Raw genomic sequence first — 144,179 nt, 5'->3', positions numbered from 1 at the left:
AGTTTAAAGGGAGAAAGACCACAAACGAAAAACTACAGTAAGATTATTTCAGATAGCAATAAATGAAAGGAAGATGGTGGTAGCCAGAAAATGATATCATTGTTTAAAGAAAAAGGAATAGTTAACAACTTTTCTTCTTGGTGTAAAGTAATAATGTATGATGTATGACTTAAGAACACAATGATTGAAATGATTGCATTCAAATCTACAATTGAGATCTTATTAAATACATTAAAGCAACAGCTTCCTCCCTTCAGCTACCTGGATGTTATGGAAAATTCATTATAGTAATATAAGGGACTTTTATTTCCATATGAGTTTACTTACCTAAATATTTGTTAAATGTTATTTCAAAATGTTAACTAAATTTCTAATTAGTTTTCTTATGACTACCTGATCTATATTTCAGAATAGTCCAAAATCATACATATTCCAAAAACTCATTATCTTAGCAATGACATTAGTAACTAATGATATATCTCCTTAAATTTGCTTTGTAATTTATCATAGAAACCATCCGATTTTTTTTTTTTTTTTTTGAGGGAAGATTAGCCCTGAGCTCACATCCACTGCCATTTCTCCTCTTTTTACTGTGGAAGATTGGCCCTAAGCTAACATCTGTCCCCATCTTCCTCTACTTTTATGTGGGCCACCTGCCACAGCATGGCTTGATAAGTGGTGCATAGGTCCATGCCTGGGATCTGAACTAGTGAACCCTGGGTCACCGAAGTAGAGTGTGCGAACTTAACTGTCACGCCACTGGACTGGCCCTTGATAGTTTTTAATACAGTGGTTTTCTTCATCCGTGAAAACTTTTGATCAAATGAAACTTTACCTGCATGCCCAATATATGAAACAGAGTGAACTGGAGCTGGTTTGTGAAGAATCCATTCTGCTTGCCTTCTCTTTTCCTGGTCCACTCAGCAATGACTCACGTATTCTTTAATTTTTGGCTTTTGCAATTCTCCCCCTCCCTACTTTATTAATAGAATATCTTTTGTTTTACACAGCGCATAGCTAAAAAATACTTCATTCATCCAATGAGCTATCTTTTAGATTGAAGATGCCTTGGTTAGCTCTATTTTCACAGACATTATAAAAGTCTTATGAAAAAGCATTGAACTATTCAGATAGTTTGTGAGTAGAGAGGAAAATAGTAATATTTTTGAAATGAATTTTTTAGAAAATGATTTAGCTCCATTTGCTCCTTAGAAGTTACTCATACCACCAGTGTTTGAGCAATACCAATGTCTTACTTGCTCCAGGAAGTTCAGTTCATGCTTTTTCTCAGAATAGACTTCCCCAGTTATTGGCTTTGGGCCTGGTTACCCTGAACTGGAGAGTCCATAAATTCCTTTTACATTGTACTATAATCCATCATTTTCCTCTCTTACAGAAAAGGGAAGCTTAATATTATCATTTTTATTATTATGTTTATGTTTCATAACTGAGGTAATATTGTATACAATATTAATGAAATTATATGAAATATTCCTGAATTGCTAATTTAAATGAAGCATGGTGCTATTGCTAAAATACAATTTAAACTCACATTTTACTCATGATTGTATTTTGAAACATAATATCTACAGATTAAAGTAACACTACTTTGTCATAGATGGATGGAAAGTTATATTTTTATTATCATTTTGTGAAGAATGATATAGCTCTGTTGTGTCTTGTGCATTTGTTTAAAAAAATCATTTTCAAAGCTTCTTGTGAGTACCTGGAAACCTCTGTTTATGGAAGCAATGATTGTTTTGAAATTGTTCCAGCTTTAGAGTAAACTGTGTATCCTACTAAGCATCTTTAAAAGTGGGGCATTTTTTCTAGACATGATGCATTGCCTTCTCGTGCATCTTTTCTAGTCACTTCAATGTTAATTGCTTCCTAGAGTTAGCATTAGCCTCAGGAAGGAGTTACCGCTAAGCAACATATGTGGAATAAGTATCCTCAACCAGCTCCACATGCTTCTGTGGTTCGTTGGTCTTTATCTATCTTATATTTCTATTGATCCTGATATTTAGATTGCATTAGTTCTATTAATAAATTATAGCATCATATATATGCTTCTTTAACCATTACTTTGAAAAAGCATGACCGGAGATTCCATGGCTATTTTTAAAATTGCGGTAAGTGAAAATTTTCCTGTAAATACTTTATTTATTTATTTATTTACTTACTTTTTATTGAAGTATGGTTGACATACAATATTGTATTAGTAGTGATTTGACATTTATTTACATTAAAAAATGATCACCCTGATAAGACTAGTTGTCCTGTGTCATCATACAAAGTTATTACAATAGGGAATATAGTCAACAATATTGTCCTGTGAGTACTATTTGGCATCTATAACCAAGAGATGCATGAGAGAAAAATATTTTTTTAAAAAACGAGGCTTTGTCTTAGGAAAATTACCAACGAGTCTTAGTGCTGGGACAGAAGGTAGATTCAGTGCACTGCCTTATTTGGTAAGTGTCAAGAGCAAAACACATTTCTCAGTCTTTATATTTTCTATTGTCATAAAATATAAGATTGTATGCTTCTTTTCATTGTTTTGTTTAAATAAACTCAAAACTTTAAAAATTGTTCTCAGATAGCTGGATTAAAACTGTAGTTCATTAAAGTATGCCTCACATAATAAAACTGCAATGATATTAATGGTTTTTCACAAACATGTGAACTCAGGCTCATGTCTCAGCTTGCCAAGGAGATACAGCAACCGTCAAGCAATCCTCAATGAACTTTCCAGGTCAAAGAATTCCTTTTGTCCTGGCTTCTTCTCACAACATGTTAGAAGTTCTACAAACATTTTGTTGCCCTAAGTAAAAACAAATGTCTCAGCTCCACATTCACATTTGTGGCACTCTTTTGAGCCTTAGAAATTCCTATAGCTCTTAAGTCCTAGCATTTAGAAAAGGATCTGCCATAAGGAATGAGCCTAGTAATATATGAATCCGTCCATTGCAGGTATTGCCAGCACCTACAGATCTCATTCTATTTGTGCTAAATATTTGTCTAATATCTAAATAAAGCAGAGCATTTATTAGAAAATGCTGGAATCAACATCTCAGGACTTATCTATAATCAATTTCAGGAAACAGGATGCTCTTTTGAATTGTCAGATATTTTAAACATGATAATGGTTTTATTTTGCTTATTTTTTGTATATGAATATTTTTTAGAAATATATATCATATTTCTTTTAATTTTATAATGTATATATAGTGTATCAAAAATTCTCTTCTGAAACAGAAGATTAATGTATAAATTTTAATCATTACCAATATACAAATGAATTCTGTATCTTTAGAGTTAAGAAGATATTTTGTGCGTTCTTTCCTTGATGAACCAGAAGCACAATCACTAGAGTGTGAGAATGTAACCTGGACATTCTGATGATCTGTTACTTTTGAAGGTGCTTTCTTTAAGGCAGCTGAGGACTGGAAATAATGTTGGGGGGAATAAAGAACGAATACCACAACAAATGCCCCTGTCTAAAATTATAACTCTTTTCTTGTAAAAATGATCATAACTTTTGATTAACTATAAATATTAAAATTTTAGGAAAAAACTGACTTTTTCCAAAAGTTCAAATAATTTATGTATTTCCAATTAAATTCACTACGTTTTAGATCATTCCTGGTTTCTTTTTATGAGTTTTTTTAGTTCTTAAATTTAGATAAAATGGAATATTAAATTTCGTAGTTTGCCTCTAAAATAAAATAGTAACACTTTATATATAAAAAATAAAAGTAAAATAAACTACATGTATGTATGTTGCCTCTAATGTTTTACACATTCATGTGACAACTAACTGTGGACAGGCACTACAAAATATATACAACCTGCTTCTGATGATCAGGAATTCAAACAGTAGTTAAGAAGAGTTATTTGAAAATGGAGATTCAATCCTTGAGTTTATCTTTTCTCCCTTCTCCCTCCTTAGTGACAAGGCAATTGAAGAGAATAAAAGCAGATAAGAGATGTCACCAAAAGTTGAGATGATTAGGGGGTAAAAAATGGTTAGATAAATAGATTAGTAGATTGAGAAATATGGGGGGAAGGGCTTAGAAAATTATTTTTGGAAGTCAGTATCAGCAATAAGCCTATTTTGATATATTGATTTATTGTTATTTCTGGTTAGTATTCAGGAAGCAGAGAGATGGCAGGGTAAAAAAACGGAGAAACACAGGAGTTAATTCCTCCTGTGGACATTTATTTTCATTATCTAAGATATAAAACCCAACTCACGTTTTTATAAGTAGATTTTCTCTAGATTTATAAACTTTATGTGAAATTATGTTCAATATGTATACATAAGTTACAGATATCAGCCTTTTAATTTTACTAAATAAAGTGATTTTAACTCCTCTCTCTTACGATGTGAAATATTTTTAGTAGAGAGAGGGAAAAAACCAGGAGATAGGAAAGTCATGTCAAGGTAAACAGGGAGGAGCAGGAACAAAGTGAAGAAAAAAGAATCATGTAAATAAAAAATATATTTTATTTTTAAAAACTCTTTGAAAAGTATTTTGTAATATTTTAAAATGAAAGGCTTTATATATAGCTCCAAGGTGATGTTGCAAATCTGACCATAGGTTTAGAAACAAAATTGTTTTTGCTCTCATTATTTGGAAATTGAAAATGGTCTCTTCTCTGTAATTATATCTAATATATCTTTTAAATAACATGAGAAACAATTGGAGTGGTTGATAGCTACAAAGAGATAAATGTTTATTGTGATCCTGATTTGATGGATCCCAAAAAAACGTTTGGAGAACAGTCCGTAAATATCCAAATTTGTTAAAATTCTTTTCTATTTCCCCCCCAACTTGTTTGTACCATCTTGAGGGAAAATTAGGACACAACTCTTTACGTTAACTATCCGTGCATCCCATTTACACACTACACAGTATCCTGTTCTGTATCTAGGTTCAAGTATGGAGCGGCCACAACAGTCGATGTGGGGTGGGAGGGGGACGAGCAGTCTTTTGAAATGGGGAATATTTCTGCCGCAGGTAAGGCAATATTTGCCTTTATAAAATCTCAGTGAGTTGAATGGAAATTACGACCTTGTTTACGTAAGATGTATTACCAGAATCAGTAAAGTTAAAACCAGATCTTGAGTTTAGTCTAATTTTCTGACTAAGAAGCACAACAGGATGGTCCAGGCAGCAGTCTCTGTGAAGCATGGAGATTGCTAAAATGACTGATTCTATAACACAGTTTTCTGCATGCTCTACCACATACCAGCAATGCCCAAGATTTTCTTTTTTCTTTTTCAGTTTTAGCCATTACAACATTGCATTAAGTTTTAGGTACTAGCTTAACAAAAAGCATTTAATCTAAAATCTTGATGCAATGAGCTTTTTCTATTTCAGCTTAAAAAGTCTTTGTTTTATTCATTCTAAATAAAATTTGTCATGTATTTAAAATAATATATATGTATGTGTGTATATGTGTACATATATACATATGATATACATGTTCATGTCTATATACATATACGCCTATATATACATAGATAACTACATACCTATATATGTATATACGTATATACCTATATCTAGTTGTAAAGAGAGCAACTATAACACTTCAATATAAATGTTTAACACTCTATCACTTGAATTTATAAAAAATTTATTGATATGTCATTATTATGTACTTTTATTTTTGGATTTTTGCAAGTTCTGTAGAAAGGAAAGAAAAACATTTGTGTCTTGAACACAAAAACTCAAAGAAAATCCCTAAATATCCTGTCACATGTTCTAAAAGTAGCTTCCTTCCTCTTATAAGTTGATCGACACCCTGGCTTGAAACCTTGTATCAGCGCTAATTCCCAGTGACACACAGCCCTCATCTTTGCTGCCCTGGATGAAATCTTTCTTGCTGTTAGAAACATCCTCAGGCATATACTGGAAAATCTATTAAGAGGCATGATATTATCTGATTTAAGTTTCACTACATTCAAGAGAACAATTATTAATATATCTTGTCACTACTTTTTCCTTGTAATGGTGACACTCACAGTATTATGGGAAATACTTGTGGAAATATCTAATTTTTTCTGATATATATATATATATTTTAAAGGGCATACAAGTTTTATTCTTTCATAGAACAAAATCTCAACTAAATTGTTTGTATACTCTTATTTCATTGTCAGCAGCTTCACAAATAAAATATAATCAGGTTCCATGAAAAAAATTTGCTTTAATTTTTATCTTAGTGTATAACATATTTTTGAATAGTTAAAATCCAGCAGAATCACAGAAATTAATCAGAAAACTACAAGTTCATTCAGCCTTAACACGTTCTTTTTTCTTGCCTTTTCCCAGTACACTGTAACAGTCAGAGCAGCTATCAACTTCTGCAGTGTACTTTCCCTGTGGGATCAGATGTCTCAGCAAGTATGTCCAATCTGTCAGCAACTTGAACCTGTTGATATTAAAATCTATATTCCCCAGTCCATTGGTACTTCTTCAAGTGTCTTGTTACGTGTGACCTTGCCCTAACGTGTGTTGTGTCACAAATACTAGATTCTCCTGAAACAATCTTGAGCGAAAGGTACGTAAGTGTGGGAAAGTCTACGGAAAAAAGTCAAGATCATGGTTAACATTCTCTCTCCAATGCTACGCATTGTAGATTCTTTCTCCTTACACTATTTTCCTTTCTTTCAGAAAGCATCTCTGATTTCTGTCAGTATCTGTCATAAAATGTTTAGTACATTTCAAGTTTGTCATGTTCTTCAAAATAAAGGGAAGCAGAACTAAAAAGCTTACAACAGGATGCACCTGGTGTTCATTTTTTAGCTCCCTACAGGCTAACAAGACAGAGAAGACAGAGCAATAGCTTCGTGCTCATTTTGCATAGATCAAGTAACTCCCTGAAGTGCCACGCTATTCCTGAGAAGAAGCCTGAGCTAGCGTATGAAGATAGCACTTCAGAAAATAGCATTAAATAGATCACTTACATTAACCCTCAAATAGGTGTAAGTGAGAGAGCAAGAAAAATTGTGTTTGAAGCTATGTCTGATTGAATAATCGATAATGGAAAAATTTGAATATACGAAGAAATTATTTGGCCCTCTGTACCCAAGGAAGGCATACATATTGTGAGAAATTGCATGTGGAAGGTAGAAAATACCTTACTAACCAATCCTAGGAATTTTAAACGAAACTACTTATTACATGTTTCTTGATTTCCATCAGCAATACAGTAAACTTTTAGTTGAAAAATTCCAGGAAATACAGATCTATATCATAGGCACCTTAGTGTTGTATGTATATTTTACTTTTATAAATCCCCAAATAAGAACTGGCTAACCTTATGCTTTCAATTCATAATTTGAGAAAAGGAAGCATATTTTTCAACAAGACTATTTTTTTTCCAGAACATGAAAAGGGCTAAAATTTCAGATTGAAGGATTGAGAGTCTATTTCATGCATGTGTGCATGTGTGAGTGAATGTGTGTGTGTTTCATGGAGATGAAATTCACATAATACACAACTAACCATTGAAAAATATATAGTAAAGTGGCATTTTGTGCATTTATAGTGTTGTGCAACCACTATCTCTCACTAGTTTCAACACCTTTTCATCACTCCAGGAGAACACTCCATACTCTTTAAGTAATCACTCTCTGTTCCTTCATCCCCTGACACCCTGACAGCCAATACTCTGCTTTCTGACTCTATAGATTTGCCTATTCTTGATATTTTGTTTAAAAGGAATCATACAATATGTGACCTTTTGTGTCTGGCTTGTTTCACTTAGCATAATGTTTTCAAGTCCATTCAAGTGGTAACATTTATCAGTCCTTCACTCTGTGTTATGGTTGAATAATATTCCCTTGTATGTATATACCAAAATTTCTTTATCCCTCCACCCACTGATGGACATTTGGGTTGTTTCAACCTTTTGGCTGTTATGAATAGTGCTGCTATAAAAATTTGTGTACAAGTTTCTATGTGGACATATGTTTTCACGTCTCATGGGTACCTAGAGAGTACCCATGTCTACCTAGGAGTAGAATTGCAGATTATATGGCAAGTCTATTTTTAACTCCTTGAAGGACTGTCAAACTGTTTTCCACAGCGGCTATGTCATTTTTACATTCCCACTAGCAATGTGTAAGGGTTCTTATTTTTCCACATCCACACCAACACTTGTTATTTTCTGTCCTTTTCAGTATAACCATTCTAGTGGGTGTGAAATGGTATCTCACTGTGGTTTTGAAATACATTTCCTTAATTATCAATGATATTGAACATCTTTTGAAGTACTTTCTGGGTGTTTGTAAATCATCTTTGGAGAAATGTCTAACGTCAAGTCCCCCGCCCATTTTTAAATTAGGTTGCTTGTTTTTTTGTTGTTACATTTTAAGAGTTCTTTACACATTCTGGATATTAGCCCTTATTAGATATATAATTTGTACATACTTTTTCCCATTCTTTAGGTAGTCTTTTTACTTGTTTAATAATGTTGTTTGATGAACAGAAGAGCTTTTCTAAAATTTTTATAAAATCTAATTTATCTTTTTAAAAATTTTATTGTGGTAAGAACACCACATGAGATCCAATGTCTTTAAAATTTTTAAGTGAACAATACAGTATTGTTAAAGTTAAGGGCACAGTATAGTATATATTTTCCAGCAGATCTCTGGAACTTATCTATCTTGCATAACTGAATGTTATACTTGTTGAAAAACAACTCCCCATTTCCACCTTTCCCCAGCCCCCAGAAACCACCCACTCTACTTTCTGCCTCCATAAGCTTGACTATTCTAGATTCCTCATACAAATGGAATAGTGCAGCATCTGTCCTTCTGTAAGTGGCTCACTTCACTTAGCAAAATATCCCCCAGGTTCTTCCATATTGCTCTATATGGCAGGATCTCCCTCCTTTTTGAAGGCTTAATAACTTTCCACTGTATGTACATACCACATTGTCTCTATCTTTTCATCTGTGGATGGACATTTAGGCTGCCTCCATATCTTGGCTATTGTGAATGATGCGGCAATGAATATGGGAGTCCAGATATTTCCTCTCTTTTTCTTATGCTGCTCATGCTTTTGGTGTCAAATCTAATAATCTATCACCAAATCTGATGTCATGAAGATTTACTCTGATGTTTTCTTCTGTTTTATAATAAGAGCTCTTATATTTAGAGATTGATCCATTTTGAGTTAATTCTTGTATATGTAGTGAGTTAGAGGTCCAACTTCATACTTTTGTATGTGTATGGTGAAAGGCTTAATATTATGGTCTAATGATATGTGCTTACTTGAGACCTAATAAAATAGAGAGGGGCTCCAGGGGCCTAACTGCAAGTTCCACTCCCCACTCTGCCCAGGCAGATAAAGTCCCTATCCAGACAGCTGTCCTTATCAAATATACCAGATTTATTGCCATTTATCCCTGAGCAGCAGGTTTCAGTTCCCTGCAAGCCCACAGAATTATTCAATCAAACCACATGCTCTTGAAGGCACCAGGGCACCCCACCCTCTTGATACTACAAAGCCTGCCTTTACCTTGCTGATTACTCTGTTCCTAAGCGCAACTCCAGTGTGAACTTGCATGGTATGCAGTTTCCCCTTCCATGGATCAGCTCTAAGTGTATGTGACTAATTAACTGCTATCAATTTTATCTACCCAGTGTCAGTTGTGTTCACCCAAAATCCTAGAGTGAGAATCGCTCCCTTACAAATGAGGTAAATAGAAGGTGATTAATACAATGGTCTTAGACCACTGTTAAAATCAATTGGCCACAGATATATGGGGTTATTTCTGCATTCTCAATTTTAGGCCATTGGTCTATATGTCTATCTTCATGCAAGTACCAGGTTGTTTGGATTAATATAGCTTTGTATTAAGTTCTAAAATCAGGAGGTGTGAATCTTTCAATTTTGTTTTTCCTTTTCAATATTGTTTTGGCTGTGTGGGGCCATAAGTGACTCAATATGAATTTGAGGATCAACTTTCCCTTTGGCAGAAAAGGCCATTGGAATTTTAACAGTGATTACATTGAATCCGCAGATTGCTTTGGGGAGCATTTTCGTCTTAATGACATTGAGTCTTCCAATCCATTAACACGAGATATCTTTCCATTTAATTCTAGTCTTCTTTAATTTCTTTTAGTAATGTTTTGCATTTTTTAGTGAACACGTCTCATCTCCTTGGTTTAATTTATTCCTAGGTATTTTATTCTTTTGGATGACGTTTATTGCAAGCGGAATTATTTCTATCACCACCATCCATCTCTAGAACTCTTCCTCTTCTAAAATTGAACTTTATAAGCATTAAACAAAAACTCTCCCATTCTCCCCACCCCCCCCCATCAACCACCATTCTATTTTCTGTCTCTATGATTTTGATTACTCTAAGTACCTCATGTAAGTGGGATCATACAGCTTTTCTGTTTTTTGTGACTGGCTTATTTTACTTAGGATAAAACCTTCAAGGTTTATCCCTATTGTAGTATATGTCAGAATTTCCTTCCTTTTCAAAACTGAATAATATTCTATTGTATGTACCACATTTTGCTCATCCATTCATCCATCAATGGGCACTTTGCTTACTCCCACATTTTAGCTATTGTAAATAATGCTGCTACGAACCTGAGTATGGAAATATCTATTTGAGACTACGCTTTCACTTCAGTTGGATATACATCGAGAAGCGGAATTGCTAGATCATATGGCAATTCTATTTTTCATTTTTTGAGGAACTGCCATATTGTTTTCCAGAGTGCCTGTACCACTGTACATTCATACAAACAGATGCACAAGGAACCAAGTGTTCCAATATCTCCACATCCACACCAACATTTTTTATTTTATGTTTTTGTTTTTTAATAGTAGCCATCCTGATGTGTGTCAGGTGGTATCTCATTGTAGTCTTGACTTGCATTTCCCTAACAATTAGTGATGTTGAGTATTTTTTCATGTACTTATTATTAACCATTTGAATATCTTCTTTGGAGAAATGTTTATCCAAGTCTTTTGCTCATTTTTATTCAGGTTGATTATTTTTTTGTTGTTCAGATTTAAGAGTTCTCTATTTAATCTGGATATTAATCTCTTATGAGATATGATTTATAAACATTTTCTCCCATTCTGTGTGTTGCCTTTTTACTATGTTAATAATGTCTTTTGATGTACAAATTTTTAAAGTTTTCATGAAGTCCAATTTGTCTGTTTGGTTTTTGTTTGCCTGTGTCTTTTGTGTCATAATCAAGAAATTATTGCCAAATCTAAAATGTGGAGCTTTTGTTTCATGCTTTTACAAAGAGTTATAGTTTTAACTATTACTCATATAGGTATTTGATCCATTTTGATTTAATTTTGTATGGTTTTTGCTAAGGGTCCAACGTCATTCTTTTGCCTGTGGATGTCCAGTTTTCCCAGCACTATTTGTTGAAAAGACTGTACTTTCCTTACTGAATGGTCTTATCCCTCTTGTTGGAAACCATTTATCCTGATATTTACTTCTAGCCTCTCTATTCTATTGGTCTATATGTCTGTCTTTATGCCAGTCCACTCTATTTTGATAACTGTACCTTTGTAGTAAGTTTTGAAACTAGGAAGTGTGAGTCTTCCAGCTTTGTTCTTCTTTTGCAAGATTATTTTGATTATTCAGGTCCCTTGAGATTCCATATGAATAAGGATAGAGTTTTCTATTCCTGCAAAAATCATCATTGGGATTTTGATAGTGATTACATTGAAATCTGTAGGTTTCTTCAGGTCGTATTTAAACTTTAACAATATAATGTTTTCTAATGCATAAACATGGGATATGTTTCCATTTATTTATATCTTTAATTTCTCTCAGAAATTTCTTGTAGTTTTCACTGTACAGGTTGTTTTTTACCTTTGTGGTTAGGTTATTTTCTAAGTATTTTTTCTTTTTAATGCTATTGTAGATTGAATTGTTTTAATAATTTTCTATTTAGAGTGTTCATTTTTATTGTATAGAAATGCTACTAAATTTTGTACGTTGACTTTTTATCCTGCTGTTTTGCTAAATTCATTTATTGGTTCTAACAGTGCTTTTGTGCGTGTGGAAAAATTAGGATTTTCTATATAAAAGATCATATTATATGTAAACAGAGACAATTTTACTTCTTTCTTTCCACTTGGATGCCTTTTATTTCATTTCATTGCCTAATTTCTCTGACTAGAACTTCTAGTACTATGTTGAGTAGAAGTGGTCAAAGTGGACATCAATATCTTCCTCCTGCTATTAGAGGTAAAGCTGGCAATCCTTCACCATCAAGGGTAACGTTTGCCATGGGTTTTCACATATGGCTTTTATTATGTTGAGGTATTTTCCTTCTATACACTTTGTTGAGTGTTTTCATTATAAAAGTGTGTTGAATATAGTCAAATGCTTTTTCTGTATCAATTGAGATGATCACATGGTTTTTTTCCTTTGTTCTGTTAACATAGTGTATCATATTGATTAATATTCCTCCACTGAACCAACCTTGCATTCCAGGAATAAATCCCACTTGATTATGGTGTATAATCCTTTATGAAGTGGGGGAGTGTACATCAATCAGAGGGAGAGGGAATTACGACAATGATGAGAGGGGCAATAACAATGGCTGGCAATCTGTTTGCCCTTCTGAAGTAAGAATTAGCAATCAGCAATCAGAGCACAGACCTTTGATATTCGGGGATAGGATCTTTTTTACCCCCCACTGCTCCAACAAGCAGAATGAAAGCTGTTACACTGCCCTACCACTGCCTGCTGCTGAACATGAGGATGGGGCATGGTAGCTGCTATGCAAAACCCCAAAATTCACCAAAAAGTATCAGCCTCTTTCTTTATCAAGCACTCTCCCAGAAGCTGCAAGAGTTTGGCTAGTATCTAGATTTCAACAGAAGTAGATTTTGACAGTTCTTACCAGCTCAATAGATGTTTTAGTGGGAGAACTGATTCTTGGAGCTTCCTACTTCATCATCTTCCAACATCCACCTAATTCATGTTTTATGGGATTTTAAATATTGCCGTTGGGTGACAATTTAGAAATTATACAATCATGCTCTTGTGTGCTACGATGGGTAGATTGTATTTTAATACTTTGGAATAGAAATCCTATTAGGAACAAAAATTTTCATAAGAAATTTAATTGACAAGCTTTACACGTGGATGGCTAGGACCAAGACTGCATGGAATACAGGCATATCTCATTTTATTGCACTTTGCTTTATTGAACTTTGCAGATATTGCATTTTTTGCAAATGGAAGGTTTGTGGCAATCCAGTGTGGAGCGAGTCTATTAGCAGCATTTTTCCAGCAGCATTTGCTCACTTCATGTCTCTGTCTCACTCTTTGGTAATTTTTGCAATATTTCAAGCTTTTACATTGTTATTATATTTGTTATGGTGATCTGTGATCAGTGATCTTTGATGTTACTATTGTAATTGTTTAAGGGTGCCACAATCAGCACCCATAAGAGATGGTGAATTTAACCAATAAATGTTGTGTGTGTACTGACTGCTCTGCTGATCAGCCATTCCCCCATCTATCTTCTTCTCTTCAGGCCTCCCTAAATTCTGAGACACAATAATATTTAAATTAGGCCAACTAATAACCCTACAATGGCCTCTAAGCATTCAAGTGAGAGGAAGAGTCACATATGTCTCTTTAAATCAAAAACTAGAAATGATTAAGATTAGTGAGGAAGGCATGTTGAAAACTGAGAGAGGCTTAAAGCCAGGCCTCTTGTGCCAAACAGTTAGCCAAGGTGTGAATGAAAAGGAAAGGTTCTTGAAGGAAATTGAAAATGCTACTCCAGTGAACACGAGTGATAAGAAAGCAAAACAGCCCATTGCTGATATGGAGAAAGATTTAGTGGTGTGGATAGAAGATCAAACCAGCCACAACGTTTTCTAAATCCAAAGCCTAATCCAGAGCAAGGCCCTAACTCTCATCAATTCTATGAAAGCTGAGAGAGGTGAGGAAGCTCCAGAAGAAACGTTTGAAGCTAGCAGAGGTTGGTGCATGAGGTTTAAGGTTAAGAAGCCATCTCCATAATATGAAAGTACCAAGTGAAACAGCAAATTATTCAGAAGATCTAGCTAAGATAATTAATGAAGGTGGCGACTCTAAACAACAGATTGTGAATGCAGATGAAACAGCCTTCTATTGGAAGAAGATGCCATCCAGGACTTTCATAGCCAGAGAAGAGAAGTCAGTGCCTGGCTTCACATCTTCAAGGTACAGGCTAACTCTATTGTTATGGATTGATGCAGCTGGTGACTTTAAGTTGAAGCCAGTGCTAATTTACCATTCCAGAAATCCTAAGGCCCTTAAGAATAATGCAATCTACTCTGCCTGTGCTTGGTAAATGGAATAACAAAGCCTGGAGGACAGCACATCTGTTTACAACATGGTTCACTGACTATTTTAAGCCCTCTCTTGAGACTTATTGCTCAGAAAAAAAGATTCCTTTCAAAATATTAGTGCTGTTTGACAATGCACCTGGTCACCCAAGAGCTTTTATCTAAATGTACAGTGAGATTAATGTTTTCATTAATCTGCTTATGCAACATCCATTCTGCAGCCCATGAGTCAAAGAGTCATATTGACTTTCAAGTCTTACAATTTAAGACATACATTTCGTAAATCTATAGCTGCCGTAGATACTGTTTCTACTGATGGATCTGGGCAAAGTAAATTGATAAGCTTCTGAAAAGGAATCATCATTCTAGATGTCATTAAGAATATGTGCGATTCATGGGAATAAGTCAAAATATCAACATTAACAGGAGTTTGGAGCAAGTTGATTCCAACCCTCACGGGTGACTGGGAAGGGTTGAAGACTTCAGTGGAGTAAGTAACTGTAGATGTTGTTGAAGGGAAGCCTGAAGATATGACCAAATTGCTGAAATCTTATAATAAAACTTTAACAGATAATGAGTTGCTTCTTATGGATAAGCAAAGAAAACGGTTTCTTGCGATGGAATGTACTCCTGGTAAAGATGCTGTGAAACTGTTGAGATGACAACAGTGGATTTAGAATATTACATAAACTTAGTTGATAAAGCAGCAGGAGGTTTGGAGAAGATTGACTACAATTTTGAAAGAAGCTCTAGTGTGGGTAAAATGCTATCAAACAGCATCACGTGCTACAGAGAAATCGTCAGCGAAAGGAAGAGTCAATCTATGCAGCCCACTTCATTGTTGTCTTACTTTAAGAAATTGCTACAGCCAACCCAGCCTTCAGGAATTGCTGCTCTGATCAGCCAGCAGCCACCAACGTCAAGGCAAGACCCTCCACCAGCAAAAAGATTACAACTCACTGAAGGCTCAGAGGATGATTAAAATTTTTTAGCAATAAAGTATTGTTTGATTAAGATATATACGTTGTTTTTTTAGACATAATACTATTGCACATTTAATAGACTACAGTATAGTGAACACATAACATTTATAGGCACAGGGAAACCTAAAAATTTGTGTGACTCGCTTTATTGTGGTGGTCTAGAGCTGAACCTGCACTATCTCTGAGGTATGCCTGTACCAAAAAACTGATAACACTGGGAGGTAGAAAGAAATTTATAGAAATTTGGGGGTGTGGAAGAGATAAGAATGATAGGAGAGGCTAGCATGTTAAAAGGATCTAAAGCAATTCAAAAAAAGTCGTGTCTATCCTTTATTTTAAATATCTTGCTTTTGTGTCTATCTTTCATTTTAATTATCTTGCTTTCCAGCAAAGCAAATTCTTTTCCTCTCCCCAAAAGCATAAATTATATGTGAATGTATTTTCTAAATTGAGTATGTGAATGTGTGTGTGTGTGTGTGTGTCTGTGGAGGGATGTAATAATGAGGAAACTGAGGGATATCTTGCAAACTCAGGCCAGCAGAGTAATGAAAACAGACAGGATATAGAAGAAAGTGCAACGATTCAAAACTTATACTACCTCGGTTCAAGCTGGAAATTAAAGTAATAGGTGAGCATGAGATCCTATGGCTCTTGGGGATGTTCTGTAATCTTATATAAGGCACAAATCTTGATTTAGCCTGGCCTGGGATTTGGGACCAATTCTATGCAAATATTACTGAGGAGGAGGACCTAATTAACAGTATGGGCCAATTATGTTTTGTACAGAGAATCCCCAAACATGTCATTTAAACTCAGTTAAAAAAAACATATTGGCCTTTTCTGTGGCCAAAATTTTTCTCCTAATTTTCTTTTACATGAACCAAAATATGTTTTTTATTTAGCCTGAATGCTACTGTTGTAGTATTTTGATTTCTGTATGATTGTTCATTTTTCTTAAATTACAAATTACTCTTGTTTTTGGTCTTTAGACTTGGCTTACAGAATCCTTCAACAAACCACATTCAAAAGCTCTTAAGATACAATTAAGAGTATCTGCATTTTCTAGTTCCTGTGTTCTGCTTTATCCCAGGAACAGAAACTGCATTCTGTTCAGGGAGTCTGGGCCCTATTAAAGAGAAATATTGCAAAGATCTAAATTCCTGGCAGAGAGATACCCCTAGAAGTTTATGTCTTTCAATTCCCGTATGCAAAATCAAAATAAAACAAAACAAAACCAGCTGCTTTGTTCTAATAGTTGTTTTTGAGAGCCAAAGATTTTGGGTAAAACTAGTGAAAAAAGTGCTTTCCTAATATTGAGTTTCTCTGGATTGTTTTCTATCTTGTCTCTATTTTTATTAGCAGATCTTAGCTTTATTAAATATATCTTATTTGGTTTAATATCTTCATATCCTTAAAATAACCCAGACGAGAGATTAACAAATTAAAGAAAAAAAAATCAGAAAATGATTCTGACAATTATAATTGAAATGATATGTACTCACTGAGTGCAAAGTTGACCATATAAATCTGTGAACGCTTCATATTAGTACCAAGCCCTTATTGTAATCAGAAGATTACAAGAGTCAATTTAAAGCAAAACTGAAGAAACTTTGCATAGCAATAACTGTAATTCTGCGACCGTGAAACAACTCATTCTGACTCTAACATATTCTGTAGTTAGTTCCATATTTACAAAATTTAAAATATAAACCAATAACATCACAGCTAATTCTCAGCCACTATTGGAAAGAATATATCATCCTACTTCACCCCTCTCTCCTAAAAATTGATTGAAAAGCATAGGAGAAAGTATATCTAGGTAAATGTCATTATGCATTAGATGCAAAACATTGAAACTATTTCAGAGATAAATATCCCATGCATGTGTCTATTTTTCAGTATATGAAGTTTCACATCCCTGTCAAAGAAAATAACTAAAATTATATATATATTTATTATGGGTTGAACTGTGTCCCCCCAAAAAACGCTATGTTGGAGTCCTAAGGTCTAATATTTCAAAATGTGACCTTATTTCAAATAGAGTCTTAGCAGAGGCAATAAAATTAAAATGGGGTCATCAGAGTGGGATCTACTCCAATACTACCTGTGTCTTTATAAAAAAAAAAAGGGGGGAAATTTGGACACAAAAAGACACATATAGAGGGAAGTTGACATGAAGTGGTACAGCAAGAAAATGGCCATCTATAAAGCCGAGAAGATAGACCTGGAACATATCTTTCCTTTATAGTTCCTCAGAAAGAACTAATCCTGACAGCATCGTGATTTCAGAAGTTTATCCTTCAGAGCTGTAAGAGGATTAATGTCTGTTTTTCAAGCCACCAATTTGTGATACTTTGTTATGGCATCTCTAATAAACTAATGCAGTATTATAGAGAAGAATCTAGAATTTTCAAGTCTAACGATAACAGTTGAAGAGTAAAAGTTCTTATCATTCAAATTAAAATAAACAAGTAAATAATGCCATTATATTATTTAATAAAAACCAATTTATATTACTATTTGTTTTATAAAATTCCTCCACATCTGTGTTATTTTATGCGAAGAAAGCAATGTCCAAATGTTCCCATTCAAATAGAAAGAAAAAAATTAGCCTAGACAATCCATAGGTGTTGGTTATTTGATTTTTATTTGATAATTCATATTTCCCTAGGTTTTATCCATATCTTTATATATACGTAATATTTTAATGTTGAGTTGAAATGACATTCTACGTTAATTTTAATTATTTCTATATTGGTAGCTGTAACTTCTTTCTTGTTTCTAAGTTTATCTCCTCTGCTCTTTTGAACAACTTGCTGTGGAGAATGTGTGTGTGTGGGTGTGGGTGTGTGTGGGTGTAACTTTAAGATATGTCTCTAACATCTACACTCTACTGTTTCCTTGCTGTATGCCTCTGGCCAGATTATATAATCTCTCTCTGCCTCAGCTCCTTCATTTGTAAACAGGGTTATTGATAGTACCTACTTCATAGGGACATTGTGGTGATTAACTAATTTGACATATGAACAGAAACTAACAGCATCCAATAGCACATTTTATTATATAAGGTATTGTTGTTATAATCATCATTTACCTATCCATTCATTTGTTCATTCACTCAATCATAAATTCATTAAAGATTTATCCAGAATTTACAGTGCCAGACATACAAATAAATAACACAAACTCTAAACCTGTCTCCCTGACTATAAATACGTATACACATATATATGAATGATATAAATGATATAAAGTATGAGCTTCCCATGTGCCTTTTTATATTCTATTTATTTTTAAAACTTGTTCCTTTATATCTTTATGAGAGCCACTCTCCTTCCCCTTATGTTCATAGACAACCATTCTATTATGTTTAAAATCCATTTATCTCATTGTTCTTTAAAAATATTCATTTTTGCTAGTGTGCACATATATTTTTTAAATTATGCAATGATATTGCACCATATATCTAATTATGTTTCTTGTCACTCAGCATTTATGACTTTTGTGATCCATCCAGGTTACCATGTGTGTATCTTCCAGTTGCTTCCAGCTCCTCCATAGTGCTCCACGTAGTGCTGCCATCACATACCTCTCATCCACCCAAGGTGTGGACACCCAAATTGCCCTCAATGTCTTGCTACCACAAATTATGCTAAGGTGAGCATTGTTAAACATTATTTTTGTACCTGTGCGAGAATTTCTTTGATCCAGATGGACAAGCAGAATCGCTGAGGCTTAGGGAGTGTCTGCACTTCCTTTAACTCAATAGGGCCGGATTACTTTCCTGAATGCCTGTGGCAGTTTACACTCCCTCTAGCTACCCACCAAGGTTTTTATCTCCCCATAATCTTGGCAATTGAGCTTCTAAATTTTTGTCAATTTAATTGCTATAAAGTGCTATCTTATTCTTTCTTTCATTTGCCCTGATTACTGATGAATTTGAACACGTTTTCAAATATTTTTTGGCTTTTGGGATTTTTTATTGTAGTATTTCTATTCATGTCTTTTCTATTCTTTCTTATTAGGTAATTAGTTTGCTGGGGCTGCCATAACAAAGTACCACAGAACGAGTGGCTTAAACAGAAAATTTATTTTCCCATAGTTCTGGTGCCTTAAAGTCCTACATCAAGGTGTTGGCAGGGTTAGTTTCTTCCGACACTCTTTCCTTGGCTTGTAGATGGCCACTGTCTCCCAGTGTCTTCACGTGGTCTTCTTTCAGTATATGTCTGTGTCCTAATTTCTTCTTATAATGATACTCGTCACCTTGGATTATGGCTTAATTTTAACTTCATTGGCAGACTTAGATTAGTGAAAAATGTATATTGTAAATTCTGGGGCAACCTCTAAAAAATATTTAACTGAAAATATAAATTATACACTAAGAGGGGAGATAAAATGGAATCACATGAAGTGCTTAATTAAACCCAGAGAAAGCAGAAAGAGAGGGGGGGAAGAAGCAATAAGCAAATGCAAAGAAGGTAAAGGACGTACAAGGATGGTTGATATTAATCCAACTATATCAATAAACTCTTTAAATGTGAATCATTTAAATGTACCAATTTAAAGACAGAGACTGTCCACCTAAGAAGAAAAAAATTTAAAAAACCAACTATGTGTTGTTACAAGAAACCCACTTGAAATGTAAAGATTCAGATAGGTTAGCAATAAAGAGATCAAGATAGATATACCATTCCAACATTAATCAAAAGAAAGCTGGAGTAACTATATTAATTTGTGACAAAGCAGACTTCACAGTAAGGAAGATTATCAGTAGTAAAAAGAGGATTTACATAATGATGAATGGATCAGTTCTCCAAAAAGACATAGTAATCCTTAATGTGTATACAACTATTAATAGTGCATCAAAATGCATGAGGCAAAAATTGATAGAACTGAAAGAAGAAACAATCAAATCAATTATTATAGATAATATACTATATATCCACTATTATATATAGATCATTGGAGTCTTCAACACCCCCTAAATCAGTAATTGATAGATCAATCAGGAAGAAAATAAATAAAGATATAGATGATCTGAACAGCATTCTCAATCAAGTTGAACTTTTAGACGCTTAGAGAATGTGCCATCAAACAAAAGCAGAAAACGCAAACTTCACAAACTCACACGGGCCTTCACCTAGGTAGAACACATCTTGGGCTGTAAGAAACACCTTTACATATTTATTTATTACTTTTATTCATTTACTTGGCTCTCCACAGCTGGAATCAAGGACTGCATAGTGTTGAAATGAAGTGCTGGAGCCATCCATTGTGTGCTTGCAAGATGGCTCCTTGGCTATGAGAGCATAGTGATGCTACGAGGCTGATGGACTCAGTTCTCCTGACATAACATGGCTGGAGAAGCCCCAACTCTGGAATTTTATCATGTTCTTTCATGCTTGTGGTTCTGCCAGCATATGAGTAACTGAACTTGGGCTGGTTGACCTGGCAAGAAATCCAAACTGAAATAAGAATCAGCTCCTTTCCTCGCCTCCCCCCAGCTTTATTGAGATATAATTAACATGTAACATTGTGTTAGTCTAAGTTGTACAACAAAGAAAGTTAGTTGTACCTAAAGAAAGAGAAAACACAAGTTAACAACTTCAACAAGGAAGTAAAGGCCATCACTACTGATCCCAAGGATATTAAAAGAATAATAAAGGAACACAAGGAACAACTCTATGCCCATACATTGATAACTTAGTTAATATTATCAACTTCATAAAAGGAAAACTACCAAAATACCTCAAGGAGAAATACATGACCTAATAGTTCTATATATGTTAAAGGAAATTAATGAATAACTTAAAACTTTCTAAAAGAGAAAGCACTAGACTTCAATGATTTCACTGGTGAATTCTACCAAACTTTTAAGAAAAAAATTATGCTGGTTCTCTTCCCAATCTCTTCTAGCAAAAATAGAAGCTAAAAGAATACTTTTCAACTTATTTTATGAGGCCAAATTAAGACCAGATTTAGCAAAGTTAAAGATATCACAAGAAAACTACAGATCAATATTTTTCATTAACCTGGACACAAAAATCCTCAACAAAATACCAGCAAATTGAATTTAGAAATACATAGAAATGGTAATACATATAACCAAGAGGGCTTTACCCTAGGATAAACTAATTATGTAAATTCATAAATTAATCAATGTGATTCATGATATTGATGGACTAAGAAATAAATGAATAAACATAAATAATCAAATAAATAGATATAGTAAAACACTCTACAAAATTCAAACCCATTGATGATGAAAGCTCCCCAAATCTAGGAATAAAAGGGAAAACTCTCAACCCACTAAAGTGGCTATACTAAGATCCTGCAGCTGGTATCCTACTTGTTTGTGAGAGACTGAACCTTTCCCCTAAGATAGGAAAGCATGATGTCACCCATCACCAATGCTATTCAATACCCTACCGGAAGTCCTAGCTAGTGAAGTAAGTCAAGAACAATAAATAAAAGTATAAAGATTGGGAAAGGAAGAAATAAACCCTTTTATTAGCAAATGATATGATTATTGATTTAGAAAACCCTCAAAAATCTACGAGAATACTTTCTGTAATTAATGGACTCTAACACTATCAAATGACAAAAGGTTAATATGCAAATACAATATATAAAATAAAATATACAGAAAAAGCTCAACATCATTTTTACTCCAGCTGCTAAAATCCAAAAATTGACATTACTAATTTTTAGCAAGGAAATAGAGCAAAAGGAACTCTCATTCACTGTTGGTGGGGATGTCAAAGGGTCCTCAGTCACCAGGGAAGACAGTTTGGGGATTTCTTACCTACCTAAAGATAGTCTTACCATAAGATCCAGGAATTACGTTCCTAGGTTTTTACTCAACTAATTTGAAAATGTATGTCCACACAAGAGACCTATACATGAATAAGGGGTTTATTTATAATTACCCAGAATGGCAATGATGAGAATAACTATGTGAATGGATAAACAAAGCACAATGCATCCATACATTGGAGTACTATGCAGCGGTGAAAAGGAATGGACTATCAAGCCATGCAAGAACCAAGATGAATCGTATATGCATATTTTTAAGCGAAAGAAGCCAGTCCGAATGGCTGTAAGATTCCATTCTTATGACATTCTGGAAAAGGCAAAACTAGAGAGATGTTAAATAGATTAGTGGTTTCCACAAATTTAGGGAGGAAGAAGTTTTGAATGGGTGAAGACCACAGGACTTTTTAGGCCAGTGAAAGTATTCTGTATGATACTGTAATGGTAGATACATGACATCAATTTTTTTGAATCAATAGAATTTTAATGCATGCAAATTTTTTTAAAAATTAGTTGTCAGGGGATCCCAGGTGGAATTCAGACTGTGACAAAAGACATACCTGTATTACAAGCTTATGAAATTTTCTCATAGAAGGAGGTAGGGGGAAGATGCTGACTTATGTGACTTTGGAAATGAGTGGAGACTGTAAGACTAAAGGCAAAAGAAATTTTACATAAGCTAAAGGGTTTTCCCTACAGGATAGAAGTTAACAGTTCTGAAACCTTTAAACACGCATACTGGAATAGAATAATTGAGTAAATGGACGATGGATGGTGGATGGTGGGAGGCAGGTTACTCACTGTTGGAGTGGGAGGTTACAGACAACCAAAGGAGGCTGCTAGAATGATTTGTTGGTAAGGGGTTAGAGTTGGAGCCACAAATATGAACTCATATTTAGCTTAATATAGATACCAGTGGATACGCATAAATGTATTTACAGATATTTATAGATATTCATAGCTTAGTATACACACATGTATTTCTTTGTTTTTCCAGCTGAGAGAGCCTAGAAGCAATGACATATCAGTAGCAAGGAGCACATTCAGTGACCAATCTTTCTTCCAAACACCATTCTCCAACAAAAGGAACCAGAGCTCCTTAGAGAAATGACTGATACTACGTGTTGGACAGGGAATACGCAGAATCAGCCTGGAACATCTTAGCATCTCTTAGCACCAGGATTTAAAACGTATTAATAATAATAATACAAACCAAACAAAAAATTGAAGCTGTCGAGGTGCACAGGTGCCAGTTGAAAGAGCTGGTAATTGCTGAAACTGCAAAAGTTTGAGTAACAAAATAAATAATATACTGTTGGATTATAACCCAAAGTATAAAATAAATATCCATAAGTCCATTCATTCAGACATAAATGATTAAATATATAGATGAAGAAGACAATCCTGTCATAGAGAAGAATTCCAAATAGTTTATGCAGATGCTGCCCCCCCCAAGGAGGTGGAGAATAACTCTTCAGCCTTTGAATTTGAGCTAGGCAGTGAGTTCTTTCCAAATATTCCAAGGTGGGGTAGGGTGGGAAAATAACTTTACAGTGGGGAAGCCAGACAAACACCACCTAGCCAGGTGAGGCAGGTTAGCATCAATAGTGATAGCACGCTGATAGCGTGTACCCTTCATTTGATGTGATGAGAATGCTACTGTACCTCTGTTGCCTTTCTCCAAAAGACCATAACCCTTGTCTAATTCTGAGAAAAACAATGGACAAGCCAAAACTGAAGGACATTTTTAAAAATACCTGATCTGGGGCCAGCTCACTGGCATAATGGTTAAGTTCATGTGCTCCACTTCTGAGAGCTGGGAGTTCACTGGTTCGGATCCCAGGTGTGGAATGCACGCTGCTTATCAAGCCATGCCGTGGCAGGCATCCCCCATGTAAAGTAGAGGAAGATAGGCACAGATGTTAGCTCAGGGCCAAGCTTCCTCAGCAAAAAGAGGAGGATTGGCATCAGATGTCAGCTCAGGGCTAACCTTCCTCAAAAAAACAAATAAATAGGGGCCAGCCCTATGACTGACTGGTTAAGTTCACATTCTCTGCTTCGGTGGCCCAGGGTTCATAACCCTGGGGGCAGACATGGCACTGCTCTTCAAACCACGCTGAGGCGTCATCCTATACGCCACAACTAGAAGGACCCACCACTGAAATACACAACTATGTACCGGGGGGCTTTGGGAGAAAAAGGAAAAATAAAATCTTTAAAAAAAAATAAAATAAAAAAATAAAAATACCTGATAAGTACTTCTCAAAACTGTCAAAGCCATCCGAAGCAAATTCTGAGAAACTATCACAGTTTAGAAGAGGCTGAGGAGAAATGACAACCAAATGTAAGGCACCATACTGGATGGGATCCTGGAATGGAAAAATGAAATACAAATAACGAACAGACTTTAGTTAATCATGTATCAATATCACTTTATTAATTATGACAAATGTACCATACAAATGAAAGATGTTAATAGGGGAAACTGGGTGTGGGATACATGGCAACACTCTGTACCATTCTCAAAGTTTTTGTAAACATAAAAATATTCTAAAATTAAAATATTTTTTTAAAAAGCCAGACTGGGGCCAGTCGGGTTGAGCAGTGGTTAAGTTTGCATGTTCTGCTTTGACGACCTGGGGTTTGCCAGTTTAGATCCCAGGTGTGGACCCACACACTGCCTGGCACGCCATGCTGTGGCAGGCAGCCCACATATAAAGTAGAGGAAGATGGGCAAGGATGTTAGCTCAGGGCCAGTCTTCCTCAGCAAAAAGTGGAGGATTGGTAGTAGATGTTAGCCCAGGGCTAATCTTCCTAAAAAAAAAAAATCTGAAAAACAACAATAACAAAAAGCCAAATTATGTTCCCCTACCCTGAAACCATTTATACATATATATATATACACACACACGTACACACACATACACACACACACACCCCATGCTTTGGTAAGATATCTTAATCACTTAAAAGACACAGAAAGATAACGTATGTCAATACTATATTTTCTATTATATAATTAAATATAAGTCGAAACATGTAATATTAATATAATTCCAGAAAAATCAGCTACTGATATCTTGTTTTTGGATCCTTTGAACTATTTATTCACTGAAAGAAGCATAATCTTAAATATTGGGACTGATTTCAAGATAGTTTAGTCTTATATCTTCCATTTTTTTGTTTTTGAAATTCTTTAAAGAAAATTAACATTTCTAACCCTAAATTTTTGTCCCACGTGTCAAAATTGTTGGATATTTCTTTCAATTATTTTAGGCTTTACACCTCATTTGATTTTTTATGTTGCTGGTAGTGATGGTTACCTCTATGTGCCACTTGCATGGGCCACACGGTGCCCACATTCAACATTGTTTCGGGGTGAGTCTGTGAGGGGTGTTTCTGGATGAAATTAGCATTTGAATTGGTGGACTCAGCAAAGCAGATTGCCCTCCCCATGGGCCCTCTTCCATCTGCTCAGGGCCCCAAGACAATAAAAGGTAGAGGAAGGGGAAGTTTCCCCTTTTTCCTGCCTCATTGCTTGAACTGGGACAACTCATCTCATCTTCTCCTGCCCTTGGCCTAGGATTTACATCACTGGCTTTCCTGGGGCTCAGGCCTTTGGACTTAGAATTACACCAACTTTCCTGGGTTTCTAGTTGGCAGATCCTGGGATTTAACTTCCCCAATAGCCTGATCCAGTTCCGTGCATATTCTACTGGTTCTGTTCCTCTGGAGAACCCTAACTACAAATACACCAGTATTTTAAAATCGATTTTATTGTAATTTTAATGTCCATTCTTAAGATTGTTTAGTTTTATTATAAAAAAAGAAAGATTTGTCAAAAAATTTAACTGAATTTTATATCACATATATGTAGACATTTAATTTAAAGAACTCTAATAACTAGCTGCACATACACAAAAAGAAAGGAAATAAGAAAACCGGTAACAGGAATACATAAGAAAATTTAAAATTTAAATTGTCATTTTATATGTCCAATTTCTTATAATATCTAATATTAAACGATAGTATCAAGAAGGTAGAATTACATATGTTATGTTCCTGGAATGCGTTAATTACTTAAAAGCAAAATGGAAAATAATATAAATTAATTTAGCCAGATGACACTGCATTTCCATCATCATGTATCAATTGGGCCAAACACATGGAGCGATCTTAATTAGGTTACATAGATTTTACTGCCACCAGAGGAACTTTTATTCAGGCCGAGTTTGATTCACTACAGATTGGTTAGGCGACAACACTTTGAGTATACATTTCTAAGGAAAAAATGTAGATGCTTGTTAAATATGCTAGTTTTTCTGATTGTTTTTAAAGAATGGCCTCTGTAATAACTGAAAGTAAGATCAGAAGTGTAAAAAGGAGAAAGTACTAAGTGTAAACATGTTTTTGTTTACTTGTGTATAATATTAAAATTGTGATATTCTTTGCTTTGAAGAGAATTTTCATTTCCTTTTAAAAGTTTACACTCAGAATTATTATCACTATTATTACACTTATGTAATAATACAATTGGTATAGGAAACTGTTAATACTCACTCTTTCCTCACCATGCAATGACGAAAAAGATCTAGCAATATGTGTGTGGACAGGAGTCTGTAAATATCTGCATAAAATAAGAAGTAGGGCTTGCTCAAGGATACTGTCTTTTTGCTTAATATTATATCCTAGTTCATAGTGTTTTATTCTTGCACATTTTATAGACTATTTCATAATGCAGAGAGAATACGTGTGATATCAATTATTCTCTTTTATGGTTTCTTGTGCTTTTAAGACATATATACCATACAGTAGGTATATGTAAAAAATTATCACAGTTTCCTTGCATTGTGAATTGCAGTAACTATAGAATTAGATGGGTCTCTATTCAAATCCTGTGTCTGCATGTCTTTTGCATATTGTCTCATCTCCCTGAGCCTCAGTTTCCTCCTCTGTAATAAAAGAGAAACATTATTTCAAGAATTCCTGGGAAGATAAAGGAAATATATATTAAAGCACCAAGTACATTACGTATGTACTAACCTGCTATTTCACTAGTGTTCAATAAATAATAATAATTATATTATCATTAAAAATCTACATGACTTTCATCTCTTACACGACTGTAAGTTTTTGAAGAGCAGTGGTTGTGATAAATTTTAGAATCTGCCACAGAAGTGTCAGTGTAATTTGCTTTTATTTTAAATTGTATAATGTTATGGAATGAAAGTTATTTTATATTCTAGCAATTTGCTTTCACTAATTCAGTTCTGAGGACTATCGAATATCTATGAGTTTATTTAAATGAAAATCTACCTTCGTATGCATTGCTTCTCAAATTTTGAAGATTATACTTTTATGAATTCCTATGTATATTTTATTTATACTTTGAAATTGACATTTTGATAATTCATAAATAAAAGCAAACTTTGAAAACTATATTTATACGAAGCATTCCTTTGACAAGAAATAAATCTCTTTCTAATAATATAATGGTTAAACAAGAGAGGGATAATTGCATTATTAAAATTATATAAAATTTAAATATTGGAAATCTCTAGTGTGCCACAGTCAGAAGATTATTTAATTGAATAATTCTTTCTAAATCAGAAAAAGTCAACTTTCGCTATCAGGCTGATATTTCCTGCAATCATTTTACTAGATAATTTTTTGAAATGAGTAATTGTGTGTTTATGCCATTAACTGGAGAACGCTAAGATTTAAATTCCTGTTATTTTGTAATACAGGCACGTATCGCTAACGACAGGGATGTGTTTTCAGAAATGCATCATTAGGCGATTTTGTCATGGTGCGAACATCGTAGAGAGCACTCACACACACCTGAATGGTAGAGCCTACTACATACCTAGGCTATACGGTGTAGCCTATCGCTCGTAGGTTACAAACCTGTACAGCTTATTACTGTGCTGAACACTGCAGGCAATTGTGACACAATGGTAGGTATTCATATATCTTAACATCTCTAAACATAGGAAAGGTACAGTAAAAATATGGTAAAACATAAAAATGGTACACTATATAGTGCACTGACCATGAACGGAGCTTGTGGGACTGGAAGTTGCTCTGGGTTAGTGAGTGAGTGAGTGGTGAGTGAACCTGAAGGCCTAGGACATTACTGTACACTACTGTAGAATTTATAAACTCTGTACACTTAGGATATGCTAAATTTCTAAAAGAAAATTTTATTCAACAATAAATTAACTTTAGCTTACTGTAACTTTTTTACTTTATATACTTTTTAGTGTTTTTTTAACTTTTTGACTCATAATAACACAGCTTAAAACAAACACACTGTACAGCTGTACAAAAATATTTTCTTCTTTACATCTTTATTCTGTAAGCTTTCTTCTACTTTTAAAATTTATTTTTTCTTACTTTTTAACTTTTTTTGTTAAAAACCAATACACAAACACACACATCAGTCTAGACCTACACAGGGTCAGAATCGTCAGCATCACTGTCTTTCACCACATTTTGTCCTGCTGGAAGGTCTTCAGGGGCAACAACACACATGGAGCTGTGACGAGCATCATCACAAACACGAGTAATAAGTTACGCTAGCATGTTATGACGGCTAAAAGGAGGCATAGGAATTTTTTAGTTTCGTTATGATCTTATGGGACCACCATTGTACATATGGTCAGTCGTTGACAGAAATGTTGTTATGCGGTGCATGACTGTATAGTGTTTAGCATATAATTTCAAATAACACAGATTTCTTGGAAAAATTTTAGTTCATTTTATCTGTAATGTCTGACTCAGCATTTCATATGTTTAAAGACATTAATCAAGCAAAAGTGTAATTAAATATATTTCTCTGCCTTGCTATTTATTGATTATGGCCATTTTAGTTATTACTCTCTATTGTCTTTTCCCCATATAGCATTTGAAAAAGCTTCTGATAAATTCTGGTCATCAAATTATTCTTTTCATATTTTCCTTTTATTTTCCATTGTAATTTCAAATAGATTCTTCATTAAAAGAAAAATATATGAAAAGGATAAGAGTAAGCTTACTCTTGCATGGTACATGTAGTTATTCTGACACAAAAATTTCTGAATGATGCAACTGGTATTTCAAATGTCATAAAATAAAATGTATTCTAGGGTTTTAGTTTTGAGGACTCTACAAATGCTGTGTAATATTTAGCACAATGCTGTCTTACAATTCCCTGGGATTTGAAATCCCCATGCCAAATATGATATTCATTAGCCTCTATGTCATAAGGTTATAGGCTTCTCAGACAACTAGAATATTATCCAACTGGACTTCCGTAGAGTGTTTTTTTCTCCTCTTTTTTTTCTAATATTTACATCAACATATCCTGCCAGGAAAACTAGTTGAAAGATTAAAGATTCAAAAATTATTACCAATATTGCAACTGATTAACTTTTTCTTAGAGAGCAATGTGAATCAGCCACTTTATTATAATAATCTACACCTTATTAATGGCAGACATCAAACACATGCCTAGACTCAATTTAAAAAAAACATCCTGTGATGAAGGTGCTGTGCAAAATGGTATGAAGAAATCAGCTATTTGCTTCACCAGTCTATCTCCCAAATAAATAATAAGCATAGGGTTATAACTCAGGGCTATTTTTCTACAGCTTAAAATACTGAAGAATTCCTGTTTAATGCAGTACTGACATTCTCAGTTTGAAAGACCAACATAGTATTAAATAAAGACAATCCTCATCAGCCCCACACGTGGTTCACGGTTTTCTAGTTCTGAAAGACGCTTGATTTCACAAGACTTGGCTCCTAGTAGAGTTCAAACAGGTAACATTTTTCTACATTCTCTACACATGTAGCCGTATTCAAGATTTTCTCAGTGGTTTTATAGATTGTGTGGCTCTAAAAATCAGATTTCTATTTTCAATAAGGCTTCTGATTTCACTTAAAATTTACTTCTACTTAGAATTTCTCATCATGAAGAGTGCCAAGTTTAATCTATGGGTTTTTAATTTTCATTAAACTTTTCAAAACAGTCTTATATTTACTGTTTACTCTAACATTTATCACTCTCTAGCTTTTACATATCGCAAACAGATTAAAGAGATCTAATATAGATGTAAAATAGTAACACTTAAATAAAATATATTAAAATGACATTTGATTGGAAAGGACAGTATAATAATTAACCCCAGTCTCCACTTAGAGCCTGCGCCACCACCCACGTGACTCACATCACAGTCTTCTGAATTCTGCCATCTTCTGCCTCTAACCACCTGAGCCCATTTGGCACACGCCTGCTCTACACCATGTGACTGGCTGAAACCTAGAGTTAGAGTTTGCCAACAAATACAGATGTATGAATAAAAAAGTTCAATTATTCTTTTCTAGCAATGTACGGACTGAGAAATTTTAAAACATTTTTTTCAGTAAAAAACCTGAAATTCTGCATAAAAAGAGAGCACAAGATTATTTGCATAGCTGAGTGCCCAAGAAAGAAAGAAGATCCCAGATGCTCAACATAAAGATGAAATCGCAAAGAAGAAATCTCATAGGTGTAAAATCAGGAGTGGTTTCTGTCTACTAGGTGTGGGAGTGAGGTACGGTTTGGATAAGAGATGTAAGCTAGTGGCAAGAGCTTTATTACTTTCCACAGGCATAGGAGTTAAGGTCTTATAAAGTAGAGGACTGGGACTAACATTTCTGCAAAAAGTAGGAATTCTCAGGGTCATTGTGTTGTAGAATTTTAAAGACACTTAGCAGCAAAGGAAGATGATAGGAAAATGTGAATATGTATGAGCTCTGAAAGAAAGGAAAATATCTCCCCTCAGAATTTGAAGAGGTAGATTTAAGACTCATCCAAATTTGGGGTTCAGATTTATACTACTCAAATATTGAGGGAAAATCACAAGTTTTGAAATTGATTTAAAAATTAGTCCAAGGCCTAGACACCTTCCACGTGTCTAATAGAAACCAATGCAAAATTGATCCGGGAAGGCAGTTTCACAGCCAAATCTCAGGCTTTCTCACACAGAAATAAGCTATGCAGAATATAACACCATAATTAAAATAAAAATTACAATAAATGGCAGGAATGTATCAAAAAGGACTCGAGAATATAGAATGATAATGTAAAAAATATATAAATCTACTTAATCAGAAACTTAAGAAAAAATGAGTTCCCATAGAAAAAGAAGGGAAATGTTTTTAAAGAAGCAAGTAAAGCTCGTAAAAGTAAAAAATACCTTCACTGACGTTAGCTCAATTAACAGATAATATAGCAGGATAAAATAAAAAACAAAGTGCAGCCAAAATACTGAAATTAACTGAATTAACAGATAACATAGCAGGATAAAATAAAATAAGCACAACAAAGCCAAAACTCTGGTCATACAACAACATGCAATGAAGTAAAAAGTGACCCCATTTCAAGTGGCCTAATTTTCTTGTATTGTTTGGGAAGTTTGTGGAAGTGTTGATTCAGTTAAGACTTTGTTAGGACAAGTATACCTGTGAAAAATAGAAAAGTATTCACTAACAGAGTAGAGTATAATATAAACCTTCTAACTTGTTGAAGGATAAAAAAATAAAGAAAATTTGATCAAGATAATGAAAAGAGAAAATAAGCAAATTTTAAAAGCTTGGCAAATATAAGGATAGATCATTTTAATAAATAACATGTTATGGATGCTCACAGATAGGAAAACTATCAACCCTTTCATGGCAAATGCAATCATAATATTCAGGGTGGGGAATAATTTGGGAAGGCAGCAGAGAGGTTTAGTTGTAACCGTTAATTCTTTAACGAGAGACAAAGTGTAGCAGATAGGACAAAAGGCAGATATTTATTTAAATATGATAATAAGTATAGATGTATCTATTATAATATCTGTATTTTGTATATATAACCATTTTATAATTTAAATAAAATCTTGTCTATCCTAATTCCGAAATATGTTCATTACACTGATACCAAAGCCAGAAAAAGATACCACTAGGAAATTAAACTCCATACCAACATCCCTGAAGAATATAGGTGCAAAAACCCTTAACAATACACTAGCAAAGTGGAAACAAGCAAAATATATCAAAGATAATGTGTCATAACTGAGTGGGATTTATCTCAGGAATGTAAGGATGATTTAAAATATAAAATCAATAAATGCAATGCATCATATTACTAAAATAAAGGACATAAATCATTACCTCAATAGACACAGAAATAGACTTTGAAAAAATTCAATACGCTTTCCATGGCTAAAAAGAAAAAGAAAAACTATCAACAAAGAATGAAAAGAAACGTCCTCAATCTGATCAAAGGTGTCTACAAAAAACCCACAACTGATATCATACTAAATGGTAGAAGAGTTAACACTTTCCCCTTAAGTTCAGAAAGTAAATCCACTTTTGCCACTTCTTTTTTTTTAGCTCAGAATTGGCCCTGAGCTAACATCTGCTGCCAATCTTCCCTTTTTTTCTAAATTTCTCCCCAAAGCCCCCAAGTACATAGTTGTCTATCTTAGCTGTAGGTCCTTCTAGTTCTTCAATGTGGGACGCCATCTCAGCAGGGCTTGAGGAACAGTGCTAGGTCTGTGCCTAGGATCTGAACTGGTGAACCCTGGGCCACTGAAGGAGAGTATGCAAACTTAAACCATTTGGCCACATGGCTGGCCTCATTTTTGCCACTTTTATTCAACATGTTCTAGAGTTTCTGACTAGGGAAAATAAAAAAAATAAAAAAAAAGAAAGAAAGTGTCCAGATTAGAAAGAAAGAACTAAAGCTATATTTTCAGATGACATAATAACACAAATACATATGTAGTCATGAGTTCCTTAAGGACAGGGATACATTCTGAGAAATGCGTTGTTTGGCAATTTCATCATTGCTTGAAAATCACAGCATGTCCTTAGTCAAACCTAGATGGTATAGCCTACTACAAACCTATGCTATATGGTACTAACCTTATGGGACCACTGTTTTGTATGCGATCAATCATGTACTGAAATGTTTATATGGTTCATGACTGCATCTATTTCTAAGAAATAAAAAAATATAAAAAATAACAAATATGTTTGGCAGGATTGTGAAATACAAGGTCAATAATCAAAACTCAGCTGAAGACTTGAAGCAGACGACACGAGAAGCTCTGCACATCCTCTCCCAGGTGAAATTGGTGAAATTATAAAATAAAAATGAAAAAGAATTCAAATAATCTAGAATGGGCTGTAGGGTAATGTGGAAAATGAAGAAATATCTGTTCAAGAAAATCTACTAAAACTCAGGAAGAACTTTGAGAGTCTTCAGTATTTATTTTATGTTATTGAGGTCATATTGGTTTATAACATTGCATAACTTCAGGTGTCCATTATTATATATCAGTTTCTGCATCGACTGCATCTTGCTCACCACCAATAGTCTAGTTTTTATCTGTCACCATACATATGTGCCCCTTTACCCCTTTTGCCCATCCTCCCATCCCTTCTCCTCTGGAAATCACTAATCTGTTCTCTTTATCCATACGTCTGGTTATCTTCCACATAGGAGTGGAATCATATGGTGTTTGTCATTCTCTGTCTGGCTTAGTTAACATAGTGCTCTCAAGGTCCATCCATGTTGTTGCAAATGGGATAATTTTGTCTTTTTTAATGACTAAATAGTGTTCCGTTGTATATGTATATACCACATCTTCTTTATCCATTCATCCATTGATAGGCACTTCAGTTGCTTCCACATCTTTAATGCTGCAGTGAACATCGGTGTGCATAAATCTCTTTGTATTGTTGATTTGATGTTCCTTGGACAAATACTCAGTAACGGGATAGCTGGATGGTATGGTATTTCTAGTTTTAATTTTTTGAGAAATCTCCAAACTGTTTTCCATAGTGGCTGCACCAGTTTGCATTCCAACCAGAAGTGTATGAGGGTTCCCTTTTCTCCACATCCTTTCCAATATGTGTTATTTTTTGGCTTGTTAATTATAGACATTCTGACAGATGTAAGGTGATATCTCATTGTAGTTTTGATTTGCATTTCCCTAATAATTAGTGATATTGAACATCTTTTCATGTGCCTATTGGCCATCTGTATATCTTCTTTGGAAAAATATGTGTTCATATCTTCTGCCCATTTTTTGATCAGGTTGTCTGTTTTTTTGTTGCTTAGTATGAGTTCTTTATATATTTTGGAGATTAACCCCTTCTCAGATATATGATTTGCAAATATTTTCTCCCAGCTGGTGGGTTGTCTTTTTGTTTTGTTGGTTTCCCTTGCTGTGAAGCTTTCTAGTTTGATATAGTCCCATTTGTTTATTTTTTCTTTTGTTTCCCTTGGCTGAGTCGAGATAGTATTCGAAAAGATGCTGCTAAGACCCATGTCAAAGAGTGTACTGCCTATATTTTCTTCTAGAAGTTTTATGGTTTCGGGTCTTACATTTAAGTCTTTAATCCATTTGAGTTAATTTTTGTGTATGGTGGAAGATAATGGTCTACTTTCATTCTTTTGCATGTGGCTGTCCAGTATTCCCAACACCGTTTATTGAAGAAATTTTTCTTCCTCTATTGTGTGGTCTTGGCTTCTTTTTTAGGGATTAGTTGTCCATAGATGTGAGGTTTTATTTCTGAGTTCTTGATTCCATTCCACTGATCTGTATGTCTGTTTTTGTGCCAGAGCCATGCTGTTTTGATTACTATAGCTTTGTAGTGCACTTTGAAATCAGGGATTGTGATGCCTCCAGCTCTGTTCTTTTTTCTCAAGATAGCTTTGGCTATTAAGGGTCTTTTGTTGTTCCGTATAAATTTTAGGATTCTTTATTCTATTCTGTGAAGAATGTCATTGGGATTCTGATTGCTATTGTACTGAATCTATAGACTGCTTTAGGTAATATGAACATTTTAACTGTGTTTATTCTTCCAGTCCATGAGCATGAAATATCTTTCCATTTCTTTATATCTTCTTCGATTTCTTTCAATAAGGTCTTATAGTTTTCAGTGAACAGGTCTTTCAGCTCCCCGGTTAAGTTTATTTCTAGATATTTTATTCTTTTTGTTGTGAATGTAAATGGGATTGTATTCTTGACTTCTCTTTCTGCTAGTTCGTTATTATCTAGTGTATAGAAATAAACTGATTTTTGTAAGCTGATTTTGTACCCTGCAAATTTGCTGTAGCTGTTGATTATTTCTAAGAGTTTTGTGGTCATTTCTTTAGGGTTTCTATATATAGAATCATGTCATCCTCAAACAGCAAGTCCTCTCCAAGTTGGACACCTTTTATTTGTTTTTCTTGCCTAATTGCTCTGACCAAAACCTCCGGTACTATATTGAATAGGAGTGGTGAGAGTGGGCACCCTTGTCTTATTCTTGTTCTCAGAGGGATGGCTGTCAGTTTTTCCCCATTGAGTATGATGTTGGCATTGGGTTTGTCACATATGGCCTTTATTATATTCAGGTATTTACCTTTTATATCCATTTTATTGAAAGCTTTTATCATAAATGGATGTTGGATCTTGTCAAATTCTTTTTCTGCATCTATTGAGATAATCATGAGACTTTTATTCCTCATTTTGTTAATATGGTGTATAACATTGATTTATTTGAGAGTCTGCAGTATTTAAACCAAGACATATGCCCTCTCTCCTCCTTCCCACCTCAGTGAGGTGGAAGTTCCACTCAAGCCTGATATAGCCAAGAACACAAGGATTCCTCTCCACAAAGCTTTCAGTCAGAGGACTGGCTTCCTGGTAGGGTCAAACCATCAACTTTTCTTATTTTGCTCCTGCTATCTGTTAAGCCTAAATTCTGGTGACTGGCTAAAATCTGGGGTTCCCTTCTTCTACCCATGTCCCACACATGAAACAGAGGCTCTACTTGGGTACAACACCACAGAATTCTTGGGCTCCAATTGCCCTTGCTCCAGCTTGTGGGATGGGGGTTCTGCTCTAAGAGTGACAGGTAAAAGGACGTGGAGCTGTTACCCCTCAACCACCAAGCACTCAGCTCCTAAAATGGGGGTGTCACACAAACAGAAGTATGCCTTTGAACCATCCATGCAAAAGAGCCATGGCCCAGAGATTTTGCCTGAGATGGAAAAACAGATAGAAAAACAGAGAACTCTAAATCCTACCCAAAAGAACTTACTTCATTTGCAACAGAGTGTGGAAAAGGCCAAGTGTAAATAAGCTCAAAAAACAGTGGAAGTTGTGAAAGAAATTGGTCCTGTGGCCCAGTGGTTAAATTCAGCATGCTCCTCTTTAATGGCCTGTATTTGGTTCCTGGGCACAGACCTACACCACTCATCAGCAGCCATGTTTTGGTGGTGGCCCACATACAAAATAGAGGAAAATTGGCAACAGATGTTAGTTCAGGGATAATCTTCCTCAAGCAAAATGAGGAAGACTGGTGACAGACATTAGCTCAGGGAAAATCTTTCTCAGCAAAAAAAAAAGAGAGAAATTGGAAGAGATTGGTAGATTTGGTAGATTTCTTAGAGGTATAGGCTAAACTGTAAGCTATCTATTTTTCCCAGAGATAAATTGGGAAGGAGACAGGTAGGAAGAACATTCCTAGAGTCAGAAGAAATAATTTCAAACATTGACTTAGGAAATTATCCCTGAAGAAGTATGCAAATAGAATTCAAATAGTATATGAAGCAATTTGCACTCCATGGCATTGTTTAAAAAATAAAGAAAGAAATTATCTGGAAATTAATGGAGCTTAACACATTGGTAGAGAAAGAGATAGCCAGAGACCTGCCAAATCCACTGTTATACTAGGGTGACCTGGAGCATATACAAACCTGTATTTCCCTGAGGAAGAAGAGAAGCTTCAAACCACACTGGGTGGGAAGTAGACTTCACTGAAATAATCTAGTCAGTCACTAAACAATTAAACAAATAACAATAATTAACTCCAGAAGGGATGATTAGTACCCAGAGTTATAACAATCTATTATGTAAAATATCCAGTGTCCAACAGCAACACCAAAAATATGAAAATATTCGATGCACAGTAACAGGAAAGTATGACCCATATGCTGCCAAAAAGCAGGCAATAGAAATTGCCTGTGAGAGTGACCAGATGGTGGATTTAGCAAAGATTTTAACATAGCCATTATAAATACATTCACAGAACTAAAGGAAACCATGATTAAAGAAGTAGAAGTAGGAAAGATTACAATGTCACATTAAACAGAGAATATCAATAAAGATATGAAAATTATAAAACTGAATCTTCTGGAAGTTCTGGAGTTGAAAAGTATAATAAAGTGAAATAAAAAATTCATCAAAGAGGATCAACAGTAGATTTGAACTGGTAGAAAGAAGAATTAGCAAATTTGACGACAGATCTATAGGAATTATTCAATCCAAGTGCCAGAGAGAAAAAAGAGTGAAGAAAAATGAATGGAGTATTAGAGAAATGTGGGCCATCATTAAATAAACCAAATGTGAATAATAGGAGTGCCAGAAGGAAAGGAGAGAGTGAAAGAAACACAAAAAATATAGGAAGAAATAGTGGCTAAAAATATCATAAATTTATAGAAAAAAATTCATCTATCCATCCAGGAAGCTCAACATACTCCAAGTAAGATAAACTCAAAGAGATCCACAAACAGACACATAATAGTAAAAATGCTGAAAGCCAAGACAAGGAAAAAATCTTGAAAGCAGTAAGAAAAAAATGATTTATCATTTACAACAGAATCCCAACAAGAGTAGCAGCTGACTTCTTATCAGAAATAATGGAGGCCAGAAGATGGACTCAAATTACTAAAATCAGAATTGAAATAGAAGCTATTTCTACTAACCTATGAGAAATAAAAAAGAATATGAAAGAATACCATGAACAATTGTATGCCAAAAATTAGATAACTTATGTGAAACAAACCAATGCCTAGAAAGACACAAACTACCAAACTGACTCAAGAAGAAACAGAAAATCTGAACAGACCACTAACAAGTGAAGAGACTGAATTAGTAATTAAAAGCTCCCCACAAAGACATGCTCAGGTCCAGATAGCTATATTTACATACATTGGTGCTCTAGGGTTTGATAATCATAACAATTATCAAAATTCTTATAATAAGGGCCAGACCAGTGGCATAGTGGTTAAGTTCGTGTGCTCCATTTTGGGAGCCCAGGGTTGTGGGTTCAGATCCTGGACATGGACCTGCGTACTTCTCATCGAACCATGCTGTGGGAGTGTCCCACATGTGAGATAGAGGAAGATTGGCACAGATGTTGGCTGAGGGCCAGTCTTCCTCACCAAAATAAATAAACAAATAAGTATTTTTTAAAATGTATTTTAAATTATTATAATAAATTTAACAAAAAAATGTACAAAATGTATACCTTTAAAACTTCAAAATATTGTTGAAATAAATTAGAAAAGACCTAAATGAGAGGAAATCCTTCCCAAATTTACAGATCACAAGGCTTATTCTTAAAATGGCAACAATCCTCATATTGATCTTCAGATTCAATGCAATCCCTGGCAGAGTCATAATTGGTTTCTTATAGAGACTGACCAACTGACCCTAAAATTCATAGACACACTCAAGGGACTCAGAGTAGCCAAAAAATATTGAAAATATTGAAAGAGAAAAACAAAATTGGAGGACTTGTACTTTCCGATTTTGAAACTTTCTACAAAGTGACGTTAATAGTGCGGTACTGGCAAAAGGATATCCGGATCAATTAATGGTACGGAATTTGATAATCCAGACAAGCTCTCAGATTTACAGTCAATTGATTTTTGACAAGTGTGACAAAACAACTCAATGGAGTAAAATAGTCTTTTCAATAAATGGTATTGGGGCAATTGCATATCCAAATGCAAAATAATAAAGTTAAGCATCTACTCACACCAGATACAAGAATTAACATAAAATGGATCAAAGATCCAAATGTAAGAGACAAAACTATAAAACTCTTAGAAGAAAACAGAAGAAATGTTTTTGAAATTTGTTATACAATTGTTCCTTAGATATGACACTGAAAGCAGAAATGATAAAAGAAAATATAGATAAATTGGACTCACCAAAATTAAAAACCCTTGTGCAGTAAACAACAGCATCAAAGAAGTGAAAAGACAACCCACAGAAAGTGATAACATATTTGCAAATCACATATCTGATAACGGACTTGTATACTTAATACATAAAGAACTCTTACAACTCAATAATAAAAAGACAGCTAATCTGATTCAAAAATGAGCAAATAATCTGTACAGACTTTCCTCCAAAGAAGATATACAAATGGTCAATAAGCACGTGAAGACATGTTCAACATTAACAATCATTAGGAAAATCCATTTCCAAACCACAATCAGTTACTGCTTCTCACTCACTAGGATGCTACAATGAAAGAGTAAGACAATTAGGCACTGGCCCTGTGGCACAAAGGTTAAGTTTGCAAGCTCTGCTTTGGTTGGAGGCCCAGGGTTCGCCGGTTTGCACCCCAGGAGCAGATCTATGTGCTGCTTATCAAGCCATGCTGAGGCAGGCATCCCACATATAAAATAGAGGAAGATGGGCACGGATGTTAGCTCAGGGCCAAACTTCCTCAGGAAAAAAAAAAAAAAAGAGGAGGATTGGCAGTGGATGTTAGCTCAGAGCTAATATTCCTCAATTAAAAAAAAAAGGAAAAATAAAGCCAGACAATTAAAATGTCGGCAAGAATACGAAGAAATTGGAATCCTCATACATTATTGGTGCAAGTAAAAAATGGTTCAGCCACTTTGGGGAATAAACTGGCAGTTCCTCAAAATGTTAAACATAGAATTACCACACGACCAAATAATTTCACTCCTATGTATATTCTCGAGATGAATAAAAATATATGCCCACTCTAAAACTTGTTCATAGCAACATTATTCATAATAATCAGAAAATGGAAATAGCCTAAATGTTCATCTACTTTTAAGTGGATAAATACATATGTATATCTATACAACTGAATATTATTTGACAATAAAGACAATGAAGTATTAACATATGCTTGGTATGAATAAATCTTGAAAACATTATGCTAAGTGAAAGAAGCCAGTCACAAAAGATTATAGGTTGTAAGATTTCCTATATAGAAGTGTACAGAATGGCAAATCTATGCAGGCATGAAGTGTATTAGTGGTTACATAAGCCTGGCTGGCACGGAGGGGTGTGGCAACTTAGGGCTAATGGGCACAGGCTTTCTTTTGGGTGATGAAATCTAGATTTAGATTGTAGTGGTGGTTGCACAGCTCTGTGAGTATATTAAAAAACTATTGAATTAAACACATTAAATAGGTGAATTTTATGGTATATGCATCATATCTTAATAATGCTGTTTAAAAATAGGACATGGAATAAGGGGCCAATATGTAGAGTGGTAAAATATCATTGGCATGTTTCCATATTATGTGAATTTTTATTTCATCACCAATCTATAACATATGGATCTTGCTTAAAAGAAAAATAAGTGCTGAAGCCAATTGAATAGGAAAGGATTTTTGTAGAAACACTGAATATGTAGATACAGGGATATTTGAACCAATTACCAACCCATGTTACTTTAAAAATATCTTGTGTTTTTTTGTGTCTTTGTATATTTATATTCAGGAATCAGCACAAATTTATTTTACTAGTGGTTGTGTTTATTTATTGAGATGTTTATTTCCATGCAATTTTTTCTGTTAAAGAAAGTGATCATATGGAATAAATTGCTTTTGCCAAGTATTATTGATTGTCATTATATCTCATGCTGATTTGTCAACAAAAAATCTCAGCTGAATTAGGTTGTACTAACAATCAATACACTTTCTGGCTAATCCCACAATCAATTATACAAAGCATTAAATAGTGAAAGCATGATACCCAAAAGCCTTTTGTTGAAAGGAGGTATACACTTTACATAGAAATCTATCTTCGTAGTTCATTGATTCTATTCACTAGTAATAACTAAGATTTTATTAGAACAAGGCCCAAACTAAAACGATGTCTATAGCCTTGCTGTATTAGTTAGGCTCGTTTTCATCATCTTTGAGTTTCATAAAGATTGCAAATCCATTATTCAAAGTTAGGGTAATGAGAAACACTGGCTCCTTCACTCAAAATTTAAAAATTAGTAATTAAGTAGTAAGCTTAAAAAATCATAGGAGAGAGCAAAAATGTGTGTGTTTTTGTATGTATAAAAGTAAATGTATATATACCAGGACTGTAAAAACTACATGTTTACTTAAATTTAATTTATTGTATTAAGTAATATTAACTTTTTTAGCTGGCATAGCAAAGAAAAAATCACTGTAGTTTTCAACATATAAAACAAAATGCTATTTTTCCAGGATAGAACAAAAGAGAGGTGATGAGGATGCTATTGGCTTAAAGTCAGTGGGATCAATTGCACTTTTTACTCATGTGTTCTTTGATTTGTTCATTTATTCCATCGATCAGTCATTTCTCCCCACCTCTCTTCATATATGTAGTGTATAGTATGTGTATATGTATGTATGTATGGATGGATGGATGTGTCTAGTATGTTTTGAGCACCTAGAGGGCACTTGGATATTGATTTGCACAAGATGTTCAACAAATATTTGGAAGGCACAGTAATTTACTTTTAGCAGTAATAACAGATTATATGTGGCACATTTACTCTTTTCTTTGACCATATGATTTCTTCTGTGACTCTGACTTCTCAGAAGAATAGTAGCTTTCCTGCTGACTCAGGTACAACCTCACCATCATTTCCTTCTGGGAATGAGTTTTACAGAGGCATATATCTCTTCCATCATTTCCTCCTTTCCAGAAGACTGGGTGAACAATCCTGTATCACAAATTACCTCTAACCTTGCTGTATTTTACTTGGAGCTACCTTTACAGAGGGTAGACAACTATCAAGACTAACAATTACTAAATAGATGGTAACAGAGACCTTCAAAATAATTATAGCTATCACCAAAAATGTTAATATTTATTATACATATACTACATGCCAGTCACTATTTTAATTTTATATGGTTTGTCTTATTATTCAATTATTTCCATAATTTTATGAAATAAATAATACTATCCATAATAAATAAAAATCAATAATTTACAGGTGAAGAAGAATTTACCACTATTTTTTTGTAACTCTCACCCAGTGTTATGTTACATGCCAGATTTATGCCGAAATTTGATATTGTATGCTCTGTTTTCTGGTTACTGTCTTCTGTTTTTCCTCCTTTCTCACTTTCTTATTTTTCAAATATTAGAACCTTAAGAACCAGTTGGGGCAACCAGCTTCTTATTCGTCCTGCATCTCTATGCATCCAGGATTCCATCATGTAAACTTTTAGCTATTACTCTTAACACTCCTGCTTTTTTTTCCATTCCAAACAAGCTCTACTAAGCAATAACTGTAAATCAATTAAATCATTCAAACACAGGAAAATTTATTTAAAAAATTAACCTGAAGGATGATAGAGATAAAAACAAGAGCTAGATACCACCTAGCTAATACTGATCCATGGTCTTCAAAGAGGTAAATCTTCCTGTGACTTTTGTATACCCAGCAATCTTTCCAGAAGACTCTAGTCATGATCTTTCCCGTTTTCTCAGTAATTATCCTAAACTCTTATTACATTTATGATACGATATACTTTCAGCCACCATTTTTAGAACTTTGTGTCTTTCTTCACTGTGAAAATTAAGGCCACCTGATAAGATCCTCTTTTATTCAGTTCCACGTCTCCCGCCCATCACATCCACCTGAACACTCCTACATTCTTATTCAGGCTTATCTAGTGGAAATGTGGTTTACTTCCACTTTGGTTTTTTCTCTCTTTATTTCCTGGCCATCTCTCTCAAATTAAAAATAAATACAATAATTGAATAATATATCCCTCTACCTACTTACCATCTATTTCCACTCCAATTTCTAATTCCCACATGCAATTCACTTCTCAAGTAATTACATTCCAATGAATATCCTGAAATAATGCTTTCTAAAATCATCGATGACCCTCCTTCAGCCCAAGGAAACGGTGATTAACTGATAAACTTTCTACAGTATTAGACAGAACTGACCACTCTGTTTTCTTAAAAGTCTCACTTTGCTTTGTTAATATATTGTTTGGATTTTTCTTTTGTCTTTTTCACTATATTTTAAAGTCTTATTTATGTATGCATATTACTCTGATAATGCCTTAAATATCCTCAAGGGGTAATCCTTCAGCTGTTGTCTTTCGCGAGTTATATACTCTCTCAGAGCTCTCCTCTAAATTCATTATTCCTACTACCCCATAGACTGTAACATCCAAGGGGTTCACAGAATGATCTGATCTAATATAGATACTCTAGTTCTTAGTACACTAGATAGATTTCCAACAACTGCTTATTTTTTTAATGATTATATAACTTGTATACATGAGTCTAGAATTCTCATGAGCTCCAGATAATTATATCCAATTTTCCGTTGGATTTTTCTGCTTGGATATTTCATAGCTACCTCTAATTAATATATGTGAACTTCAGCTTTTCCTCAAATCTACCATCCCACACACAAACATGCATCTCCGTTCCTTTTCACTGGCACCACCATCTGCACAGACATTCTCACCATGTGGTTTGCTACCTCTGGACCTTGACACATGTGATTTTCTCCTCCCGATGTGTACACACTTCATCAGACTTCATTTGGTTAATTTCTAGTTATACTAAATAGTTTATCCCAAAGTCATCTCTCCTCAAAAGCCTTAACTGAACCCCTATATTACATTATTCTTCTCTATACTCTGCTACCGCTTACCACTTTATATTGTAAGAGCTCCCAAATGGTTTTCTTAACAATACCACTTTTGAGATGGACTTCAAAAAATGTTTGAGTCACCAAAGAACTGTCAGAATCACTGCTATGTCTTCTTTATGGATTTTGGGTTTTGTCTGTGAGAAAATTCTTGAACTCACTCAAAGTTTTTGCTTTACCCAAAATTAACTGTACAATTATTTTCCATGTACCATCTAACAATATCCGAATAGAACAAATTCTTAGAAGTACACGGTCAACTTTCACCATGCATTCGTGACACAAAATAATCAAGAAATTTGATAGAAATGGCTAGTTATTTAATGTTACAAATGTTAATAACGTGTTTCAAGATAATAATGTTCTCTTATTTAAAAAATGAATGCAAAGCATATCACATAATGCCTGACAAATGCATGTTTTATTTAAAAATTATCTAGTGTCTTTACCATTATGATAAAGAAACCAATTTTGTTCACCAATAATAGCCTGGTCTTTTCAGATCTGTATTGTCCTACTTTCCTATGTGCTATTTAAATGTGCTTTTATAATTTCATGAATTTTATTTTTATCAATTATATTTTTGTCATTTCAATTATTTTATCTATTTTTGTAAATGGGAATGATTGATAAAAAATATTTCTGTGAAACAAAACGTTTCCCAATGAAAATATGTTAAATATATAGTTATACGGGTTGGGTACATATAAAGGTTTTATTTCTCCAACACTAAAATGCTGAAATATTCTGGAACAATTGAGAATGTCCTTTAATAATTTTGATATAAATCTATGCTAATAAAACTTTCCAATTTTTTATAGGAATTAAAACAGCAAAAAAAATGTTACTCCACATCACAACTCAAATTTTTACCTTGCCCTCTTCAATGTGCTTCAAGCTTTACAGTTTCGGACACTCTCCTTACAACACCTATTATATCCAGGCAGTGAGCGCTTAATTGATAATGATGAAAATCATCTCTGTATCTGTGGCGTATGTTGAGCATCTGTTTCAGGCTATAATTTTAAATTTATGCCTTGTGTTTAAAACTGAAGTGTTGAGGAAATGAATTTTCATTTTTCAGGTTACTTTCTAAATTTTTGGCTGACCAACACAACTAAAACTACAATAGAGACTCTCATGTTGAAATTGTGTATCAGAGGAATCAGAAGCAGAACCCATTTAATTATAAAAATTGATCTATAAACCATTTCTGTTTCTCTAATTTGTATCTATAAATATTCATCTTTGCAATCACATGGGCATGCATATGTAATTTGCCAAGTTTCAGACATCTATCCAGAGTTCACTGTTAAGTAGAATATTAAACTGAGACCTATGTGCTAATCTTTGCCTTATAAGTATTGTGAAAAGGAAAAGAGTGCAGTTTGGAAAATTCCTGTTTACAAGCTGTTTTGCCTTGACCAAAATTAATGTACCTCACCTCTCTGAAACAGATAAGACTTACCCATATTGTGAACATTTTTTTCTTTCTTCTATACAGTATCTCTTTCCTCTTGTTTTAGTAAAATCACCCTGTATTTCCTAAAGAGAATTTTCATACTTTATTCTAGGTGGTTCTGGGGAAGATTCTGTTTCTAGCAACTTACTCCTCTCTTACTCTTACCTGCTATCAGTGGGGGACAGGTGATCCAATGAAGCCAGTCAGGCTTTAGCTCCTGGTAAACTAAATCCTGAGCTCAATGTCACCTTGAGATAAGGTGAAAGTCGTTGTCCCCAATATACAACCCATGGGCTCCTGATTGAAATTTCTAGAACTGTGAAAATTCCTGTCCTTCCTTAGAAATGGTTATTTAGCTTCTCCTTTTTCCTTTCCCTCTCTTTTTTTTCAAGTTATAGCTATTTCTTAAGCTAATTCCACTTTCAAAAATCAGATTAGGTAGCATGGATTTCTGTTCCTTGAGACAAAAGAATTCTAACCAATTCACTACCTCACAGAGATATTGTGAGAATTAAATTTTATTGATTGAAGTAAGTGAAATTGCCTATTTAACAGGATTTGCTTCTAATAGGACGGGCTGAGTAACTATTTTTTGCCATCTTTGCTACCTTGGCATCTTCCTCACTTCCTACCAAGTACTTTCACGATTGCTGTAAGCACTTCATGAGTTTTATTTTAGTATTTGGGAGTCATGGAATGTCAAATCTCAAACCTTGCCTAGTCTGAATTAGACAAATCTATCCAAAGCAGGATTCTCATTTGATAGAAATGAAATATCGATGTAGGATTTAAATACTTGTCTTTGTGTTTGAAAAAGTTAGCCATGCCCATGATTTCCGCATGTACCTTTTCACTTGAAAAGAAAAACATTTGATTAATCATTATACTCATGGATTGTACTAGAGATTTGTTTGTGCGTGTGACTGCAGCCTGCCATTCCTGGCACATTACTCTAGTATCTTAAATAACATACGTCACACAATGGGTATGAGGTAGAATTCTTCTGAGGGAACTATCATCTTCAAATGTTTGTTGCTATTTGTAATTTATTTCTTGGCTTTACAATGATCACAATCCTTTTGTTTCAAATGAACCACAGTTTTCATCTGTAATTACTTCACAAAAAAGTTACAAATATACTTAGCTTAGGAAAGACATGTATGAATTAAAAATGTGTAAATAAATACAGCTTAGGGATATATATATAGATATAGATATCTAATCCAGCAATGTGGCTCATTATGAAAGGTCTGTTTACCCTACCTCTGGAGATAAAGAAATTTGATATACTAATTTCCAGTTTTAAATGACATCTCAATGCAAAATTTAGACTACTTCCCCTGAAACATGTTATAATATTAAAATGAAATTATGCCATCAAATTGACTACTATAAAATTGTAAAATTTTTTTTTAATATCTACTGCATAACCAGAGTGGAGTAACAGGGTGCATGTAAACATTGCAGGATGTAAATGAGATCAAACATGTGCTATTGTCATCATGTATATTACCTATATGTAATATATCAAAGTATAAAAGTTGTTTGTTTAAAAATTAATAGTGAACCATAAAATAAACGAAACTACATCATATAAATTTGTGAATGTGCCGGTAAAATAGTCTTCTAAATAAACTGATGAATAAGGAAGAAAGAGGATAATTAACACTTAAAGTAGAAGCTGAATTTGTTATTTTTCCCTCCAAATGGAACACTCAGGTTTTTTTTTAATGATTACCTGCCTACAAATACAAGATAGAACTGCAAAACTGGTTACATCAGGGCCAGCCCCGGGGCTCCAGTTGTTAAGTTCCGTGCACTCTGCTTTGCTGACCCAGTTCGGGTCCTGGGTGTGGACCCACACCACTCTGTTAGTGGCCATGCTGTGCTGGTGGCCCACAAACTAAAAAATAGAGGAAGATTGGCACGGATATTAACTCAGGGCAATCTTCCTCAGAAGAAAAACCCAAAAAACAAAAAACTAATTACATCAAAGATAATGCCATTAAGAGTTTAGTTCCTTGAGACAAGCTGTTCCATGATGTTGCTGCCTCGGCATCCATTTTGTTTGGCCAAGTGGCCCGCAGGAACCTTAAACTGACACTAGCTCCTCACACAGCGCATGCCCTAGATAGCAGCCCCCACGGAGACACAAACAAATGTCAGTTCCTGATATGACTTCCCCGCCAGGCCTTGTGAACAGCAGTCTCCCCTGTCTCCCACAGGCTTCTCCTTGTGTGTACCTTAGAGAAGAGGCCTGTGGACCTTACTAAAACCCAGCTCCTTTGGTTTGAATTGCTTAATCTAGCCTTAGCTGAGGAACCCCACAGCTCTCCACTCATGGACCCTCATTAAGGCATATGACCCAGGTCTTATCTCTCTCTCTCCGCACTCTGACTTGAACTCCCTGTGTAAGGCATGCTCTATACCTCCTCCGGGACCTGTGAGTAGCAAACTTCTGCATTTCAATTTCTCCTGCGGTCTGTTGTTGAATGACAGTTCACCATCTAGCATCCTGTGCCCCACTTAACAAATGTTAACGTGACAAAGTCATAACAAATGTTAACGTGACAAAGTCATAACAAATGTAAAAGGACTAAGAAACGTAAGAAGATTGTTGGCACTGGAATAATAGTCTGTGGACATGTGGTCCGAATCACTGCAGATAAGGAGTCAAGGTGCAGAGTAGTCAATGAATTTGCTCAAAGTTATGTAGTTGGTTATTTGAAGACTTAGCCCTTCTGTCTCTCCTACCTAGGCTTTGCCTCTGTTTCTGGGCCTTTTCCCTTTGGTCCTCCCTTTCTTGAGCCCTTGATTCACAGATTAGCACATTCACATCTCAAGGTAAGTATCAAACCTTTAAAAGAAATCTTGGCCACTTAAAAATAACAGTGACCTCCTGTCACCTCTACTAATTGCATTTTTTTATTAACTTGTTATTTTGTTTGTTTATAGCACTTAATATCTAAAATTAATTGACATTTTCCTCTGGCCCTGGCTCTGGCTCTGTCTTTCAAGCTTCTTGGAGGCAGGGGCCTCACCTGCACTGTTTCAAGGCCATGTTTCTACAGCCTAGAACAGTGACACATGGGACGGATTTAATACTCCTGTAATGACTTGTTAAGGATTGCTCACATCTAAAACGTCACATTCTCAGAGGCTTTTCTCCCCATCTTGTCTTAAGTAGCAGCCCCCAGTCTGTCACCAAACCTTGCCAGATGCTACTGTAACTGAACAGCCTGTTAATAGAAAAATTACTAAAATACGTAGAACACTATATATTCACTATGTGCTGTGCATTGTTTGACAATTTTAATTTAATCAAATCAGTTCGGGCAAATTAATAACTTTTGCTAGTAATTAGATATATGTTTTCTCTCTATGGATCAAATCAGCTAAATAAATTCTGTGCTATGGAGAAATATTTCAAATAAATATTAAAAAATAGTTCACCAACCTACTGCTAATATTGAGACAGACTTTCTCTGCCTCAGTTCCCTCATTATTAAAATGGTGATAAGAACACCATTGTTATAAAGTCATAAACGTTGAATGAGTGGCTACAAATAAAGTATGTTAAAGTTCTTTGTAGAGTGGAGCATAATAAAAACTGAGTAAGCATTAGTAATTATTATTTGTTGAAATTTAATCTTTTATATTTCTAATGATATTTTAAAATACAGACGTTGATTATATTCAGGCGATAAACAATTTTACTTCTGTTTAATTCCAGTTGGCTCGTGAATATCCCTCACTAAACAACGAGGCCAATTTATTTTTTATCAACAATCAAGGATTTTACTTTCATAAAATTTGATACGTTAAATGTTTTTTTCCTATTATTCATTAGGATATATTTCAGTTTCATTATTCAACACTCAACTCCAGCAGGAAAGATAATAGAACTATGAATGAAAGCCACAATTGCTTTTATAAAACTCATTTGATGACTCCATTTTATCTCCACTATTGTTTTATTGGCTATATTCATTTCTTTGGTTGTGCTGTAGAGCAGGGGGCAGAAAAATGACTATGTGACAGAGCCTGTATGTGGCCTACAAATCCTAAAATATTTTTATTAGGCTATTTACAGAAAAAAGATTTGCCAGACTCTCCAGGGCCACATGTGATCACCTCCTTTTACACCCCCTCCCCCCCTTAGCCTCTACTTCTCACTCCTTTCGCTGCTTTTTATCCTTTTCCTGTGACTCCATACACATTTTTTTTAAATATCTCTTAAAAAGTGTAAACAACATTCCCAGCAACTAGGGCTGGGCCAGACTTGGCCCCCAGGCAATAGTTTGCTAACCTTTGGCTAGATTTTACTATAGCATGCTAAATTTGTCATAATCTACTTTTAAATAATAACATCCTACTTCTCCAAATAGTTTAGTAGTCTTACCATAGTACACTTCCATCCTCCTACATAGCTTAAACATTTAAGACTGCATTGTTGCATTGTTATTATTTTTGCTTGGAATAATTAAGTACTGTTTAAAGAGATTTAAAATAAGAAAAAATGTATTTTACATTTTTTCAGAATTTGTCATTTCTGGCCTTCTCCATTCTCTTCATCTAAAGCCACATTTCTATTTTTTTATGTTGCATTTTGCCTTAAGAATTTCCCTTCCTGTTTCCTACAGTTCTTCTGGCAGTGAATACTTTAGCTCTAGTTTGTCTGAAAAGTATTTATTTTGCCTGAAGTTTTGAAAAATATTACCTGGGGGCATAAAATTTCAGGTTGACTGCTTTTTGTTTATTCCCTTTTGGCACTTTAAAGATGCTATCCCATTGTCTCACAGATTGCAAGGTTTCATTGAGAATATTCTTATTTTGTATCTATCTATAGAATTTCATTTTTAATTGACTGCTTTTAATATTCTTTCTTTATTAATGGTGTTCAGTAAATTGATTATGGTATGCCTTGTAATTCCCTTTATGTTTATTCTTCTTGAGTTTAGTTGAGCTTATTGGATCTGAGGTTTATAGTTTTCTTAATACTTTGAAAAATCTGGGGAAATTATTTCATCAAAACCTTTTCTCTCTCGACTCCTTCTGGAACCCCAATCACTGATTTATTAGAAGTCTTGATATTTTCTCACAGTAATGCAATTGTTCCTCCTTTCTTGCTTCATTTTGAAAATAGTTTCTATTTCCATATCTTGCCATTTCCTGTTCTTTCTTTCCTAGTGTCCAGCTTGCTGTTAATTCCATCAATTGTATTTTTCATTTCAGATACTTTATTTTTCATCTCTAGATGATCCACTTAGAGCTTTTTAAATCTTCCATTTGTCTTTCCATTATGTTTTTCCTTTCCCTGTCATCTTTGAACATATTTGTAATAAACATAATAGCTGTATTAAAATGTTTCCTGCTAATCCATCATCTCTGGTTCTATTTCTATTGAATACGTTTTTCTTGGTGATGGATCATATTTTCCTGCTTTTTTGCATGCCACCTCATTTTTCACTGGATGTCTGAAATTGTGATTATCACACTGTGATTGCTGGAATTTGTCACATTTGGAAGAGTGCTGGGCTTTGTTTTGGCATGTGGTTATCTTACAGATCAGTTTGGTCCTCTACAATTTTATTTTTAAGCTTTGTTGGGACATGGAACAGGCTTTACTCTAGGGTTCCTCTATGAAGGCATGAATCTTCTGAGGATTCTACCTAATCCCCTTTTATTACGAGGACTCTCCACTCTGACTCTTGGGAACACGAGTGATTTTAGTTTTGTATGAGTTTAGGGAATTTTCAGCCTCCTGTTTTCCAGTGGGTCTTCCTTTGACTCAAGAAGTATCACCACATGCAAGAGCAGATCAATACACAGCCAAAGAAGCTAGGAGATCTCTCTTCAGATCTGCAAATTTTCCATCTGCAGGTGTCTATCATTGGTATTGTGCTGCACAAATTCTGACTGCTCTGGCCTCCCTCTGTCTGCCCAACTCAGTGAGTGGTGGGACCTGTTTGGTTTTCCTCTCTTCAGTGCAGCCTCGAAACTGCCTCCAGGCAGTACGCCAGGTAAAATTTATCGCTCACCTTATTGATTTCTCTTCCCTAGGAAATAAAGTCGTGTGCAGATTCTAGTTCATTGTCTGAAGACTGTTGTTTCCTATAGTTTTTCAGGTTTTCTAATTGATTATGAAAGTAGGACAATCTCCCAACAATGAGCCCTTTATAGATTGAAGCAGAAGTCTTGGTAAAATTTTTTATTTAGTATCTTGGCCTATAAGAGGGGCAATTTTAGAAGTTTATTCTTGGGTTTTCCCACTACAGTAGCTCTATTATCTGACAGACCAAGAAAACAATCAAATACTTTAGGCCAAGTACATTACCATTGGCTTGCTTTGCAGACCCAGTAGGTCCACTGTGACCTGGACAACGTCCAGGACTCAATTTATTACCTACCTCCATACCCTTCATTCTATCAAGAGACCATAGTGATGCCTTGGGTCCCCAGATGTTAAAGCTAAGTTAGACCCAGTATCCAATATTCCACAAAATATCACCTTTTTCTGGTCCCCATTATATTACTCTTGGTAATGGACATAATCCTCTCTGAGGAAGGATGTGGGAAAGACTTATAATACACATTTTCTATATGGTGCAGGGTCCTCCTTCCTAGGGACTCAGACTGTCCATCTGTTAATGGGTTCTGGAGCTGAAAATATATTCAGGACTATAAAGCAGGCAAGATATTGTGACTTTTTATTGTTGCCACTGTTCTTAGTCTCTTGGTTTATTTTATAAGTCAAGCCATCTTTGATTTATTTTGATTTGTAGGTTGAGAAATTCCTTTGTTGCCACCCGTCTGTCTTTTCTTAGGGGCACTATGTTCTAGTAGCCACCTTGATAGTTCTGTACAAGGCAAGGCCTCTGGTTGTCACTCTGTTATGGTCACTTATTAAAATAATTGTCTCCACCTTGTTTCTGACGGCTAAAGGCCATTATATGAATGTTATTATATTGGGATCCTATGTTCACCTTTGCTATTAGGGAATCCAGCTCTTAAACAACCTGTCCCAGCCTTGGCCAGCAAAAAGATGGTAACACAGGGCTTCTCAGAGGTACTAGTACCCCTCTCACAAGCACATTTCTTATCACTGTGGTAAACAGAGTGACTTCTGTGCCATTACACAGAACATCGTTGGCTTATATGTTTTCGGCCTTCTGAGATATCCTGCCCATTTTGCTGAGCTTTTTGTTGTAATTTTTCACTAGCTTTCATGGAACAGCTGGAATGTCTACTTCAGGGTGTGTAGGCCTTTACTATGTCCTAGCTTTCAAAAATCAGAACAGCTGTGTGTAAGCAGATCTCCCTCTTGGTTCTTGAGAAAGTTTTAAATCTGGTATCCAAGGACAGCGCTCCCATAACGATAATTAGTTCCCTGTCAAACTTTGTGTTACATCTCACTCTTGAGCCAGGAAACTTGTGTCCATTCGCATATATACTTGTCAGGCTCCTGCAGCTCCAGTGAGGATAATCCCTTTTATCTGTTAGGTAATAGTGTGAAATTGAACTATTGGCTTTGTGGCTAGAAAGAGAGATAGGGGCAGGTCCTGACTAGTGCCTATGGTGTTTGACAAGGCAGCGGTGTTTATGTTGCCTTCAGTAAGAGTTAGCTTTCAACTGAGAGGACTGGGCTAGTTTTACAGGCCCAGAATATGCATGAGGATCTGTGATTCAAGATTATCAGGTGCTTTAATTCAGGGAGCCCTATCCTGTATCACATGTTGACAGTTCTACCCAAGCAGTCCTCTGACATTGACATAGTAGACTTAACTTAATAAAATGTCAATCTGTTTTGGGAGATCTGCTTCTTTTCCAATTAAGTCTTGGGCTCAATTTACAGCTTTTAGTCTCCTATAGTTGAGATGAGAAAATTTTTATATGCTGCTAAACAGGCCCTCTGGCTGTTACACTTCACCTAAATGGTTGATTTACCACCCTCAGTTATTCATTGACTTTCTCTAGTGCATTTATTGTCCCTGACAACAATCATCCAGTGCCATCTACTACTTTTGCCATACCTCTCAAAGCCTGATGTGCTGCACCGTCAGTGAATGAACCTCCACTGTAACCCATTTTACTTTACCACTTTATCACTCAGGAAATTTAACGGCTTTGCTACAAGTGCCAGGAACTATCCATATTCATCAAAGCACCAGTGAGGTGGCCCTTGTTGCCAGCTGGTGCTGCGTGGTCCAACTGCACAATTACATATCAGCATTTGGTTTCTAGGACCCTGCAGAATGAAAAGCCTTAGGTCTGTGCTCTTAGAAAACAGACTGAGATTTGCATGCAGTAGGTTTTAGGGGAAAGGCTTTCAGGAATAAGACTTTTGAGAGAGAAATTGAAGCAGAATTGGTCAGAGAGAGATGTTGAACAGTGATGGATTTGCTATAGTGACCTCAATCAATGCCAGAGAAAGTGGTAAAGGTAGACTGGCCCCTTAGAAATGTCCTCCACAGAGGCAAGGGGAACAAGTTATATATTCCCCGATGAGAACTTCTGTGAGTCAGCCACCTTCAGTACAGGGATGCAAGCATAGGTCGTCAGTACTCAACATTCCTAGCAATTGGGGTATTAGGGGAGGATCAAGATGGTGCACCATGCCAGGCAGTATAGGGATACAAGTTATTTAAGGAATCAACTACAATAAATTGTCATAATGACCATAAATGAGAATCAGAATATGTTATAACTGCAGGTATTTGGTTCTTCAATCAAATCAAGGAGCCAGGGAATTCTTTCTAGAGAAAAATAGTTATGTTGAAGGCATATGACAAGTGTTTTCTAAGAAATGAGAGAGAGTCTATGTTATAGATTCAATGAAATGGCTTAAAACATTGATTAGATTAGATAATAGGCAAATAACTCAGTTCTGTCATAACTACTAATATAATAGTTAACTACACGAAAAACACGTGTATTTGGGTTTCCTAATAAATGTGAACAAACGTAGTACTATAATTTTAATAAACTTAATATATCCAAACTAGTGTTGCCTCAAGAACTAGTTAGTGCAGTTGGGTAGCTTTGTAAACACTGAATAAAGTTGGTATAGATTTTTAGAACTGTTTTGATATCGCCTTCTGAAATACAATCTCATTATTTCTAATAACACCAAAAATTTCATCAGAGACCATATCCCTTGATTGTTCGGTGAGACTCTGAATGGGTTTGATATATTTGTAATTATAAGTTACTATCAAAACAATGAAGACATTGGCCACTATTGAGGATAATCAAAAGAATGTAACACGGGATCTGAATGAAATTCATAAAATTGATTACATCTGTATAATAAAGGCACTGAATCCCGAAGTTAGTAGTCTGAGACTCCAGCACTGGACTGATATCTTTACTAACAACACAATATATCTCCTTGAAATAACAGCTTACTATACTATCTCTTTTCACATACTACCAAAAACTCCTCCGAATTCTTCTGTTAAAATTCTCTGGATTATATTCCTTATTTTTCATCACATTAATGAATACATGGCAGACTATTTTAAGAAGCAGTTCAGTGTTATAGCAGGTGTTGGAGCAGAAAAATGAAGCAACTTGTCTAGCTTTTATAGGAGAATATCTATATCTATATTTATACAAATAAGATACATTCTTAAATAAGTGAACACAAAATAAAGCAATTTGGCACGGGATATGTTAGGTTTTTCTTAAATTCTCCTTATATAGTCTTTAAACAATGAAAAATAAGCAAATAAGAGTAAGAAATCCAATCTTAGCATAATCAGATATCTTTACTGAATTTCCACATGCTGCCCTCTCCATCTCCACATTTTCTTCAAAAAATGAGTTTCAGCGGTCAAAAGGGTAGAGGAAGGGTAAGTGGAAAAAAGTATCTCAATGGGGAATGAGTGTAAATCCATCTCTAACACTGAATAACCCACCCAATGGATTAGCGGCATCATCTTTCCATATGTAGGACAACATAATTCACCTGACACCCTAGAACGGTCAGCAGGTTGTGCTGGCTAAGCTGCCCCCAATAAGTAAATTATGGGATCAAGCTGTTAGTAGTAGTTATCATCATTCACTTTCATATAACGTCCCATTTTTCATTATGCCTTAGGTACACTGCAGAGATGTATTTCAACTCTAACCTTCATGGCGCTGAGTAAAAATAAATGTGGATTTCGGTAAGAGAAGTGCAATATTTCATTGGCAAAAACAGCCTTTCAGTTTTAATGATGATAACTAAACTGCTTTGACTAAAAACTGACTTTTTCCCTCTACATTTGCAAATGTGAAAGTCTGTATTACTCTCTCAGTTATGGATACTGGCTTTTAAATCACTCCTTCAAAATATCACCAAACATACAGTACACACATGTGAATGTTACATTTTCTTGAATGCACAATAATTTGGAATACATAATTAATCACTTGCTTGTTTCCAATCCTATTATATACATGTCCTTAAAATGTAAACTGTGGACTCTAAGGAGCCCTTGAGGCCCTTTCAGAGATCTGCAAGACAAAATTATTTTCAAAATAATTATTTTATTGTTTGACTTTTTCACTTGTGGACATTTGAAACAGTGCAGAGCCAATGGTGCATAAATCTGCTGGCATTTTATCATGCGCCTAGGTAGTTACTTCAAACTGCTCCGATAGTCAGGGTACTTTTCACTGCCATGCATACAGTTACAACAAGAAAGCTAGCTCCGATTAAAAATAATCTTTTTTAAGCAGTAAATGTTAATTTTATTAAATTATGACATTTGATTATATATCTTTATATTCTGTGTGACAAAATACAAGTGCACTTGAAGCATATAAAATTACCCTGATTTTCTTGACATAGAATACTTGGGAAATTGAGTTGCAAGCTGAACTAGCCAGTTTTTTTCACTGAATACTGTATTTACTGAAAGTCACAATATGATTATTCCAACTTGGGTATTTGGCAGATATAATTGTTAAATATTTATAGGTCATTAACATTGAATATAATCTCATTGATCTGGTTGGATTTATTTCTCCCAGTTGAGAATTTGTTTTCTGTTTTTCCTCAACTTAATAACTAAATGCATTTTTGGTATTTCATTTCAGCTAACCTATTTGTAATTTAACTTATAACACTCTTTCTCTCTGTCTTGTCTCTGTCTTTGTTACTCTCTGACTCTATGTACACACACACACATAATATACACATACATATACATACACCTTATATACACACATATATATATACATGTATACGTACATACACATATATGTATATGGATTACAAGTTTTCTTTAACTTTTTATGTTTTACTCCTCCCTTATCCTTTGTGCTGTTATTGCCATATATCATATGTTCCCACAAGACAATATAACAGTTTTTCTTCAAAGAGTTGTGTATATTTTCAAGATTTTAAGGAGAAAAACATTCTCCTAAATTTATTCACATACTTACCTTTTTTGATGCTCGTTCCTTTTTCTAGATGATCTGGATTTCCATCCAGTATCATTTCCCTTCAGTCTGAACATCTTCCTTTCGTATTACTTATGGTGGAGCTTGGCTGGTTACAAATACTCTTGATTTTCTTTGACTTGAAAATGTACTTTGCCTTCATTCTTAAATGATAGTTTGACTTGGTATAGAATTCTGGGCTGACAGATTCAAAAAGAAATTTAAATTTGTTATTATTATTGTTATTTGTAGTTCTTTAAAGATCCCTTCTGCCCTCCATATTTTCTAGAGAGAATTCAGTTGTTATGCTTATCATCGTTAGTCTGTGTTGCTTATGTCATTTTCCTCTGGCTGCTTTGAAGACTTTGTCTTTACTTTTGATCTTTAACATTTCACCATGATGAACCTAGATGTGGCGCATAGTAGTCACACTGCTGTATTTGTCCTAAGGCGGATTATCTGGGATTCTGAATCTATAAACTTGTCTCTCAATTCATTTGGGAATGTTTTCTCTTTGCTTTTCTTCTTTAAATACTTTTTTGCTGCCTTTTTTCTCTATCCTCTCATTTAGTAGTTCCGATTACATGCATATAAGACCTTTTGACATATTCTAATGGGTTCCTTAGGCTCTGTTCATTTTGTTCCAGTTTTTTTTGTACTGTTCTTCAGATTGGTTAATTTCTTTCTCTATATTCAAGTTCACTGATTCTTTCCTCTGTTATTTACCTTCCACTGTTAAGTCCATGTTCCACTGGTAAGTCCATCCAGCAATTTTATTTCTTTTTAATTTCAGGTGTGGTATTTTTTATTTACTCCTTAAGTAATTACAAATTATTTGAATTATGACATTTGATTATGTATCTTAATATTCTGTGTGACAAAATGACAAGTGCACTTAAAGCTATAAAAATACCTACCTTTTTATAGTTTGTAGTTCTCTGCTGAGATTTCCTGCTTGTGCATTCACTACAAACATTATTTCCTTGGCCTGTGAGCATAGTTTCAATAGATTCTTTAAAATCTTTTTTCAGCTAGGACCAATGTCATATTATCTTGCTTTTTTTTTTCCTTTTCGCTATGGCTCACATTTACTTAATTTTTTATATGCCTAGTAATTTTAGGTTATACCTTTTACATTGTGGAAAATACGCTTTAGAGACTCTGAATTCTGTTAAATTTATTTGAAAGGTATTTTAAAATGTATTTTAACATACTATGGTGGGTGAACTAAAACTCTCAAATTGATTTTTTCTGCATTTATGTGACAAGAGAAATCTCTATTCAGTTGTTTCCCCTTTAGCTGGGCTGCTTGCACTCTCTCTTGCACATGTATAGTTTTGAAACCAGCCAGAGACTTAGGTTGAGTTTACACACAAAACATAAGCCCTGGATGGCATTTGCCATTCTAGAATTTCTCCTCTCACTATCCAGCTGACGTGGTTTCTCTGAGTTCTGTTTTACTTCTTCACTTCAGTAAGACTGTAGGTTTTCTATCAGGTAAAAATGCATACAATATAGGAAATATATGATAATAGGAAATAGGAAAATTACCTAATGCTATTCTGTTTTCCCACATGTAGACTACACTTCAGTTGCTGCCTGCTCTCGGTTATTCTCCATTGACTTCAGGTAGTTGGTTATTTATTCGTTTGATTATTTTTTCATTTATTTTCAGAACTTAGAACTGTTATATGCCTATGGTTGATGTGATAGGTGCCATTTGGAAATTACTGGAAGTACAGCCACATGAAGTTATTTTGTGATGCAATATTAGGTGAAGTCAGGCCTCATGATAATTTTGTTAAATTTAGGATATACGATTAAATATGTTAGAATCGTAGAGAAAGAAATGATCAGCTCTAACTGGAACACTGAGAAAATACCAAAGAAGACGTAGTATTTGACTTTGGGCTTTTTGTATGGATGGGAAAGTCACTTCACCTTGATGTAAATAGAATTGAAACTTATGCCTAGTTTTCGAAAAGGATATTCTCAGCTAATATACATCAGTGTTTTACACAGAGTAGGAATTGGTATATGCAGTTTTTGGAATAAACTGAATTGATTCATAAAATAAATTAGTGTTATCATTTTTTTGAGAATTTTGAATGTTGAGGGTGTTCTCTAAACGATCATTTAAAATTGTTATATAACCTGGGGCTGGCCCCGTGGCCGAGTGGTTAATTTCGCGCGCTCCGCTGCAGGCGGCCCAGTGTCTCGTTGGTTCGAATCCTGGGCGCGGACATGGCACTGCTCGTCAGACCACGCTGAGGCAGCGTCCCACATGCCACAACTAGAAGAACCCACAACGAAGAATACACAACTATGTACCGGGGGGCTTTGGGGAGAAAAAGGAAAAAGTAAAATCTTTAAAAAAAAAAATTGTTATATAACCTGAAAATAAGATATTATAAGATATTATAACCAAGAAACCTTTCTTAAATTAGTAACTAAAACTTACGCAGTTAGAATTGATTCACCAACTTTATGGAAGAGTTAATAAACAGCCAATTTGAATCAAACAAAAAAGGGAAAGAAATGGTTACATGCATAGAGGTGACTTGTAATTATGCAAACTTTGTGTCTCATCTTACTGATCTAGATATTATACTGGTTGTCTCCTCTACCTTCAGAAAGTCAGAAATCATTCATGTTTTCTCAGTACTAATGGCATATCTTTGGTAACATTAGTTAATTTTAAAGTTATCATTGCTAATCATTGAAGTTTGTGAAAGTAGGGTTCTAAAATGTGGAATGAGATAAGTGATAGAAGTATATGTAAGAAAAATAAGAGAGAGAAGTTTTCATTGAAAAATATGTCACCTAGCATGGCAGCAGTTTCTTTAGGGATAAACATCCTGTCTAAAGGCCTATTTAGGGATAAAGAGAGATAAGGAAGAAAATGTTTTAGACATCTATTATGTATGAAACTTCACATGTATCTTTTAATTTTTACAATAAATTAAGAGATATGTTTCATTATATGCATGTAGAAGAGCAAAAGAAAAGTTGTACCTAAATATTTCCCGTGGAAGTGAAGGTGCTGAAATTCAAACACACACCCTTCTGCCTCTTTACACATCAGTCTCCAAATATTTAATTCTAGGTCTACCCTAGACAAATGATTTAAACTATTGGGCTCATTAAATAGGCAATTAAAACTAATTACTTGCTAAACTGATTTTTCACCAAATCAATTGACTCTTTTGCAGAAAATCCTGCACTGACAATTATGTTTACTGTGATTTACATAATGTGTGCAGATTTCATGTGTTAAACTCTTGTTTACAAAATCCTGATTATAAATAACATATAATTAGGATATATTGTAATCATCTGAAGCAAAAGTTCTGAATAACAAATGATAATATGCATTTATGATTTTTGCAGAACAATAGAAATTGATAATGTAGCAGTAGAATTACACTGAACATGATCTCTCTCTTTGATTATGTCAAAAGCATTTCACGATATTGCAATGAGTCAAGTCTTCAGTGTGAATATCAATTATATGATGATGATAAAACGAGAAAATGATAACTAACAGACTCCTGTTAGTAAAATGAGAAACTAACAGAACTTTTTTCTTCTATATTCTCCAAAATAAGGTCTAGTTAGGCTCCAAGCTCTCCACAATATAGGCTCTTAAGCTATCTTTCTTTATTAGTGTGGCTTAGAATCATTAGCCTTGACCCTCTCTCTCTCTTCCAACTCCCTTTACAGGGTCAGATTCTTCTTATAAACAGAGGTAAGAGGAAAATTCTGATCATCTGGCATCCTGTGATTTCTACTCAAGACTTGCTCCTCAGCGGAGCTGCCCGTCTCCATGACTTCCAGCCATGCTAAAGAAGTGTTCTCTTTGTCCCACCTGGAACTCCTTCATGCTATGTGGTTTTTTCATGCATGTACCCGTAATGTGAAGGATATTCTGAACTTTAGGTCTCTATAATATCACTTTAGAAGACTGAATACTGTAAATAACTCCTTTTTAATTTGGAACTGTTGAAAATTAAATATAAGGGGAAATCACCAAAAAGAAAAAGCTTCCACATGGAGGCCTTTTGTGGAGATCCTTAGTTCCTGAGCTATCTCTAATGTCTTAAAATTGTGAGGCTATACTAAGCATATTTATGAGGATCTACAATAAGTTCCAAGAAAATCCTCACTGCCTTCATACTAGGAATATCTACCTTTTTTCCCTAAAATATATTTCTCTAAAATTATGTCTTCATTCAATCTGGAGGAATCTGCATAAATTTTTACCAGATTTATCAGAATTGGCCAAGGCCACCAACATCCTGAAGATCAGTTCCAGGGGCATTTAGGGCAGGTCACTTCTCCCAAATTTTCACTACTAAATGTTTCAAATGCAATTTACATAAATCTGCATCCTCTGAGGAAATATTTACAATCATAGGCACCAAGGGATTTGGTTACATATTTAGCAAATGGGTCTCAATTTCATCATTTTCTTTATGGGGAAATGGGAGGAGGTGGGTAGTATATTCTTTCCTATACACTTACAGAGTGAGGAATGCATTGTGGATTCAATTCTGTCAATCTGATGTTTTTCCAGTATTTCACCAAGTCCCTATATACAAATCGGTTTCCATTTTTTTTTTGTATAAATAAACCACTCTGCATGTTTTTGTGCATCCAAATGAAAGACTATCGTTGTTTGTAGACACTCTCCACATGATATAATTACAAAATGTTTCACCTGTTTATTTCTTCCTTTTTGCCTAGTTTATATTAAAATCTGTAGTAAGAGAATGTAGGATGTGATGCTTGTACACTCAAGAAAACTCACACAATGTCATTGATGACTTCAAAGTATAGAAATGATCATAGCAGTTGTCTAAAACTCTAAAATAATGTAGCAAAGCTAAACTGATTTACAGTGATAATATTTTCTACCTAGTTTACTCTGATATAAAATGTGTCATAGCATAACTTTATAAACATTGTGTTTCCAATTTTGAGTTCAAATAGGTTATGGAAACATTTAGAGTAATTTCAGTGGAAGCATCTGTTTAGAGATTCATTACACTGATATCAGCTATCCACATAGTGCAAAGAGTACAAATTAACAAACTGTCATAAATGTTTTATATTCAGTCTGTTGGAGAATGTAGGGGGAGATGTATGTGTTTGGCAAAAGTATTTTGTTTTTAAAACTGTTAGACAAAAGTGAGACAGGAAAACAAGTTTTTTTATTTATTATCTAGTAGTAAATTTCAGAGACAAAATAATCACAATATGTACGATACTAATAAATAAATTAATTCATCTCAATGAGCAATACAACTATAAATATCTAATAAATTTGGAAAGATGGAGAAGTAGTTATACACTCAAAATCAAAGGAGTCAGCAATGCATTTTTACTTTTTGACTTTTCCCTCCACATTTATATAGGAAAGGGTTCTGTCACACAATTTATCTTACCAATCAAATTTAATTTATTTTATATTGACAATATATGTGCTTGTCTCCCAGAAAATCCTAAGTTCCCTATGTTCATCTTATATATTTTCTGATCAATCCAGGCAGATATTTAGTTTAAAAAACGTTAAAACAAGTTCCCTGTGTTTACATCTTGTGATCCAATTTCTTTCAATGACTGTGTTGATTTTTGATCAATCGAAATGATATTTAGATTAGTAACTTTCTTTCCTTTTTTTTTCTTTAAAGATTGGCACCTGAGCTAACAACTGTTGCCAATCTTCTTCTTTTTTCTGCTTTTTCTCCCCAAATCCACCTAGTATCTAGTTGTGTATTTTAGTTGTGGGTCCTTCTAATTGTGGCATGTGGGATGCTGCCTCATCATGGCCTGACAAGTGACAAGTGGTGCCATGTCCGCACCCAGGATCTGAACCAGTGAAACCCTGGGCCTCTAAAGCGGAGCCTTCAAACTTAAACACTCAGCCACGGGGCTGGCCCCTGGATTAGTAATATGCCAGTTATTTGGAAAAAAATCCCTCCCTATATATCATTGCCAGGCATTTATATCTGTATAGAATTTTAAAAATCATTAGTTTATGTAATTACTGAGCTCTTTGCAATTACTTAGCATTTTATAAAAAATACGAACATACAAATTTGCATAGATGGTCTCACTTCTCAGTAGTATACATACATATGTATATATATTTTTTTGTTTTGTTTTGTTTTGGGTGAGGAAGATTGGCCCTGAGCTAACAGCTAACATCTGTTACCAATCTTCCTCTTTTTGCTTGGAGAAGAATGTCCCTGAGCCATCATCTATGTCAATCTCCCTCTATTTTGTATTTGGGATGCAGGCACAGCATGGTTTAACGAGTGGTGCATAGGTCTGCATGCAGGATCCAAACCTGCGACCCCAAGGTGGCCGAGGCAGAGTGTGTAAACTTAACCACTACACCACCAGGCCAGTCCCCTACCCGATAGTATTGATTCAGTTCAAAAATACTTTGACAGTTGACCTTCCTTAGTGCATTAAAAATTTTATTTTACCGACACACGTTTATTTTACTTGAATTTTTATAAGTGAGTCTGTGAATACAACATGATGCATTAATTTTTTATTTGTAAGACTGTCATTATTTTAATTTGTATTTTTATTTGATTTGATTTATCCAAACAATTTGACTTGCATCTTAGAAAACCAAGTACAAATGTTGCCACATCTGACCTCCTCATATCCTTCTCTTTTATATTTGTTACTCTTCTATAACTTCCAGCTTTCTACTTCTAACAGATATTTCTCATCATCTTTCAAAAATGGTCTAAAATATCCAATCTTAAAAGACACTTCCAAAATATGGCTCATATATTCTCTATACTTTCCATCACGATAGGCACTACCTTTGCTGAAGCCATCACTAACTCCCCCAAATTTAATTCGTCTTCTCAGTAATTTAAATTATTGTTTTTAGTCTTTCTACTACTCCTCTCCTTTATTTATTTCACACAGGAATAATAAGATCTTTAAAAAATTCAAAGTGGGACAACAGTCCAAGGCTTGAGCTTACTATTACTAATGCACATTCCTTTGGTCACTATCCCCCAGTATCCATCATCAAATGGTTGGACAATGAAGAAAACTCTCCAATTCCAAGGATGAATATATTGAAAAGAAAAAACATGTTAAATATGAAAAATGAAATAAGAAAAATGTTTTTAAATGTGAGAAACAAAAGGTATAATACCACAATTAAAATGCAGTATTCAATGTGAAATTTTTGATGAAGATAGTTTTTTGAAATAAGAAAATACAGATGGAAAAACTTGAAAGAATTATATAAAGTCTAAAGCCGTTGGCTTGCATATCTCTCATAGAAAAATAGTGTGGAACATAAAAGTTAAAAATAATTAGTGAGAAAATAAAAATACAGAAAATAGGAAAAAAAGATTCAATACATTAATAACCAGTGTCCTAAACAAGAGAAAACACAAATGGAAATCTTTTAAAAATGTAGTTTAATAAAACTACATTAATATTAAGAAGAACGCGAGTCTAGAGTTTGAAAGGAAAGAATTCATAAGAGAAAAAAACTGATGATGAGCCAATAATACTAACAGGAGCCAAAATAAGGCAGTTCAAAGGTCAATAATTAGACAGGTTTCTAGACCCTCTATCCAACCCTCTCCCTCCAAAAGGTTACCCATAAGGAGTAGAGTAATTGAATTGGTTTAAACCTTCTACAAAGCAACATTTAACATATGGGTATTTTGGAGTCTACAAACGTAGGGGAAAAACTGGGCTCCAAATGTAGTTAAAGCATCTAAACCATCATTCATGTATAAAAAGAGACACATATTTTCAAATGTGAAGAAAATCACAGAGAACATAGTTCCCACAGTCCTGACATTAAAAAAACAATAATAATATAGGATCAAGTTCACCAACCAAGAAGCGAAAGGAAAAAGCATGATTAAATGCTAGTTTTTTAATTCATTTAAATCTAGAACTAATGTTCCAACCCATAGATATTATAAACTTTCGTAACATAATAAATAGAAAATAAAAATATAATTAACAAGAAGAGGGAGGAGGAGATAGTAAAAGAGTGAGAAGGAAGCATTTAGATTACCTCACCTATCAAAGACGGAATAGACTGACACCATGCGAAAGTAATAAAGAAATTGTTAGATTACTAAAAGTGAGATAAACATTAGATATAGGAATAATAATATGAAAACCAAAATTCAAATTTACTTTTTAGAGGAAAGACTTAAAAGAGAATGAGTTCAAATTAAAAAGATTAAAATATTTTGGAGGGCCAGCCCCACTCTCCTAGTGGTTAATTCAGCACACTCCACTTTGGCAGCCCGGGTTCAGTTCCCAGGCACAGACCTACACCACTCATCTGTCAGAGGCCATGCTGTGGTGGCAGCTCACATACAAAACGAGGAAGATTGGCAGTGGATATTAGCTCAGGGCAAATCTTCCACAGCAAAACAAACAAACAAACAATATTTTGGAATGGAGAGTTTAATAGATGGCTATATAAAACTATCCCCACATCCCTGGTGAACTGAAAAGTTGTGTGCATGCATGGAGAAGACCTGAAGGGGCCTGGCATAGAGTAAAAGCTGTCTTGTGAAGTGCCTGAACGTTGAGTGTACTACAAAACCCACACTTTGGTTCTTCCAATGGCACGTTACAAAAAAGAAAAGTCAAGTTACAGACTAGAACAGCATATTTGCAAATCATATATCTGATAAAGTACATATATCCACCATATACAAAATCTCATCATAAAAACTCATAACTCAATCATAAGAGGAAAAAACAACTTAAATAAGCAATGGGCAAAATATTTGAATCGACATTTTTCTAGTGAAGATGGACAAATATGTACTAAGCACATGCAAAACGTTCTACATCTTTAGTTACTAGGGAAATGTAAATTAAACCACCCTGAAATACCACTGATATCCACTAGAATGGTAATAATCTAAAATGCTGACAATACCAAGTATTGTCAACAATTTAGAGAAACCAAACTTTCACACATTATTGTTGGGGATATAAAAATAGTAAAACCAATTTGGAAAAGAATTTCTTAAAAAGTTAAACATGTACTTACCATATGATCCAGTAATTCTCCCTTAGATTTAGCTATCTACCAAAGAGAAGTGAAAACCTGTGTCCACACAGGACTTGTAAGTGTAAGTTAATGTCAGCATTATTCATAATATCCAAAACTTGGAAACAATCCAAACTCCTCTTGACTCCCATTGATGCCAAACACAAAGTGGTAGATCCACATAATGGTATGCTACTCAGCAATAAAAAAGAAAAGTAAACCTACTAACAGTCTCCAAAATGGATAAATCTCAAAACCATTATCCTAGATAAAAGAAGCCAGATCCAAAAGACTACATATTTTTTGATTCCATATACAGGGGTTTCTAGAAAAAGCAAATCTATAGAGATTTGTAGTTGTCTAGGTCAAGGGATGGGAATGGAGATTGATGGCAAATGAGCACAAGAAACATTTTCAGGGATGACTTAAAAGTTCTAGAATTAGAATGTATCTATGGCTGCAAAATTACAAGTTTATTAAGAATTAGAGAACTGTACACTTACAATGAGTGATGTTTTATGTACAAATTAATTATACCTCAAAAAAGCTATTATAAATATAATTGGGGGTAGATCAAATTGTAGTTTAACTAGCTGTACCTTAAAAACACTCTGAAATGTAAAACCTATTTTACTATCAAATCATGACCTTCTCAAATATAGATGTTTTCTGCAATCCTTGTTATCCTGGAGCTCAGTTCAATAGCTGCTACACTGCAGACCATAATGAAAATGTATTTAAATTGTTGAAGGGAAATTAATCAGCTCATGAAGGGAAAGCATGTTTGGAGGTAACACTTGTCCTTTGTGTGTTTATAGAAAATAAATAATATAGGCAGGAACAATAACTTGAAATGTCAGGAAGAGTAGCATCCAGATAATGGAAGAGTAATATGTAAATTTGCTGATTAAAGATGTGTGCACTCTTTAGCATATGCTGTGACAGTTATCAATTAATATAATATTTTTTAAAGAAATTATAATTTTATAAAAGAAATGTAAAAATATTCCATACTCATGGATTGGAAGAATTAACACTGTTAAAATGGTCATACCTCCTAAAGCAATCTACAGATTTAATGCAATCTCTCTCAAAGTCCCAATGACATTTTTCGTGGAAGCAGAACATAGAATCCTAAAATTTATGGAACAATAAAAGACCCCAAATAGCCAAAGGAATCCTGAGAAAAAAGAATAAAGCTGCAGGTATCACACGCCCTGATTTCAAAATATACTACAAAGCTATAGTAATCAAAACAGCATGGTACTGGCACAAAAACAGGCACACAGGTCAATGGAACAGAATCAAGAGCCCAGAAATAAACCCACACATTTATGGACAGCTAATATTCGACAAGGGAGCCAAGAGCATACAATGGAGAAAGGAAGGTCTCTTCAATAAAATGTGTTGGGGAAACCAGACAGCCAGTTTGCATGAGAAAACAAGCAAAAGAATGAAAGTAGACAGTTATCTTACACAATACACAAAAATTAACTCAAAATGGATTAAAGACTTGAATGTAAGACCTGAAACCATAAAACTTCTAGAAGAAAACACAGACAGTACTCTCATTGACATCAGTCATAGCGGTATCTTCTTGAATATCATGTCTCCCAAAGCAAAGGAAACAAAAAAAATAAACCAATGGGACTACATCAAACTAAAAAGCTTCTGCACAGCAAAGGAAACCATCAACAAAATGAAAAGACAACCTAACAATTGGGAGAAAATATTTGCAAATCATATACCTGCTAAGGGGTTAATATACAAAATATACAAATAACTCATACAACTCAACAACAAAAAAACAAACAACTCAATTAAGAAATGAGCAAAGGATCAGAACACACATTTTTCCAAAGAAGACATACAGATGTCCAACAAGCACATAAAAAGATGTTCAGCATCACTAATTATTAGGGAAATGTAAATAAAAACTACAATGAAATATCACCTCACACCCATCAGAATAGATATTTTTTTGAGGAAGATTAGCCGTGAACTAACATCCACTGCCAATCCTCCTCATTTTTTCACTGAGGAAGATTGGCCCTGAGCTAACATCTGTGCCCATCTTCCTCTACTTTATGTGTGGGATACCTGTCACAGCATGTCTTTATAAGTGGTATGTATGTCTGCACCTGGGATCCAAACTGGCGAACCCTCGGCCACTGAAATGGAACAGGAACGTGCAAACTTAACTGCTGCGCCACCAGGCCAGCCCCTAGAACAGATGTTATTGAAAAGACAAGAAATAACAAGTGTTGGAGAGGATATGGAGAAAAGAGAAACTTCATACACTGCTGGTGGAAATTCAAACTGATATGGACACCATGGAGATTCCTCAAAAAATTAGGAATAGAACTACCATATGATCCAGCTATTCCACTTCTGAGTATTTACCCAACTAACTCAAAAGGATATTTGCACCCCTATGTTCATTGCAGCATCATTTACAGTAGCCAAGACTTGGAAACAACCTAAGTACCCATTGACGTATGACTATAAAGGAAATTCCACACAATGGAATACTGCTTGGCCATAAAAAAGGTGAAATCTTGCCATTTGTGACAATGTGGATGAACCTTGAGGGTATTATGATAAGCAAAGTAAGTCAGATACTGTATTAGTTCACTCATATATGGAAGATAAACGACAACAACAAACATATGCGCAGATATCGAGATTAGATTGGTGATTACCAGACCAGGAGCGAGGAGGAGGGTAGGCAAAGGAGTAAAAGGGCACTCGATTGTGGCAATGGATGGTAATTAGTCTTTGGCTGGTGAGCGTGATGTAGTCCACACCTAAATTGAAATATAATGACGCATACCTGAAATTTATATAATGTTATAAACCAACGTTACCTAAATAAAAATAAGTATATTTAGAAAAATTCCTGTAATTTTTCTGTGAAATATAGCACGTTGTATTTTAATGAATTTGGATAAATGATTCTAAGTAGCCAATAAGACATTCGTTTAAGTAAACTATGAATTGTTCATAAAAATAACGTAGCCATGCTCTTCATTCATGAATAGGTTAACTTGCTCCAGACATGTTCCAGCTTTTACATTTGGCCATAGACACAAACTGAGCCCACGCACATATATCTGTGAAGATTTTTCCTTCTGAAATTTATTAAAATATACTGAAAATGACATTTATAGTAAAAATATATATTTTACGTGTTACTTTATACATGTTATGTCAATTATATATTAGATTTAATTATATACTTATTTAACACATATATAAGATATTTAATATTATGTATTATAATATAAATATATTTTTAAAACTATTAAAGATATTTAATATTATGTATTATAATATAAATATATTTTTAAAACTATAATTTTAAAGCCAGAGTTGTCTCATAATGTAAAATATATTGTTATTAATGTTAATTAAAAAACATAAATAAAATTTAAATTTTTAACCAAATATGTTACTCAAAATGGTATTTAACTATTTTCCTTGCAATGCCAATGCACTTAATAGCCTTGAATGAAATATCAGTGAGATCAGAGATTATGTCCGTTTTATTTTAAATGGTGCCTGGCACCACATAAGCTCTTAATAAATATTTTTAAGTGAATGAATAAATAGTTTCATGTGCACTTTATAGAGTTAACCTATCTGCGTAATATAAGTGCTCAGCTTAAATGCTGCACACCTTTCTGATCAATCAATCTAGCAGCAAACGATTATTTGTGTGATGCCTACTGTATGTTTTGTAAATACTTACTGTTTATATGGAGGAGGGGGGAGGTTACCTCGCTACTCTATAAATTAGTGTAGTTAGCGTCTGTATCACATGATCTTGTGAATGTGTGTAATTCCATATAAGCATTACGAATGAGACACATTTGATAAAATGAAATAATGTATTGAAGTTGTATAGTTACAAGTCTGCAGTTTATTTTTATCTATTCTTCACTTAAAATGTTGGACTCAGTAATAGCTTTTTAAACTCAGCTACTTTCATCAAGCTTATGTTGTAACTTAGGTGTATCTGGTCTGTTCAGTAAATTCAACCTGCATTTTTATAGTCATGAAGGTCAATATTTATATGATTTACATTATTCAAAAATTCTTTCTTCTCTGTGTTACACAGAGTATGCTTTCTCACGTGGGAGCTGACTGTTTTGATATTTTACTTTATTAAATCCACTGTCAAAAATAGAAAAGAGGAGATTGTATTAAGGAATAAAATCAGAAAATCTTGTCACTTTTTCTCACAAGCAGTTTTCACTAGATATTCTTAGTGATACACTCTACGTTAGCTGACGGTTAGTAGTTCAAATCCCTGAGAACATCAATGATGATTTTCTTTCACTGAATTACTACTCGTGCAGGTGGTAGTGGAGGTAATTTTACAAAATCCTGCCACACATATAGAGAATTGTTACTGCTACTACCTTCTTTGCATATGCTTTGCATTTTTTTTTTTTACCATGTCAGAAAACTTTAAATACTAATATGTAATAAAAACCATAGAAATGGCCAACATTGTTACATATTTATATGTAAGAATAGTGAAGATATACTTTTTTAATAATTAAAATTAATGTCATAGAGAATTAGAAATCTTCTTGAGTAACATTTTGCATTCTATGCAATAAATGAGAAAATGCTAATCATGAGACACATATCTGTTGTCTAATATAAATATTAAAACTGTCTATAAATACACTGCTTTATTTTATTAATATTATACCTTGTTTTTTGTTTTGGCACAATAATTTTATTATACATTGAATTATGTATTGTTCCTTTCATTAACACTTGTAAAATTCCTCAAAATATTATATTCCCAAATTAGGCATTTATTAATAATCCTTAACAATGATCAATAAATATTAAATTATGCTCATAGAAAGTAGTTCAAGATAGTAGGGATCTAGCCTAGTTCATTTGAAATCAAAGGACATATATTATCAATATCACTTACATGTCATCAACAAACCAAATATTTTGAGAAATTTCTGTAGGATAAAATGATAACTCCCGGGCTGGCCAGGTGGCATAGTGATTAAGTCCTCATGCTCCACTTTGGTGACCCTGGGTTTGTGGGTTCAGACCCCGGGCCGGACCTACACACCACTCATCAAGCCATGCTGTGGCAGCATCCTACATAGAAACTAGAGGAAGATTGGAACAGATGTTAGCTCAGGGCCAATCTTCCTCACCAAAAAAAAAAAAAAAAAAGAGCTCTATTTGATTGATGAATAAAACAGTAGCGGATAGTGGAGAAAACTATTCCCTAAGTGGTATAAAATTTTATCTGATGATAGATTTAATCTGCAATGTTCATAGATCAGATTATAGATTCAAGTTTTGTTAGGTGCCACTGGTAAGATCTGGGCCCTTTGAAAAAATCCTACGCTGTAACCTAAAGTGCTCCTGACAGCAGGCAGAAATGGTGATTTATCACTGCTGGACTAAGGCAGTATGTGTGGGTTTTATGGCCAAAAAATTAGTGTAGGGCAGGTAATAAATTGCAACTTTCAGAAGTGTAGTTGTTCCAAAATCCCACAACAAGATACTGAATCATAATAGCTAACCCAACAGCATATTCAAAACTTTTGGCTAGATCACCAAATGTCTGAGAATTCTGCTACTGAAGGTCAGTGCAAAACCAAGAATCAACAATGTTCCAAGACAGGTAAGAAATACCACAAACAGGGGAACTTATAGTTTCACTGATATAGTTAATAGGCCAATTTTAAAAGGCCATTAAATATGTCTGCTCTGTTTAGTGCAATAGTATTTGGAATTGTAACAAGAAGAGAAAATACATCAAGGTCAGGTCCTAAGTTGCAGAAGAGCAAACCGAAACTCTTACCCAAGAAATTCTTCCAAAATATTCCAAAAGAGTATAAAGACACAACAAGCATAAAATAAAATGTAAAGACATAAAATATAGAGCTAAATGTCTCAATATCTAATTGTAGTACTAGGGGAGAAAACAGACAAACAGATGAGAGAAATACCTGAAGAAATAATGTCAGAAATAAAGTCCTCAAAGCTTAAGAATACACTGAGAATTAAGAGGATTAATTACAACAAAAATTAAACAAACTGAAAACGAAATTAAAAAAAGAAGGGAAAAACAAGAAAGGCAATATTACGGTGAAATCTCTGCACACACAGTTTGATGAAAACATTCCAAAGGAACCACAGATAAAATAATAGTCTATAAAGGAGTAAAAACCAGACTGACAGTATATTTCTCATTAGCTACTTTGATATCAGGAAGAGAATAGCTCAACATCTCCAGTTACTGAGACGAAATAAATTCAAAATAAAATACAATGTCAAAATAATAAATAGCATTTATGAAGACATTTATGAGCTTCTGTGGAAAAGTAGAGCATACTCAGTTACTTTTTGAAAGCACAACTAAAGAATACATTTTAATTAAAATGAAAAATTAATTTAGAAAGTCATGTCTGTTTATAGACAAAATAGAGTAAGAGGTCCTGGATTTATCCTTCTACCTGGAAGAACAACGACAAGCCCCAAATGTGACCCAGCAAATTTAGAGACACCTCACATTGGCCACAAAGGATGATAATCATTGTAAGACGGGAAAACAACTGAAGGAGCCCTGTACTTTCACCAGCTCCTTGTCTCGAGGCAGGAGGTTCCAGCCCATGTTGCAGGTAGGGGAGGACCATAGTAGAGAAAGCATCTTTGATGATGACATGGAGCTGAGTGTTTGTGAGTACCCCAGGCATCGAGAGTTCACAGGACGAAATAACAGACAGGAGAGCATCACAGTGTCTTCTTCCTGTGTGTAAAATGTTAAGTAGAGACTTGGAATACATAAACAAACAAACAAAAAAGACACGAAAGCAAACTTGTAGAAGTGAGGACTACAAATTCAGAGATGAAAAAAATACACTGTATGATATTAATGGCAGATAAGATATTGCAGAATAAAGAATGTTTTCTTGAAGATAAAGGAATAGAAAATACTCAAATGAAATACAGAGGAAAAATAATAATAACGTAAGAAATAAAAGTGTATCAGTGAGTCGTGTGAAGATTTTAAATGATCTAATATATACACATAATTACTCTTCAAAGGAGAGGAGAGAGAAGAAGAGAAAAAAATATTAAAGAAATAATGGTCAAAAAGTTTCCAACTTTGAAAAATATAAATTCATAGTTCCACATCATGTGTTATCAGGGAAATGAAGTTAAAACAACAAGGAGATATTACTATATACCTATTAGAATGGCTCAAATCTGGAACACTTACAACAGCAAGTGCTGGTGAGGACGTGGAGCAACAGGAACGCTCATTCACTGCTGAGAGGAATGTAAAATGGTACAGGCACTTTGGAAGACAGTTTGGTAGTGTCTTACAAAGTTAAACATACTATTACGTGTGATCCAGCAATTGTGCTCCTTGGTATTTACCCAAAGAAGTTGAAAATTTGAGTCCACATAAAAACCTGCACATGTATGTTGTACAGCAGCTTTATTCATAATTGCTAAAACCTGGAAGCAACCAAGATGTCATTCAGTAGATGAATGGATAAATAATCTGTTACATCCAGACAATGGAATATTATTCAGTGCTAAAAAGAAATGAGATATGTAGCAAGTTATGAAAAGACCTGGAGGAATCTTACATGCATATTACTAAGTGTAAATATCCAATCCGAAAAGGCTACATACTGTATAATTCAGCTATATGACATTCTGGAAAAGGCAAAACTATGGAAACAGTAAAAATGTAGTGGCTTCCAGGGGTTAGTAGTGAGGAAGGGATGAATAAATGGAGAACGGAAGATTCTTAGTGCAGTCAAACTACTTTCTTACATACTATAATGTACCATACTATAATGATGGATAAATGTCATTATACATGTGACAAACTCGTAGAATGTACAACACCAAGAGTGAACCCTAACATAAACCACGGACTCTGCATAATAATATGTCAATATAGGTTCACCAATTGTGACAAACGTACCTCCATAGTGGGGGATGCTGATAATGGGGGAGGTTATGCATATGTGGAGTCAGAGGACATGTGGAAAATCCCTGAACATTCTGCTCATTTTTTGTGAACCTAAAACTGCTGTAAAAATGAAGCCTATTAAAAACAAAAACAAAGACAAAATCTTCCATTGACATCATATTTAGTGGTGAAAACATGAATTCTCTCATAAAACAAGAAACAAGACAAGAACATCTGCTCTCACTACTTTTATTCAACATTGTCTTGGAATTCTAACTAATATAATAACGGGGAAAAAAGCCATTAAAAATGGTCTTTATTCATAGATAACAGGTTCTTTTATGTAGAAAATCTAATGGAATCTACCAAAAAGGTACTAGAACTAATAAATAGTTTTAGCAGGGTTTCACAATAGAAAATCAATATACGGAAATGTACTGTATTTCAATATATTAAAAACCAATAATTGGAAAGTGAAATGTTTAAAAATACCATCAATATCATCATTTACAATAGCACCAAAAATTAGCTACTGAGCAATAAATCTGATAAATAATGTGAAGGACTTCTGTCCTGAAAACTACAAAACATTGCTGGGAGGAGTTAAATAATACCTAAATAAATGGGTAGTTTTTCTCTTCCTGGTTTGGAAAACTAAAAACTGTTCTGATGTCAACTCTTCCCAAATTGACTTTTAAATTCAACATCTTCCAATCAGATTTTTTTCTAGAAACTGAAAAACTAATTTTAAAATTCATATGGAAATTCAAAGAACCTAGACTAGCCAAAACAATATTCAAAAAGATGAACAAATTTAGAGGACTTGTATATCCTCCCTTCAAGATTAAGTATAAAGCTACTGCAATCAAAATAATCTGAGTCAAACTAGGTAAATATGTCAATTGAACAGAAGAGAATCCAGAAAGAGAAGACATACATAGTCAATTGTTTTTCAACAAAGGTGTAAGGTCAATTCAGCGGAGAAAATATACTCTTTTCAATACAGTCATGCACTGCATAACCACGTTTCGGTCAAGACTGCCTGCACTCACGCTGGTAGTCGCATAAGATTAGTACCATATGGTTTAGGTATGTAGTAAGCTATACCATCTAGTTTTGTGTAGGTATACTCTACAACATTTGCATAACAATGAAATTGCCTAATGACACATTTCTCAGACCTCATCCCTGTCGTTAAGCGACGCATGACTGTAAGTGGTTCTGGAACAATTCAATATCTACACACAAAAAATTTAACGTCAATCCGTAACTCACACTATATTGAAAAATTACAATGTTCGTTGACTTAGATTAAAATTTAAAAATATAAAACTTCTAGAATAAAACATGAGGGAAGTTATTTTTGACCTTGGGTTAGAAAAAGACGTCTTAGGTATAAACTTAAACCATGGTATCAAAAAGAAAATTATGAATTGACTTTTTAAATCCTTTATAAAAATATATGCTTTTTGTAAGACAGAATGAAGTGAATGAAAAGAGAAGCCAGCAACTGAAATAAAATATTTGCAATTCACATTTCTCACAAAGGACTAGTATTCAAAATATATAAAGAACTCTCAAAAGTCAACGAAGATAGACATAAAAAGAAAACCTAGTAAGCATAGGTAAAATTTTAAGCACCTTACTAAAGCAGATGTATGCAAGGCAATTAAGCACATAAAAAGATGTTTAACTTTATTGGTAATTATAGATTTACACCTTAAAACCACTTTGTGAAACACATCTATGAAAACGTCTCAGATTCAAAAGACTGGCAACACCAAGTGTTGGCCAGAATGTTGAAGAACTTGAACTTTCATACACTGCTAGTGGAAATGTAACATGACACAAAAACTTTGGAAAACGGTTTGGCAGTTTATTCATAATTTAAACCTATGATCCAGTTATTCCATTCACAGAGAAAGGAAAACAAATGCCCCCACAAAATATTGTACCTGCGTATGCGGCATGACTTAATTTGTAATAGCCCAAAACTTGAAAGAACCCAAATATCCATCAACAGGTAAATGAGTATACAAATTCTGGTAAAATTGCAATAAAAAATGAACTGTTAATATATGCAACAACATGGGTGCATTTCAGAACAATTATGCTTATTGAAAGCATTCCAAAACACTAGAGAAAACAAATGTGGTTGAATATAGACAGTTTTTTACATACTTCTGAGTTATTTGAGGCTATAAAAATACTCCATTTTCATAATTCAGTCTAATCTACAATGATATATCTAGGAGAAAGAATTTAGATGACTATTTTCACTCTTGTTTTTAAGAGGCAGTGATTTGTGGCTCAATATTTCTATCTATTACTGTATTCTGGCTAGAAGTCTTCTTTGTCATGCTTTCCTTATATTAAGAACATAAGGCTACATAAAAATTCTTTACCATATTTGTAATCTTCTCCAAATGGATTCCTTCATTTTAGGCTCCATGAGATCAGCTTGTTAAGCCCATGTTATGATGAAGGTAATACTGAGTTACTTATCTCTTTTTCCCTATCTATGGAGCAGAATTCAGTAATTGATTTTGTGATGCTAGTTCACAAATGAATTTGAATCATTACACTGAGTGCCATAATTAAGGAAACAATAGATGTAAGTGGAATTTTGCAATTTAATGGGTAGTGTTCAAAGTTGGGCTGATATCTCTTGCTTACTGTTTTACTTGTTAATAGTACAATAAAGATTTTTGGGTGACAGCAAGGTGACTCTCAATTGAATTGTGAAAAAAACAGAGAAGTCATTGCAATAGAGAAAAAGAGAGAGGCTTTATAAGATTCTGGAAGAGCTTATATCTTTGAAAAGACTTGAAATTTTGAAGCTAGTGGATATAAAAATATCTGTAAATATATCTAAGTTTACTTTCCGCTATTCTAGTCTCTGTATCTCTGTTTTATGTAGGTCTTGATTACTAAATTTGGTAGTGGTGTCTTGCTATGTGTAATAAAGTGCGTTTTATCCATATATAGTTTATGATTCAGTATGGTTAGACTCTATACTAGTACTCTTATTAGACTTTGTCTGTCAAGGATTTTAAGTGCCCAATTCTCTGTACTCAAATCCTTTCAAGCTGAGATAGCTGGATGGTTTTCTTTTCCATCCAAAACCCTATACAGGGATACCACGAACACAGGGTCAGTATTATCAGGCTCTTGTCTGCAGAAAGAGTTTTTACCTACAAATCCATTTACAAATATTTAAAGACAAGAGATGTGAGTAAGCATTTTTAATAAGCCAAAGATACTGTCTTCAACATGCTTATAATGAATTAGAAAATAACTATGGTACAATGAAGGGCTTAAGCATTATATAAAAATAGATGAAATTTACAGGGAGCAAAATTAACGAAAATTATGTATGAATGATCTTCATTTAAATTAATTTTCCTTGTTGAGAGTTTATTTCTAAGTGGGGATCTTCTTTTAAGCAAATAAATATGCGTATCATACAGTACTTCAGAATACACCCACATATATATGTATTTCAATTTGTTTTAAAGAGTGTCATAAAAAATTGTACTTTATATATTTCTGTTACATTTAATTCAAAATTGGAATACCAAAACCTGACGGTTCAATAGAAACAATAACGTTTTCCTTCTAAGAATGAGAAATAGAAAAGAAGATAGTATTATTGCTTAAAATAAAAGCTTTTCATTATTTTCAAATCATGCCATATTGAATTGCCTATACATATTCATATGTTGTGTATATATATTCACATATATATATTTACGATTTGAATAATTACAGCTGAGAAATTCTATATCTTCACAAGACCATTCCATGCGTCAACAGAGCACAAGGTTAAGACTACATTTTCTAGTCTTTCTCTTACGTCCAAATGACTAGGTCTAGTGAATGAAAGGTTTTAAAGCGATGTAACACACTTCCTGAACTTTCCCTCAAAAATCTCCCATGTGCGATTTTTATTCTCTCTCCTTTTGCAGAGACTTTATTGACCACCAGTAAAGTAAGTAATCAGTGCTATAAAGAAGGTGCTCCTATCTCTGAATCACTTCTTGCCAAAAACCTGCCTACAAGAGTATATCCACAGTGGATTTTGCATGAAGAAGAGGTAAATTGTTTTTGTGTTAATATGCTGGGATTTTCTTTGGGCTTATTACAGCAGGAAGCATTTTTACTCTGATTAGTACAGCATTTATCCTAATAATTGTCTAGGTATCTTGAAGCAAATAAAAACTTTGCCTCTCCCCAGAAGGCTGCAAAAGGATAGCTGCCTACAGAAATATTTTGATTTTGAAAATCATTTTTACATAGCCTTTTTAAATGATAATAAAAGAAGCAAAAAAGAAAGATTAAGCTCTATGCCCTGGGAGCGTATAAGCTGTTTTCATATTCTACTTGAAGGAGGGTTAAGAAAAGTTTAAAAAGCTATGGCAGACTTTGTAATATTAAAATATTATTATACCAGAAGAGAAAATAAAGCAAGGAAGTGTACCTACAAAGTGCATTAAACTCATGAGCTGAGGGATTTTATAAAAATTTATTTGCTCTTCATTGAGATATTGACTGCCTTGAGGAAAACTGTGGCTAACAAGTTATGAGTTATTGTATCTACCTAATTGAAGAATTGAAAACAGGCATGGACCAATTAAAAAAAAGAAAATGTGTTAATTTTAATAGTCTGCTTTTGTGCATTGAGTGATGAAATATTTTAAAAATTCAAATGTATTTATTTTGACAGTGTTCCAAATAAGTGTCTAGATGATAAATCATGTGAAATTAGAGTATTTCTGACTCTTAAAACAATTTATAACTCAACTATCTTTCAGCTTTAGAAGCCAGTTTCTCTGTTTTTCCCCTTGTCATGGATTTTAATGTTGATTTTAAATTGATTTAACCTATACTAAAAAATGTTTTCAAAGAGGTAAGCAAAAAGAAATGGGCATGTTCTGGAAACTTTCTAGACTGTGTTTTGGTCTGAACTAATTTTTAGAGGATAATTAATAATCAGAGGGGAAAATAGAGTAAACAAATATATATGTGCTGCTTGAAAGTATTAAATGCATTTTTAAAATAAAATTGGTAATGTCAAATAATTCTAATATTAGCAAAAACTGAATTTTTTAACTAATCACTTTATGGTGATTGTAGAATACAAATGAGATAATATTACAAGCTAAAGTGTTAATAAACTATTTTAAAAAACCCAACACACTAGCATCTGCACGTTCCAAATTAGAAAACATAGGCCTGTGATTTGAATGATTCTTTTTAAGTGTAAAGTCAAGTATTCATTATTTTTAATTATGGACAAAAACCTATTATTTCATTCTGGAAAAAGAAAGGTTGATTATCAAACCTGTTACAAAAAAGATAATAGGGGTATCTTGCAATTCTCATTTACTCTGGACATCAGAAAATATTTAATGTGCCTCCATCCAACTAGGAATAATCTGTTTACGGTTCCCAAGGTAGAACTTTTCATAAAGAGGCAAACATGGTTACATTTCAGGAGGGATGTCAGTCATCAAATGCTTCTATGGTCTGTGCTTAGGACAATACACAGAGAAACCCAAATTGTAGTACCATTAGTAAGGCTGGTCTTTGCTGGTCCTTATCACTGGAGCCACAGATTCTCAATTTATTCTTGACTCAACTGATAGGTAATAATAATTTTTTTTAAAGATAATAAAGAGAAAGTGGTTTTAGTTTTCCTTTCTATCACTTCCTACTCCTGAACCCCTTTTGGAGCATCCACAGTAAAGAACTGATACTTAAGTTTTAAAAGTTGAAGGCCAGATAGTTGAGGTAGAAAGGAACAATTACTCAAATATCTTCATTCATAATATAATATTATAATTTATATTTTTCAGAGCATAAAATCACAATGTCGTAGGAGGGAACAAAGTAACCATCTTTAAAAAGGAAAATCATGTATTAGACAGTATAAAAATCTTTTTTAATCATATAAAATTCACAATGTTCTGTGTGTGCACAAATGTAAATATTATGTATTTTTCATATAGACCATGAATTCCAAATTGTTAAAGAAAAAAATATTCAATGACGCTTCCTAAAGATGGCAAGGAAGACTTTATTCAGGACCGCTGTGCTGGGCATAGGGCTCACTGCAACGGGATTTTACAGTGGGGGAGAGACATTGGGCTCAACTCTGAAAACAGCACATGCACATGGGGACTCATATCCAAGGAGCAGGGTGGGGCTCAGTGGACGAAAATTACTAACAGGAAACACCAGGAGTAAGGGGGGGGGGGGGGGATCTGGCCAAACCGACCGAACAGGATTCTTACTGAAGAAATGCCGGGGCAATCAGACATCACCTGGGGGAGGGTGGCGGGTGAGGATCAGCTAGCGAGGGGGCTCTGATGTTCACGGCTGAGGGCCCTGGTTAAATTGACTTAGCAAGTTTCTTGTTTAAACTGGATTTTATGAGGAAGCGCACAGATGGACCTAGGAGAAGGTTCAGGAGTCTGACTAAAGTTGGGTCAAGAAAACAATCTTTGTCAAAATGAAGGATCGTGGTTTAGTTTGAAGTTTAACTTTTTGATCTTTGACCTGTTGAATTGGTGAGGCATTTATATCAAATATAATTCTAAAAGTAGTTACGAGGGTTTTGCAATTAGACGCAAAGATATATTAAACATCACTACACAGATAAATTAATATTTGCTAATGAATGAACTAAAACAGTAATAGGAAAAAAATATTGACAAAAATAAAAAGAAAGACAAATCTAGAATTGGTAGAATCAAAGTGTAGTCAGAGAGGATTAGGGGATGGTTTTGATATTTGGGAGAACTCATTTATATTCTGTGGTGGTTGGCATGTGTGTGGAAAATAAAAATCATATTTCAATGGTAAATGGAAATTAGACAGAAATACTAAGCAAAAATGAAAAATCTATAGTAAAGTGAAGAAGAAAATTAGTTCCTGGAGAATAAAGAGAAAAGCAATACACTTTTAGGATAAATTTGGGAGGCAGATGAGAAAAGAAAATGAAGATGGAAAAAGTCTATTACTGTCAGAGTGCTTTCAGTAAAGGAAGGAAATGGGAACATGAGCACAGAGTTTGAAACCCATGTTAGGAATGGTGGTTTATAATATCAAATCTACTGAGTAAAATTGAAAATGAAGAAACCTGTGAATTATTATTTTTTTGTGTTAGATTTCCCAAACTAAAACTATTTCTAAGTATAAAATCTTCTAACTCTCTAATAAAAGCTGGCATATTCTAAAAAATTATATCACATAAATATTGCAAAATTCATCTAGAGGGCTATCTGATGGCAAGCAGCTAACAATTAAGATAGTTAAAAGGTAACAACCAAAATTTCACTTGAATTACATTGACACAGAGAAGTACTAATCATGTAAGTTTCCCAGAAAGAAAGGTAGATATATGTTGAGACAGGGGTATTAGAATTGTATATTTTTGGGATACATGTTCAGGAAAGTGAAATAAATGCACTGAAGAATTTGTAATTTGTTATTAAAAGTGCTTGGATTTGCTATCTAACACAAGATATAGGGGTGCTTGCTTGAACACGCCAAATAAATTATTTTTATCTTTTATGTCACCACATTCTAACTTTCCACAATATTTCCGAAGCCCAATTTCTTCGGCTTCAACACTGCATAGCCATACGTTTCCATGATGTATAGAAGTCCTTACCATTTCTAGAACATTGCTTGTACTACCAAGAGAATAATTTGATTTTAAAAATAAGCAATCCCTTTTCAAAAGCAATGCACTTTTCTTAAGTTTAAAAGACCTTTTAAACAGCTAGAATTTGAGTAACTGTTTATTTAAACAAACAAACAAAAAAAACCCTTGAATGACAAAAACACTTCATTAAGTAAATCCATTCATCCATATTTCAAAAGATTCAAGTCTAATGGATGGTTTTATTTTATACATATATGTTACAATTAGGTAAGAAGTGCTTAATTGCTCTACATGATGAAATATATTTTAATAAGTAAGAACTAATGTACAGAATAGATTTAGCTTAGAGTGAAAGACAGCAATAAAGTAACCCTGAAGAATAGCATCCCCTCTGCTTCAAGAGCGTGCAGTTTACTGAAGTAATAAAAATCGTTCTCTAAAATATTTCTCCATCCCATTTTCCTGCGAATATAAATAGAAAAATATGTGTAGAGTGCCTCGTTTTCTTTGTTATATAATTTATTTTCCTTATAAATATATGTAGGACATCTGTATTTTTATCCTTACCTTTAAATAAAATAAGGTTGCTGAAATGGAATAAAAAAATAGAGCAAGCTAAGTGCAGTATAAGAAAGTAATACATACAAAGAGGCAACATATGAGAGCAAGACTAAAAAATGAAATAGATCTGAAGCTAATTAAAATGCATTTCTGTAAATCACGTACTTGTGAAGAATGGGTAAATTTAAATCTTATAAATCTAGTGAAGGGAAAAGCTGATAAAATATACAATTCTCAAAATCTAAGATTTTTTAAATTACTCTGATGGAAAATAACTTTCTGATAAAAATGCCAGAAAAAACTTCCAGTCACATGATCTCATAGAGAAGACAATATGCAGAGTGTCAAATACATTCTTAAAGCTATTTAATAGATATTAATACTTATTAGAATTGTATGTTTAACTATACATGTTCAGGAAAATGAAATAAATGCCCTGAAGTCTTTACAATTTGTATTAAAAGTATGTTGGCTTTGCTATATAAATGTGTAGGAATAACATAAGGCACAGGGCTGCTTGCTTGAACATTCTAAATAAATTATTTGAAGATATAAAAGAATGTCCATGTATCTAACAGATAGAAGAATAAATTGCACTGTTTCTTACTGAACTTCCAGCTATAAATTCCAGATACTTTTCAAATGACCACAAGGGATCTTTTGCCATGGATATAATTGCCCTCAAGCCAAAGAGAGATATGGTTTCCCACATGCAGTTGGTAGACAGAAAAATGAGGAGGACTGGGGGGAGTTACTTCTGAAATTTAGTGGGAAGAACCATGAACATGGAACAACCTGTGGCATTAGATCAGGCATTCTCAAAGAATTGTCCCATCCAACTTGTCAACAGCGCCTTGGTGAGAAACTCTATGTCTAAGCCCTTCTTCTACCATTCATTAGCCCATGGACTTCAAACAACTAACTATTAACCATAGTTTCCACATTTATAGATTGAGAAGTATTACAACTATTTTTACAGTAATGATGCACCATTCACATTAATTAAATTATATAAAATATTTCAAATCCTATGAAACTATTCCCCATTGTAAGATATATTCTACAATTAAGTAGAATCAAAAGTTAGCTCTCTCAAATTATTCCTTCAGTGGCAAAAATAAAATGTAAAGATAATTTTGAGAAATCCAATGGAGCTTAATCAATAGTAATTTTGAAAGATATGCTATTTTATATAATAAACAGAGGACCTACCAGCGTCCCTGCCACATATTTTAAAAAGCTCCTTTTCTTTTAAACTCATAGCAAATTATCACCTATTTAAAATAATGTCTGGTTCTTGGTTTAAAATAATTTCCAGGCTAATAATAGCTTATTTCCTATCTCCCATCTACTTAGGAAACCGTCTAAGAAAAACTAAAAAAAAAAGAGAAATCAGGAAAATCTATCAAAACTATTTACAAAAGATTGCAAGAACATGGGAAGAGCTCCCATTAATTACAAAAACTATTGTTAAATTAAAACAGTCTAAATGAAGATTCGGAAAATATGTCTGCCTTTGCATCACAGACATCAAGGAAAAATTAATTTCTGAGATAACTAAGATCCTCGTACACTGACTTCCATAATTAATTCCAAACATAACATAAATCACTCTGTGCACAAACTTCCTAGAGTGGCACTCTGCCTTGCTCAGGTGGCCCTGCAGCCTTTTCCTCAGTCTAAGACAGTGAGCAACTGTGCCATTTAGATTTAGTAATAAAGAAGGGTGTGGCTATGTGTACAAGTAACAAATCTGAAGGGAGAAAGACAGGAATACAATAAAAGCAGGGGACTTCAATACTTCACTTTTAACAATGAATAGATCACCCAGACAGAAAATCAATACGGAAATAATGGACTTAAACTACATATTAGACCAGATGGACCTAACAGATATATATAGAACATTCTATCCAACAACAGCAGAATACACATTCTTCTCAAGTACACATGGTACATTCTCAGAGTAAATCATATGTTATGCCACAAAACAAATCTTAATAAATTTAAGAAGACTAAAATAATATAAATCATCCTTTCAAAAGACAGTGGTATGAAACCAGAAATCAATTATAAGAATAAAACTGAAAAATTCACAAAAATGTGGAGATTAAACAATATGCTCCTGAACAACCAATGGGTCAAAGAAGAAATCAAAAGGGAAATAAAGATATATCTTGAGACAAATGAAAATGGAAACACACATATCAAAACTTATGGAATGCAGCAAAAGCAATTCTAAGAGGGAAGTTTAAGTGATAAATGCCTATGTTAAGAAAAAAGAAACGTCTCAACCTAATTTTATACCTCAGGGAACTATAAGAAGATAAACAAAGCCCAAAGTTAGGAGAAGGAAGGAAATAAAGATCAGAGCATAAATAAATGAAATAGAGAGTAAACAGACAATAGAAATAATCAATGAAACTAGAAGTTGTTTTTCTGAAAAGATAAAATTGACAAACAATTAGCTAGACTTGCCAAGAAAAAAAAGAGAAAAGACTCAAATATGTAAAATCAGAAATGAAAGAGAAGACATTGCAACTGATGCCACAGAAATAATAACAATCATAAGAAACTACCATGAAAAAGTGTACACCAACAAACTAGATAACCTAGGAGTGGATACGTTCCTGGACACGTACAACCTACCATAACTGAATTATGAAGAAATAGAAAACCTGAACAAGTCAATGATGAATATGGGGATTGAATCAGTAATCAAAAACCTCCTAACAAAAGTTCAGGACCAGAAGACTTCTCTGGTGAATTCTACCAAATATTTAAAGAATAATTAATATCAATTTTTGTCAAACTCTTCCAAAAACTGAAGAAGAAGGGATATTTTGAAACTCATTTTATGAGCCTAGCATTACCCTGATATAAAACCCAGACAAGAACACTAGAAGAAAAGAAAATTACAGGTCAATATCCCTCATAAATGTCCATGCAAAGAATCTCAACAAAATACCAGCAAACCCAATTCAACAGCACATTAAAAGGATAATACACCAACATCAAGTGGAATTTATCCTTGGGATGCAAGGATGCTTTAATATATGCAAATCAATAAATGTGATACACCACCTTAACAAAATGAAGGACAAAAATCACATAATCACCTAAGCAGATGCAAGAGAAAGCATTAGACAAAATTTAAGACTCTTTTGTGAGAAAAACTCGCAACAACCTGAGTATAGAATGAACATCCCTCAATACAATGAAGGTTATATAGGGCAAGTCACAACTAACATCAAATGCCAAGGCAAAAAGCTAAAAGCTTTTCCTCTAAGATCATAGACAAGATAAGGATGTACACTCTCATCACTTTTGTTCAACTGGAAGTCCTAAGCAGAGCAATCAGGCAAGAAAACGAAATAAAGGCATCCAAATCAGAAGGAAGGGGTGAAATTGTCTCTTTTTTCAAGTGACATGATATTATATGTATGAAACCTTAAAGACTCCATCAAAAGGTTGTTAGAAATAATAAACAAATGCAGTAAATTTGCAGAACAAAATCAATATTCAAAAATCAGTGGTGTTTCTATATTCTGACAATGAACTATTGGTAAGAAAAATTAAGGAAATAATCCCGTTTATAACAGCAGCAAAAACAATGAAATACCTAGGAATAAATTTAACCAAGAAGGTGAGAGACCTTGTACACTTGAAAACTTTAAGACACGGATGAAAAAATTGAAGATGACACAAATAAATGGAAAGATATTCTGTGTTCATGGATTGGAAGGATTAATATTGCTACAATGTCCATACTACCCAAAGCTATCTACAGAGTCAATGCGTCCCCTTTCAAAATTTCAATGGTATTTTTCACAGAAAGAGAAAACAATCTTAAAAGTTATAAGAAATCACAAAAGACTTCAAATAGCCAAAGCAATCTTGAGAAAGAACACAGCTAGAGGCACACTTCCTGATTTCAAATTAAATATTGACCTTCATAACTATTATGATAATCAATACCCTATGGTACAGGCATTAAAAAACTCACAAAAATCAATAGAAAAGAGTAGAGAGCCCAGAAATAAACCCACACATGTATGCTCAATTAATTTACAACAAAAGAGCCAAGAATAAACAATGGGGAAACCATAGTGTCTTCAGTGAATGGTGTTGGAAAAACAAGGTAACCACATACACAAGAAAGAAACTGGTCCCCTATCTTACACAAAAATCAACTCAAATGGAGTGAAGCCTTGAACATTAGACCTGAAACTGTAAAACTCCTACAAGAAAACGTTGGGGGGGGGGGGGTGGTCTTTGACATTGGTTTTAGCAATGATTTTTTGGATTTGACCAAAAACAAAGGAAACAAAAGCAAAAATGTAAGCCAGTGAGACTACATTAGAGTAAAAAGCTTCTGCACAGTAAGGGACACTATCAACAAAATGAAAAGCCAATCTATGAAACGTGATAAAATATTTGCAAATTATATATCTGGTAAGGGGTTACTATCCAAAATATACAATGACCACATACAACGAAATGGCAAACACACACCCCTGAAAATAACCCAATTAAAAAATGAGCAAAAGACCTGAATACACATTTTACAAAGAAGACATACAAATGGCCAAGAGGCACATGGAAATTGCTTGGCATCACTAATCCTCAGGGAAATGGAAATCAAAACCACAATGAACTATCACCTCACACATGTTAGGATGTCTAAAATCAAAAAGAGAAGACATAACAAGTGCTAGCGAAGATGTGGAGAAAAGGGAACCCTGTGCACTTTGGTGGGAATGTAAACTGATACAGCCACTAAGGAAAACAGTATGGGGATTCCTCAAGAAATTAAAAATAGAACTAGCATATGATCCAGCAATCTCACTTCTGGGTACATATCCAGAGGAAATGAAATCACTATCTTGAAGAGATATCCATAGTCTCATGTTCATTGCAGCATTATTCCCAATGGCCAAGATATGGAAACAAATTAAGTGTCCACCAAAAGGTGAATGGATCAAGAAAATATGATATATGTGTGTATGTGTGTGTGTTTACACTGTGTGAAGATGTGACATATTATATATATATATATATATATATATATATACTAAAAAAGAAATTTTATTCAGTCTTAGAATAAAGGAAATCCTGCTATCTGTGACAACGTGAATGAAATTGTAGGGCATTACACTAAGTGAAATAAGCCAGACAGAGAAAGACAAATACTGCATGACATCACTTACATGAGGAATCTTAAAAAAAACAAGCCACAAAAAAACCCCACCAAACTCATAGAAACAGAGAGTAAAGTGTTTACCTGGGGCTGGGGCGGGGGAAATAAGGAGAGGCTTCTAAAGGAGTACAAACTTTTAACTATAAAATGAATAAAGTCTGAGAATCTAATGTATAACATAGTGACTATAGTTATTTATATATTATGGTAATTATACAATAATACAGTATTATATAATTGAAATTTACTAAGAATGCAGAATTTAAGTGTTCTCATTAAAAAAAGGTAAATACGTGAGATGATAAATGTGTTAATTATCTCAAGGGTGGGAGTCCTTTCACAATGTACATGTATATCAAATCATCATGTTGTACACTTTAAATGTCTTACAATTTCATTTGTCAATTATACCTCAGTAAAGCTGAAAAATATATAAAACAATGTTAAAAGTTCCTTCTTCTGTTGCTTAGCATTTAGCACAGGCTAAATACTAAAGCCAGTGACATTCAGTAAAACTTATCTTACTATTCTAAAGAAAGGCATTCAACACATTCTCCACAGCACTTGCTAGCATATTCCCAAGCCCGTCTCTGGACTGGAAATAGGTTAACTTGAATGACCATTCATCCTTGTTTGCCTGAGATAGTCTCGTTTTATGCCTGTGGTCCTGGCATAACTATTAATTGCATAGGTTGTAGAAGTTATCCTAACTAAAGAAAAGTAGTAGAAGAATAAAAAAATACAGAAAATATTTTAATAGAGAGAGAGGACTGAGGAAAAGAATGAGCATATTTTTAAAGAGAGATCCAGAAGGAGGAGGGAGGAAGAGAACCAGACACAAAAAAAAATTAGTATAGAGAACAGCCTACACTTTTTTAAAACAGAAGATCTCAATGCACAGAACAAAGAAGATCAGTCAGTCTCAAAGAGGATCAATAAAAATCAAAGACATATCACAGTCAAACTGCAGATAACCAACTTTCAGAGAAGAAAACAATATTATGAGAAGCCAAAAAATAGACATTGTTTTCTTAGGAGCCAGCAGAAGACCTCTCTCTACCAGCTTTAAGATGTGGTGGAAGCCTAAACGCAACTAAACGCTGTATTTAAAGTGCTTACAGGAAAGGCCAAACACACCTTCTAAATTCAGTACAAATATGTTTCAAAACTGGGAGAAAATTGAGGTTATATTTAGACAAACAAAACTGAGATAATTCCTCACCAGCAGGCCTGCACTCCTAGAAACAGTATTTAAGCGAGTTATAACGCAAAAACAAACAAAAACAGAGGGAAAAACAAAACTGCATTGGGGAATGTAGAGGAAAAGAAAAAAATGATATTTTATAAATATAAAAGAATACTGACTGAAAATGGACTCTATGAAAAAATAATGTATGCTTTGTGGATTTTAAAATATACATAGAAGCAAATGTTCAGCAACAAAAGCAATACTTTGTATTCAACTGTAATAACTCAGGTACGCAACTTGTAATCTCAAAGGTAACAGAGGACTGATAAAAATGCGTAGGAAGACATTAATAGAGAAAAAGTATGAATAATAGTATAAATAAAAGTATAAATTATACACGCTCACACAAATGTATATAATATTCCAAAGGAAGGTAGACGGGACAGGACAAGAAACTAAAACGAAAAGTGATATAGAATTATAGATAGTAAGGTGGAATATTTAAACATAAACATATACGTATTACTATTTCAATTATAAAAACCTAAAGATTTAATTCAACAAACACATTAATTAAAAGAGATATACAAAATTTTAAGTAAGGCTTTTGAAGTAAAATTTCAAAAATAGATATCATATAAAAAGTAAAACAATGAAAGCTGAGTAGCTGTAATAATATCATAAAAAGTAGACTTTAAGGAAATAAGCATCTCTAGAAGGAAAGCCTCGTTTTTTCTAATTATAAAGTTGTTTATTCTCAAGAAGATAAAACATTTATAAATTTGGATGCATCTGATAATATAGTAGTATTATAAGAAATACCTAAAAGTAAACAGATTTTCCCCCCCAAAAATCCACAAATTATTGAGAAACCTTAGTATTTCACCAAGTAGCTGATAAAATAAATGGAAAGAAATATCGGAAAGGTACACACAATGGAGAAACAATAACAAATGAAAGAGACAGAAGGAGAGAGAGATGGATCCATTGCTTTGAGAACAGCACCTTACAGTGACAGAACACACACCTTTTTAAGTGCATATGAAACAAAAATTGAGAATATTTTGGGCATACAACAAGTATTAACCAATTTTAAGTGATTAATATCATTTAACACATGTTCTCTGATCATAGTAAAATTAAACTAAAAATAAACAATTAAAATACAATGAGAAAATCCCCAACTCTTCAGAAACTAAGTGATAGACTTCTAAATAACCCATAAGTCAAAGATAAAGTTATAATGGAAATTATAAATATATTAATGTGAATGATATTAATTACAAGGCTTGTTTAAACATGTGAGACCAAGCCAAACTGTGCTTAGAGATAAATTTATAGCCTTAAATGCATATACTAAGAAGAAGAAAAGGGGCCAGCCCAGTGGTGTAGCGGTTAAGTTCACGCACGTCTTGAATCCCGGGTGCGGACCTACACACACCACTCATCCAGCCATCCTGTGGCAGCATCCTACATACAAAATGGAGGAAGATTGGCATGGATTTTAGCTCAGTGACAATCTGCTTCAAGCAAAAAGAGGAAGAATGGCAAAAGATGTTAGCTTAGGGCCAATCTTCCTTAAAAAAAGAAGGAGAAAAGAAGAAGAAAAAAAGAATGGCTAAAAATTAACTGTTTAAGAATTCATTCAAGAAAGTAGCCAAAGAATAACATATCAACTCCAAACTAAAAGAAAAGAAATAAAAATACAAGCAGAAATTAAATCAAAATAAATATATAATATTAAAAATAAGTGAAGTCACAAGATAAGTCTTCAAAAAGAAAAAGAAAATTGATATATTGTTGGTAAGATGGACAAAGAATATGAGACAACACAAATTACCAATATCAGGAATGGAAAATGGGATATCACTGCATAACCTTCTTATTAAGAAGAAAACGAGAGGCTTTTTGATTAAAAGAATGATGCTAATACACAGGATAATTTGGATGAAATGTACAATTTTCTTTAACAAATATTAGTGAAACAAATTTAGTAGTTTTATTCCTATATGACAACCCAACAGTTTCTATGTATTCACCAATATACCTGTACGAGAATAATCCTAGCTGCACAGTTCATAATAGCCTGAGGCAGGTCGTCAAAATTGACACAAATTCCTTCATCCTTGAATGAAGGGATTCCCCTCCATTTCTTGAACATAGGCTTTCCATTGTGACTTGCTTCAGTCAAGGGCATTTGCAAACCTGATTGTCACAAACATTTGGAAGGTTCTTATACATGAAATTTTGCCAACAGCCAAAGTGTCTCTCTAGCCAATTGAGGACGTGTGTGAAAGGTCAGCCAGAAGTAGGTGATCTCCAGCTGCCCCACTAACACACTGCAAAATATGACGGTAACCAGCAGACACCAAGTAAAACACAGAGGAAGTTAGGCCCTGACTTTTTAGTTCACAGGTTTTTTGATCAAGAGGAGCCTCACCAAGGAACTGAACATGAGGAACTTCATGGCTATCGACTTCTGATGAGAACTAAGAGGTCAGATTGGGCTTACAAGCTTGATCATGTAATTGGGTGAAACTTTGGGCATTCTTGGATGAGGGTAAGCATTCCCTGCATGTGGGAATAATGTAAATCATTTTGGCCAGAGGGTGGGCTGAGGAAGATTGGAAAAGTAGTGACCCAAATCCTCCTGTGACCATTTGCAATGTGTCTCCCTCAGGAAGTGAAATCTACCTCTCCATCCCCTGAATTTAGACTCGGTCACGTAACTTAATTTGGTTAGTAGAATATGAACAAACAGGTATAAGTAGAATCACATCAAACATTTTCTCACTGCAACTGCAGTGGTGTTACAGGCTCTTAACATCAGCCCTGATATCAGTTCCCCCACATTGAACCCAGTGTATATGGGGTTAAAACTAAAACCCACCACCCCCTTTCCTGCTTCTCTAGTTCCACTCACATGTAAATACCTGTTTCTTTAAACTTGGACTTCTTGAGCTTTACAACTAAATGGGAGTTACAAATTGTAAAAAGCCCAAGTGGGCTGGTGTTGGAGGCACACTAAAGTTTAGCTAGTCATGTGTCCTTGAAGTTTGCCAGGAAAGACGCTGTCTCAAGAATATCAAGGAGCGGAGACTTCCAAGACCTCAACTCCTTGACTCCCGGCGCTGGAACCCGCCTCAAACAGGAAGAGGAGACAACAGCGAAGGAGGCCCACCTGCCATCCTCCTATCTCCCCCCCCCCCCCCCACCGCCTTGCTGCAAGCAGCCTCTCAAGGCCAAACACAGGCTGGTGGGAAAGCACCGAGCTGCACAAGCTACGTGTTTCCCCCTCTCCTACCCAAAACCCCAAATAAAAATCCCTACCCGTTCCTCATCGGGGAGCTAGCAATTTTTGAGGCATGAGCCCTTACTTTGCTCCCTGTGCCTGGCATAGTAAAAACCTTTTCTCTTCCACTCAAGACTCTGTTCTCGTTATTTGGATTGGCATGGGGTTCAGAGACCGAACTTTTGGTGACAGTGGGAACCCAGTTGCCAGGTAAAGAAGCTCAGGCTGGCCTGTTGGATGAAGAGACACATGATCTCCAGTCGCTCCCATTGCCATAGGCAACTGCTAGACACGTGAGTGAATGCAATGGGATGAGCCAGTCCCCACCTTACCTGCTGTGTGACTGAAAGCCTGTAAGTCAGATCGGCCAGCACAAAGTGGACTCGGTGTGAGCCATTATCACTAAGCCCTGCCTGAACTGCCATCCCAGAGAATCATGAGCAAGTAAAAAGTCAGTGTTTTAAAACACTATGTTTTGGGGTGATTTGACATGCAGCAAGACTGTCTTGAAACAGAGACTAAGTGAAAATTATCCAAAAGCCCATCACACAGAATTAATAAATTGGATTTTATTTATATAATAGCATTCTACGTCAAAATGTAAATGAACAATCTACAACTATAGAACAACATGGAGGAATTTCACATACGTAAAATGGGGGAAAGAATTCAGGCACAAACAGGTATATACTGTAGGATTACATAAGGTTAGAAATAGACAAAACTAAAAAAAAAGGATAAAACTAATCTTTAGCGATAAGAATTAGAATAGTAGCTGCTTATCAGGGACAATCTAACTAGAATGGTCACGAGAAACCTTTTATGGAGGATAAACATATTTCATAGTAGAGGTCTGCAAATTTCTCTCAAGAGCCAGATAGTAAATATATTAGACTCAAGGCTCAATTTGAGGGAATCAGCAAAGACCGTTAGGCTAAATGCTGGCTTTAGAAGCCACATACAAATTTGGATTCATGTTCCCACTTCCTTTTTGTTTTATGAATGTTTCCTTAACTGTTTTCATAACTTCGCCTATATATGTAAAGTTATTTTATTTTTGAGACCCAAAATTACTTAGGTACAAGTGACCTAATCATTCACATTGCCCATAGCAGAAGTCAATCCTTTCACTTCTGAGGTAAACAGATTTTTCTTGTCTATCATTGTCTAGAACCTCCAGGACAACATGGAATACCACTGTTTTTGCAATGACTTTTGTATTTTTCTTGCTTTTTGTGAGAATAATTTTTATTTCATTTGTAATTGTGATGTTTGCTGGATATTTCTGTTTCAACAAATTAAATACACAAAAAAGTTTTGAAATTGTCGACTAACACTCACTTTTGTGAAATCATATAAACTAGAGCATAAGAGCTTGACCTTAAGTAAGAAAAAGCATTGGGTCTGTATGTTTCTGAATGCATATGTGGCGGGGCGGGGAGGGTAAAGTTGATCTTAAGGGGCTACATATCTCAACAAGTGGAAAAAGTCAGGGGCTTAAACTTTCAGTTCAAACAAAGATTCAACGGAACAAAAGATAATGTGTAAGTCAATAAATATATTCCAAAGACACACGTTATTCATGCAAATTGCCAAAAATTGCAAAAGTTTAGAGCTTAAAAGAATTAGTTGTCCTCTGGCCCATTTAATTGCCATGAAGATTGAGGTCTGAATGCATTATGTGATCTTCATCTTGTTTTGTATATATTTATATGTACACATGTATGTATTAAATTATTCTTAAACTGTGACTTGTGCATATGCATATTTTTCTAATAAGTGGTATTTTGCATGAAGGCATTTCTTGAAGCATTCATTTCCTAGGCCTCTAAAGGAATTTATCTGTCAAACTTCTAACTAATGAGAAATTAGCCCAGTCTTGTGACAATTACCACCATGAATGTAAGCATTCTCTTTAGTAAGAGAAAACTCTAGAAAGTCAATCTCTATATTTCTAAAGATAAATATTTTTTGATACTATATAATTTAAGTGTCTTTTATGTTTAAGCTTTACTGCTATCCATTAGACAAAAGTGATCATAATTATGCAGTATATGCTTTATATTCTTGGAACAATTAGTTTTTCAATGAAAGATAATTGCTGTCCTTTTTGTAAAGGACAAATGAGATGATCGACATAATCATGGAGCTTTATGTATGTAACTAATGTAGACAAGTCATTCAGTCCTTCCTCTTATTTGTATGTATTAAATTTGAGTAAAGACATATTAAATATGCCCATAATTAACATAGCTACTTATGTTTGAAAATTAAGACTAGAAACTCAGTTTCTTGAGGTTGAAGCCAGAGTATTTTCCCTTTTCACCACAATGACATTGAACGCATATTTTACATTGGAAGGAAATTGTGTTTTGAAATAGCCAAGGCCTATTAAATTAGAAAAATCCGAGACCAAATTCCAACACTTTCACCTACAAACTGTGTATTGTTGACACTTTAAGTGACTTTTTCATGACTTGTGTACCTCTGCTTTCATATGATAACTAATTATTAAGGCTGTTACAACAATTAATTAGGCCACACTCTGTAATGAGCCCAACAAGAATGTGGGCCTTCCACAAATTTGTTTCTCTTCCATTTATGTTACTATGGCATTTTTGTCACATGGTATTCTATATCCCTCCCCTCCCCCATATTTTCCAGATTCTAAAAGCTTAGGTCATGATGATGTCAATTGTCTATTTTTCTGCTTTTTTTCTAATTTGCCCTGTGTTATTTAGTTTATCCATATATTGCAAGAATGAAACAAGGGAAATTAAACATACCTTAAATAATATTTTGATTTTCTTGTTCTAGTTGGACTTTCATTCACTATGCTGTGCTTAGAAACTCTATACCAATCTAAATGGACTGGAAAGTATTAAAACCAGAAGAAATGCTAATAAGTCTGCTCAGAGAAAACAAATAACGTTACCCTTTGTTCAGATCAAACATACAATCAATTTACACAAGGGTCTTGAATTAGATCCCACTGGTAAGGTCAAGCTAAGATGTCTGCTTTCTATCTCCCTAGTATATATTATTCATGAAAATAATATATTCTCTGTGTACAGTTGTTTAATTATGTTTTCTTCAGAAACCACTCATATTTGGAAGCTATTTTCCACTTTTCAAATAGGAAAGGGTGCAAAAGTTCCTGAATTAATAAGAAAATTTTGCTGTTAATAAGAAAAATGCTGTTTGGATTTAAAATGGATTAAAAAATGTCTCCATTATTTTTAATCCATTAATTTGATTATAATCAGGAGTTTAATCTACATGACAAACCTTTCAGCATACACTTCTATTGCTGGAACAATCTATTAGGAAATTTTTTTCTCTCATATAGTTGTTGTTTATTAAATGTATCCAATTTGATTTTTGTTTTTTAAAGATTGGCACCTGAGCTAACAACTGTTGCCAATATTTTTTTTTCTGCTTTTTCTCCCCCAAATCTCCACAGTACACAGTTGTATATTTTTCAGTTGTGGGTCCTTCTGGTTGTGGCATATGGGACACAGCCTCAGCGTGGCCTGATGAGCGGTGCCATGTCTGTGCCCAGGATCCGAACCAGCGAAACCCTGGGCCGCTGCAGCGGAGCATGAGAACTTAACCACTCGGCCACGGGGCTGGCCCCCAATTTGAATTTCTTATCCAATTTGAAAAGCTTGGACATAATTAAAGCAAAACTGATTTTAGGAAAAAATGTGAAAGATCATATTATATATGAGCATCTATCACCTAATTTCATTAGTTAACAGGGTAAAATATTAGTTATATATTGTATCCTATTTTCAAATGCCAAACTCACCCCAATATAAACTTCAATTAACAATTGTATCAAATTACCAAAAATATCATATTTTAATAATGTATTAGTGTGTCACATAAACCTGGGAAACTCATAAATCCTTTTTTATTTTAAACAGTATTTTTGCAACATCAAAGTGTTTATGATACTACTCTCCGAAGACGGCCCTCATTGAAGCCTGTGCTGATAAATATTTAATAACTGGTTTTCTAAAATAGTAAAAAAATAAATTAAAAATCCTTAATTTGTGATGTTTGCAGGTTTCTGTGGTATAAGTATTTCATATAACATCCTAGAACACAGAATCAGGAAGACATATGCACAATAACCTCTCAAGAGCCTGTGTGTAATGTTTGTTTTTTAATCATTTAGCATACAGTGTAGTCATTGCTCGTGGATTCATTTCATGGAACACGTAATTTTACTGCGTAGAACAAAGTAGCGTCTCATAGATCCAGTCTTCATTGGCTACATAAATTGATATGCACTTTTCAGTAAATAAGAGAATTACCAAGGCCTTGCTACAATTGTATTTACATAGTTAATGAGATTTTAAATGAGTTTCATTGCCAATAATCTCTAGAGGAACAATACTTTAATGTGTCACTTTAAATAAAGCTTTTTCAGACACAGTTATACACTGCATTCTCCAGTAATTATGTTTTTAAATTAATATTAATACTTGATTATAGTTTTTAAATTACAGCAGCAGCAAACACATGCTACAAGGCATTAGAGGTTAGTGATTAGATGATTGATTATATTGATTTCATTAAAGACCTGCCATTATATGTTATTTTTTACCTATTTTTAGCATCATCTCAATTTCTCTATATTAGGGTTCTAATCAGAGAATAAGTACTGTATTCCCTTTTAATCCTTAAAAATATTAATATAACTTCAAATACTCAAATTAAGTAAGAAAAATAATTCCAGATTCCAATCTTTAATATTCTCACGTTTAATAAATCCCTTCTTGTTTTCTCGAAATCATTTTTGATATACAAACTGTATGATTCAGTGGTTATTCAGGAACACAGATGCTACTCTAAGTATCAAAGGTAACAAAGATTTAGCATATTTATTAGGATCTTACAAGACTTGGCAGAGCTTGAGGAGCAAAAGTTAAAGAATCCAACACTGAATTCCTCTATTTAAAACACTGAAGCATAAAATTCTCAAAAGCCAGAAAATTGCTGAAATTTGTTTAAACATTTTTCTTTGAAATAAGTTTAAACTTACAGAAAAGTTGCAAAAATAGTAGAAAACAGTACCAGTTTCCTTGACTCAGCTTCCATTAATGCAACCATCTTATAGGACCATTGTATGATCATTAAAGCTGGGAAACTAACCTCAACATAATGCTATTAACCCATCTACAGGTCTTATTCAGATTGCACCTGTTTCCTCACTAATGTTTTTGCTTGTTTGTTTCTGGTTCAGAGTCCAATCTCTGATTTCACATCACGTTAACATTGTTTTGTGTCTCTTCAGTGTCCTTTACTCTTTACGTAGCCTCAATTTTTTGTTCGTCTTTGAGATATTGCGAGTTTTACAGAGCATTGGCAGAATGTCCCTAAATTTATGTTTGCCTAATGTTTACTCATGATTATATTGAGGTTATGCATTGTTGGCAAGAATACCACAGAAGCGACGTTGTACTTTTCTCAGTGCCTCATACGAGAGGGTACCTGATACTGGTCTTTGTTATTGCTGGCAAAGTTAACTGTCTGTTATAATTCTAAGTAACTTTGAGGAGCGTCCACTGACTCCTCAGTTTGTCCCAGTGGAATGACTGATTCTCAGGAGACCATCAGGCAGCTGCTGTTCATTTCACGTCTCCCTCCATCTAGCCTGCGTATGCCTCTGAAAAAAATGGCATTTCTCTCTTTTTGCCTTTCAAAATTGTACGCATTTCTCTAACTGGAATTTTAATCCAGAATCATGCAGATAAGGCAATTTTGAGAAGTGTAGCTCCTACGTTTTCTTATGTAATGTAGAGAGAATCTGTAATAAGTAGTAATTGTATCCATACATTTTTTTTTTAAGATTAGTACTAAGGTAACATCTGCTGACAATTTTTTCTTTTTCTTCTTCTCCCCAAAGACCCCCCCAGTACGTCGTTGTGTATTCTAGCTGCAGGCCCTTCTAGTTCTGCTCTGTGAGATGCTGCCTCAGCATGACTTGATGAGCAGTGCTAGGTCCACGCCCAGGAATGTGAACCCACGAAACCTGGGCCACTGAAGCAGAGATCGTGAACTTAACCACTTGGCCATGGGGTCAGCCCCAGTATCCATTTTTAACAACAGACAAATCAGAAGAAACCTCTACTTATGTGTTTACCCTATCTACTAGGAATTTTAAATGGAATATTGTAAGCTTAATAGATGGCAGAATAATTTTTACAATCATTGCACATTTTTACAATAATATCAACTCCATGAGGCAATTTGCTATTTAGAGAGCATGTTCCTATATATTATCTTTATTGAACCATTGCAACAACCCTGGAATTTAGGCAGTGAAGGAAGAAGTCCCCTTGTTTTACCAGTGATTGTTTACATAATGTACCTAGTAAGTGGAATAACCTTGAGTTCTAGAATTAATCTAGTACCAATCTAGTGCTTTGTTACACTTCCCCTAAGTCTCATGAGACAATGACAATTACTTTAGAAAGCCATGATGTAATATCGCATTTCTCTTCCTTACCAAAAAAATTGAGCTATAAATGTAATTCTCTAAATTAGGAATAAAGACATTTTAGAGGCACTAAAACTTACTAAAATGGAAGAATATTGAAAATAAAAGTCACAAGCTCAAAGAGGAAATGAATTTATAATTTTTTGTATTACTCAATAAAAATCACTATAAGAACCTATATTTTTATATTAAATAAAATGTATCATATATACGTATGAGTGTATATATATGAGTGGATATAGGTATATATGTTTATATATTTACATTTTATATATATCTACATATATATTTAAATATTTATTGAAGAAAACTTTAATTCTATATAATGGTTATGTAACAAGGGAGAGAGAAAAATAAAATTTAGTAATAAGAAGATTAAAAGGAGAAAGAGAAGGGGCTGGCCCGGTGGCGTAGTGGTTAAGTTCACAAGCTCCACTTCAGCAGCCCAGAGTTTGCAGGTTCAGATCCTGGGCACAGACCTAGCACTGCTCACCAAGCCATGCTGTGGTGGTATCCCACATACAAAATAAAAGAAGATGAGCACAAGAGCTCGGAGCCAATCTTCCTCACCAAAAAAAAAAAAAAAAGGAGAAAGAGAAAGGAAATGAAAAAGCAAGATGGAGAGACGAGAACAAAGAAAATGCAAAAGACAAAAGCAGGAAAGATACAGAGCTTACTGAACAAATTAAAGACAGACATTGAAAAGGAATATGTGTAGGTTCTAAAGATGAGCTAATTCTTATAACAATCTGTAATTCATCTGAACTCTGAGCTTCTAACTGCCATTACTGTTTGTTTTCCCACTACTAATGTAATGGTCATTGCTGTTTTCCCATTGGTCATCTGAATGGGTTAGCAGTAGTCTCAGTGTAATGAAAATTGCCCTCAAGGCTACAGCACCTGTCAACAAAACGCATTCCTTGTGGAAGGGTTGAAATCAAACAAAACCCAGATATGTTTCCACCATACAGTGTTTAGACTAAAGCAGATACACAAATGTTATTTGTTAAAACATTGCCTAAAGCTGCAGCTAGCCTCACCAAAATTTAGATTTTTCTCGTCTTTTATTTATAAGCTTACATTTGCAGGGGAAGCAAAAGAGAGAACATTGTGTGGATTAAAGGTTTTATTTACTCTTTTAAAAAGCACTAAATTTTAAATATGTATGAATTGTCTTCACTAGATGAATTTGAACACATTCACTGTTTTAGAAGACCTGCTTCTGAGCTCACTTTGTGTGATGGGCGTCACCAGATTCTTTTACATCCCTGAAGACGTGTGCTTCAGTTACTCACAAGTGAACAACTTGTGATGATATGTGTTCTTCAGTTACTCACAAGTTTCCCCATCAAGTATACAATGTTTTCTCAGTAAAAGTTGTTAACCTATAGCTATCCTGTGAGGTACATAAGTTTGCAGAAATGGATTACGATATATAAAGTATGAACATGAAATGTATTTAAGTTAAAAATAAAGTTGTGCAGTCCTCAATAAATAAACCCACTACGAAAATAATCACTTATTATAGGTCCCTTACTCTTCCCATTTGCAATGTTTCATCTATTGCAGGACAAATTATTACATTATATTTTATGGTAAGACCATGATTGATAATATATTTTGTTTATATTAAAGTGAGGAGAGCAAAATGCTTTTTCACACGCATTAGGATTCAGTGACATGAGTCGAGGCTAATTATTCAATTGACACCATTTTTTATTTTGAATATACAAATCAATACACAGATTTTTACATGTATTAAATGACATAAATTAAAGAAGCTATTATGAACATAAATATACTATGTGAATTATTGCTGTAAATATTGGTAAACATTTTTATTATATCATCCAGAAAACACTACCAGATGTGTTATAATAACTAAAAAGAGAAAAACAAAACCTAAACTAAAAGTCTCATAGGACTATCCAAGCACTTAAAACAAAAAATTATGCAAACAAGATCCTGAAAGGAAGAATAAATCAGGATGAGATATTAATAAGAAATAATGATCTAAAGTTAGTATCTAAAATAGGATGAGTCATTAAAGCATATTATATTTTATTTTGTTTAGCTATTTTGATACAGTGAATTAAATTTCCTTTTCACAGTGAGTTACTCCACTGATGTATAGCACAAACATTTGGTATGGCAAATGTTTAGTTATTAAACGTCATTGGTATTGGTCAGTTTCCAATTAATATTTTAATAAGCTTTATCTTATTAACCAGACATCGGTTTAATCTTAAACTCACTTAAATCTATAGTAGTTCCATTTACCATTCAATTATTTTTAAATTTTAAAATGTAGGAATAGTCTATACTTTCAAATACATTGTAGACAATTCTAATTCTATGGGAAAATGTATTTATCTAACCTCAGAACATGTTTGTGCCAAAAACATCTTCACTTACCAACCTTTCACATCACTTAGCAACACAGGTTTACATTTACAGAAGAACTCACCATATAAAACTTAAGTATCTTATCTCACATCCAGCTTTTGAAAGTCAATGTGAATCTGTGTAGTTTTTCTGTAACACATGTCAATTTCAGGATACTGTTTGGCCAAGGCCATTGCACATATCTTCACATGATAGTTTTGCTCCCAGTGTCAATAATTTGCTGGAAAATTGGAATCAACTAGCAAAGAAAACGTTCTTTCAGGACACATCCAGAGGGGAAACTATGGATGACTGTGAAATTTTCTATCACATTTCATATTTCTAAAATCAGAGTACATGCAGAAAACAAATTTATTAACGGATATTAAGTATCCCACAAAGGCCAGAGAGGCCCTGAAGCTGCTGCTTGAGGAGCGGCACTCAAGCACCTCTCAGGGGCTGCGCTAACTAAATGCTACCGCTTGGCAGAGGACACCAGAAACCCGTCCAGCGCCGCACGGGGAGAAACACACATCTCTGTCTGGCTGGCACTGTCTTGGTCAGAAGATGGATGCCCTTGCCTGCAACTTGCTCCTCACCTTGTTCTTCCTGAATCGAAGTTTCAGACAAATGCATGTGATTGACTGACCCTGTGCTTCTTAGATGTAGGGTATTCTGAAAAAGGGACTTTTCTGGTTTCTACTTTTGGATGGCAAAACCCAAAGTACAGGACGGCAGTTGAAAGAGGTTGAGTGACTCCACAGGAGCCACCTCCCTTACAGTGAGTAACCACAACCCTAAGGCAGATGCAGTGGTGTGTGGGGGGGTGAGGTGAGCATGGTGGGAAGTGTCGGGGGTAAGGTGGTTATATGAGATATTGGCAGCAAGTTTCTCTTGAAGGAACTAGGCAATTTGAAGGTGATTCCAGTAAAAAACCTTAAAGATACTGACAGTTTGCTTCTCATCTAGCAAGTTTCCAAGAGAAATGCTGACATTTAGCAGGAAAGAGAATATCAATACAAATGACTAGGCATAGTAATCTGACATTTCAAAGTACATAGAGGGCCACAGGTAGTTGTGAGCTTCTCAGAGGTAGGATAGAATACAAACATTGGCGTTATTAAATGTTTCAGTGTGTTGATTCTAAAGCCTCAGGAGCTAAAAGAGTAACTAATACTATATTATTTAGGAATTTCAATCATTTGTTTTAGTATTAAAATTGGTATGGAATGGCATTTTTCTCATATTAATCATATTAAACAAAATTAATGTAAATATGATACTCATTAATATTCTTTCATAGGTCAAATACACCATGAATAATTATCATCCCTTAGGATATTTTCTCCCTTGAAGACTATTTTCTATATCCCCTCTTTTCTTGTGATCCCAGCTTTATTTAAAATTCTGTTCATCTTGTTTCTTGAACCTATTCCTAACAAAATTTTCTATCTCCAAAAGTGGATATCTATTCTGATCCTCACTTCAAGGAGGGAAACCTTTCTGACTTCCATTATCAGTCTCCAATTTCTGATTATGCAGCCCAGCCCTCTCTAGATGCATAGCTCACCACATCGCACAATAGATGGCTCCTTTGTGTTTACCAACCATGAAATCACTCTGGTTGATGTCTTCGTGGCTGTTTACATGCTTGAACACCCAGAGACCCATTTTAGGTGGTAATCTTTTATAGAAAAATGCCAACGTACAATGCCTTGTACAGAATTAAGCCAAGTCAGCTACCCGATTTTTCAGGCAGAGTTACTGGCATGTTACTGTCAAGAAGATTCTTACAGCCTTTCCTATACCAAGAATTTTGGAACTTGAATGACTTCATAAAGATACTTCACTTTTTGAATAGCTAGTTTCATCTTTGTTGTGTAAATAATGTGTCTGAAAGACGTTTCTAAAAAGGATCTTTAGCCAGCTTAGGGCACCTGATTTTTCTTAGCAGAGTCACGACGGTGTGTTTGAGTTTCAAGGGGTTATTAAATAGCATTTGGAGACAGTATTAGTAGTTCCAAAAACCCAGACTTATGTTTAACTAAGTGAAAACAAAAAGATTATATTGAGTCATTTGCAAAAGAATGAACTAGATCACCTCAAACCTTTAAAAATAGTATGTCTTTTCCAATGGTCTCTTAAACAGCTGGTGAAGCGGACTTGTAGCTAAAACATACAAGAGATTCTAAAAATGCTCATTACTTAGTGTTCCAACAAAAGACCTTTCCTACAACAGCCACTCGTCTTACTTTTCCCTTTCCTTTCATTTCTCATTACACTTCTCCTCTCCCACATTTATTCTGCTTTAATTCCTTAACATTCCTCAGACCATTCTCCTGTGGGTAAACCTGCAAGCATAAAGTCATTTGCCATGTTCTTCCCTGTGTCTCACCTGAGAGCAGAATAAAAGCCTAAATGGAAGACAGAGGATTGTAAATACACATACACACCACCTGGACAGACTTGTATACCGCCGGCTACATATATGGATTAAGATTTAAACATTTGGTGCTCATCAATCTAGTTTATGTATTTAATCAGTCATATATGTAGATTATTCATACCCATGAGAATTTATTGTTTATTTCATACCATTAATCCCCAACGTGACATATCACCTTTTTTCCTAGTATCAGAGATTATAAATAGTATATAAGGATTCATGTTGCTTGTTACCGATTCTTACTTTCAATTTTGTATATTTCCATTAACTTTAAATAGTTTCAAACTTGAAAAATTATTTGAAGCTAATTATTTAAAAACTATTTTTTAACTAAATTGAAATTCATTCAGAGAAACTACTTAGGATATTTTATTTTTTGTAAAAAGAAAAATAGTTAATTGTTTTATTTTTGCAATGTCCCTTATTGTATCAATAATGGTATTATATAATTTCCTTTATCTACAAAACTGTGATTGAAGAGAATAGTTTTTAAAGGTATGCACACCAGAAGGAACTACGAGATAAAAATAGTTATGAATAAAAATTGCCTTTTCTTAATATGCATTTATGACTATTTAATCAAACATAGAATTCTAGGTGCCCTAAGGCAGAGGTTCTTAAAATCTGCCTGATCCTCGGAAACACCTGGATTGTAATTTTTTTTCTTTTTCAGTGGCATTACTTTGTTGCACTCTCCACCGTGGATTTCAGACCCAACAGTCCCTGTAGATAATTTTTCATTCCCCGGAAAATTTTAATTAGCAGTGGGCCTTGGTAATTCCTGCCCAGCAGTGCTGTTTCAGCCCTAGCGCCTCACTCTTCTGACTCGCAGATTCACGAGAGCCTCTCATCACCTGTGTGCCGTTGCTGTGGAGAATCTTCGCAGGCACTTGCTCCCGTTTCCACTCCTCAGTCTCATCTGCTTTCTGTCGCTTTGCTAATTCTTCACTTTGATCTTGTTCTTGCTCTCTGAATGTGCTCTTGGCAGATGCATCTGACCACCTATTGCTTTCTAGTCTATAAATGCCTGGAAACTGGGCTTTTGTCTTATACCCTAGAGTCGGTCTACTCACTCCCATACCCATCCATGGGTCATAGCATAGAAAACAAGCCAGACCCTATGCTCAGGTTAGGCTAGGTACTTCACATGTCCAGAGGAGATTATTAAACGTATTTTATCCTGATTATCTGATGTTTTTCAAAAAGAATTTTTTCACATATAGGTTTTTATGGACTGAATTGTCTCCCCCCAAAAATTCAAATATAGAAGCCCTAACTCCAAACGTGACTGTACTGGGATATAGGACCTATGAGGTGATAAAGGTTAAACAGTCGTAAGAGTGGAGCCCTAAGCCAACAGGGCTGGTGTCTTTATACAAAGAGGAAGGAACATCAGGGCTCTCATTTCCCCAAGTGAGGGCACAGCAAGAACTTGCCGTCTGCAAGTCAGGAAGAGTCCTCACCAGGAACTGATGCATCCAGCACTTTGATCTTGGACTTTGCAGCCTCCAGAATTGTGAAGAATACATTTCTATTTAAACCATGCAATTTGTGATATTTTGCTATGGCAGCTTGAACAGACTAGCACATAGGTAACACATGGAATCCTCTAATCTGGAAGTACTTTGTAAATAGGATTGGCATGATTTGAGGAAGATTGTTACTTTCAAATCAACTTTAAAGTCAATGCTACTTATTTGGGTAACCTATCATGCCTTTATTTGGGGGGGAATCAGGGAGATTATATGGCATTTTATCAGTCTGCAATCTATACATGAATACGTCTTAGGCTGAATTATGCAACTGAATTTTTTCATTCTAACTTATAGGTCATGGTAAATTTTTAAGCAATGTCTAAAAAATGTATTAAGATCTTATCAAAAGGACACAATCATTGACCAGTCCCGCTCTGGAGTAATGTAATAACTGAGGAAAAAATTAACAATGCTGAGGAAAAGTTATATAATTGAAATATATTTTGTGTTTATTGATACATATACAACATAAAGAATACTAACAAAATTATTTCTGTCATTATTCAATGTTCATCCATTCATTGTTTAAATGTATTTATGGAGTATCTAATATTCGCTTAATATGGAAGTATGCATTGGACATATCAAGACAAATAAAGCAATAGTCTGTGACCTCACAGAGTACAGATTCTATTGAATAATATCCAAACATGTCTGGAAGAGTATAGACAGGGCAATCACATGAGTGCACGGATGAAGCCTGGAACTCAGGGTAGGCTTAGTAGAGAGAGAACAAAGAACAATTAACCATTCAATAAGAGAATGTAGGGAACATTTCAGACAAACAAAGTAATTGGTGTAAAGCAGTGAGGGAACAGTACGGCTATGTATCAGAATGGGGCAGAGTAGGGCAAGAGAATGAAAAGTAGAGGGAAATTATAAACATAACGGGAACCAAATAGTTGAGAACTGTCCATAATACACAAGAAGTCATTGGGGAGCCTTCAAAAAGCCATAATATTATCAGGTTTACATGTTCTATTATTTACTGTGATCACTGTAGAAAATTGATAGCAGTGGGGTAATGCTGAAGGGCGATGAGTCATTCCTGGAGCCATTGTAACAGAACAGGTGAAAGTTGGTTAAGGTTTTATGTAGAAGAATAACAGAGGATAACAGAAGTAGTCACATGAATGGTCACGGTGGAACAGAGAAAATGGAAGAAGCAATTAGAAGTGTAACCTATGGGAAAAGGACTAGTCAATGACTAGGCAACTCTGCATGTTGTGGTTTCTTTCTCTGATATCAGGAAAACAGAAGAAAAGAAAATATCATTTGCACAATAATTAATGTCGTTTTGTGTTCTCTTATGATAATTAAAATTTTTAAATAATAGCTAGTTCATAATTAATATAATATTAGAGTCTAGACGTTCTATAATAAAAATTCAGTATAATGAGATGTTTTCTTTCCTAACATCTTGTCTGCGAAATCTTACTTGTCACTTCCTGTGGTAGGCAGAATAAGGGCCCCTCCAAAGATGTCTATGCCCTAATCCTCAGGACCTGTGAACACTTTACCTTACATGGCAAAAGGTATGATTAAGGTTAAGGAACCCTGAAGTGGGGATATTATTCTGTATTGCCTGAGTGGGCCCAATATAATCACATGGGTCCTTAAAAGTAGAGAACCTTGCCCAGCTAGGTCAGAGAGAGATATGTGAGGATGGAAGAAGGTCGCACAGATGTTATGTTGCTGGCTTTGACAATGGGGGAAGGGGCCACAGGCCCAAACATGTGTGTTTCTCCAAGAGCTAGAAAAGGAAAGGAAATAATTCTCCCCAAAAAGAAGCAAAGCCCTGAAGACATCTTGATTTTAGCCTGGTGAGACCAATGTCAGGACTTTGGACCCACAGAACAGTGAGACACTAAATTCGTGTTTGAGTCCCTAAAGTTGTAGTAATTTGTTACGAGAGCAATTGGAAACTATTGCAGACTTTCATACGAAGAGTGCGATGCTGCTATAATACCAAAAAAATGTGGGGGTGGTTATGGAGTGAAGCATTGGGAAGAAAGTGAAAGAATTTTGAGGAGTATGATAGAAAATACCCAGACTGCTTTGAACAGACAGTAGAAGCCTAGTTTTTAAAAGACTGCTCTTGAGGGCTCAGAAGGAAGTGAGGAGCTTAGCAGAGAAAATCAATATCACCTCAGAGAATACTTAAATCATCCTGACCAGACTATTAATAAAAACCTAAACTCTAAGGACATTGCTGATGAGGATTCAGAAGGAAATGAGAATCATGTTATCAGAAACTGGAAGAAAAGAAATATTATCGTATCTTTCTAGTGGCCGAGAGCTCAGCAGAATTGTGTGCTGCACTTGTGTGGATAGTAGAAATTGTAAGGGATGAACTCGAACAGCTGAAGAAATTTCCAATGGAAGTGTTGAAGATGTGGCCTAGTTTGTTCTCGCTGCTTATAGTAGAGTGACAGAGGAAAGAGAGAAATTATTGGGAGAGCTGTAAACAAAAAGGAAAGAAGACTAGATGATTTGGAAAATTATCAGGCTATGCAGATTGCAAAACATGCTAAAATGAAGAGATTTGCTGAAAGAAAAGCATGCTATGGAGAAAAAGCCAAGCTTGCGGCTACACAAACTTTTGCTAATATCTCAGAAAAATCAAAAGTTCAGAGTATTCACTCACTATAGGCTATTTTAAGAGATTAAGGAAGACACTCACATGTCCCCTCAGTCAAACTAGAGAACAGCTGGAAGCTTAGGAAGATCCACCTTGCAGTCTCCCTTGTGGGCCCCTTTTATTTGTACTGTCAGTGATTCCTAAGGGCTCTCTTTGATCCCCTCTTGTCTTCACTTTAATGGTGCTAGAAGGTTCCCTCCAAATTTCTGGCTTCAACTGCCACTTGCACACTAGAACGAAAGGCTCCTGGACATCTTATTCTGGGCTCTACTCATTTCCATTTAAATTTCTGAAATGAACCACAAATCAAGGCAGATTTTATGCCTGCCTTCTTTTCAAACTCCAAAATTAATATTCAATAAAATAAAATATTCCTGAGCACCAATACCCCAAATAGATCTCAGATTGCTCTTCACCTCTGACACTGACAAACCTTCCTTCTTTTGTTGTCCTACGGAAAACAAAAGTGCCCACGGATAAAGAGTTCATTTTCACACAAGAGTCTCATTTATAAGGTGAAACTATGATTGACAGTGGCTCTTACTGAAAAATTCCCCCTAATTCTTAGTACATTAAACAAACAGCAACAGAGTTTGAAGAAACTCAGCCTGGAAATAATTATCAAGCTTGATTTCCTGCCATTTCCCCACACTTATATCATAGTTACATTTTGCCACATTATAGTTCTGTGAAGTGTATATTGAAACTCTTTACCTTTTCTCTTGTTAAACTCTTTTATACTGTTTCTCTACTTTTTCCTCTTTAAATATAAGCATCACATCTTGCCTTTCCTATTTTCCCGATTCCTACATCTTGGAGGCAAGCCCTCTAACCCTTTTAGTGGTTTCTTTATTTTTTTAAAGATTGGCACCTGAGCTAACAACTGTTGCCAATCTTTTTTTTTTTTCTGCTTTTTCTCCCCAAATCCCCCCAGTACATAGTTGTATATTTTAGTTGTGGGTGCTTCTAGTTGTGGCATGTGGGATGCTGCCTCAGTGTGGCCTGAGGAACGGAGCCATGTCTGAGCCCAGGATCTGAACCTGCAAAACCCTGGGCCACCGATGCGGAGCGTGTGAACTTAACCACTGGGCCACAGGGCCAGCCCCTTAGTGATTTCTTTTTAGCACAGATTTCTAAGCTTAGCTGTCTGACATCACAGACCCAGAGAGCTGGGATTTGATCATCTCATGTCCTCTCCTTCTGAGGCCCTGATATGTGGAGAAATTTTTGGTTTTCAAGGAAAACCAGGAAGGAAATCAACCCCAGCTCTTTCAGGTCAGAACTACAATTAGAACCACCTCCAGCCTTTCATCAGACTCTCCTTGAAGTCGTCAGTGACTCAGAAAAGACTTCAGTGACTTCAGAAACTGAGGTCCAAGGAGCGAATCAACTTCTCAGTTCTTATTTTAATCTATATTCAGTATTTTCACTATTGTAACTATGTAAATGCTGACAGCTGGCCAAGTGGTAGATAAAAATTATATTTCCTTTCTAATTTTTTTCTTGAAATTAACAATTGCATGATTTTTAAAAATGTTTTAAATACTAATTCTTAATTATTCCAGGTCACCCAAATATATAAGACACATTTTAATAAGATCTTTCACATAATTAACCATAAGAGGGAGTCTATCAGATTCCCACCACCGCCGTCCTCTCTCCTTCCCCTGTTCTGACCTCACCCTCCAAGAACTCCTTCTGGGCCCTCTGCCTTTCAGCGCAAGTCTGGACTGATTCCTGTCTGGGGAAGTTCTGTTTGCAAGGTATTCCTTTCCCATCCCTCTGTTCTCATAAAACAGAATAGACTTAAACTCTCCACAATGGCAGATTTAGATTCTCTGTTTCCTTTATAACGTGAGTAAGATTTCACATATTCAGGTATGTAAATAAAGATGGCACCATAGATCCTGTACGGAAGAGAAACATTTACAGCTAGTAATTCTAAGCATAATAGTCTGGAGTCACCGTTAAATAGGCGAAGTCAAATGCATTCTCATGTAAGGCCATCTTTTCTGAATGTGGGATTAGACTCTTATGTCTGTAGAAAATATTGGCTTTCAAGTAAAGCATGGAAGGAAATCATCCTTAGCTCTTTCAGGTCTGAACTAGAATGGGAAGCATCTGTAATCTTTCATCAGACTTTCCTCGGGGACTTCAATGATTGAGCAGAGCCAATAATAAACTCTTAAGGTGCCAGATTCATTGAGAAAGGAAGAGGGGCACAAACAAGGTAGTACTTTAAAAAAAAAAAAATCTGTGAAAAGCTGGAGATTCCTGGAAGAAAGAAAAAGGGCATGGCCTTTGGAAATTAAAATATAAGGCAATGTTAGGAAAAAGTGCAAAATCTGCAGAGACAAAGGGAGACAGATTTTAAGAGAGTGGAGAAGAAAGATCAATATAGTGAACCCTTTACTTAAAATTCTAAGTCTGTGTTATGTTGAATTACATCTCACAAAAACATATGTTGAATTCCTAACCCCTAGTACCTCAGAATGTGACCTTATTTGCAAATAGGGTCTTTACAGAGATAATCAAGGTAAATGAAGTCATTAGGATGGGCCCTGACCCAATATGACTGGTGTTCTTAAAGAAAGGGGAGATTTGGACACAGAATCAGACATGCATCCAGGGAAGACTATGTGAAGAGACACAGGGAGAACGTCATATGAAGGCAGAGGACTGAGTGACACACCTACAAGGCAAGAGATGCCAAAGATTGCTGGAAAACCACTGCAGTTCAAAGAGAGGCATGGGCCTGATTCTCCTTCACAGCGCTCAGAAGAAACCAACCCTGAAGACAACTTGATCTCGGACAAGTTGAGACAGTAACGTTTTACCGTGTTCAGCCCCCGATTTGTGGTCCTCTGTTATAGCGGCCCTAGGAAGTAAGTCTGTAAAGTATTCCTCCATTTTGTTGTATATGAAAGTCAGCATCTGTAGTTTTTTGAAGTTTAGCTGATTCCTCTATACCTGCAGTCCTGTTTCAAATAAGACTTCTTTTAATCATGTTTCTAATTGCCTTGATAAAGATTTTCATAATTATAAATAATACATCGTTTCTTCAACTGTATTAATTTTAGCCAATGTCTATTAATTCCCTAATATAGAAGATGTATAATTAGCACGCAGTGCTCTCTTCCTCTCTCCCCATCAGTTCGTTCTTGGTATTATTAGATTCATTTTAACATCAATTACCTTGCAAGCCTTCTTGTTCCGACAACTTCAGGCAGTCTCAGTGTGCATCAGTATTCTGACCTTACCTTCTACCACTATCCCCCATGTGATTTTATTTCCGATTTCTGTTAGCTGTACATTTATTTACATTGTGAAGATTAGTATCACTTAAACGTTACAACAAGTAAAATATTGGCTCTTTACGTATGAGAAGCAAACATGCACATTTTTTTAATATAACTACTGAGAAAAATACATGTACAAAATCATATGTGCCTATTTCTAATAATAATTTCAAACGTACTTTGTTATTCAAATGTATTTTTTCCTCCCATAAAGTTTGTTGGTATAAGAAGAGGAAGCATGACATTGCATTAAAATTGGAGGTTTAAGACTGAGCCTTACCCAGCTACATTATCTGCTATATTGGGCAATTGGTACTCAACTAATTCTCAGTTTACTCATTTATAAAATGAGAATAAAATATCAATTTATAAAGCTGTTTAAACAATGACACATAATATATGCTTAGTTCACATATAAAGTATTTGACATTTAAATAGTACTCAAGTATATAAAAAATAAAGTGATGCAAAAATTTTCAAATAAACTTTAAATTGGTAAATTATTACCTTGTGATGTCTTATTTAAAAGTACATTTTTTTTTAATAATTCCTTAAGTGAACACCTTAATAAAAATCTGGGGAAACAATATATATACAAGAATGCACAGTTAAAAAAAAATAAAGCACAGATGGCTCATAAAGTTATGCAAAAAATTGCATCATTTATAATCATTTAAATTACTTAAACATGAAGTAATCAAACATGAAATATCAGGGGCCAGCCTGGTGGTGTAGTGGTTGGGTTCATATGCTCTGCTTCAGTGGTCTGGGTTTTGCAAGTTGGGATTCCAGGCACAGAGCTATCATGGCTAATCATGCCATGCTGTGGCAGCGTACCACATAAAATGGAGGAATATTGGCACAGATGTTAGGTCAGTGACAATCTTCCTCAAGCAAAAAGAGGAAGATTGGAAACAGATTTCAGCTGAGGGCCAATCTTCTTTACCAAAAAAAAAAAAAAAAGAAAAGAAAAGAAATATCAATTGTCCCTATAAAAGTCATATGATGTAATTTTTAAAATTAAGTGCATTAAAACAGAAACACAGAAAATAAATTTTACGTATCATAACCACAATCCTGTGAAAAAATGAGTCTACTCGCTTTTTCAGCATTATACATCTAGTAGGTTTTTATAAGGAAATTGTAGAGATGTACACAAAACATATAAAGGCATTAATTTCATCTTTGGAAACAATCTACATGGCTAACAGCTGAAGAAAGTCAAATGGATTTCAGTAAATTTATGTAATAGCATATCTTATAGCTATTGAAAGATATTTCTAACAAATTTGTAATAATACAGGCAGTAGTAGACTGACTAATGGCTCCCCAAAGATGGTCATGGCCTAATCTCTGGAACCTGTGAACATGTTAATTTACGTGAAAAATGATACTTTGTAGATATGGTGAAGTTAAAGATCTTGAGAAAGGGATTCTAGTCTTGCATTGTCCTGGTGGGCCCAATGGTAATCACAAGGGTCCTTACAGGAGAGAGAGGAGGGGCAGAGTCAGCAAAGATGTGACCAAGGAAGCACAGGTGACAGAGAGAGAGACTGGAAGATGCTATGTGATTGGCTTTAAAGATGTAGGAAAAGGCCACGAGGTAAGGAATGCAGGCAGCCTCTAGACACTGGAAAAGACAAGGAAACAGATTCTGCCCTAGAGCCTCCAGCAGGAATGCACCCTCCCCGCCTATTTTAGACTTCTTACGTGATAGACTATCTTATGTAAGATAGTAAATGTGTGCTGTTTCACTACTAAGTCTGTGGTGATCTGTTACAGCAGCAATAGGAAACTATTTGTGTAACAGAATAGTTAGTGAGAAAGGAGAAAAGCAGCAATGCCCGTACAGTTCGTGGTCTGATTCAATTCACCAGACTTCTTCCTAGTGAGGAGAATGGATGATCTAGCTTAATGCTAACGATTCTCCCAGTTATAATACCAGCACAATAAGCACCTTCTGTGTAAGCTTTTGTCTTCCACGTTTGTGAGCTTACAGGTAAAGAATGACCAAATGCTGTAGTGCATGCTAGGATGTCTTATGGGAATTATGCATATTTTAGAGTAGGTCACTATGTGAAGTTTGCTTACAGGGATAGAATGTATTTATCATATCAATTATCTTATTCAGGTCCTGTGATAGTTCTGCATTGTCCTTGTTTGGGCTGCTATAGCAAAACAACATAGACAGGTTGACATATAAATGGCAGAAATTAACACAAATTCACACTAAAGGACACATAGAAGAAAAGATATGATTATATCCAAGCATAGACATATTTACTTTACTTTACTATCCAATAAAGCAAGTCCACCTTTCAACAATATGTTTACAATACACATGGAAAGGTAAGAAAAATCACAGGGTGGAGAGACAAGGCCATCTTCAGAACTGACACAGGGGATGGCCCGGTGGCACAGTGGTTAAGTGTGCACGCTCTGCTTCGGTGTCCCGGGGTTCACCGGTTCGGATACTGGGTGCAGACATGGCACTGCTTGGCAAGCCATGCTGTGGTAGGTGTCCCATATATAAAGTAGAGGAAGATGGGCATGGATGTTAGCTCAGGGCCAGTCTTCCTCAGCAAAAAGAGGAGGATTGGCAGTAGTTAGCTCAGGGCTAGTCTTCCTCAAAAAACAAACGAGAACTGACACAGATGTGATGCAGATGGAACTCCGAGACATAATTTTAAATAACAATGTTGAAAGCTCTAATTGAAAAGGTACATAACTTGCAAGATCAAATGGCTGGTTTCAACACATGGTTGAAAACTCTAAGCAAGATACAAAGTGCTAAAAGCAGAAGTCCAATAACAGAGATCAGAGATGCCCTTAAAGTCCTCATCAGTAGACTCAACACAGCTGACGAGAGAAGCAGTGAGCTGGAATATGGGTCAGGAGAAATTACTAGAATGACAACACAAAGAGACAACAGAGTGAAAGGCACAGAACAGAGAATTCAGGATACCGCAAAAACTATGAAATGACCTAACATATGTGTTATTGGAATCCTCGAAAAAGAACCATGGAAAATTAAATTTTGAATATACTAATTTTCTAAACTAGTGACAGAAAGTAACCCACAAATTCAAGAGCTCAGAAAACAGGAGGATGGATATATATTAAAACAAACAATAAACAAATTTTAAAAAGTAGGCGCATCATATTCAACCTTCAAAAAACTAAAGAGAAAGAGAAAATCTTAAAGGCTGCCAGGGTAAAAGACACATTACGTGAGAGAAACAAGATAGGAATTACAGAAATCTCATCAGAAGACACACAAGGAGGAAGACAATGAAGTGACATTTTTAAAGGACTGAAAGAAAAACAAAGTCAACCCAACATTCTATGCTCGGCAATAATATGTTTAATAGTGAAGGACACATAAAGACTAGTCCTACACTACAAGAAATGTTAGAGGAAATTTTTCAGACAAAAGGAATATGATATAGTGAGAAATGTAAATCTACACAAAGGAATGAAGAGTATTGGAAAGAGAATTAGGAAATATAAAATAAAATATTTCTTCTTTCAATTTTTCTGAAAGCAAAAAAATTAGCAATACATTATGTGTTCATAGAATATGCAAATAAGAAAATTTGACAAGAGTGCCACAGAGTACAAAGGCGATAAATAAATTGAAGATAATCTGTTATAAGGTTCTTATACCACACATGAAGTGATATATTACTTGAAGTTAGTCTCACATTAAGATTGCATTTTGTAATTACATATTGTTAATCCAGAACATAAGTGGAAGTATAAAAAAATGCACAAAGAAAGCAGAAAAACAGAAAAAGAAATAACACGAATATAATGAGATGACAGATTTTAATCCAAAGATATCAATAATCATTGTAAATGTAAATAGTTTTAATTATTAACACCATTAAAAAAATTAAAAGCCAATGATAGTCAGATTGAATAAAAAAGAAAGACACCTGATCTGCTGTCTACAAGGACGCAATCTTTAAATATAAATACCCGAATAGGTGAAAAGACATGACGTGGATAAAAATATACACTCACCGAAATAAAGATAGATTATCAATTTCAGACAAGCAGACATCAGAACAAGAAATATTAGCAAGTAGAGGGACATAGGTGATAATAAAGTGGTGAATTTTCAGAAAAAACATAGCACCACTAGATGTGCCTGCACCAAAAAGCAGAGCTTTAAAATACGGGAGGTAAAATCTGGTCTAAACGTAGAAATAGACAAATCCACAATTATAGTTTGAGGCTTCAACACCTACCTCTCAGTAATTGCTAGAAAAATTAAGGAGAAAGTCAGCGAGGATGTAGGTGGCCCGAACAACACCACTATCAACAAGTTTGACCTAACTGATATTTAGAGAACATTCTACCCAACAACTGCAGAATACATATTCTTTTCAAGAACACAGAGGATATTCATCAAGATGCCGTATTCTAAGTTACAAAAGAAACATCAGCAAATTAAATAATATGATTTATATAACATTATCTGAGATCATAATAGAAATAATTAGAAATCAATCACACAAGATATTGTGAAAGTCCCTAAATGTTTAATAACTAAATAACTAACTTCTACATAACCAATGAGTCAAAGAGAAAATTTCAACGGGAAATTAAGAAGTATTTTAACAAAAATTATAATGAAAGGTCAACTATCAAAATATGTAGGATGCAGCTAAACCAGTATAACATGCAATATTCTGTTACTTAACCAAGAAAATTTTGAAAGCAAAGAATTCATTATGCATTTTTGCTTTCCTTACATCTAGTAGAGAACCTGAAATAAATGTACGTTTTTAACTGAATACTGAATATCTCAAACCAAAAAAAAATCAAGTGTTTAGCATATATATTAAGCATAATTGATGTTCAGTGCTCGTTACTTTGTTTTGAAAAACAACACATAAAATGCAGAAAATTTAAAACATATCTTCTTCACATCTTTTTCTTCTCCATTTTGGTCAGTGCTTTTCTTGGAAAACATATAATGGCATATTCTGTGCTCAAGTCAATCAGTGAGAGACAAACAGATAAATAGGTAAATGCCCCGTTATTTTGGTTAACTTATGGAGAGTATGCAAAGCTTGATTTATATTACATATTGAAATAGATAATTTGAATGTATCTCTATTTTCTCAAAAATGTTAGTTAGTGAAGGCACTTAAAATTGGCACCACATCATTATTCTTTAAGAAGCAAAAGTAATTACAACTTTGATAAAGTTCTAGCAAATGCAGTTATGAAAAAATACATTTCTATGAGCAATAGAGCAATGACAGGTAATTAGCTGATTCTAAGATAAAGAGTTTTTTCTAAGACTGAATAAATGTAGTAGTTATTTGAGACTAACTTAGTCTGGTTATAGAAGTAACTATCAGAGATTTTCATTGATTTTATTTAAATATAAAAATCTTGACACAGCTTATTAATTTATTACAAGCATGTTTCTTCCAAATGAAATTTTAATAAAATATCAGATTCAATATTGAACATTTAATCATAAATATTTTCAAAAATCATTTTACTAAATTCAAAACAAATACTTATTAATGTTTAATGAATTCATATATTTACTTTGTTTAAAGAATGCTACATGATGGCCTGAAGTGTCTTTGGTTACACGGATAGGTCTATTGAATCCATTTTCTATTCATTTAAAAACTATTAACAATTTGACATGATTCAATAGGTAAAGAAAGAAAAAAGCTGAATTAATCAGTTTTTATTTTGTTAAATTTGTATTTAGAATAATAAATTTATATTACCCTTGGTGCATTAGAGAAACAAATGAAGAGATGGTGTTACTGTGCAGAACTTAGCTCTGCACGTAATGATTTAAGGCTTTGTTTAACACCTACTGCTTCACTCTTGCAGTAAGAATCTTGAAATGTTGACCATCCACATTGATATCTTGGTCCAAGAGTGGTTATTGGCATCTTCTTCGTGGCCAGCCCCATCTATTTTCAGGAAGAGACCCTAGAGCATGTGTACCCTGTCTGGGTGGGGGTGGGGGTGAGGGAAGATAGGGGAAGACAAGGTGTGCCACAACACCTGAGAGAGAGTTCCTTCTCTACAACATACCCATTATAAGGGTTTGACACCAATGAGTGCAATTATATTGAAATATACAGAAAGCTAGGAAAACAAGTATTTCACAACTTAATCTTAAATTCCCCTATGTCATAAGTCCTCAAACAGTTCTTTTTTTAACTTTTACTTTTGTAAACACTTTGATTACATGTTCATAAATTTCAGTTATCAGTTAGCAAGTTAGATGCTTAATGCTTTTGAATTAAGTTGACATATCAGATCATTACTAAGCCATATGTCTATCACACACACACACAGAGTTTGCTACAATATTCTAAACCTAAATTGAAACTATTGTATCAATTTAGTACCTCTGGAGATTTTTTTTACCACTTCAATTTATTTTACAGTCATTAAATATATATATGTACACATATACACACACACAGATATACAGGGTTTGGAAATGTATGAGAGAAGTAAAGAAAAAAGAAAGTATGTATAAAATATCTATAGCATATATATATATATAAATACATACACACACATATAAACGTATATGTATATAATTGAATTGAATACATATGTGTATAAATTAATTTAATTACTTTCTCATAGTGTTTAATAGCCACCCTAAATAGAAATATAGTCAGTCATTGATATCCACCAGGCTAACATCTAAGTGTTCTAAAACTCATGGTTTACATAACTAAAAAAAAGAGTTTTGCTTGCTTGTACTTCTTATTGTACTCCAGGTGTTTTTTAAGTTTATTTTTAGGCTAAGTGTTTATGGTGGATCTAGATATTTTGAAGAACTGGAAATTTGCCTCAAATTAAAAAATATTTACATATAATATATTACGTATCATTACTATATATAATACATAGCATATAATACCTAATATACTTGCAACACATTTCTGTAAGCAACATTAATCTTTTATACAAAATAAAAGTAGTTACAGTTCAAAGTAATCTTTAAAGTTTAATATAATCTACTTTTGAATATAAAGTATTTAACATTAATTTTTAGATGAACACTGTTAGAATTCACATATTACTCTTTCATTTTTCCTCCTAGTTTTACATTCAACTAATATGTTCAAAGCAATTTTAAAATCTTACAACTTCATAGGGATGTTTTAAAAATATGCAATAGTACTTTTCTATGCAGGTAAATGTGAAGGAAACCGTTTTTAAACTAAACTTTTTGGAAAATACCATAGTTGGAATATACATTTCCCTGTATGTTCCTCTTTCTCCTATATAAAACAATTTAAAGTTCATTAACTTTGCTTTTGTAATCAAATGCCAGAAACACAATTAGGAGATGCTGACTACAACCATCTCTGAATGATTAAAAAATCTCAATATGTGAAGCAGCAGGAAATAAGGAAAAATAATTTGTAGAAAACCTGGTTGGGGCCAATGCAAAATATTCAGTTAATTCAGTAAAAAATAAATCAATAAAATTTGGTCTGGAAAAAACCTATTTGGCCTAGAGAAGAATTACGGAGACTGAATATATATGTTCAAATTTTTCCCTGCACTATAAGGCCACTTCTAAGCATATAGGAATACCTGGATTCTTTTTGTTTAAATATTTAATTGTGAAAGTCTGAGAGAAAGTTACAGAAGGAAAAAATTGGTAGCTTAGTTCCATCAGTATATTTCCTAGTCCCTTTGTGCCACAAATAGGCTATCATTTGAATTTTTATAAGCTATAATACCTTTAAAATCTTAAGTCTGTTATAACTGGTGTTTGTCTTAAATAATCTACATTAATTAATTTAAATTCCATTTATGGAGCCAAAAGTATGCTTGTTTAAAATAAAATAAATGAAATCTGGAACTATATAATGTATCTCTATAAAGTATATTAGATACAATGTAACAATAATGACTGAATGGAAAAACAATATTTAAACCACAAATTTTTGTCAATAATAAAACATATTGCTGATGATACAAACAAGTGCTTGTATAGCAGAATAAATTTATATAAGGTTTTAAAATATGAATATGCTATATTTTCCTATATTTGTTGCTCTCTGTTCTGTTGTAAAGGCCCTTAATATATAATTACGTATAATTATCTATGTCTATATATTATAATATGTAAGTTAATTTGCATTTTAATTATTGTTTTTTACAGTATTTTTTTCCTATGTGGTACTGAGATGTTACCATTTTCTGTTAGGATGATTTCAACTACTAAAAAGAAAAATGTTATAATTAGCCCATCTGTGTTCAAGGGCAGGCATTTGCACTGCCCCCCAGGCTCAATGATGACATAAGGAAGCAGGTTCTTTTGCGTTATCGGCCCGCCTGACCAGTGCCCAGTACGTTCGAGGATGTTTCTTTCCCCGTTTGTTCATAAGATGGCTGCCAACGGCAGTTAGGTTACTATGCTTTCCAGTTGCTGGCCAATCAGAAAGACAGAATGACTTCCCATGGCTTCTTTCCCTGACACGCCCCACCAGACTCACTTCTTCTCTCATTGCTTGAATTGAATTAGCCCCATCCATCCCTTGGAGATTTAATTAAATGGCATTCATTAAGCTCCAGGCTCTTTTCTTTAAGCCAAGAATATGAAAGTGACAAAGTAAAATTCCTCCATTCATGGAGCTTACTGTTTAGGAGAAACCAAATAACTTAAGATATGTATAGGATAATGCCAGGTCGTGAGAGATGCCATCAAGAAGGAGGGGAAAATAAAGCCATAGGAGGTGTTTGAAAGTGACAAGCACAAGGAGTGCTTTCTTGGATAGGGCTGTCATGGATGAAAACTCTCGGAGAGAGTGGTCTTTGACCAGAGATCTAATGGAGTCAAGTGAACCATTGAGAGGATACCAATTCCTTATCTAACGTTATCCACTCTGAAGTAAAGAACTCTGGGAATTTCTTGTCTCACAGATACTCAAAATATAAATCAAACTCACACATGTCTCTGCACATTAAAAGGACTCAATAAGACATTTATGATCCCCTTTGAAGTTCCAAACACTACTGATGGTGATCAAGGCACTCATTTCACGTCACAAGTTACACAATGCTGGGCCTCAAGTGAACTTCCACAACCCTTACCCGCCTCAGGTTACAGGCCTTACAGAGTACTAGAACGGCTTTACTTAAACAAGCTCAATTCAATCTAATTAAATGTCCCATTTCAGTCACCAGTCTAATATCAAAGGAGAATTTTAATAAGAAGTTTGACTCCATATTTGATTGTTTGCTGATAGGTTTCAAGCACCACCCCTTCCACTTCTCTCGCACCACACCTGAGCAAACCAGCAGCAAAACTCCAGGCTCCCTTGTTCACTGACAGAAAATTCAAACCACTGAACCCTAGCCAGTGAGGAAACCCTCACCCCAGCCTCACATGTAAGCACAATAAAATCCAGGTCAGCATCCCCTGCCCCCTCTCTCAAGATATTTTGCAGACATGCTTGGGATCCAGCCCTTCTCCTCCAGAAAATCTCATTATGTAAGTAACAAATCACTTCATAGCCTTTTGGTGTATGTGTGGCATCATCTAGAATCAATCTTGTGTGGAGGATCCTTCCTTCCCATACATACAGAGTTCTTTCATTATAATTTTCTCTACCCTGTTTTCCCAAAATGAATTTCTACACTGCTTCTTTGTCTCATTCAGTTTGACTTCTCACAAAATAGGCGATTTATTTTCATTGATGTTGATTTCCATTTGATATATTACACCCTTAAATACTTCGATATATCTTTAGTTATAAAAAACACAGTTATACTTTGCTTACAGAATGAAGTCATTATACAACCCAAAATATTATAACTCTTCAATAGTTTGATATTCCTCAGATTGTTTAAGTTAGTCATACTCTTTAAATGTCTTAAAAGAAGTTAGAACATACTCTGCAGGAATTCTTATGTTATAAACTACAATTTTCTATAAAACTACTGTACATTTTTTCTCTCTATTTTCCAATTTGAAGTTATTCACAATTCGTAGTGAACAACAAAATTTTATAAAACCTTCTGGAATCATAGTTATTTTATAATCATTTTGGTGTTCACAGAATGTTAACAGTTTCAGAATAGGATGAACTAAGTATTTTAAATATATAGATAAAAGTCAGGTATGATCATAGATAGATTTTGCTACAAATACATTTTTCTTCCATATTATTACACAATGAAAACTACTTTCATAGTTTAAACTTCTTAAGCAAATCTAACCTTTACATACATATTTTAAATGAAATTAAGAGAGACTGCAATACTGTTTACATTATCAGTTTATTTCAACTAGTCCAACAATTTAGGCAAATATCTGGTAAGATAAATTGCATGACCAATTGAAATATGAGTTTTGTTCTACTTTTTTTGTCTGACTTTGATAATTGTTGAGAGTTTTGTTCTACTTTGTGTGACTTTGATAACTGTTCGACTCTACAACATTCTGGGCAAATACTCCGTCTATACATATAGGTTTCCCTATCTGCCATTAGAGGCAGTAACTAATGCAAGTCTATTCTGCACACAGATTTTTCAGTGCATAAAATACAGCCATGGAAGCAAATGGTAGTTATACACTACCATCAAGCTGTATTACCAGAGAGCCATATCTATGTCCGACATAATTCCTTCTCTTTGCTGAAAAAAGAGAAAAAAAGAATGAGGACAGTTATCACATACTAAAATTAGAATGCCTAAGTGTACTCATGTGTGAAGGGTCAACCATCAACATCTTTGGTGCGAATATTATACTCAAATAGAGGCCTGAAGAGTCAGAGTTAAGCTGACTTGTTTGAAATTATTATATTCACAACAAATCTATCAGAAAATAAGCCCAATTATGAAATTATAAACTGTGTTGTTACTATATTTTTATTCTTCTACTGCATCCTATTCCTAGTTATCCTAATATAGAAGGGATATTTGGAGGAGCCTCTCAAGTTGGAGACTCTTAAATTGTGGTGACGCTAGTCATAATGACAATGACCAGAGAGAGAAAAGGAAGTATAAAAATTTTGTAAATATTCTATTTTTAATAAAATATAATTTATAGGGCAAACACGAATTAAGGATATGACAAAATATTGATTAGAAATAATCCTATTGTTTCTCTTGTAGAATTTGGATTATAATTAGTGGTTATTTTTTATTTTCCAACTTGGCAACAGTTTGGTACTATAAACCCAAGAGAAAAGTTAATATATTCAAGACATATTAATATCCAAGCATGAATATGCAATGGATTTTTTTAAAAAGTAATATCATAAAAATGGAAGTCCTTGAGCATATGCCGATAGATCATTTGTCTGTCATCTCATACTGAGAATAGATATTTAAAGATTACATAAATGATGATTTCCCCTAACTTTTCTGTAAACATTTTGACTTACTTTTAAATTCCATGACTGTGCTTCTGAACTTTTCCAGAAACAAAAAAACGATATAAACATTTAGCCAACATAAAACAGTAGTTCAGATGCCAATGTATAAAACATCCTTCTGAAAGTCTCTTACATTTAAGGGGTTTGGGAACACAAGACGCACTGGCGGTTCCCCCACGCAATGCTGTCTTTGACGGACTGTCTCAACGCTAGAGGTCTATAGACTGTGAATCCTGGGCATACACATTTCTTTTACTTCTCACAGAATTCATTAAATTAACCATTGTCATTCTTACTTAATTGATGTGGAAATTGATGTGTAAAGAAGTTAATAGCTCTTGCATTTTAAGAAGATATCCCTGAGTAACAGAGTTGCAACTGGGCGCAGGAGTGTAGCGACTGGAAGTCAGAGCTCCTGAACTCTCTGTCTTACCAGCATCCTATGTGTTCCTGCCTGCCCTGTAAGGAGCCCTGTTCTGTCTGGTCTACTTATCAAGAAACTAGTTTGCCTGAATTCATTAGTTCTTGTCAATTCCCTATTAATTCCCCAATTTATCACACATTTTAACCTGGTAAATGACTTATATGTCCTGACTGAGAAACTCCTCCTCTTAATTGTTTCAACAAATTGCTGGATCAGCTAAGTCCACGTATTTCTAGTTTTGCCCGTGTGCCTCATGCATGACCTTAACTTACCACCAATCACATCCCAAAAGGCTAGAGCTGGGGCCAAACACACAGCAGGAGCTTGTCGGAATATCATTTTTCTATTCCATTTTGAAGAGAACTGCACTTTGAAGAAAATTAAACTGAGAAAGTTGCAAATATAGGGTAATGGAGGCCCAAGAATTCTTCACCTAGGACTCACGAGTAACTAACATTTTGCCACATTTACTTTTTTTTTTTTTTTGAGGAAGATTAGCCCTGAACTAACGTCTCCCACCAATCCTCCTCTGTTTGCTGAGGGAGACTGGCCCTGAGCTAACATCCATGCCCATCTTCTTCTATTTTATGTGGGGCACCTGCCACAGCATGGCTGGCCAAGCAGTGCATAGTTCCGCACCTGGGATCCAAACCCAGGTTGCTGAAGCAGAAGGTGCGAACTTAACCACTGCACCACCGGCCATTTTCTTTGTACTTTCTCTCTCTTTCCGTCTGAGCCCCATACAATGTTGACAGCAAAACTACAGCTGAGTTATGTGGAAGGAACAGTGTTCCTACCCCAAAAAAGTTTTCTTGGTTGAAAAAAAACCTGGACCACCTCCAGTGGCCTAGTGGTTAAGTTCAGCACACTCCGCTTCGGTGGCCTGGGTTCGATTCCCAGGCAGGGACCTATAGGACTCGTCTGTCAGTGGCCATTCTGTGTCAGTGGCTCACATACAAAAAGAGGGAGACTGGCAGCAGAGGTTAGCCTAAGGTGAATCTTCCTCAGCAAAGAAAAGAAAAAAATATTAAGCCCTCCTTAAGCAAAATTTTATTCTCGTGTACAAATGCCTACAACTGTTTGTCATTTTAAGAATGTCATAAAAAAAGTAGACAAACTTTGTTTTGAAAAGTTAAGTCTAAAATAAAACCTTGAAATAGGGTGCTAATTATTTAGCTGAGAAGATTATGCTCAATTTAAAGAAATGTCCCACTGGTTTTATTTCTTTTATATAACCCGTGGCAATCATTTTAAAAGAAGATAACTTATTAGGTACCGAACTTTTATAGACCTATTTAGAAAGAGGTAAAATTTAAATTACTATACTAAGACTGACTAACAGAAAATGTTGATGACCTTGTTTTCAGTGATCCTTTCTTGGAACTCTAGCGTGAACTGTTTTCTTTATAAATATATATGTATTTAATCAGCCTCGTACTGGAAGTTAAGCATGAAATAAAATGGAAAATGAATTTGAAAAGTTTCACTTGACTTTCTAAACCACATATATGAAACAACCCAAATTTATTTCCACCTGGGTTCAGGTGTATTTAAAAATAACTAAGTGAGACTTCATCATGTGGTGAGGCTCTCCATCCTCCAAGCAGCCACAGGAATGCCTGGACACTGAGCATTACTTGGAAAAAATTGTGGTTAAGCAACTAAGAACAGATGGTTAACGGCTTTTACTTCTCCAGTACTAAAGAATTCAAAACAATTATATTTTCCAAACTTCTCACTGTTTCTAACACAAAAAACAAAAAGTCCTCAGTGACAGATAGAACAATTAAACCACACATTTGTAGACAGCAAGATGGCTTAGGGAGAGCTGGAAACAATTGTATTGACTTTATTCTTTTCAAAAAAGTCAGCTGGAAAATTAGCAAGATGTTTGGAAGCGTTTTTCTCAGGGCAAAAAATTAACTATAAAAATAACCACAAGTTGAGTTAAATATCAAATTAACAGAAAACTACTGCCAATGGTGGCAATAATTAATCATCTAAAAGCATTATTATTGGTTTACTAAATATTTTTTATTAAAGTCTTCATAGTTCTTATCAAAGAATTGCCTAGTACTGGGGAAAAAAAAAACATTAAAAAAACATTTACTCAAGAAAAGTGTGAAAAAGAAACTACTGAGGTAATTCTGAGTGCACTTCACAGTGTTTTGAAGTGAATCATGTTTGATGTTGAAGGTATTTTTGGCATAATCTCCAAGTATATTCTCTGATTCCAAAGAAATTTGTTTAGAGGTGTTTTCCCCTATCATGCAGTCACAAAACTAAACATATGTGCATGTATAAGCAAGTGTATGCCTGTGCACCCATACACATGGACAGATCGATAGAAAGATAGTAGATAGATAGGGAGACTGATAGATATGTAGAGTTGATCCAGTTTCATTTCATTTCATGGTGAAACATTCAAATGAATGTGACATGCTATAAATATTGCAGGCAGTGTTTTCATTCATCTTATCCTCAAGAAAGAAGAAACAGTTCTTGCTAACAGACTAAATTCAGTATTTTTTCCCCTTTCGTGTATAGTTTTAGTATCATGAACTGGCAAGACTCAATTTATTAGGAACAGGGAAGAAGGATTTAGGGTGCTGAACTAGGCAAGAAAAGTGTACGTGACAAATCTAAGGGTACAGGAAGTATGGTTAAAGAGCAGGTCTGACTCATTGGTGTGCTGGAGTTGGCTTGTACCATCTTGTGAGAACCGATGGTTCACATCTCTTCCCATCTAAGCCTTCAGCGAGATAGCTTGAAATCAGCCATGATGAGAGTATCTGTAGCAGGGAAATCAGCAAATCTACAAAATCGGGGATCTTTCCCAGCTATCCGCCACTCCATCCCCAGACAGCTAGTGGTTAAACATTCACCAGCACACCAATGGTTTAATCCAACCTTTGTCTCTTTTTAGTTTAGAAATTACACTAATTATTTTACTCTTCTCTACATCACATTTCTCAATTGTCACATGGAAATAGCGATATTTTTCTTAAAGCACTGCTGGGACAACTGAAGTAGATACTATTAAAAAAAAAATCACCTGAGATTCATTAGATGCTCAAAATGAGTTATTGATATGTGAATTTAAAAGGCCTTTAACCACAAAGAATCCAGAAGTTACTGTTCAATCTTAAGACCATCAAGCAGATGTAGGAAAAAAACAGCAGGATGTAATTCATAAGTTGATATTAAAAATACAGCTGTCCAAGTATATACAAATGTGTACATATTGTCACAGTTCTAAGTATTGGCCTAAACATAAGTGCAGTAAACAGTACCCAACAACACAACAAAAATATATTTTATAATTTAGCAGAAAGTCAAAACACAAAGGGGTTAAATCAAAGGCTCAAAGGATTTATACTAGAGGACCCCAAAAAGCAAAAAAAAATAAATAAATAACATATGTTTTTCATTCACACATTTGTTCTTTATGCAAGCACATTGAACATCTATTATATGCTAGGCATAACTGAATGGTGGTGAGGAAATAAATAAAACATGGGAGTTTTGTAACACCAATGCCATGTTATAGCACTTGGCATGTAGAAAAAATAATAATAGCTAACATTTTTGGATACTTTTTATGTGCAAGATACTACTATGAATACCTTGTACTTACCACTATTATGTACATTTTACAAGTGAGGAAAATAAAGTGTAAAATGTTACATAATTTTCTCAAAATTTTATACTTGATAAATATCAAAAATGGTCTTTGAATCCAGATATCACAGTTCAGTAAATTTCTCAGCCCCATGGCATAACTGTGATCAATTAAGAAGTTGACAAATGCTGGATATCATGTTTAAAGTTAAAGAAGAAAACAATCTAACTTAAAATCAATAAAATTAAATGTATAATCAAGCACAAGTGTTTTGCTTTTGTTTTAGCGACAATTGTAGATTCACATGCTCTTGTATGAAATAAAAATTGTCTGGTGGCAACTAGACTTTTGGTGATGAACATGATGCAATCTGTACAAAAGTCAAAATGTAATGATGTACAACTGAAATTTATATAACGTTATAAACCAATGTCACTTCAATAAAAAAATTTAAAACTGAAAGAAGATTGACAGAGGTTCCATATATCCTTTACCCAGTGTTCCTCAATGTAACATCCTGCATAAATATAGTAAGGCATCACAAACAAGAACTTGACATTGACGCTATCTATCCGCCTTATTCAGATTTCACCAGTTTTACAAGCAAATGTGTGTGTGTATTTAGCTCCATGTAGTTTTAACACACAGGGATTTGTGTGACCACTGCCGTAATCAAGACACAGAATAATCCCATTACAAGGATCCATTGTGCTACACTTTCATAGTCACAGCAACATCTCTTCTACCTTTTTTCCCTAACCCCTGGCAATCACTAATCTGTTCTCCATCTTTGTAATCTTGTCATTTTAAGAATGATATATGAATGGAATCATATATAGGTAACCTTTTGAAATTCTTTTTCCATTCAGCATATTTCTCTTTGTATCCAACCAAATTGTTGCTTGTATTAGTAGTTTTCATTTCTGAGTAGTATTTCATGGTAGGGGTATATGACAGATTGCTTAAACACTCACACACTGGAGGGTATTTAGCCTTTTTCCTGTTTTTTCCTATTATGAATAAAGCCTCTATGAACATTTGTGTGCAGGATTTTGTGTGAATATAAGTTTTCATTTCTTTGGAATAAACGTCCAAGTGCAATTATTTCATTTATGGTAAGTGCATGTTTATTTTTATAAGAACCTCTCGTACTCTTTTCCAGAGTGGCTGAAATATTTTGCATTTCCACCAGCAATGTGGGAGTGATCCATTTTTGCACATCTTCACCAGCATTTGGTGTTATTGATGTATTTTACATTTAGCCATCATGATAGGTATGTAGTGATATCTCATTGAGGTTTTAATTTGCATTTCTTTTTCCTTTCTTTTTTTGGAGGAAGGTTAGCCCTGAGCTTACATCTGCCACCAATCCTCCTCTTTTTTGCCGAGGAAGACTGGCCCTGAGCTAACATCCATGCCCATCTTCCTCTGCTTTACATGTGGACTCCTGCCACAACATGGCTTGACAGCTGTGTATAGGTCCAGACCTGGGATCCGAACTGGTGAACCCTGGGCCGCAGAAGCAGAACATGCGAACTTAACCACTGCGCTACTGGGCTGGCCCCTAATTTGCATTTCTTTAATCACCAATGATGATTAACATCTTTCTTGTATTTAATTGGCATCTGTACATTGTTTTAGGAATCATGTGTGTTTATGTATTTTGATCATTTTCTAATCAGAATGTTTTGTACTGTTGAGTTTTGAGAATTCTTTACATTCTACATTTCTTTCTTACTTTGCAGCTTGTCCTTTATTCTATTAACAGTGTTGATTGCAGACTAACAGTTATTAACTTTGTTACGATCTGGTTTATTGATTTGTTCTTTTACTGATAGTGCTTTTATAGTCAAGTCCAAGTACTCTGTCTACCTCTAGTTCCCAAAGATTTCCTCATATTTTTTCTAAAATCTTTATATATGTTTTACATATAAATCCATTATCCATGGATCCATGATCTATAAATTTTGTATAAGGAGTGAGTTCTTTACATTTCATTTCATTCATTCATTTGCCTGTGGGTGATGAATTGTTACTTAATATACATTGGATGCCTTTTGAAAATTTGTGAAAAACCAGCATGTCTGTGTGCATCTATTTCTGAGTTCTCTTGATCAGTATGTCTATCGCTCTCAGAATATCATACTCTTGATTGCTGTAGCTATATAATAAGCCTTTAGGATAAGCTAGTCTGTGTCTACAAAAGTCACTGTTGGAATTGTGATAAAAATTGTGTTAAACTTACAGACCAAAGTGAGGAGAACTGACTTTTTTGCCGTATTGGGTCTTCCAATCCATGAACATGGTATGACTCACATGTATTTAGGTCTGAGTAAAAAAAGCTACAGTCGTCCTCCTGTGTTTCTCCTTCACTCTCACAATGCTACCACTGATGACACTTCTGACACCAGATGTGTAGGTGTTTTCTCCATACCAAGCAATTCTGTGACATCATCTGGGTGTCCTACAATTTAACTCAATTCTGACACTATCTACCAGAGTTAGCATCAGATCCCACAGGTTTAGAGCTCAGGCCCACAAGGCTGCTCTCCCTTTCTGCTGCATCAGATGCCAACTGCAAGTCCAAGTTGTTACCTGTGCTTCTGATACGTCAGTTATAAATCAGAGATTCCCAAGACCCCCTCCTCGGGTTTGATTAGTTTGCTAGAGCAGCTCACAGAAGTCAGGAAAATAGTTTATTTACTCTTTAGCAATTTATTATAAATGGATATGATAAAGAATACAGATGTGCATCCGGTGCCCAGGGCAGGGTTTGTGGGAAGGGGCACGGAGCTTCCATGCCCTCTCCAGGCATGCCATTCTCCCAGAATCTACACCTGGTCACCAACCCAGAAACTCCCCAAACCCCATACTTCTGGGATTTTTATGAAGGGTTCACTAGGTTGGCATGATGGGTCATTAACTCTATTTCCAACCCCTTCCCCCTGTCTGGAGAATAGGGAGTGAGGCTGAAAATTCCAAGCTTCCAATCATGGCTTGTTTTTTCTGGTGACCAGCCCCCAACCAGGAGCCCAGCAAGAGTCACCTCATTGAAACAAAAGGTGCTGTTTTGATCCAGGAAGTTCCAAGGGATTTAAGAGCTCTATGTCAGGAACCAGGGCCAAAGACCAAATAATGGAATGAAAGATACTCAGTACTCTTATCACTTAGGAAATTACAAGGATTTTAGGAGCTCTGTGCCAGGAACTGGAGGAACAGATCAATATACATATTTCCTATTGTCTCACAAGGTCATTTTTGCTTTTTTTTATCAGTATTTTGAAATTTTAGGACACTCATCCTACAGATGTTTTGTTAGATTTATGGCTAAGTATTTCATTTTTTGAGGGGTGAACTGGGGGGTCAATTGTAACTGGTCTTGTGTTTTCATTACTGGTTCTGAGGAATCTGGCTCCTGGTCAAAAAAACTGTGACTTTTCAGGCCCAGCCACACACAGTTGCAAAAGCTTTACCTGGCAGGCCTCATACCTGGCAGGCCTCATGAGGGAAAGTTGAACTCGCTACAAGGGACTTGCGGCACAGCCCATCTACTGAAGTCCATGAAGAGAGTTGCAGTCAGGGACTCAAGCCTCTCTAGTGAGCCGTGCTCTTATGCATATTTGCATTCCTGGCCCAGGAGGCTTCATTCCTAGATCCCTTCATCTAGGGCCTTTCTGGGGAGGCCTTCTTCAGGTGCCTGTGTCCAGACCTCCTTATCCGAAGGAAGGGTGGAAAACCTTGAAGACTCGCTTCACTCTTATTCAGTACTCACTACTTTTCCACTCCTAATCCTTTTCCTTTTCCTTCCTCCCATCTCCAAGGTCCATAAAACAGTAGGATCTTATTGTTTAGGACTCCCTCAACAGTGAGATGACCCCTACATCTGTGTTGACGTTCCTCACCCTCCATGAGCACTCCATTCCACGGGGGGAAATGGAACACGCTTTCTTCGGTGTTAGCCTCCTGCTTTTATTATCCCAAGAAGTAATTAAAGCCTTTGTTATTTTTCCACTGGCTCATGATTTTTAATTGGCTACTCTGGCACCTAACAGCTCAGCTCTCTCCAGCTCAGCTGAACTCCTGACAGTTTCCACATGTTTATTGTTAGTACATGGAAATGCATTTGAATTTTACGTGGTAACTCCATATCGCACAATCACGCTGAATTCACTTATTCTAGGAGTTTTTTGTAGATATTTTTGGAAACTTTCTATATAGGCAATAAAGTCATCTGCAAAAGTAGGTACATTTATTTCTTCTTTTCTAATACACATGACTGTATTTTAATTTCTTGCCTTGCCTTTATTTAATTTCTTGCATTGACTGGAACTTTCAGTATAATGCTAAATAACAGATATGAGTGGTAAGAGTTGATATCCTTTCTTTGTTGCCAATTTTAAAGGGAAACATTCAGTCTTTAACTATAGTGATTTTAGTTGTACTTTTTTTGCAGATGATCTTTATAAAGTTGAGAAGATCCTTTCCTCAAACCTAGTTTGCTAGGAGTTTTTAATCATGATTACATGTTGGCTTTTGTCAAATGCTTTTTCTGTGTCAATAGGTATAATTACATGATTTTCCTCCTTTATCCTATTAATATGGTGGATTACATTTATTTATGTTCAAACTTTGAACTATCTTTGCAAACCTGGAATAAATTCCACTTGATCGTGGTGAATATTGCCTTTTATACATTGCTGTATTAAATTTGTTAATATTTTAGAGGATTTTTGCATCTAAATTCATGAGAGATAGTGCTCTGTATTTTTCTTTTTGTCTGTCGTCTTTGTCTGGTATCAATGTAATATTGATCTTGTAAAATAAGCTGTGAAATATTTCCACTTCTATTTTCTGGGAGACATTGGCATTAATTTTAAGTGTTTGGTAGAATCATATGTTCCGGCAGTTTTCTGTTTTAAAAGTTTATAATGACAAGTTCAACCACTATAACAGATATGGGAGTATCGACATGGTCTGTTTCATCCTGGTTTGATTTTTGGTAGTTTGTGAATTTATAAGAATTGGCCCATTTCATCAAATTGTTGAATTTATGATGAAATTATTGCTAGCATTCTGCTATAGTCCTTTCTTTCTTTTTAAAAGGTTGGCCCTGAGATAACAGCTGTTACCAATCTTGCCTTTTTTTTAATTCTCCCCAAAGCCCCCTAGTATATGGTTGTGTATTCTAGCTGTAGCTCCTTCTGATTCTGCTATGTGGGACTCCACCAGAGCAAGGCCCGACGAGCAGTGCTAGGGCCACACCCAGGATCCAAACTGGCAAAATCCTGGGCCACTGAAGTGCAGAACATGAACTTAACACTTGGCAATGGGGCTGGCCCCCCTATAGTCTTAATTTCTGAAGGATCTGTAGTGATATCCCTTGTCTCAATCCTAGTATTGGTGAGTTGTGTCTTGTCTCTTTGTTTTTGTCAATCTTGATAGAGGCTCCTCAATTTTATTGATTTTTTTAAAGAAGCTTGATGATTTTGTTTTTTCTTCATTGATTTTTTTCCCATTGTTTTCCTGTTTTCAGTTCCACTGATTTCTGTTTTAATCTATATTATTTCCATCCTTATTACTTTACTCTTTTTTTTCTAGTTCTTTGAGGTATGGATTTGAATTATTGAATGGTGACCTTTATTCTTTCACAATGTAAGTATTAGCTAATGTGCTTTTCTAGTGCTATTAATTTTCCTCTGAGCACTGCTTTAGCTGAATCTCATATATTTTAATATGGTGTAAGTTATTTTCATTCACTGTATATGTTTCTTAAAATTTACTTTGAGATTCCTCTTTGACTACTGTGGCTTCTTCCCCCCCCCCGCCCCAAGCATTTAGAGATTTTTTCTATTATGTTTCTGTTATTGGTTTCTGGTTTGATTACATAATGCAACAGAATATATTCTGTATGATTTCAGTTCTTTTACATATGTTTTTTGTTTATTTTTTAATGCCTCAGGATACCCTTTAAATTGGTAAACTTAAATGGGCGTTGAAAAAATGTGTACTCTTCTGTTTTTTCAGGTGGAGTGCTCTATATATGTCAATTAAATCTAGTAGGTTGGTTGAGTTGCTTAGTTTTTCTATAACCTTGCTCAAATTCTCTCTAGTAGTTCTATCAATTGTTGAGGGTTAGGTGTTGAAGTCCCCAGCTATAGTGTTGAATTCATCTATTTCCTCCTTCTGCCCTATCAATTTTGCCTCATGTTCTTTTGTTTCTTGTATACAGATTGGGAATGTTATATATTCCTAGATGATTTTTTTCTCATCATGTAATGTCCATATTTGTCTCTAGTTATTTCCTTTCTTAAATTTATTTTAAGTTACATGAATATAGCGACTCCTGATTTTTGTGATTAATTTTCACATATCTTTATCCTTTTATTTTCAATCTACCCATGCTGTTAAAGTTGAAATGAGTTTCTTCTAAATAGTCTATAGATGGATTTAGTGTGTGTGTGTGTTTTTAACTCACTCTGCCAATCACTGCCACATAATTGGTACATTTAGATCATTTACATTTAAGGTAATTATTGATGTTAGGGGTTAAGTCTGCCATTTAGTGTCTGTTTTATTTCCTCTGTTTCTCTTTCATTGACTTCCCATCAATTACTTGTACGTTTTAAGATTCTATCTTAATTTATTTACAATACTTTTTAGTCTATTACCTTGTATAGTTGTCATACTGGTTTATCTGTCTATTACAATGTACGTATGTAACTGACAGTCTACATCTACTGGCATCAATACTTTACCACTTAAAGTGAAGTGTGAAAACTTACATTTAGATCCCTTTATCTTCCCCACTTTTTAAACATTGTTGTCATTTGTTTCAGATGGTGTTATAAATTTTCCTTTAATTATCAATCAAATGAAACTCATAAACTCATAAAGAGGATAATATATTGAAGTTACATACATTTCTGTTATTCCCCATAATCCCTCTTTTTTTCCAATGCTTCCAAATTCTTATTTTCTTTCTGTTTGGAGACATTCATTTAGTATTCTTTAGGAGTAGGTTTGCCAGTGACAAGTTATCTTAGTTTTCTTTATCTTAATATGTCTTTATTTACTCTTCGTTCTGAAAGTATATTGGACCAATCCCTTCTGGTCTCCATCATTTCCAATGAAAAGTCCAATGTCATTCACATTGGTTTTCCCTTATAAGTAATGTGTAATTTCTCTCTGGTTATTTTCAAGATTTTTTTTTTTACTGTAGTTTTCAGAAATTTAGTGAAGATGTGTTTTGGCACATTATCTCCATGTTGTTCATATTGGGTAAATCCATTGATCTCTCCTCAAGTTTACTGATTTCATCCCCTGTAATTTCCACTCTATTCTTGAGTCCGTATATTGAGGGAATTTTTTTTTTATTTCAGTTAATGTACTTTTTTGGTTCTCTATTACAAAAGAATTTACTATTGTTTGGTAAGGCATTTTTATGATGGCTGCTTTAAAATCCTTGTCAAATAATTCCAATCTATTTCATTTCGGGGGTTGTCAGTTGATTTTCTTTTCTCACTCATGTTGTTATTTTCCTGTTTCTCTTATGACAAGTGTTTTATGATTGTGTCCTGGACATCTTGGTTATTTGACTATAAGATTCTTGACCCCAAGATTATTTTTAGCAGTATTTTTTTTAGCAGGCACTTCCTCTGTTGAAGTGTAGTAGGAAGGCTAAATCTGTGTACTTGTTCAGCTTCCTCCTGGGTCCGACTGACATATTCCTAGCAAAAAATGAAGTGCTGAATGACACTGTGTGTAATAATGGGTGGGGTGGGCATTTAGCTCCCTCTTTTGCCATTCTGACAACTTCCAGTAAAAGTGGGGCATGGCCTTGTTGCCTCCATGTAGGGGACATAAGCTCAGTTTCCCTCTTGTCCTGCTTCCCCAGCAAGTGAGGAAGTAGAAGGATGACTCACGCTGCTTTACTGCTATAAGAATAGGGCAGCAGCTCAGCTCCCTACTGGGCCCCACTGGGCTCCTTTGACATGAGGGGAAGGAAGGCATGTAATTACAGTCCAACTAGCCCCATCTCCCACTGCATCATTCTTCATTGATGCCAAATGAAGGTGGAGTCTCAGCTCCCCACTGGGACCCCTGGCGCCAGTGGGGGAGTGGTGAAGTAGAGTGGTGCCTGGCCCTGCCTCCTTCTGGCTCATTAAGTCTTATTGTTTCCAGGTTTAGGGTGAGTAGGACAGAGGCTAAACTCTCCAATGGATCCCACTGACACTATCCTGGCAAGGGAATCAAAGAACTGCCTTCTTTCACTGAGCAAGAGTTGGAAGAGCAGGTCTCTTTAGCAATACTGACACTATTTTTATAGGACAATTGGACTGCTACCTCCTCCTGCCAGACAGAGGATAAAAGATTAGCTTCCTGCTTGGCCGCACTGGTACCACAGGATAAGAGAATTGCTTCAAGGCCACCTGCTTTCACTGGCCATTGGGTTGGGGTGAGAGATCACTTCCCAACTCAGCCCCACTGAAACCACTGGGAGGGAAGGGGTGATGTTTTTCATTGGTGTTTGACTGGAATAGGACAAGTATTGCCCAAAGAGCTTGTTGTTGGTAGGGCACCCTTTTCCCAGTCCTTTGGCTGAGAAGACCAGATTTTTCTTGGAGCTATTTTTGTCTCTACCTTTTAGCAGGTCTGGACTGGAAGCTTCTACAGGACCTGGTTTAGTGTAAATGGAAGCTAGGGAAACTCACCCTCATGACACTCTTCAAATCCCAAAGTCTCTAGGCTGTCCACCTTTATAGTCTACTCTTCAGAGCCTTTTTATGTTTATTTGTTGTGTTATACCCAGCACTTCTCTTTAATTTTGTTAGTTGTAAGAAAGAGGACTGGGAAGAATGGGGCTACTCCATCTTGGCTGAAATCAGAAGTCCACATGAGGTTTTGTTAATTCATGAGAAACACAAAAACAAATCCATTTTAAGAATTAATATTAATACCAGATTTTCTTTTTAAAATTAATTACTTTCAAGTTAGTATTAGAATTTAAAGTTGCAGTTTATATTTTCCTAGATATTAAACCCCAATCACTTTTTTCTGTATATCAAGACATTTTCCACAATTTTATAGTAAAAAATACCTATACGAATGGCTCACATATGCACAGTAGACATTGAGTAAGAACAGAAATATTCTATTGCTGTATAGAGATGTTGGAAAATGCTTTAAAATTATATTTGAACTAATTTATTTAATGTTTTATAGTTTGCAACATATTTCAACCATTTCATAATTACTTAGTTAAGCAGTTATGCAACTTTTTCATTTTTGATAGCCCCAAATATTATTAATTGTCCAGTTTCCTTAGTATCTTAGTAGGCTTAAAACGTTAATCAACATAGTTCAGATAATAAGTGTGGAGTGACCTGGGGCTTTTATCATGATAATCTTGAATTATTTAGTCTGCAGAATGCCCATTATTAAAAGCATAATATCAGATGGGACATCAGTTTTCAATATTAATCTAATGATATCCTATAGTGTTTGAAGAACTGATATATTTAAAATTCATGCTTTTATAGGTATCTTAGAGTATAACAATTTTCTTAATTATATACCAAGGTAAACATGGTAATATACAGTAAATTAAAAACAAAAATGATATTTTTTAATATATAGTTAAAAATCTAGAAAACCGCTATTTTACTGTATAACAATACGAAGATGATTTTATAATCTTTGTTAAAAATATTCTGTAGGAGTAATATATTAATTTGGGCGGTAAAGGAATACAATTAAATGAATAAAGTTAGCATTACTATTGGATAATGAAGTTGTTGTTGCACACATTCCCTAATTCAAACTTCCTTAAAAAAACTGTATACCATCTAGTGATGTAGGGGCAAAATAACAACTTTTAATTCAGTATTTTTGCAAGCGTCATAATAATCAGACTATGATGAGCAACAACAACCACCAAAAACTCCTTAATTAAGTTCGAATTGAACGTCTTACTTTGGTAAAATAACTTCCTGGGAAAATTTTCAGATATTCAATTATTCCTATTAATTTGTGTCTTAGCAGGTAAGGTGAACTCAGAAAACAGGGAGGAGTTACTATGAACTTTTGTGGCTTTGTTATCTACAAGAAATACTCATGTAAATGTTATATCACATGCTAATTTTTGCCACCTAGAAATATAGATATTTCATGATTGTTATATAATTGTACTAGATATAAATATATATTTAGTATGCTTATATACTCTTGGGCTTCTGTTTCACATAAATATATATTGGATAAACTTCTAAACAAATAGAAAATAGGTTGGAAAGGTTGATATTAAAAGTGTAATTGGAATAGTGGAGAAAATAAGGCAATTTAATGTCTGCTTACTTCCGTCTTTCTCTTCTACAGAGTATATCTAAGTAAATGCTCTACATTGCCTGCCAGAGAAACATAGTGATACTACTCAGATTTCCTTATGGTTTATCTCAAAAAATTTCAGAACTTGAATTTTCTTTTTTCTAGTTGACATAAATATCCCTAGGTCCACAGTTCCCATACATTTCACTTTCTTCAAATTCACAATCTAATTCCAACCTCCTCACTTTCATTAAATTATTTAAACAATCAGGTTCATCTGACAAGGATGAATACTCAATTCCCAGTCTCTCCACCTCAAAATGCCCGTCCATCTTCATTCTTTCTCTCCGTCTCCACTGTAATTGGAAGAAGCATACTTCCGCTTCCTCCTTTCCAAAGTTACCATAGTTCTTTATCCTATGCACTCCCTATTTCTCTGAATTTTAGCTCCATCAAATTTCCCATTCCCCTTTATAGCATCAATCTCTGTCTGTTTAACTTGTTCACTTAGATTCAATCTTCATAGAGACGACAATAACCCAAAATAATACACACTCCATTATGGCACCTAGTGGTTTCTCTATTTTCTCTCAATCTATCACTCTTTCTAGATAAATTATTTCTGATAAGCAAAATCTAACATCTGATACAAGCATTTAATTTTGTATTTTTATTTCAATTTTTTGGGATTGCTCTTTTTACATTTAAATGAAATAAAAGACTATTCAGAGAATTCTAGCTTTATCCCTATTATCTCCATCCTATTCCCTCCTTCCAAGCCAAGCTTTTATTTTCCTAAATTTATGAATTGTTCTTTAATTTTTTAGTTTAAAAGTTTGTATGTGTGTATGTGTTAGAATACTATGCACATTATTCTCCTCCATGATATTTTCCATTTAAAAGTTTTGTCCTGGTGTTGATACCACAGTAAAAGGTTTTTCAGCCTTAGCCCTCCTGACATTGGGGCTGGATAATTCTTTGTTTGGGGGGGCTCTGTCCTGTGCATTGTAAGATAATTAACAACATGCCTGGCCTCTATCATCTAGATGTCAATAGGAACTCCAAGTCGTGATAATCAAAAATGTCTCCAGACATGTCCTAGAGGTGGGCAAAATCACTCCCAGTTGAAAACCGCTGCCAAACTAATACATAAAAGATATTTCTGATTTCATTTTATATCACCATAGTACTTGTTCTCGAGGATGCACCATTGTTTGTTGACTAGCCCCTTACTGGTAAACATTTTGAGTTGTTTCTCATCTTTGTTATTATTAATGGCAGTGTAATTAATAGCTTATCATATTTTAACAGGGTGTTTTTAGAATTGATTTTTTAGAAGAGAACCTAATAAATTAAAAAAATGTAACTATGTAATGTCACTAGATGTCAAAGTACCCTTCATTTTGCATTCCCACCAGTTGTGTATGGGTCAGCAAGTTTTAGATGTGATACTTTTACTGAGAAATTAATCATCTATTTCCTGTTTCACTGTAAACAGTGATCCTTCATCCTGATTAACCCCCTTTCTTTCTTGTCACACTTTGGTGAATATAATGCTTATTTCCATATTTCGATATTTTCATTGATTGGATATTTTAGTTTGTAGCTAATTACTGAAAACATATGGTTAGAATCTATGTTAATGCTAAAATAAGGAAGCACTTTAGTTTTATAAGGCAAAAAAAAGCCATTAAGAAAACTAAACAAAATAAAAAATACTCATACCAATTGCATCTCCTATTTGTGCTTAAAAGCTGACAAATCTAAAACATGAGGCTTTAGAGTATAAATAGTTAATTAAAGTAATTTTATTTATTTATAAAGTTCACTCATCTGTTACCCCACTCAATTTTTCCTTTATGCTTTTTATCACAAAGAGAAAAATATACTAGATGTGAGGAGTATACACAATGAATAAGAGAGTCCAGACAGAATCTGTATCATAAAAAACTATAAAATTTTAATTGGTATATCTTTTAATTTATAATATGTATTCATGTTTTACTTTGAGCTTTTCATTATACTTCTACTGTTATATAAAATAGTGTCTCTGTATAGAGGAAGTTCTTGGAATTTTCACCACAAGATTCCATTTAATGAAAATTTCTCTAGCCCATTTACACATGGTGATTTTAATTTGGGTAGCATTCTGTGGGGCAAGCTCAGTAATTTTTTCTACAAATCAAATACATTTCCAATGAAATTAGAACTTCTTCTTACACTTTTAAAACAAAATGAATCATAATATTGAATCTCTAATGCAGATATTGCTAAAGATTTCTCGTCTAAATGTGGATTTTGTCTTAATTTTTCTTATGAAAATTAGTTACACTATCCTCCAGCATGCTATGAGACAATTATGTTTTTGAAAGTCCTAAAAGTAAATAGCTGTTGAGAAACTATCAGGTTCCCTGATAATTTTGGACAAAGTTAAGAATTACTTTCACTCTCCAGGATTTGGTAGGCATCAGTATTTTAACTAATATAAATTTAAGTTTAGTCAGAAAAGCAGAGACAACTCTAGGATTTTAAAATAAGAACATCAATAAAAGAAATTGGTAATGTGGGATGGAATAGGTGACAAGACAAACAGAGAATGGTTAGGACGCTCCTATGTTGGAACAAGGAGACAGTTATCATTTATAGAGCTGAAGGCACAATGGGAAAAGGAGGTGGAATGTAATCCAAGAAGACTGAAGCTTTTGTGGGCTGGGGGTCATATCCACTTGAGAGGCTGCTTGGAGAGAGCTGAAACTCCATACAAATGGGCTCTCCATTGGCAGTTAGAGCCACAGAGCATAGAGCAACTGCTGGAGATACAGAGACAGAGAGAATACCCTTCCTCATCCCTTCCTCCATCTCCTAGTCTCCCAGCAATGCCTTCTTTGGTCCCAGCTGGAGCCTACAGAGATCAGTCTCCTGGTTAAACACAGTGGAACCAGGAAAGGGTGAGAAAAATATCTGAAAGCAATGAGGCAAATAACCTACACAAAACTCCTCCTCATTCTGGTTATTTATGGTCGTTCATCAGCAGAGCACCTCTGACTAATTGAGAACTAGCTTCTTTGTTGTTTTTCTTTTGTGGCTTTTAATGTAGTTGAGGTTTCTTTTTTGTTTCTTACTGTGACATTATCACTGTACAATGAAATTCCATGGAAACAGGTATGATCTTTCTGTTTTGTTCACTGCTGTGCCTCCAATATTTAAAAAGAGTCTAGCCCTTATTAGTTGGTCAACACAACGTGGTGAATAAATAGATAAATGAATAAATCCCAATTCATTAGAAAACCAAACTATGGGCAAAACACTCTAAAATTTACTTTAAAATAACTATTGTTCTGCTGGTTTGGTTTCTTATGTGAAATTTGAAACTCATATTCCAATGAGGATGAATATCAAATGATCAGAAGATTCATAATGACCTGCATGTATCTCAATGTTTTAACCATTAAGTAATATTTTTATCATCTCCTTTTTATTTCAATATATATTATCTATCAAAATTTATCCAAAATATTTTTAAAGTAATAAATGTTTCTGAAGCAAACTTTTAATGTATGTCTTTGGCATATTACAAGAAACTTAAGATTCCATTTAAAATTTTGATATTATATACAATACTTAAATAGCGGAGTGACCAAAAGATTATCCACAAGATAGTTGATAGAATATGATAAATAATAATAGAAATAATTATAGAAAGATAACTAAGCTTCTTGTATGCTGAAATATATACTGAGGATGAGGAAGATTCTCTACATAGATTTATAGGTTACATTAGAACAATGGAGACATTCATAGAAAGAGAAAATTCAGTACTTTCTAAATGCTTCATGCAGAATAACTAAAATAAATAACTTAATTTTTAAGTAAGTGAATTTACAGAAAAATATGTTGCAATATTTTGACATAGGAAGACTAAGCACAGACTCATTGTAATGTGTCCTCAGAAGCGAAGTGTATATTTAACATAATTGTGTCAATTCTGTTTAATTGTATTCAGAGAATCATGTTTGAATTAACTGATTGATTACCTCTGATCAAGCCTCAGCCTTGGATGCCAAGGTTGGTTTTACTGTCCACGACAGCGAGACATTTTATAGCAAATGCCATGCTGAACAAAATGTGACATTCCCTTGACTATACTTTGTCCATTATCTCTAAAAATATTTTGGAAAAGCATTCTTCAACCACAAACAATTTGAGAATATTTATATTTGCCTTTCTTTGCAAAGGCTTCAAGGCACAAACCTCCATGATTAAGATAGTTTAATTTAAAATGTATTCAAACAGTTTCTCTCCCTTACATATTCAGCTAGAATAATTATATGGTTGACATTTATCTAGATAACTGTCCATAAGTGATTAGTTGTTACCATAATAATTTTCACAATAATTCAGTTGCATTAAAAAAAAAAACTATTGTAACTATTAACTTGATCTGACTATAGAATCTAAGTAGTAATCTAATTATAGGGGGAAAAGACTGAGATAGATTGTTAGTCTTCCAAGATACTACTTAGGTCAAATACTAAAAAAGATAAACATTTTAAAATCTAATTATAACCAGTTGATCTACCTTTGGCTTTGACATCCATACCATACATAAGACGGAGTAAACTTTAGAGTTTAGCCAGTAATGATGTAATGAGAAATTATAAATAATTTGGTTCTCAATTTGATTGTATCCTCACAGATATTTGTATCAATAACTCAGCTCAATTTCTCAGGTTAAAATGTTTCCTTGTTCAGAGTACAATCTATTCATTTCATGCTATCTACAAATAATTTCTGATAATAATTCAATTGTCCTTTCGGGAACAGCTGAGTGCTCATTCATATTCACGAAATTGACATTTTATGTTCTATTCTTGTTTGTCAGAAAGCAGATGACTTCCTGAGTCATGTTCTTACAAAAAATAAAATAAAGAACAAATTATAAGGTAAATCAACCAATGTTCTTTACAAATATATTCACTCTAACCTGACTCAAAATATGTCAGCTTTCTAGGCTGATATACAACATATACAATGAATCAATTTGATCCTATATAATACTGCAACTGAAGAACTTTTGTTAACACATTCATTCTTTTTATTTAAAATATATAATTATAACAACAAGTTAAAAAATAAATTTCCCCATTTTCCTATCCTTAATTATCTTGTCATTCTTAACTATCCTATTTTCCTGTTGTCAGTAAGTTATTACATGTTATATTTTCAAATATTTTAATATTTTTTATATTTCCAACCTCAGGCAATATTGAAGATAAATTTTGAATCACATTAGCTTATGACTACTTTACTCTCTATAGTTGTTCTCAATTTTCTTCAAGTGTTCATGCAGCCAGAACTCATCCTTTAAACCAAACAAAACAAAATCAAACAGAAAGACAAACCCTAACTTTCCTAGTCTTTTAGAAATTTACGGACGAAGAAATACAAGTGGACCAAACAATATATAAAAGAATGGTCTACCTCATTAATATTCAAAGAAATGAAAATCAGATCAACGTTGTGACATGATCCCTTTTTTGAACTCTTAACATTATAGAAAACTACTGCCAACTTGTTGAGAGTGCAGAGAATATTTCCTCTTCTATTGCTGGTGGCAGAAGACATCACATCGACACTTTTGCTGAGGGGGTTGCAGTTTGAAAACTTAAAAAATATTCATAATCTGACACAGCAATTCAAACTTTAGGAAGCCACCATAAAAATAAGTGTGGTTTACCTCAAAAATATGTTTGCAATGTTGTTAATTACAAATTGTTTATAATAAGAGTGAATATAAATACATACATTACTTCTATTTTCAAAAGCATTTCAGTTTACACTATAAATTTCATGGTTATCCTATGTATAAAATATTACTTTTAAAAATGCAAATTACCTTAACATTCAAATAGAGAGTATCAGTTCAATAAATGTTGATAATTTGTTCAGGGTGATACAGAGTAGCTAAAATAGCTATATTGTGTCATAAGTAAAATATTAATAATACAGGCTAAGTAATATTTTAAATGTACATATGTACATAGATACAAAGAAATGTCTAGATAATCTTTCTAAAAGTAAAAATTGTGGTTAATTAATGGTAGACTTATAAAAACTAGGCCTTTTCTTTACCAATATGCATTTGTCATTTTTACAAGCTATGTTTATTATTTTTTTTTGAAGCTAATGTCCTTTCTTAAAATTCACACAACACACATTTATTTAATACATGTGGTGCTTACTTTACCAAACCAGAATGAAATAGGGTTTCAAAGAGCAATGAACAAGACTTATGACTTTAAGTAATTCATGATAGAATGGGAAAAGCAGACAACTTATAAATACCTTATGTATACGGTATACATAAGTGATAATTCTAGGGTAAGGGAAATTGATTCTGACATAAGGTTTTGAAAGACATTAAGATTGACATAATATTTAATCAAGAACTGCAAGATATACAGACCCCCCCCCCCCCCCCAAATAAGGACAATTCCATGTGGGGAAAACAGCTTGGGCATAGATATAGAAAAATGCAAGGTAAGTTGCAGGAAAGTTGAGTGTTTGAACTATAGACTGTGTCCTCAGGATGTGGGAAGAAATAGATTTGGCAAAGTGGGTCTTGGTTAGATTTCAGAAAAGGGTAAAAACAAACTGATGATTATATAAAGGAACATGTGGCCACTGAAGCCTGGTAATGAGGGCGTAAACTAAGCAGAGCAGATTTAACAAAGATGGAGCAGCTTCCCTGCACATAGTGGAGGAAACTGAAACCTGGGGGTCTATGTGGGCAGCCTTTCGACATGTAAGCAAGTGTTGATGAGGCCCTAAACTAGGAAAGTGGAAATCAAAGAGAGGGCGTTGCTTTCGGAGGCAATGCACAGATGGACTATGAGATCTTTATAACAGTTTGGATTTTGGAGATAAGGGGAAAGCTCACTTTCAGTTTTTAAGCTTAAAAAAATCCACATGAAAATGTAGGTATGATCTTGTATTTGCAGTCACAAGAATGAGAAGGGATTGTACAAGCAATTAAGAAATTTGTCACAAGAATGAGAGTTAAAGACATAAAATTACATTAAAGAGAATGTAGACTTAGAAATGGTGGAACAAGATAGCCAACTATTGAAAATAATAGTGACAATAAAATTGAGTATACAAGACCTATTCTCCTCCTGAATAATACTGAAGTCCTTTGCCTTTTATCTCTCTGCTTTCAAACTTGAGAAACTCTTCATTAAGAAATAAAGGAGGGCTAGCCAGGTGGCACAGCGGTTAGGTGCGCACGTTCTGCTTCAGTGGCCAGGGGGTTCACCAGTTTGGATCCTGGGGCAGACATGGCACCGCTTGGCACACCATGCTGTGGTAGGCGTCCCACATATAAAGTAGAGGAAGATGGGCACAGATGTTAACTCAGGGCCAGGCTTCCTCAACATAAAAGAGCAGGACAGGCAGCAGTTAGCTCAGGGCTAATCTTCCAAAAAAAAAAAAAAAAAAAAAGAAAGAAGGAAAGAAAACTGATCAGGCTGGTCACTCCAATTAATTGAAAGTTTCTTTAAAAGTACCTAATGCAGCATTTTCATGTGATGATATCTCTAACACTAATATTTCTAATAATCTAGTATGTAGTTTTATTTACCTTCATTGAGAGTGCCTTGTTGAATACTCCAAAGACATTTCTATCACTTTTTGGGTTTCAATACATGCAGAGGACAGTATCCATTCCGATGAGAAGGGAGTGACTCAGGCTTCCTGGTTACTCAGTCTCACATGAGTCAGAATGCTGATAGAGGAATGAGTAAGTGGAAAGTAGTTTGAACTTTGAATCTCACAATTTATTACAGTT

The sequence above is a fragment of the Equus przewalskii genome, chromosome 17 (assembly GCF_037783145.1).
Source record: "Equus przewalskii isolate Varuska chromosome 17, EquPr2, whole genome shotgun sequence".
NCBI classification, from domain to species: Eukaryota; Metazoa; Chordata; class Mammalia; order Perissodactyla; family Equidae; genus Equus; species Equus przewalskii.
This window is presented reverse-complemented; position numbering follows the sequence as displayed.